The following is a 144,179-nucleotide window of genomic DNA, read 5'->3' as shown; positions in this document are numbered from 1 at the left end:
TACAGTACTTGGTAACCTGTTACAGCTGGCTCACAGCAGAACTGAACAGGGTTCCTGGTCTAGACATTTACACACAGATGAGAGCACATTAAATTATGCTGTGCTGGCGTGTACCATAGTTCACTTGCATCGTCTGGCCTTCGATTAATTTATTGAAGTCGACCAACTTACAGCATGCACAACGCACATATTTTCTAGTAGCATACACAAGTAGGAAATAAACAGCTTAATACCCCAATACGAAAACAGTATCAATTCGGGGCAGTACTTTTACAGCTGATGAATCAAATGTTAAAATGTGTTAACAGAAAACATCTTTCATGCCTTGATTAATTTACCGCTTGTCACATTTGTCAACCAGTCTCAACTAATTACGAAAATCTGAGATACCCAGATTTTAATACGAGAGAGCAAACAAGTTATGTTTAAAGACCGCATAAATCAAAGTCAAAACAAGCTTTATTCGAAATCACAAAGTGAATCATAAAAGCAGCAAAAGTATGACAATCGAGATTTTAAAAAATAAGTTAAGACGGCAAAAGTCTACAAGAGGCAGTATGTGGAGTCACTCCCTACTTGAATGTTTTCTTCCACCGATCTCTCTGTGTGATTTGCCGATGCATCTGACACTAGTCCTAAGGGCATTTTATGTCTTTCTCTAGATCATTTTGATTAATTTTGATACATATAAGCAATATTTGAAATATAACGGGACAAAACAGTAAAAGCAGGACACAACATTACAACACAACCACATAATACTGCAATAATGCAGCACAGAAAAACACAATTTTGCAATAATGCAGCACAGAAACACAGCAGCACAAACAACAAAATATTGTATCACCGCCTCCCCAAAATGCCACTCGAAAAAATGTAAATACACATGTCACACATGGCCACCACCAGAATCCTGCTTACATAATAAAGTGTTAAAGGTGTTTACCCAAGACCTGCTTTAGTTTACCTAAGGCCATGAAATATCACCAGTCAAAAACGTTTTGCAATTTGGCACTCATGCCTTGTGAAGATGAGTATCTAGACCTAAACTATTAAGAAGAGATGTCTCTGTGCGAGAAGAGGCGGTGGGCTGAATCTAGTGTTTTTGCTGTTAGGTCGCCCGATGTGGCAGCGTGCAATCCTCTAAAGTGGTTCCCCCTCCTTCCAGGCGTGCCCACCCACCATCAAGGAAAATATATTTTAACACTTTTAGGGAGACTGTCCCTGAACTCTCACATTGTTATTGAGGAAAGGTGCATTGCATATCAAAACCAGAGTATGTTTGCATTGAGACCCATTTGCAATTTATGTAAAATCTCCTTATAATTTTGCATGCCTTTATTCTAATACACCCCCATCATTTCAATTAAATTCAGAGTTAATTTTGTATGGATCTGTGGACCTATTGCATGATTCTTTACATGTTCATACACACCCAGGTGATGGTCAATTGTTTCACGTCTCACAATATTGGTCTTTCCCTGATCACAGTGTTCTAGTGCAGAATTTCAAATTCAAGGATGAACAGGTGGCCTGGACCGTCATTCATTTATTAGGAAGGGACTGTTCCGTCCATCAGGCTAATGGTTATCTGTCCTCCCTTTTTAGAATTTGGCCTGATGGTCCACCATCCATCATGATGGAGGGTAGTTTGTGGACTGAACTTCAGTCCTCCAATGTGGCCCCCCAATCGAGCATCAACAGACACCACTCCATCAATGCTGATATGGCAGACATGCACTTGCACTATTTAGGGTTGTCCACCATCAGAGTGGCATGGAGGGACACTAATGACAGATGAGAGGAATGGCTAAGAGGGTTTCCAATGGTGGCTAAATCCCTCAACATTAACAGACGTGTCTACCAAGGTTGATGGGCATGGTCGATAACACATACTTGATCAAAATCTACTCCCACACACACAGCACCTGCAACTCCAAATAGATCAGACATAAGACGTTCCTCTAACCACCGAACCCATTTACCACTCACAACACAAACCACCAACAGCAGACATGTGCCTTCATTTTATCTAACAATGACTGGAAGAAGACAACTTAGGTTCTCTGAAAATGAGTTATATGTGCTAGTGGATGAGATGATTAGGGGTTGAGCCCCACCAGTTTGGATCACTGATCCAGACATCAACCATGAGACAGAGAAGGGAAATGTGTGTCACCATTGTGGATAAGGGCAATGCTGTCTTCAACACAAGTCACGCACAGGAGGACATTGGCAACTGGTGGAATTACCTACTAGGAAGAGTTTATTCCCTCACTACTAGGGATAACCAAAAGCTCCTGGAAAATGGTGGTGGTATTTCATTGCTTCTCAACTTTATATCCTGGGAGGATAAGGTGTTGTTCATATTCCACACTCAAGCCATTTTGGAAAATGCATTCAGAGTGGAGACTGATAAGTAGAAACACTATCTCTATTAAAATAACTATTTCTCCCTCTCGACACACTGCCATCTCTAAACCCTATACACAAACGACAACCTGTTCATAGAAGCAGGCTATCTGATGTCTCTCGCACATAACTACATTCACTATGTATTCCTAATCTACCTTATACTCACACTGGCACAACATTCTTAATATAATTCATATATGAAATACAAACAGGTGTGATTTTACGTTTGAACAATAAATCACACGCTCCATATGTATCAAAAACTTCTATCAAGTTACTCGTAACAATGCAAGTTCCACCCACTCTGATCAGATTTACATACTACCTCCCTTGATCTGATATGAAATAAAAGAAATAATTTGTGGTAGTACAAGTCAAAGCAGATGAATCCATGTCACCAGGACTACATTGTTCCAAATCTGGTTTTGGAAATCAGGTATCACTGCATTCAGCAATTTTATTATTGTACAAGCAAACCTTATTTTAATGATACCTGAAATCTGCAAATGAATAAATGAAGTCATAACAAAATTGCCATTTTGTCTAATCAGTAACACTATAAAACGGATCACTGACAAAATATCGAGAAGGAGAATATCGACCTACCAAAATATCGAGGAAAAAATATAGAATGCCAAAATATCGAACCCCTATCTCCAAACAGGTAAGTACAAAAATATAGAAACCAAAATATCGTTGTAAAAAATATAGTTAGTCAAACTATCGAATTTTTTAAATGTCTTAAAAGTAATGTAAAATTGATGAAATAATACATATAATTAACTGAAACATACTTAAAAATACTTAAATAACTTTAACATTAATAAATAATTAATGGTAAGAAAAAAAAAAAATTAATACATATATATTAACGTAATATTAATTAAAAATATTCAATATTTTTTTGCGTTGGATAGCGGGCGGGTAAAATTTACTATTACCACTCCAGTAAGTGCAATAGTAGGGAAAGCGCTGGATAGCGGGAGGGTAAAAATTACTATTCCCACTCCAGAGAGTGCAACAGTAGGGAATGCGTTGGATAGCAGGAGGGTAAAAATTACTATTCCCACTCCAGAAAGTGCAATAATAGGGAAAGCATTGGATATTGTAGGGGTAAAAATTACTATTCCCACTCCAGAGAGTGCAACAGTAGGGAAAGCGTTGGATAGCGGGAGGGTAACATTTACTATTCCCACTCCAGTGAGTACAACAGTAGGGAAAGCATTGGATAGCATAGGGGTAAAAATTACTATTCCCACTCTAAAGAGTGCAACAGTAGGGAAAGCGTTGGATAGCGTAGGGGTAAAAATTATTATTCCCACTCCAGTGAGTGCAATAGTAGGGAAAGCGTTGGATAGCGTAGGGGTAAAAATTACTATTCCCACTCCAGTGAGTGCAATAGTAGGGAAAATAATAATTTAATATTTCATTAAAAAGACATTAATTATTAATACCAAAAAAAAGTATTAAAATGTATTACCAATCACACAATATTTAATAATTAATTATAAATACCAATATATATTTTTTAATTAATTACCTATTAATAATTCATTAACAACCAATTAATTTTCAATACCAAAAATTAATAAATGCAAATAATACCAATAATTAATTAATAATAAATTAATTATCAATATACAAAAATTATTTTAATAATTAATTATTTACAATTAAATTACCTCCAACCATATTCCCCTATGAACCCACAACCCGCTACGAATAATAAATTAATACAATTAACATAATTATCAATTAAACAATTAATTACCAATTAGTCCAAATTATTTACCAATTAATAATTAATCAACAACCAATTAATTTTCAATACCAATTAATAATTACCTAATAACAATTAAATTACTTCCCACCTTTTCCCCTATCAACCCACAACCCGCTACAGAAGTGAAACGCAAAATTAAATTAAAAATAATTAATAATTCCTAAAAATTATTATTTAATGTACTATAATTAAATTACTTCCCACCCTAATCCCCTATAAACTCACAACCCGCTACGGAATTAAATTACACAAAAATTAAATAACAAAATTAATTACTTTAAAAATATTCAAACATACATTCCAAAATTAATACGTACTTTTAACACATATACTATCACTTAAAACACTATAAAAAAATTCGATATTTTTAACAACTATTTCATGACTGTCGATATTACTTACTTCTTAATTCTTCACCACTATATTTTGGCAATTCGATATTCTGTCCATTCTATATTAAAAACTCGATATTCTGTCCAGTCGATATTTTTTATTCAATATTATGTCTGTTTACCCTATAAAACACATTATTGCATATAATATTGAGTAGGTTGGTCCTTGAATAGTGCATGGACTACTTATTTTTATTACAACACAAAACACTCATCTACATAGAAATCAATCTTTCTCAACTCCTTTTTGTTTAATATAAAGGCAAAATATTCTGGACCATCACTGTGATCAGTAGTTTACAAAAACAGGGCACACCTGTTTGACATTATAAATTTGAACCCAAGGGTAAATGGTCTAGAGTTATTACGTTTGAAAAGTAAATAAATAAATTGGCATAAACGATCATTGCATAAAAATATCTTTTGTTCAGGTGAAGCAACCAGATCAGCCTTAGCTGAATTTTTGCCTGAATGATTTCATGGTGCATTACCTGAGAGCCCTCACTTTATATGCTGGGGTGGTGCAGGAGGGCTTCAGAGCATTGTCTGTAGCAGTATTTCATTCAGTTATGGTCTTTCTGTGGTCAAGTACCATCTGCTGCCAGCGCGTTCACAGAATCGTCTTCCCCTTGCAACCCCACAGCAAGTGGGAGAGACAGCTGCGCATGGAGTCACCTGTATCCACCTCGGGTATTGACACTCAGACCTATTCAGTGGCCCTTATGAGGGGTTGCTGATCTGATCCGGTTGAGTACAACACCCAAGAACCCATCACCAAGAGACTCAAAAAGTGATGTCCTAATGTGAGCATCTGGACTATTCATGTTGATAACCACTTTATATCCACACGTTTCCCATACAATCAAGGACTGTTGTCTGGAAAAGGACTCTTGGTAATTTCTGGTTCATCTATAATTCCTCATCCAAAATACAAGTTAATTTATTTTCAGTGAATCTGAAATTATATATTTATTTCTAAGTTATAAAACAATAAAATAATCAATTAAAATAATGCAGTGCAACCTTCTTCTCATAAAATGAATTAAATGTTACTGTGACGTTATGTGTTTTAGATTTGTATGGCGCAGCTTATCACTCTTGAGGGTATCCAGGCAATGGAGCAGTAACATAGGCCTGACAGTGCTCCTAGTTGAACAGCCAGGTCTTCAGATTCTTGCAGAAATTGAGAAGTGGAGTGGTAGTCCTGATGTGTTGAGAAAGTTTGTTCCAGTTCTTGGCGGTGATGAAGGAGAAGGCGTGAACTCCTGACTTGCTTCTGCAGATGCTGGGGACTTGTGTGAGGGAGTGAGAGGTGGAGCATAGCTGTCTGGAAGGCTGATAGAGTTGGTGTCGCTTGTTAAGGTATGCTGGTCCAGTGATGTGGTAGGGTTTGTAGGATGAGCAGCTTGAATTTGCAATGTTTCTGTATGGGTAGCCAGTGTAGTTCAGTGAGGTAGGGAGTGATGTGAGCCCTTCTGGGGACGGCTAGGATGAATCTGGCGGAGGTATTTTGGATGGCATGGAGTCTTTGCGTGAGCTGGTTGGAGATGCCAAAGTAGTGTGTGTTGCCATTGTCGAGTCTGCTGGTTATGAGGGTCTGGGTGACTGAGCGCCTTGTGTGCATGGGGAGCCATTTGAAAATCTTGTAAAGCATTCTGAGGATGTGACAGCAGGATGCAATCACAGCATTTACCTCTTTGTTCATTGTGAGTTTGTCATCAAGGATGATGCTGAGGTTTCTGGTGTGGTTTGTGAGTAAAGGTGTGGGAGTGGGACCTACATCATGTGGCCACCAGAAGAAGTAACGAGGTGAGCTCTTGTTTCTGATAATCAGGATCTCCATTTTGTCCGTGCTGAGTTTGAGGCAGTTATCTCACATCCGTTGGCCACACTGGACATGCAGTAAGTGAAATTGGTTCTGGTGGAGTTGTTGATGTTGTTGAGGGAGAGGATTAGTTGAGTGTCATCAGCATAAGAGACAATGTTGATGCTGTGGGTTCTTATGATGTGGGCAAGGGGTGGCATATACACGTTGAACAGGGATGGGTTGAGGGAGTCTCTGTAAGTGAGTTTCTTTGTTTTCGGAGGTTAAAGTGGAAAGTCTAACTCGGTAAGTCCTGTTAGAGAGTGTTAGACCTGTCATCCTCAGGGTGGCCATCCCCCAACATTTTTGCCTGCTTACATCCTCTTTTCGATTATTTATTTTGTTGGCCTTAGGACTGCTGACCAGTGCTAAAGTGCATGTGCTTCTTCTCTAAACATGGTAACATTGGTGTATACACAATTGGCCTATTTAGTTTACTTGTCAGTCCCTTGTAAAATGGCATACCATATACCTAGGGCCTGCCATTACAGGGCCTGTGTGTGTACTGCAATTCTACTCTGCATTTAAAACCCTTTACCAAGCGTTAAACTCATATTTTATTACACATAAGTCATCCCTAAGGTAGGCCCTAGGTAGCCCATAGGGCAGGTTGCTGTGTAAGTAAAAGATTGGACATGTACTTTAAAGTTTTGCATGTTCTGGTAGTAACAAACAGCTGAATTCATTTTTCACTTCTGTGAGGACTACTTCTCTCGTAGGCTACCATTGGGAATTCCTTAATACACTGTTAAACTGTAATATGGCTCATTACATCGCGATGTATTACATCGCATGATTTTAGAACACGCTGGCGTCACAATGACCCGGATGTTAGTACGCAATGTATTTACATCGCAAGTCATTACAACGACTTGCGCTAGGGGGGAGATGGACTTAGGAATAGTATTAATTAGTATTCCTACTCCAGTTTGCCCAACAGTAGGGAAGATGTTGGAATTCATTTCCAATACCTCAGCACCCCTAGTGCAATGACTTGCGATGTAAATGCATTGCGTACTAACAACGCAGTCGTTGTAACGACCACGTTGTAATAGTAGCGCGATGTAATGACAGCATTGTAAATGCTGTTTCCCTTAGAAAGGAGTAGCGGATTCATGTTTAATATCTTTGAAATAATAGTGATAAATCCTCTTTACTGGTAAAGTTGGATTTAACATTACTATTTTAGAAATTCCTCGTTTAGAAAATGAGCATTTCTCTGCTCTTACTGCTCTGTATGCCTGCAGCCTGCCCCCAATGCACGCCTGGGGTGGGTGACAGCTACACTTTGTGCATTCCTTCTAGATAGCCACAAACACAGGAATGTTAGGTATGACTGAATTTTCATTTGCATTCTGATGGCTCCTCCTGGGCCAGAAGGGAGGGGGGCTGACACACCTAAATAGGCAGTGTCCTGTTCCCACACAAAGGGCTCATTACCCCCACTGATAGTCTAGAGCCAGGGCTGGGGAAAAAGGACTTCTGTGCACTTAAAAGAACCGTCTTTGAAGTCACCCTCACTTCAAAGGTACAACTGGGTATAAGTACTGGATTTCTAACCCTACCAAGACAGAACAATTCTGGACCTGTGAAGAATTCTGCTAAGAAGAAGGACTGCTGTGCTGCTATAAGCACTGCCACTCTGCTCGACTGCTGCTCTGGAAGAAATGTGCTTCTGCTCTGATGTGCTGCTTATTGCCTTCTACTTGCTACCCTCTGGCCTGCTGAGGAAAAGACTGTACCCATCTCACTTAAACCCACAGTGACTCCAAAGGCTTGCTGACATGCTCCCTGTTCTGAAGTCTCAGGGCCAACAAAGACTCCCTACAGTTCTGCAAGACTAGACTTTGCCATCTGTGAGTCCTGCCTTGACAAGTGATGCAAATCCAGTCCAGGGCTCTTGGAAGTGCTTTTTTCGGTGCTGACCCAGCAGAACCCATGCATCACTGACTTTCCATTGATCGGAACCAACGCATCTTCTTTGATGCCAATGCAGTTGCTGCTCACTTACATCACTTAGACAGGCTTTGCGGCTCAATGATGACAGACGGCATAGCTCGATGATGACGCATCACCTGCATCGTAAAGAGGTTACTTGACGAAGCCTTCATCAACTGCTTGAATCTGAACCAATGCATTGTGTCCATCCACAGAATTGACTACAATGCATCGCCCCCTCTACTCTTCCCATTGAGTCCTCGACGTCAACACTCCCTCCATCCAAGGTACTTCATTCAGCAGGTCCTGGGTGATTCCTGTAGCCAGGCTGCCCTCCATCATGGTTGACCTGAACTTTTGATTTACCCTGGTTCAGCGCGACCAGATGTCCCCAGTGGCGCTTTATGAATCTAAGCACTATAATTTGATTTAATCTTTAAAATTTCATAACTCCGGATCTACGTTATGGATTTTTGACCTTTTGGTCTTGTTTTACTCATAAAATCATTATCTATTTTTCCAATCCTATGTGGAGTATTTTTGTCGTGTTTTCAGTGTGTGTGTGTGTGTGTGTGTGTGTGTGAGTGAGTTGCACAAATACTTTACACATTGCCTCTTTAGATAAACCCGACTGCTCTGTGCCAAGATACCATAGGGTGAGCACAGGTTATCTTTTAGTGTGTATTTAGCTTACCTGGGCTAGAATGGTGATTCCTGCTTGGACAGGGTGCATAACTCTGCCAACCAGAAACCCCATTTCTAACATTGGTGATCAGTGGTGAGGAAAGAACTTGTGCATGTGCAATACCATATAGTAACTCATTGTTCATTAGAACTCTATGCTAAGACCAATTAGAACCTTTATCAATTCTCCCTAAATCGCCTTTTTGATTTTTTGCTAAATCATGTCTCAATCTGGAGGAGTAGCACCTGAAGACATTGAATTTGAGCTGGCCCAGTTAGTTTTATACTGAGGCTCAGCTGAAAAGCCTTACCAAACAGTTTCAGGTTTATATGAGAGGCTTCACCCAGAGGGGGAGCTGCAGAAGGCTTTGAGAGTCTGGTCGGAGGCCTGAGAAGCAGGGTCCCAGAGGAGGAGCAGCAGGAGATAGAGGAGGAGGAGCAGGAGATTGAGGAGGAGGAGCTGATAGTGAATTCCAAAGTGGATTTAAGAAAGCCTGTGGAGGGGGTCAACAATGTGTTGAAAGCCAAGCCAATTACCAGAGCAGTGTCTCCTGAAAGAATCTGTCCCCAAAGCAGCTGGCACACAGGAGGGAGGAAAGCTTTTCAATCTAAATTTTGAGAAATTATAAGCTCTAGAGGAAAGGCAGTTGGCTCTCGAGGAGAGGAAGATGTCCCATGAGCTAAACTTCAGAGAGCTGGATATCAGAGCACGACAAGTGGAGTTCAGAAGTAATGGTGGTAGCATGCGTGCAGTGTCTACTACAGGTGTCAGAGTCCAGATACCCACGAATTTGGTGCCCAGTTATGTGGTGGGGGCTGTCATAGACAAATGCTTTGCAGCCCATGGAGTATCTCTAAGAGTGCACAAGGTTTCAGGGGAGTCCTGGGGTGGTTGTCTATGGAGGAACATACCCACAATGGGGAGGATTTACACTTCTTACAGTAGAGGCGGGGAACCAGACATGCTATACTGCAATGAAGACCATACTAGTCAACAAGTTTGGGCTGACACCTGAGAAATACAGACAGAGGTTCAAAAGGCACTCACAAGATCTCATCTCAAAGCTGGGTGGACTGCTTAGACTGTGCTAGCAAGGCACTGAAGGGCTGGGTGAGGGGCAGCAAAGTAGATTATTATTCAGGGCTTTACAACTTGATTTTGAAGGAGTACAAGCTTGATCTTTGTTTTACAGAGCTGCACCAATATCTGGTTGATAGTAAACTTTCTGACCCCAGGATGCTTGATGAGGAGGTGGACATCTGGGTCAGCTCCAGAGTGTCCAAGAAGGCATCTGGGGGGGTACTCCCAGAAGGGTGGTCAAGGTTATACCCAAAAAAGGAGGGGGAGATAAAAAGACAGATTTCTTGAAAGGCCCCAAAAACAACTCACAGGGGAAAGGGTCTGGATCTCATTCCCAATCTGGCCATCAGAAGAAAACCTATAGTTCCCATATTTAAGAAAGAAGATAGGAATCTCTAAGCATGTTACCATCCTATTTCATTGCTCAACTCAATGATGAAAATCTGTGGTAGAGTTCTACTCACAAGGCTAGAGAGTTGGTCAGAGGAAAATGGGGTCCTTTCTTAGGTTCAGTTTGGATTTGGACTACGTTTAGGCAATTTCCTCTTGCTAACAGGGAAATAAACTCAGGCTAAGAAGGATTCGATTCACACGGGTTTCATGGATCTAACATGTACATTTGGTACAGTGAATCAGTCAATAATTAGGCTGCTGATGGAATCTTTGAATGTAGGGAAGCTCTCAATCTCCCTGTTAAGAAGATTACATCAGGAGATGTGTACAAAATTTGGCTATGGTACTAACAGGGAATACATGGAATAATTAGGTTCCTCAAAGGGGGGGGGCAAGGCAGGCATGCATTTCGGCGCCCTTTCTATGCTTCATCTACATTAATGGTTAAGAAAAATCTGTGATTGATCGGTAAGTAAACTGTCCGCAGCTTCGGAACCAGTCTGTCCCAGTATTACTTTATGCGACTATGCAGTGCCATTATCCAGGACAGCCAACGCACTTCAATATCTGCTTGACCCTTTTAGTCTATTTATGAAGGATTTGCACTTGAATATCAATAATTCCAAACCTTATGTCATTAAGGAACGAAGACCAGTGTTCGCTCACTTGACATTATAAAGTAGGAGAGAGCAACTAATTTCACCTACATGGTTCTCCCTTTTGCCTCATCCCTAGATTTGAGACATCTTCTGTCCGTCAGGTTTCAACAATTGATGAGAGCAACAGAGGCAGTCAACAGATATGTCTCCAAGCTAGGTTAAAAAGCATTAATCCAATACTTCAGATATACAAGTCTAAATGTACATCTGTGCCAACCTTTGGAGCAGAGGTCTGGGCCTACATTAACCCTGAAACCCATCAGAAAGTTGAAATTAGTTTTTACGATGGTAGTTGGTGTCTTAAAGTCTAATCCTAATTTTAGTTGTCACCCTGAGACTGGCTTGCCTTATATCAGTGATTTTATAAAAAGCCACTCAATCTTGCTGTGGGTCTTCATCTGAGCTAAAGAGAAAAGAGCCTTTCAAAAGCAGTTATTAAGGACTGTTTAGAACTGTTAAACATGTTAGCCATACCCTGGATGAAGTACGTCAAACAAACTCTAGCTGAGCTGGGTGTTCTTGAATTATTCAAGCACCTGAAACGCATTGACAAGTCAGTCAAGTCCAGAGTAAAAAATATGTTTTATGAGTATTGTGAGATTAAAAATGATAGAGAACGAGTTGACTAGCCCAGTCGTAAAAGAATACTTGGCGCTGGTTTTATCAAGAGGCGTGGAACCCTATTGAATATTTGTTTGGAATGTACAATTTGGATTTTATTCAACTCGTTTTGTGCTGAATACTTTGCATTTTTTGCTTGCCTTCCCTGCCTCAGGCACACAGGACCTCATGAATGGAGCTTTGCCATAGGGCAGCACATCAAGTTACCTTGCTGCACTGCCGTGCTCTAAAGTGAAAGGGCAGGAATGCACCGTATCTATCCAATACAGCGCATTTCTGTCCTTTCCCCTTGCGCTGGCACCGTGTCAGCAGCCTAGCGCCAATGCAGGCCACCTTGCACCATGGTGAAAAAGTGCCTGTGTTTTCGGCAGGATTGTTTTTGTGCAGGAAGGGCCACTTTTCTGCATAAAAACTATCCTGGGAAACTATCCTGGGAGGCGTTTTCCACTATCCATGTATGCTGCAGAATGTAAAACACATGGAAAGACAAAAAACCAAGGAGAAATAAAGTTATTTCGCCTTGTTGCGCCTCCCCTGGGAGGTGTAAGGTTTTGCGCATCCCCAGGTTTATATGGTTTTGGTAATCTGGGAAAGTGTCACAATCCATGGGTGTTGCATGGGAACACCAACCACAAAGCCCATGGGATGCCTCCCTACAGAAGAGTTAGGCAACATAACGATTTGTGCTGCCTTGCCTTACTCCATATCAAAGTGGCTTTGAGGACCTTATAAATATGATTTTGTAATTTGTGTCACTGAAACATCACAAAAAGTGATGCTCCAGTGTCGCAAGGCGCTCATAAATATGCCCCTTGGTCTGCATCTTTGCCCCCATGGCTCTGTGACAACATATGGGCACAAAGCACTTACATACCCTGTTACTTTTGCATAATATATAAGTTCTCATGGAAACGGTTTTCTCTTTCCTGTCCTAAACACTTTAAATGCTAGAAGTTACATTGAGGCAATGGTTTTGATACAACATCTTTCTTTGGGAAAAGATATGTATGACTGTAACTACTGTTATATGCTAAGCTTCGAAAATATTATGGTAGTAATAATTGTATCAGTATTTAACGTGGCAAGATGATTTTAATATTACATTTTTTGAAACATATGTTTGTAAAGTTATGACTGTGTTGCACTTTTATGGCTCATTCACAAAATATAGAATTGTTTTGGCTTCAGATCACAATATGGCATATAACTAATTTACATAACTAGGCAGCCAATAATGTAAGGCACTTGTACTGAGGAGGATAGCCTGTTTATCAAATTGCCATGGTGTAACTTGACCAAATAAAAATATGGCCCTGGTTATGGTCCTTTGTAGCATCACACAAAATTGAGAGATTGCCAAAGTAAAAGTAACATACTTTTTTCAACAATAAAACAAAAATTTGTCATGAGTTGTAAGGTGTTTGACATTTTACTCTGTGACAACATGACGGATATCCCATCCACCTTATCACAACTTACATAGTATATTATGCACTTGTACAAATAGGGTGAACAGCATTTCCATCACAGTTGTGATGTACTAGCGTCTAATAAAATCTCAATCAGTCCAAACGTATGTTAATAAAATGTAAAAATATAGCTACATCAGTATGTTTGTTAGCTTATGTTGTTTAACTACACAATATCATTAACAAGTTTATATTTTGTTTACTTATATTCTTCTGTATAGGTCAGTCCCCACAAAAAGAAGAAGACCTGGGGCATCATTTATATGTTTTTGCCGTAGGGCAGCGCAGCGGGACTTCCTGCTGCACTGCCCTACGGCAAAAGAAAAGGGCAGGAATGAGCCGTATCCATGAGATATGGTGCATTCGTGTCCTTTTCCCCTGCGCCGGAGCACAATGGGCTGCCGTGCACTAACGCAGGCACCTTTGCACCATCGTGCAAGGGTGCCTGCGTTGAGGGGATGATTGTTTCTGTGCAGGAAGAGGTACCTTCCTACACAAAAACAATCATAAGATGTTTTTCCTTTTTCTATGTGTGCAACAGAATGCAGCACACATAGAAAAAGGAAAAACGAGGAGAAATAAATATATTTCTCCTTGTTGTGCTTCCCTTACGCCTCCCCTGCAAAGGCGTAGGCTTTTGGCACTGCCTCAGATCTACGATTTCTCGTAAATCTGGGGCAGTGTCAAAATGCCACGGATGTTGCTGGGAACGCACCCAGCAAAACACATTGCACGCTCCTTTAAAGCAGAAAGCGGCATTAAAGGGGACAATATTTACGAGGCAGCACTAGGCCCAAAAGAGTGACTTAGTGCTGCCTCGTAAATTTGGAGCATTTTTCAATTATTATTATTGTTCAAGCACCTGAAACGCATTGACAAGTCAGTCAAGTTCAGAGTAAAAAGTATGTTTTATGAGTATTGTGAGATTAAAAATGATAGAGAACGAGTTGACTAGCCCAGTCGTAAAAGAATACTTGGCGCTGGTTTTATCAAGAGGCGTGGAACCCTATTGAATATTTGTTCGGAATGTACAATTTGGATTTTATCTAACTCGTTTTGGGCTGAATACTTTGCATTTTTTGCTTGCCTTCCCTGCCTCAGGCACATGGGACCTCATGAATGGGGCTTTGCCATAGGGCAGCACATCAAGTTACCTTGCTGCACTGCCCTGCTCTAAAGTAAAAGGGCAGGAATGCACCGTATCTATCCAATACAGCGCATTTCTGTCCTTTCCCCTTGCGCTGGCACTGTGTCAGCAGCCTAGCACCAATGCAGGCCACCTTGCACCATGGTGAAAAAGTGCCTGTGTTGTCGGCAGGATTGTTTTTGTGCAGGAAGGGCCACTTTCCTGCATAAAAACAATCCTGGGAGGCGTTTTCCTCTATCCATGTATGCTGCAGAATGTAAAACACATGGAAAGACGAAAAAACAAGGAGAAATAAAGTTATTTCTCCTTGTTGCACCTCCCCTGGGAGGTGTAAGGTTTTGCGCATCCCCAGGTTTATATGGTTTTGGTAATCTGGGAAAGTGTCACAATCCATGGGTGTTGCATGGGAATACCCACCACAAAGCCCATGGGATGCCTCCCTACAGAAGAGCTAGGCAACACAACGATTTGTGCTGCTTTGCCTTACTCCGTATCAAAGTGGCTTTGAGGACCTTATAAATATGATTTTGTAATTTGTGTCACTGAAACATCACAAAAAGTGATGCTCCAGTGTCGCAAGGCGCTCATAAATATGCCCCTTGGTCTGCATCTTTGCCTCCATGGCTCTGTGACAACATATGGGCACAAAGCACTTACATACCCTGTTACTTTTGCATAATATACAAGTTCTCATGGAAACGGTTTTCTCTTTCCTGTCCTAAACACTTTAAAAGCTAGAAGTTACATTGAGGCAATGGTTTTGATACAACATCTTTCTTTGGGAAAATATATGTATGACTGTAACTACTGTTATGTGCTAAGCTTTGAAAATATTATGGTAGTAATAATTGTATCTGTATTTAACGTGGCAAGATGATTTTAATATTAAATTTTTGGGAACATATGTTTGTAAAGTTATGACTGTGTTGCACTTTTATGGCTCATTCACAAAATAAAGAATTGTTTTGGCTTCAGATCACAATGTGGCATATAACTAATATACATAACTAGGCAGCCAATAATGTAAGGCACTTGTACTGAGGAGGATAGCCTATTTATCAAATTGCCATGGTGTAACTTGACCAAATAAAAATATGGCCCTGGTTATGGTCCTTTGTAGCATCACACAAAATTGAGAGATTGCCAAAGTAAAAGTAACATACTTTTTTCAACAATAAAATAAACATTTGTCATGATTTGTAAGGTGTTTGACATTTTACTCTGTGACAACATGACGGATATCCCATCCACCTTATCACAACTTACATAGTATATTACACACATGTACAAATAGGGTGAACAGCATTTCCATCTCAGTTGTGATATACTAACGTCTAATAAAATCTCAATCAGTCCAAACGTAGGTTAATAAAATGTAAAAATATAGCTACATCAGTATGTTTGTTAGCTTATGTTGTTTAACTACAGAACATTATTAACAGGTTTATATTTTGCTTACTTATATTCTTCTGTATAGATCAGCCCCCACAAAAAGAAGAAGACCTGGGGCCTCATTTATATGTTTTTGCCGTAGGGCAGCGCAGCGGGACTTCCTGCTGCACTGCCCTACGGCAAAAGAAAAGGGCAGGAATGAGCCGTATCCATGAGATATGGTGCATTCGTGTCCTTTTCCCCTGCACCGGAGCACAATGGGCTGCTGTGCACTAACGCAGGCACCTTTGCACCACCTGCTTACTACCTGTCAAATTGCTTCTAAGTAGTGGACTGGTAGCGTAGTCCAATTTTCTATGTTACTCTGGTACACAGTTGCAAGAAATTGGGTTATTGGTTGAGGGTGGTGAAAGCACCACTCAGGCAACATATGCAACATCTGTCAGGGTGAACCACACACATGTGGCAGCTTGGCAGAAAAGCTGTCAGGCTTAACTTGTGGAAATGTACCTTTTTAGGGGTACACTGGTGCAGGGTCACCCTTTTGTCCACGGGTTCAGAGACCAACAAAATAGAGATCAGCACTGGAGCTGGAAATAAATAAGTTTATTAATCACTCATGAGTGGGACCACATCCACACAGCACTCTCAAGTGCTGCCTGAGGTAGTACACTGAATACACAGAACACAGGTCTTTTATACAGGTTTTCTGCACTGTAAGCATGTGAACAGAAATAGAAAGAACAAGTTTTAGAAATAGTTATCAGCAAACAAGGGCAGATGAATAACCACGTGGTCATCAAAGTGAGAGGGGAGCAGAAATGCTTATGGCAGCAGTAAATGATTGACAGTCAACATCTATGACCAGGTGCACTGGCAGCTACAAGCACGTACATTGCTTTTAGCTGAGTCAGGAAGTCAACTAAAATAGATAGCACAAGCAGAGGGAAAAGGCGAGAGAATTACAAAGGAAACTTAAATGAGCACCACAGCCAAAATGGCTGTCACTTATGCCAAGTAAAATATTACACGTTTTCCACAGACGGCCCTTTTGGCATAAGCAAAGACATATTCTTATGCTTTAAAAAGGGGTACGATAAATATCATGTATATCAATCAGCATCATATCGCTGACTTCTCGGTCTATTGCTAAACGGGCATTTACATTTTGGACATTCGTTTAGGATGGTAGACAAGTAGTACAAATGGAAATACAAAGGGAACAAAGCATCGGCCCGCATTGGATACAAAAACAACAAGAGAAGAAAATTGGAATAATTATGAACAAGGCTGATAATATTTTTAAGCCCCATACAGAAAATATGTTCCAGAACCATCCAGTCCAAGTCCATGTTCCTTAGTCTTGATGTATCTCAGTAGCTTTTTTGTGCAGTTTGGAGATGACTGCATATACAGAAGGTGAATTGTCCGGTGTGAAGACACAACAGCTGGATCCGATGATACAGCATGCTCCAGTCTATATTGTTCCCATGTGGTCTCTGTCTGGTTGACTGCAGAGACATCGTTTGCACGTTTTCCCCTACTACCAGCATAGGGATCGAACAATTGCAAATCTTGATGGTAGGTTGGGGGAGCTAAAAACACAGGTGTTAAAAGGAAGGCTATGTAACAGGTACCAGACCAACCTGGAGGTAGGAAGTAGTATGCCTTAGTTCCACAAACAAAATAAGTGTGGCATGATGCAAGGAAGCTGCTTCGGCCTCTCGTAGACATCTGCAACACTGTAGTACAGTTACTGTAGCCCACTGGCACATCGCCTGTACTTTGTACACAAAGGGGGCCAGTGGTCATGGCAACAGAGATAACAAGGGGTCCATTTCCTTTAGCCGACCTAGAATTTGGATATACATAGTTTGTTGCTGCACTTCCTTTACTATATTCTTCCATTTCTAAAGCAGTCCCTTTTGCTTATGGGTCCCCATCTTTGGTGGGGTAACAGACTTTGTTCACTAGAGGCATATAGAAGTTTGAACCAAGCTGGGCATGAGCCATTGTGAGAGAATGGCAGCGGTGATAACGGGATTCCTTTTTTGTTCTGATGATGAGGAATCTTGCCACAAATCCAACAGTTAGTAGCATTGCTTACCTGGTGAGTCTGATGCAACATTTGAAGAAATGAATTGTTTCTCAGATTTTGCCAGTATCCCTGTTCATGTTGCGGCAAATCAAAATGATGGTGCGCTTTTGCAGCAAGTGATGTAACAGTGATGTTAGGTAAGGAGGCTCTAGACATTACTTCCTCCACTACCAACATTACAGTAGCGATGATGGCAGCAGTCAAAGTCAGACCAAGGATGCAGATTGTACAGCCGTTGCACGTTGTCGCTGCGATCTCCTTCTTCTTAGGCAAGCTCATTTTCATTGGCAAACAACTAAATAAATGATGGCCTAAGGTCCTGGGCAGGCGTTGGTTTCTTCACTAATGTCTTTAACCACGCAGGACAGTGGCTCAAACAGTCTCTTTCTGTGATGAAGTGTCTTTCTTCCTGGATCGAAGTAGATATCTAGATGTACCAGGGATCGTGTGGTCCAGGAAGAATTCCTCAGGTCTTTCAGGTGACACAGCTCGTCCTCTCTCGGTGACCATAATGTCACGATGATCTGTCAACACAGCAGGGCTCACGAAGGAAGAACTTCCCGCACCTGCTGATAAATAGAAGACAAGCTGTCAGTTAACTGGGACAAATAGTCACTCATCAACATATCTGGGGTACCTAATACTGGTGCAGAACAAAGGGCTTGGCGTAACTGTTGGAAGGCACTCTGGCACTCAGCAGTCCATGGGAGGGGCATCGGAGTGTCTTTAGTCAAAAGGGCCAACAAAGGTTTAATAATGTGTGAAAAACTGACTACAGAAAAAGTGAGGCCAATGAGTGCATGAACATCCTTCTGAGTGGGGGGCACAGGAGTATCTAAAATGGTCTGAATGCGATCTGGTGTAAGTGCACGTCCCTCCTTAGACAGGAGGTGACCAAAATAGGTAACCTGCTGTCTACAATATTGCAATTTCTTTCGCGAGACTTTGTGATGATGGGAGGCAAGAAATGATAACAATAACAGTGTCCCTTCTTCACACTAGGCAAGGACGCCAGAGCGGCATCACCATTGATAAGACAGGATCTCTCAACCATTGGATAATTGTTATTTAAAATAATACGCACACCTTCCGGAGAACAACGTTTTGTAGCACGAAAATATTTAAGCATATCGATACCCACAAATGAACATGCTGCAGTGAATTTGTCAAGTCCAAATTCAAGTGGCTGTGAATGCGGGCTAGGTGTAGGTGTCCCATCGAATCCTATCGATGTTAACATTGTGACGGACAGGGGAGCCCTAGGAACCAATTTTCTGGACAGAGCACTACGGGTAGCCCCTGTGTCAACCAGAAACTGATCAGTAAATCCCAAGACGTTTGTGTCAATATAAGGACCCATTTGATATACTGACACCTCAACCAGTTCCTTACCCCGTCCTAGGCATCCCTATGCATAATCAGAATCTGCAAGGGCATCAGCAGAATAATCGGACATTTGACATTGATTTCGTCTATCAAAAGTATTAAAGTAATTTGATCCTTGTTCAACTGCTTCAAATCTGGGGCGAGCTCCTGTACCTCCCCTGTTTCCTGAATTCCCTGGGCGTCCTCTCATACTTCCCCTTCCCCGCTGATACTGCTGACCTCGCAAAAGAGGGCACTCAGAACGCCAATTCCCAGTCTCTTTACAATAAGCACACTGATCAGGGGACAAATTTGCTGCAGGTGTATACAATGCACGTCCGCCTCTTCCACCTCCCCTAAACGGTGGACCATATATTTGAGCCAGCATAATTTTTGTCCTTAAGGCTTTATCCTTCTTATCCTCCCTTGATTGATTGATTGATTGATTGATGTACTTATAGAGCGCAGCTATCACCCTACGGGCATCTTGGCGCTTGCATTGGGAACCCGTCCTGGTTTTTCCCTGTAAGATAACCCGTACTGGGCATCCCCAAGGTGAAAGCCAGGCATCCCGCCGCGGGGGGCCGTTGTGGAGATTAAGCAGGCTTGTTGCCCAGAGCTGCATAGTGTGAACTCGTGCTTAGAGTGGGCACCGAAGCGAGAATTATCGAGTCCGTGGACAATTGGGCTCTGGACCCTGCCGCGTCGGGAATCGAACCCAGGTCCCGGGTCTGATCTCTGCTTCAGGGTATGCCTCCTCTAACCAGTGAGCTACACTTCTCCACTACTCCACTTCTCCACTGCCTCTCGCTTCCTGTTCCTGCCGCTCATAATACTGGGCCATAGTCAAAAGAAAACTGGAGAAGACGTGGTCCAAGAACTCTCACTGGCCTTTAAGCGACTAGCTATTTCCGGTAACATATTAGTGACAAATGTATCTACAAACAAATGCTGACCCGTATCATCGGCCAATGACTGACCACTAAAATCATGGAATTTTTCCTCAAACCTTGAAAAGAAATCAGAAACTACTCATCCCTTTTCTGTTTACAGGACGCTAACGTAGTCCAATCTATTTGCTTAGGTGGTATGAGAGTCTTTAACTTAGTCACAATAGCTTTGGAAAGATCTAATATCTCCTTCTGAGGTTTTTGCGCAGGCTCCCTTTCCGCATCTATTTGTTCTAAATGTTCCCAGGTATCACCATGTGCTACATTGTCATCTATTTTACGTATTGTTCTCAACATATCAGGAGGCAAAATAAGCCCAAAGAACATATCGATATCTGGCAAGGTCATAGTGCAGTAGCTAATGGCTCCTTCCACCTCCTCATAGAAAGCGGCAGGATTTTTCCGGCGGTCGGGCAAAGCGTCTTTAAGAGCCATCACGTCAGCTCTACTCCAAGGAGTGTAAACCCAAATATATATAAAATATTCCTTTGCATCAGCCGAAGTTTTATCATAATTTGTTCCAGCACCCTTATGAGGAACATAAAGGTGTGCAGCTTCATGCATAGCTTTTATAGCAACTGCACAACTAACAGGTGCAACCTCATCCACCGGAGCATCTACTTTTTGTGCTGGGGATTGAACTGTTTCTACAGCTTTCTGTTTCCTAGATAATACTTGCTCCTTTCGTAAACGCTATGTTGCGTCTCGTATTTCAACCACTCGTCTAATCATATCAGATAAGGTCGAAAAAGGGAAAAACCCTCTGTTAATCGTTTATAATCAGTATTTATATCCTCTGGCTCTAATTCCTGAGAAATTTGTCTGTAAGAAAATATTACCTCCCAAACAAATTTTTCTACAAAATAAAATTGCTCTGCGCTGTTCCACTGTTGAACCATAGCTACAATGAGCTATGCCACGTGGGACCGACGAGCCTCCTCCCAAGCATCGGTTTTTAATTGATCTTTTTCTGCTCTAGTCAAAGTAGAGCGAGTCTGACGCCCATCTTGTTTATCTTGTTCTTTGTATCTGAAGACAAATGTTCGTCAGAAACCTCAACAGGGGCACTTAGAGTGAGAAATTTATATGGGGGTGGGGGGCGTTCTCATAGGATGCAATCATCCTTAGATGTATCAAGTAGGGAATAGAGAGGGCGCCTAATAGGATACTGGCCATTTATCTCTAATCGACGTTCTCTATCTTTTTTTTCTGGTTTTTCCTTTTTTCTTTATTTTTTTTAATTCTGGCACTTTTTGATATATCGTTTTTCGTTGTTCTTTTTCTGCTATAGCTTCTGCTCTCTTCACTCTCTCTCGCACTTCTTTCTCCCACATACGCACACAAACATATCCTGTCTACTTTTTCTTTTAAATAAACACTGCTCTACATATTGAACCTTTTTTAAAATTAAATGACCCATTCACTGGCCATTGCAGATCAGAACCTTTTTTGTGTGTATTTATTCCAGAGTGGACCATACATTATGGAAAAAATACCATATTTGAGATACATATCTCTATTAGGTGTCCCCTCTGGTGAGCCGGCTGACTTTTTTCTAAACTTTCTTTGGTACCTCCAGAGCAGCAACACCACCTACGGAGTGTGCTGAGAGCAGGCATGCTTTACCAATGTGTGTAAAATATTACTACTTCAAAATATTTCAAAAGGAGAAAAATCTCCATATTACCTGCCTTCAAACTTTGCAAAGATTGAATAACAAATTCAAACAAAAAGCCCAGGCTTAACAAATCAAGAGTGCTGCTTTAGTGACCTTACCAAACAGAAGACTCCAACTCCCACCTGCTGATCTCCAGTCGACCTAATGGTCACCTCAAACTTGCACCAAAGAAAACCCCAGTTGAGACCAGCCACCACCTGGAGGGTCAAATCGGGAAAAACTGAAAAGTCATGTTGGTCTGCAAAGACAAAGGTCTCCTTGTGCAGTGCGCTTCCTCAGCAACATTTCGGTCCTCCACAAGTCGGGCGCCAACTGTGGAAATGTACCTTTTTAGGGGTACGCTGGTGCAGGGTCACCCTTTTGTCCACAGGTTCAGAGACCAACAAAATAGAGATCAGCACTGGAGCTGGAAATAAATAACAAGTTTATTAATCACTCATGAGTGGGACCACATCCACACAGCACTCTCAAGTGTTGCCTGAGGTACTATACTGAAGACACAGAACACAGGTCTTTTATACAGGTTTTCTACACTGTAAGCATGTGAACAGAAATAGGAAGAACAATTTTTAGAAATAGTTATCAGCAAACAAGGGCAGATGAGAGGGGGAGCAGAAATGCTTATGGCAGCAGTAATTGATTGACAGGTCACATCTATGACCAGGTGCACTGAAGGCTACAAGCACGTACATTGCGTTTAGCTGAGTCATGGAGTCAACTAAAATAGATAGCACAAGCAGAGTGAAAAGATGAGAGAATTACGAAGGAAACTTAAATGGATATTACAGCCAAAATGTCTGTCGCTTATGCCAAGTAAAATATTACACGTTTTCCACAAACTTAGAGGCAATGTTAAAAGTTTTTATGAGGCACATAAAAGTAGTAAAGGAAAACACAATACAAGAAAAAACGTAAACCAATTAAGGAAAATAAAGTCAATTTTAATAAACAAAATGACACCATGATGCCGTAAATCCAATCAGTAAAACCAGAGATATTCTATTTTAAGATTTTAGGTACAAATTGCACCTAAAAGCACGCATGCCACTCGCTGTCATCTGGTCGTGCTTTACTGGGCAAAGTCACAAGTTTAGGCCGACCACGATGGCGCAAGAGCCGAATACCCGGACCAGGTGTGTCTCAACGAAAAGTTACCTTTTGAGCTCGAAGCGTAGAGTTCAGTTTGCAGTGGAGGAGGTTGTGAGGAACAGGGAAAGCATCACGGATGGTTATTACTATAATGCAAAGAGCAGCCCCGGTGTCACAGATGGTCATCACTATAAGTCTATAACGCGAAAAGCCGGTCGGGCATCACTCATGGTTGTTGCTGGAGCTTTACATTGACGTTACCCCGGGCTGTTGTTGCTGTAGCACAAAGTGTAAATCTTACGTTGCTAGTCATCACAGGCAATCACTGTAGTGCAAAGAGCAGGTCTAACTGGAGCTTCATTTTGGCAGTCATCGCAGAGTCTCAACATGAACGGGCACATTCAGAGATGCGAAGAGCTAAAACTTCAGAATTCACCTTTCCACTGCAGCAGGCATGCACTCTGCTATTAACCAAGAGTCCAGAACATAGGGAGCCAGCTCTTTGGGATGAGGAACTCACTAAAGCAAGTGCCAGCAGGGCTCAGGCAGGTCCAGGCAGGTCCAGTTGCAGCAGGTCAGCTGGGCAGTTGGAGGGAGCCCTCTGAAGCTTGCTGTGTTCCTGTAGCTCACACAGGAGGTTGGCTAACTGCTCCTTGGAGTCACTCAAGTTAGCCTGGGATGAAGGTAAGCAGATCCAGTCTACCTTCTCAGACAGCAAGGCGGTCTTACTAACAGAAGGGTAGTCCTTCTTCTGCAAGGTCTACAGGTCCAGAAGGGTTCTAATGAGTGACTCTGGAGGTCCAATATTTATATCTGGTGTCAGTGTTTGTTTGTGGGGGGACACCCTGGCCTCTCCCCACATCTGGTTCTAGAAAGTTCGTCCCTTCTCTTGTCCAGGCTCCAAACTGGCTGTGGTGGAAATAGGCTTGTGTCATGGTCCTTTTTGTGTGATGGAGGCAAGCCGTTTGAAGTGTAAGTGAGGCTGGGTACAGCTCCTCCTTCGGCCATCCTGTCAGGATCCACCTAGTCCCCTTTGTGTCACTAACTGGGAGGAATACACAAACTCTAACAACAGAGCCATCCCAGCTATGTGATCAAGGATACTGGCAGAAGGTACAAATGGTTAAGACAGGAAAGTGCCAAATTTACAAAAAGTGGCATTTTGAGACTTGTGACTTGAAGTCCTACTTTATCATGAAAGACGATTTTAAATTACAATTAATTTGAGTCAAACCAGCATATCTCAATCTGCTCCCAATCCAAAGTTAGCACTTATTAAATGTAATAAGGTAACTCAGTGTTAGTCAATGGGAGAGATATGCCTAAAATTAATTCAAAAATACTGTAGGGCCTACCGTAGGGGTGTCATAATAATTAAAAACGGCCTCGTAAATATGTTTAGCTGCCAGGTTGAAATGGCGATTTAAAACTGCACTACTGGCCGCAGTGGCAGGCCTCAGACATGTTTTAAAATGCTACTTTAGTGGGTGGCCCAGTGAATGCTGAGACCCACTAGTACCATTTCATTTACAGGCTCTGGTTAACGGTAGTACCGTTTAATAGAAAATTACATTTAATTAAATGTACCAATCAAGTGTAGGCCGAATTTACCATGTTTTATTGAAAGAGCACACCATTTTACCACTGGTGATTAGTGGCAACCTGCACAGTGTCCTACAGGCCAACAAAACTGGATCCAGTAAAGGGAGGGACTAAACCGTTTGGTGCTACCCTGCCGAGAGGGCCAGGTTCAATAACAACCATGTTGTCCTAGGGGGTACCAAAGAAAGAAATTCTACTGGAATATAAAACATTGAGTATGAATCCAGAAAAGGACCCAGAAACAAGTGCCTAGCCTTATACTGAACATTAGGAAAGCAGATGACCCTAAAAAACATAATTGGCGGATAGTGCAGCAAAGAATCAACCTTAAAACGTATTAACAAGTGTTTCAGGAGGAACTGTCTGGATAAATGCAGGCACTGATTCTTTACTATTTTGATGGCCTTAACCTATGATGTGGTAATTTCAAATTAATCCCTTAATCCATATGTGTGAGCAAGAATCATGGAAATAAAATCTTAAGAGTGCAGAGCCTTCAGTTCTGTACTGCCTTCAGCTGTCATCTGAGAACACCACCCACCAAAGTTTCACTCATGAATCCTCTGAAAACAAAGATTTTCAGGTAGGCAATTGGTTCTCTTTCACATACCTCTAAAACTACCATCCACCCACCCACAACCTACAAAAGGGATCTATTCAGTCTTGAGCAAGACCAAACACCGCCTAGAACTGACACCGGAGACACACGACCATTGAATGACATGAATATTACCTAGCTCTCTGGAATGCCCCATCTGGATCTGACACCCAAAAGATCAACAGCAATACGGAGTGGTAGCAAGGTGACACAACAACACTTTGGAAGAAATGTAAATGAATTAAACATATAAATACGCGCTTCAGGGCCTCTAAACCTTATGGTTTTGTAAATAGCCTCATACATTATTTTAAATCATCTATGTTGACACTGAGTTGATTTGAATGTTTCTGGTATGTATTTCTGTAAAATTACAATGGTTATATGAAGACAGAGCAGTGAGTGAATAAACAACACGGAGCTGTCATAGAGATGTTTTGATTGCCATTGCATACATCCCTTCATAATCCTTAACTCCTTAACTCCGGAGCTAATTCCGCCGTGGTGCGGGAGTTCTAATGAGTGGGCGGGGCCGCGTCGGCCAACGGACGTGCACAGCACTAGCAAGGTAGTGCTTGCACGGAACAGGTTAATATTAAGACTCAGAGGCCTGCTTATTAGCCATGGATGAGTATGTGGATGTGACTATTAAATGTGCTCACTACGGAGAAGCAATCTACCATTGTCACTGACGATTCTGTAGTCTGCACTGATGAAGGTAACTGTCAAAAACAATCTCCTTTTCTCTTGTGCAGAGTAATGGTGTCATTGGAACACTAAAGAAAAATATACAAAGGGAATACAAAAAAGAACATACAAAAAATCTTTTGAGGGTCTTGAATCAAGTGGCCATTCTCTTATTGAAACACAAATGTAAACCCTTGGGTCTGGAAACATTACTAGCCTTGCTGATAGGGACCACCACCCATGAAAATTCCTTTCTTAGGACGGTTTCCCTCACCCACCAACGGTGGCATGCTTCATAATTGAGGAACCTCCTCGTATTGTGATGCCTAGTCAAGATACGGGCTACAACCCCTTCTCTGGGAGGGAGGAGCTCAGGGATGTTTTTTGTACTAAGGGAGGTATATACTAAATACCCAATAGTAGAGCTCGGGTGGTGAGGGCAGCAGAGCAAATGAAGAACAAAATATTTAAAACTAATATCAGGGTTCGCTACAAAATCTGTAATAGGGCAACCCTGGGCTAGGATAAAAAAACAGCGTGGCAGTGCAGGACTAATTAAACCTGCTTGTGTGTCACAGAGGCCGACATGTTTTAGCCAATGACCCAACTGGTGTTGCGGCTTTCTTCAGGACCTGTGGGTGCTGCTGCTCAAGTGTGCAATACAATACAACGAATAACATATTAATACATACAAAACCATCCAGTGAGCCCAAGGAGCATCTGAAGGTGGAGGATTCACTGGCAGTACCTGTCGAACAGCAAACAAATGATGGACGGAATGCTGACAATGCAGATATTCTCCCCCAGTCAAAATATCTGGGTTAAATCCATCTTTCTTTTGCCCACTATGCCACCCAAGTTTTGACCCAGCCATATGCAAATCAGTCTTGCCCTGTGCCCCATGGGAACAGTCCAGACCGAACTGCCAGGCCAGGTCCTTCCTGGACTGGAAACAAGCAACCTGGGACCGGTTTCAGGGTATGTCACCCTTCTTCGGCCAGGCTAGCTTGAATCTAGTGGCACAGTGAGCAAGGGACCCACGTCTGGGCATACCCATCCCCCTTAGGGCGAAAAGTGTTACAGCAAACAAATGATGGACGGAATGCTGACAATGCAGACATTCTCCCCCAGTCAAAAGATCTGGGCTAAATCCATTGTTCTTTTGTCCACTATGTTACCCCAGTTTGGATCCAGCCATATGCAAATCAGTCTTGACCCTGTGCCCCATGGGAACAGTCCAGACCGAACTGCCAGGCCAGGTCCTCCCTGGACCAGAGACAAGCAACCTGGGACCGGTTTCAGGGTATGTCACCCTTCTTCAGCCAGGCTAGCTTGAATCCAGTGGCACAGTGAGCAAGGGACCCGCGTCAGTGCATACCCATCCCACTTAGGGCGAAAAGTTTACAGCAAACAAATGATGGACGGAATGCTGACAATGCAGACATTCTCCCCCAGTACAAAATCTGGGTTAAATCCATTGTTCTTTTGCCCACTATGCCACCCCAGTTTGAACCCAACCATATGCAAATCAATCTTGACCCTGTGCCCCATGGGAACAGTCCAGACCGAACTGCCAGGCCAGGTCCTCCCTGGACCGAAAACAAGCAACCTGGGACCGGTTTCAGGGTATGTCACCCTTCTTCAGCCAGGCTAGCTTGAATCCAGTGGCACAGTGAGCAAGGGACCCATGTCTGGGCATACCCATCCCACTTAGGGCGAAAAGTGTTACAGCAAACAAATGATGGACGGAATGCTGACAATGCAGACATTCTCCCCCAGGCAAAAGATCTGTTTTAAATCCATCGTTCTTTTGTCCACTATGTCACCGCAGTTTGGACCCAGCCATATGCAAATCAGTCTTGACCCTGTGCCCCATGGGAACAGTCCGGACCGAACTGCCAGGCCAGGTCCTCCCTGGACCGGAAACAAGCAACCTGGGACCGGTTTCAGAGTATGTCACCCTTCTTCAGCCAGGCTAGCTTGAATCCAGTGGCATAGTGAGCAAGGGACCCACGTCTGGGCATACCCATCCCACTTAGGGAAAAAAGTGTTACAGCAAACAAATGATGGACGGAATGCTGACAATGCAGACTTTCTCCCCCAGTCAAAAGATCTGGGTTAAATCCATTGTTCTTTTGCACACTATGCCACCCCTGTTTGGGGTACCTGTGGAAGACATATGTGAAAGGAAATCTTGGTTTTAAATAACCAGGTGGGGTGGTTAGTGTACAAGCAAAGCAAACAATTCTATACATGAATGTAGTCAACCTGTCTCTATTGTAGTCAGGTGGAGTGGGGGGCATTTAGGTTCATGTTCCTGTGTACAATAGTAGAATAGTAGGTCACAGAAACACGCCTGACCTTCTTGATAGGGGGAGAATCAGGTGAACTGTTACATTAAACATTCTACTAATCAAAGTATTAAAAAAACACATCGGTGGAAAAGCTTACCAGCTGATGTCAGGTGTCACGCCTCAACCACACCTCAACCATTTTTTATATGGGCCTCAAACGGCAGTGGTGTCTCTATCCTATTCAGCTATCATAGGAAAGAGAGAGGGTCAACAGAAAGAAGAGTCCTTAGATGCAAGAAGAATGGAGGCAGTGTTGTGCACATTAGGGAACCACTCGTGTTTGTGATTCCCAGTGGTCCACTTGTTGCATTTGATTTACAGATTCTGGGCACCACTGGTGTCTCTTACTAGGGACTTACTAGCAAATCAAATATTCCAATCATGGATAAACAAATAAACAATATAATTTAGACAGAGAGCAAATGCACTTTAGCACTAGTTAGCGGAGGTAAAGTGTCCAGAGTCCGAAAGCCAACAAAATCGGGTCCGAACAAATAGGAGAAAGAAAACAAAACGTTTGGGGATAACCCTGCAAAAAGGGCTAGGTCTGAAAGCCCCATCTCTGTCAGACTGTCAGAGGAAGATATATGCCAACGGGAGCTCCATCGATGGAAAGTGTATCGTCTGCTGATCAAAATGGGACGAAGAGTTTGGCAGACCAGATACTCAGACGCATTTACGAGGCAAGGTCCAAGGCAGTGGGTGGCTATGGACTCTCATATTAGGATACTTTGCTTAAACTCCCACTGAAGTCATTAGTTTTGGCACTGAAAGGTTCAGCAGGAACAAAGCCGGATTTGTAACAGCCAAGGTCACTCCACACATCATGGAGATTGTCAACGTTGTCCCTTTAAAAGGTATTACCGTATTACTTAGGGCCTTACGTGGAGTTTGGCATGCGGAATGCTGCATTCACAAATGTAACAGATATCCACGCCGTATTACAAGTGTCATAGGCTACAATCTACTTGTAATAGGATTGACAGGATATTCTTCACGTTTGCTAAGGGGTATCCCATCCACCAAACTCTAAATAATGCCCTTAGTCCCTTTTTTTGTTTTCGAAGTCCTACAGTGGGTCAAGGCAGGAAGGAGAGAAGGGAACCAACACTAGCTCTTGTAGCTGTTTAGCATTTGGTGGGGGAATACATATAACTTTCACCATATTTCCCACACTGGGATTAAGGCATATCACATGCAAACACTACACCCACGCTGGGTGGAGGTGACCTAGCATAATAATATACCGCCCCCTTACTTGAGAAAAACAGGGATACTCTCAAAAATGAATTCCCTGACTCTTGCTCAGGTGGGAGATGGGGGAGATAGCAATACCTCCCATGCAAATGGAAAGCTGTGGAGTATATGTGACCACTGCATTAACCTTGAGTTAGATGCAAGTATTTAAATATTATATTTTGCACTCTTTGCCTAGGTGATCGTTGTAAAATCCCCAAATGCTTTACTTACCAATTGTAAAGCTGGGATTACATAAAATTCCCCCTCTAACTGCTTTGCTAAGGAGGGTGGGGCAATAAAAAGTAAATACAACTCAGCAGTTTTATGAAGGCATGATATTTGCAAACATTGTTTTAAAAAGCAGAAAGCATAGGCCAGCTGTGGTTTGCCTCACTCCTCCGTGTCCTGCTAAATGGTACAGAGTCCCGAGGACGGGGCAGGCGACCGCTGTCTCAGTGCTCTGTTTGAAACTGGCAACATAGCCTGGGAAAGCTGTGGCCTGCCTTGCTCTCCAGTGGACAATAGCAGGTGGCAGGCAGGGTGGGGAGGAATCTGGCAGCTGCTCCCTTTCTTCGTGGGCCACAGCGTGTTGGGCGCTAAGGAGGATCCGGTCAGTGTACAGCTGCCTCTGTGCTCTGTTTGTAATTGAGCACTGGGATAACTGCAAGCGACCCACTGTATTTGGTTGAGCACAGAGGAGTGGAGCAGCTCACAGTTGTGAACAGAGCAATGAGACAGATGTTAACTTCCCCATTTCTACATTGGTGGTGCCATGGAGGGAGGGGGGCAACTCTCTTCTTTTTTATTCAAATCCCCGTTCGCCCCTGGACAATATAGAAGAGGGGCACAAGGACACACCACACTCATGGCCAAGAAAGGGGGACATGAGGTCCAAAATGAGTGTTTGTGCAGTTGGGCAGAATGTGGGTTTGGGGTAAAAAAAATCTAAAGAACGGCCCCACACTTGAGCAAGGGTTGGGAATTAAATAAATATGTAGATTCATACTTCCCACCCTTAGGCATAGCAAGGGATGTAAGGCACCTGATATCGCCCCACCTTCAGCAAGGCAGGAAGAATAACGAGAAGAAAAAAAATCCCCCACTGCACTTTTCGGCAAGCACGTTCCTTTAGGCCCAAAGCCCCTCTTATTAAAGAGCATGTTGGGGATCTGTTACCCCCTCAGTTCTTTATTTAATGCCTCTTCTCTGTTTTTGAATGGATAAAATCCAATCACCTCTGGTGTGACAGCCAAAAAACGGAGATCATGCTGCTGGGAAACTACAACATGTTCTCACCCAAACAGTGGTGGCCGACCGACACAGCACCCCCCCCCCCCCCCAAACACAGTGGACACTGTGAGGAACCTGGGGATTAGATTTGACACTTCTCTGTCCTGCCACCAGCAAGCGCTTTCGGTGGCAGGCACCTGCTTCCATTGGATAAAAACTCTTAAAACATTTTCTGATCTTCTTCCAACCACTGCTCGTAAGGCAGTGGCAGTGGCCTTAATCCTATCGCGCCTGGACTACTGTAACAGTCTCTACGCAGGAGTAAAGAAAATAACTCTGAAAAAGCTTCAGACTGGCCAAAACACAGCGGCCTGGCTGGTACTAAAACTGCCAAGGATGTCCTCAGCATCGGAGGCACTTTCATACCCTCCACTGGCTGCCAGTACACAAAAGGATCCTCTTTAAGATCCTAGTAATAACCTTCAGAACGGTCAGGAAAACTGGACCCAAATACCTCAGGACGAGAATTAAACCCTGAGAATTAAACCCTATGTTACTCCTCGTCCTCTGAGATCCTCCACTGAAAACTTGCTTGTACCTCCCTGCTTCCACCTAATGTCTAAGGGAAGAAAGCCTATGGCCGTCCTGGGAACTAAAGCCTGGAACTACCTGCTCACCCAACTGAGACTCACACAATCAGAATCCATGTTCAAGAAGCTGTTGAAAACTTGAATTTTCGCAGCTCCAGACAGTCTGGTCCTATCCCTCATCTGATAGCAGCACTCTATGAGACCACTCTCCTTTAGACTCTCTCACAACCGCCTTCCAGCGCCAAGATGCTCCTCGGAATGATAGCTGCGCTATGCAAATGACCTCATTCATTCATTCATTTAATCTGTTCTGATGCCAGTACCCATTAGGAGAGAATACAAATAAATAATTATCCCTTTCTTTGTTTGGGACAGGTGAAAAGGGGAAAGCCATCCACCTGCCCATGGGAAAAAGGCAAGACATTTTCTTTTTAGAGAAATTGAAATTTTGGCGACATTTTTCAGTTTCACACCAAAATTGCAATTTTGGTGAAAGCACTAAAATTGCTCATCCGCTGAGAAATTGTTCTCCTTTCTCTTAATGTTAACAAACATTGCTCCCCTTACCATTGAGAAAGGTATGAGCAGTGGTAAAATGTATCAATGTCTTTGCTTTCCATGGGCAACGCAAGTTTAAAGCCCCTAACGCTCCTCTTCCACTGAGCATGTCGGGAGTGTGTTAAAGCCTCATGGCAATTTTATTTTAATCCCTCATGTGAACATTATGAAAGATTATTGCACCCCTCATGTACTTGGACACGACACTGAGAGAACAAACAACCCCTCACCCTGCGAAGCCAGAGACAGTTATTTTTAACAGAAAACACAATTTTAGCGAAAACAGCACTTTTCCCTGGCAAAATTGCCTTTTGGAAAAGAAACGTCACAATTGCCTTCCACTGGAAAACTGTTCTGAATGTCTCCCAATCTTGTAAAATACACTGTCATTTCCTCCCTCCAGACTTTAGGAAAGGGGTGTGGGACCAACACCCCTACCCTTGAACAAGGCAGGGTGTGTTTCAATAAACTTCACCCAGCCCTTGGTTGGGGCATTTAAATATCACAGCCTGCCCTTGGCCAACATGGTGATGCTTGATGCGCCTAATGCCCCAACAGCAGAAGGCAAGAGGAGGGCCTTGTGGAAACTTTCATACATCTTCCTTAAATAAAACAAAGGGGACCCTCGACACCTATGGCAAGGTGGAGATGGTTAAGGCCCATACAGTCCCCAGTATTAGTGGTAGGTATAAAATGTGAGTCAGTCTCTACTCTGACTCTCCCATCCTTGGTGCCGTCAAACACCATCGCTCACATTCACACACATTCAAACTTCTCATTGTCAGCTTCCCCTGCAGAACTGCCATTTAATGCGCAAATATCTACCAGCAAATGTCCACTCAAACACACACTTCCATCATATGTCCACACACAATCAGATGCCCATACACCGACTCTCGAATTCCCACACACCTGCCCAGTCCCCTGGAATCGCCACAGATAGAACAAGTCATCATTTGGCTGCCACTGGTTTTGGTTTATTTCCCGACCTCTTACAGAGGGCTTACTTCTGCCAGTAGCTCAACTGGTGGCATGTCCTATTATAGCTTCTCTTCATGCCTGTACGTTTAATGCTCTTCTTCTTCCCTCCATCCATCCAATTATTACAAGAGCTCTATTGCTTCTTCATACTGATGTATGTATCACCTCCATCTCCGATCAGTCATTCTCAACATGCGCGCGCGCACACACACACCATGCAAATCTGCTTTTTTTATTTTCAAAAAGAAAATCGCGGTCTGCAATTTTTTTTTATTTATTTTTTTTAAATAAAAAAGGTGTAACTTTGTCATACAACTACGTCTTGTTTGACGACGTCGTCCACTAACATCACAAAACATTGGCAGAAACTGCCTTGACAGCGGTTGCTGTCATTGCTTGAATTTTACGCTGGGCTGACGGACATTTAAACATTTGCCGGTCAGCACCTCCACCCGGGCGACAGAGTAATTCACTCTGCTACCCTTGTGGGTGACGGGCCGCCCAGACATAAATCATCCCCGTAGGGCCTATTTTATTTGTTCGTGGAAAGGGTACCCCGTCTCCCAGGTGATGGAGTCCACATAATAGTCCGCCTACCAGAGGCAGACCTTTGGTTTAACGAAGGTAGTGATTTTGTCTCTGATGTGATTGCACCCCTCTGACGGCCTGACGGAGTAAGGGTTGGTGAAGGTTGACCTGTATGACTGCCCAGTGACCACCAAATTTAGATGCCAGACACACGGGTCATATTTCAGTGACCAGAGGCGCAACTAGAGCCAAATTTCGGGGGGCACTAAGAAAAAATTTCGGGGGGGGCTGAATCTTTTAAGCCATAGGCAGAGTGGAGCTGCAGGGGCTCTTAGAAGGGGTGAAACAACAGCGAGGCCTCATTAACATGCAAATGGTCTTTTAAAGACCTGTGAAGTGCTCGGGTGCGGCTGTGTGTGCGCCGGGAAGCGGTCTCACCCTGGGCTGCCACACACGACGGGGGGGGGGGGGGGGGGCTGAAGCCCTGTGAGTCCAATGGGTGTTGCGCGCCAGTCAGTGACTGTCACCGCTAGTAAATCCTTGGTGGTAAGGGGCAGTAAAGACTGCAAAATGCCCCCCTCGCCATGGGAAATATCTCCCATGTTGGGAGGGATATTTTTTTTCTCAAAAACAAAATCCCGCTTATGTGTTTTTTTTTGTTTTTGTTTAAATAATAATAACTTTGCCGTATGGCTCCATCAAGTTTGACTGAGCAATACGGCAAAGTTAACATACATTGGAAGAAACCACCTTGACAGCGGTTCCCATCAATGCTTGGATTGTCAGCTGGCCTGATGGACATTTCAAAATTTGGTCATCGGGACCTCTACCAGGGCAACAGACTAATTTGCTCCATTGCCCAGGTGGAGGACGCCCTATTCGCCAAATTTTAAGTTGTGCCGTAAATCACCTAACCTTAACTCCTTCCCATGTCAATCGAACAATAAAATGGACTTTTTCCTATATATCATTTCTGAACAACTGCATCGTCCGAAAATGTCATAACATATCTTCATTAATATTCATATAGAAGTATTACTATCCGTGTATAATTCTTTTAATAGCACACCATAATGTGTTCATACATAAATAACTATCATTAACTATTCATATGTCCCATAATACTAACACCAACATATTCAATGCTTCATTCCTCTAACTAATTGGTCACTTTTCTATTAACAGCAATAAATTATTGCTAAAAAAAAGTCTTCTACATGGAATTCCTATTCCACTTTTACATACATTGTGGTTTCATTTCAAAACATCAAATGGATATGTAACATTTAATAAGTTTTACATATTCTACAACAAACAAAGTAACCTAAAGAACAATATAAAACCGAATAAAAAATATCACAAAATACATTCCTGACAGCTACTCAACCAAAAAAGGAATTTGAAATAATGCTTACAAACTTACATTAGAAAATCATTTCACAAAAACTGTAAATATGAAAAGCCCATTAGTCTATATAATAATTATTATTCATACGTCAATTTATATCTGTCACAAAATTAACCATTCAAGCACTGGAAATAGCAATATTACATATAATAAAACATTTTTCAACTACTACTAAAAATAAACAACGTTTGGATTTGGATGTTTTGTTGAAGGAGGTTTGATAACGCAAAGAGTTGATTGCTCTTATGTCAGTTATTAAATGAACTTGTCTACTTCATTTAACTTTTTTTTAAACATATGCCCTCATAGTTGTTTGACCTAATTGTTTGTTTTCTTGTTAGGTGAAATAGATATAAAACGTTGCTGTTTTTATGAAATCATTAATTAATTATTATACATGCCTCCACAGAAAGTCTAAAACTCGTTTTTACCTATGCGCTTTTCCAAAAGTTCACCATTAATTTAGATCCCAAACAGTCGAAAAATTATTTTTATTTTGAGCTACTGCTGCCATCTGCTGGACAATAAACTAGATGTATTAATCTCTTAAATGTCCCAAAAATGCAATATAAGCTTGTACACAGTTTATAGAAAATATACAACAAACCTAAAACAGACGTTACAACAAAATATTTACTACCAATGCACATTGTCAAATAAGAAAAAACAAAATAATGAAACGGCCGTTTTGTTTATAAAAATAAATCAAGATATAAATCCCTATCCAGGTTTTTTTTTCTTTTTAAACATTTCTTTCTGAAATATTACATTTATGCATATGCAGGTGCTTCTGTATTCCATATGACTAAAACGTCAGGTGAATGTAGATAAGAAAAAACTAAATAATGAGACATCCGTTTTATTATAAAATATGTTATGTCATAAGCAACATACCTTACTAGTATTGGATTTAAACGCAAGATTTCAGGTGTTTTTGTTAACAGTTGAACTTGTCGCGTTTCCCAGCTGCAAAGAATTGACGTTTTTGCCAATATCACGTCAAACCTGATCAAGTAACCAAGGGATCGACATTCATGTACATGTAAATCCGCCTCCTGAGCCATCTTTGACAGCAGTCAGAGCATATGCACGTCTCAAGGGGAAAGCCGCAGCCTTGGGCTTTAGTTTATATGACATATTCTGATATGGTTCTTCAAATCAGAGTACGTTTTCTTAACCTCAGAAGTCTTTTCCAGGTCTTTCCTTCTCGTTCAAAGAAGTTTTTTTGTTTTTTACATTCCACTTACTGCATTACGTCCGGTAGACTAAATAACTCGAAGGATGTGAGGAGTCCATTCCAGACTATGAGGATGGAGTGCAGGTAGACTTTTACATTTGTTAAAAGAATACATTTGCAGCAAGCACCTTAATGTATTACTGTTCCTGTGCACTAATGGCATTTTTATCACATTTACGGGCATATGCATCAAGCCATTTTCCGTTTGCAAACAAAGGACATTTCTTATGCATCAAAGGCTTGACATTCGTAATTCAGGTAATCGCAATTCATTGTGATTACGTAAATTGCTAATGCATTTAGGGAATCGCAATTTTGCGATTCCTTATAGGCGATGCATGTAGCCTTTCCTAAATGTGAACTGTGCATTTAGGAAACAATAATTACCATCAACTTCAAGTTGATGGTAATTTGTGTATGAAGTGCCATGTAGCACACACATGCCCACACATGTGCACATTAACCTTTTCTTGGGGGGGTGCTTCAGGGGGGCTTTAGGCCCACGCACCCTTGGATTTGCATTCACAATTTGCGATTACCAATTTGGTTATCGCAATTTGCGAATGCATTACCATTCATTCCTATGGGCCTGGAGGCCCATAGGAATGAATAGAGTCACAATAGCTAATAGCGATTCACAATTTCCGAATCGCTATTAGCTAATGTTAAGGAATTGCAAATTATTTTGCGATTCCTACATGCATAGCTTTTTGCGATTCCAAAATAGCGATTCGGTAAAAGTCGCTATTTTAGAATCACAAAATGTATGCTTGATGCATGTGCTCCTTAGTTCATTAAAACAATGTGGAATGCAGTTCATATAACATTTTATTTGTTCATCGTTAATACACAGAATTGAAAAATAAACTAGAAATACATAAATGTGCACAAAATAATAGCATAAGAACCCAAAACTCCGCCCAGCTACATTGCTAACTAAAATTATTACGGGGAATTGGCATAGGGCAGCACAGCAAGTCATATTGTCGCTCTGCCATATGCCAAAGTGAAAGGGCAGGCGTTCAATACGGTGCATGCCTGTCCTTTCTCCTTGAACTGGTGCCGTTTTAGCTGCCTAGTGCCAACAAAGGCACCATTCACTATGGTGCAAGGGTGCCTGTGAATAGTGCAAGACTGCCTTAGTTGCATGCAGGATTGTTTTTGCGCGGGAAGGGGCACCTTCCTGCGCAGAAACAATCCTAAGAGGCAGTTTCCTCTTTCTATCTGTGCTGCAGAATGCAGCACAGATAGGAAGAGGAAATAAGGAGGAGAAATAAATAAGTTTCTCCTCATTAAGCCTCACCTTAGGAGGCATAAGGTTTTGGCACTTCCCCAGGTGTACATGCTCTTGTAAATCTGAGGCAGCATTAAAATCCATTGGTGTTGCGTGGGAAAACCCACTTCAGCACCCATGGAATGCCTCCCGAGTGCAGAGTAAGGCAACGCAGCAATTTGCTCTGCCTTGGCTTACTCCATATTTATGAGGCAATTCAAAGACACGCAAAGTGGCTTTGCCTGGCCTAATAGATACGAATTTGCAATCTGCGCCGCCGGAGAGTCTCAAAAAGAGATGCTCCGGCAGCACAGATGGCTCGTAAATAAGCCTCTTAGCCTTTACATCCAATAGGTATGAAGATGGCAGTGCTTTCCAATAAAAACATTATATGCCGTAGTGCTGTCATACAAAACTCCTTGATTTATGGCCTACTACTTGATTCATCATCCATCTTTGAAGCACACAAAGATGGTCCTTAGATGAACAACAGACACTTCCAGATTCACTCCCAGATTGTTAAAAATAAATTGCTACCCTGCTGCATAGGACAGTATTGCCCTCTACAGCATAGTTCAGCGGAATGTTTCATATCACGAATCCCGTGAGTATTAAATACAGAGTGTAAATATGTCTTACATGGCTCAATCAAAGTTCAACAAATGCAAATGATAATACCCAATAGTTTCAGGACCAGAACTGAAGTCTACAAATGTTATGTTCTTAGTCATTATCAAGTCAGACACTGATGAATTCCCATATTGATACAGAAAAAATCTGAAATCGACGAAATGTATGCTTTGTTAAATTCTAAATTGGAAATTAGCAACAAAATAACTTTGCAGTTGAGTTGATGAAAATAATTTCCTATAAGCCACTTCTTTATTGGAATGTGCCCGAGCTAATTAAAGCATATTTCACCATTGGTTTGATTAAATGTAAACCCCATGACCTTGTTTTTGATAGGAAAGATGAAAAACATGGTAATTGTATCTCAAATAAAATACAAACTTATGTCTTGGCTCATTCATCCAGAGGTTTCAAGCTTCTTATGAATCTTCATTTCCAACAAACTTTTCCAAAAAACATTTCCAAAAAACATTATTCTGCCAAATATAGGGTTTTCCACTATTACCCTGAGTCTTAGGCTAGTTCATTAAAGTTCAAATTGCATTTCGGACAAATGCTACCTCTGTATGTAGTAAAAAAGCTTAACATCGCCAGGGAATATTATTAACATACAGAGGCACAAGGCTATTTTTATAAGATACCTTTATAAGGCCATGACACTCCAAATTGCAAAATTCTCAGTACGTACATTTTTTTTTTAATGCTATAATACATTGGCCTCTGAAACACCAAATATACAGATATAAAGAAATACCTAATTAAAAATATTCAAATGTTCTCTGTATTAAAACATGGGGTAGAAAAGTTCCAAAGTTTTTTTTCTTTCTGAACTTCCCCATAATTTTGTGAATACTGCGACTACAACCCATTCTCATAAACCTGTCTTGAAATGTGGATTTCATGTTACCATCAGAACTTTGTGCCCTATTTAATTTGTTTGAGAAAAAAGGAGCACCAACATATACTCAGTTTCAAAGAGAGAGATTGACAGTTCAATTGTGAGAAAATGGCACGTCCATTTTCAGCATAGACTAGCACTGCATATTAAAAACAAGCATTGGCAACGCCAATTGGTCTTGCCTATGTGAGAATAATTGGCTTTACCAATGTCTTCTAGTCATGTTGTACTGCAGCATGCTGCTGTTCATCGTGGCTAATAGTGAGTGGTGTGGCATAGAGGAGAATGGAGTAAAGTGGTGTAAAGGAGAAAGTAGGGAGTTGAGTGGTGTAGAGGGTTGTGTCGTAGGGCAGGGTACAATAGAGTGGGGAAGAGTACAGTAGAGTAGGGTAGAGTACAGTAGAGTGGGGAAGACTGGAGGGGCATAGAGTGGAGTGGAGTAGAGTAGTATAGAGTAGAGAGGTGTAGAGTGGAGCGGCGTAGAGTGGAGTGGCATAGAGTGGAGTGGCATAAGAGTGGGGTGGCGTAGAGTAGAGGGGCATAGGTGGGATAATCAGTGAATGAATGTCGGGATTTCTAAAGCGCATAGCTACTCCAAGGAGTGTCCAGGTGCTATTTTAGAAAGTAAGAGAATGTGAAGGGACAGAATTAAAGAGTGCAAAGGCAAGTTTTTAGTTGCTTTCTGTAAGACCAGTCATTATTCATTCCGTGTAACTCAGAAGGCATAGAGTGAGTGGCATAGATTACAGTGGCATTGAGTTCAGTGGAGTAGAGTGGCGAGGAGAAGAGTAAAGTGGAGTGGTGTAGAGTGGCGTAGAGGTGCGTAAAGTGGAGTGGCTAGAGTAGAGTGACGTAGAGTAGAGTGGAGTTGTATAGGGTGGTGTGGAATGGTGCAGAGTGAAGTGGCATAAAGTGGAGTTGGGTAGAGGGGTGTGGCATAGAACAGAGTGCCATAGAGTAGAGTGGCATACAGTAAAGGGGCATAGCATGGTGTGGAGTGGCATAGGATAGAGTGGTTTAAGGGAGAGTGCTGTAAGATAGAGTGGCGTGGGTGGTGTGATGTGGAGTTATGAGTAGAGTGGTGTGGAGTGGAGTGGAGCGGCATAGAGTGGCGTGGTGTAGAGTGGAGTAGAGTGGTGTAGAGTGGAGTGGAGTGAATTGGAGTTGCGTAGAGTGAAATAGCATAGAGTAGAATGGCAGACAGAGTAGCATAGAGTGGAGTGAAATGGTATAGAGTTGAGTGGCAGACAGTGTAGCATAGAGTGGAGTGGATTGGCAAGAGTGGTGTAGAGTGTCAAAGTGGGGTAGAGTGGAGTGGAGTGGTGGCATGAAGTAGAGTGTCATAAAGTGGGGTATAGTGGAGTAGAATGGCGTGGAGTAGCGCATCATGAAGTTGGGTAGAGTGGAGTAGAATGTCATAAAATGGGGTAGAGTGGAGTGCAGTAGAGTGACATGGAGTAGATTGTCATAAAGTCGGGTAGAGTGGAGTATAGTGGCGTGAAGTAGAGTTGCGTAGAGTGGAATGGCATAAAGTAGCATGGTGGACAGTAGAGTGGCCTAGAGTGGAGTGGCCTAGAGTAGAGTGGTGTGGAGTGGTATTGTGTGGAGTAGAGTTGCACAGAGTAGAGTGGCATGGAGTAGAGTAGAGTAGCGAAGAGTAGAGTGGAGTGGAGTGGCATGGAGTGGTGTAGAGTGGAGTGGTGTAGAGTGGAGTGGTGTGGAGTGGAGTGACGTAGAGCAGAGTGGCATAGAGTGGAGTGGTGTAGAGTAGACTGGCATAAAGTATAGAGAGGAGTGGCATAGAGTGGAGTAGCATAGAAAAGAGTGGCTAAGAGTAGTATAGTTGTGGGAGTGAGTAACTAAAGTGTCAATAGAGACGGCAGACAGGGTGAAAGCAACATAAATAAAAAGTTGTATGCCTGTGTCAAAGTAGGAAAGCACATTGTATATCCAAGAATAATACTGAAATGCTTATAAAATAAAAAAATAGTATGTTGCAAAAAGACGAGGAAGAACGCGTACTGGTCCATGCTGCAAGGAAGAGCTAACACAAGAAAGGGAGGGAAGCCTACGGGACCAAAGCAATTGAAAGATCGCAAATGAGAGTGACAATGAAAGCAACTAATGGTATGCTGTGGGTGGGGTGTGAGCCCACTGAATTGAAAACAATACGTTTTGGAGCACAGCACATGTGGTGTGCAGGTGAGGATAAATACAGAGTTAGAGCAGGACATTTTTGAACTATGGACTGAACAATACTCATTATCTAAGTGAGACTTTGCACAGTAAAAACTTTACTTTTATTAAAGTTTAACTTTGCACACTTATAATGAAAGCCTGTTCTTTATTTCCTCAGGGTATGTGGATACCATTCACCAGGAGACAATTTAACATGAAGTTTGGCATTTTCCACAAAATGGAACATTGAAATTGTGCTGTTGATGCTTTTAGTAAAACCAGAGTGCTTTAAAATTAAAACTGTAGGCATTCCATACCTGTTTTTCCAGTAGGTGCAGGGGATTTTCATCCTGCGGGGCCTGTTGTATTTGCTTGGAAACAGACAGCTACTTCTGTCAACAACACGTCTGTTCTTTATTGTGCTGGAAAATGGGCTCGGAGCTTAGACCTGTCATATACAAACTCACGAAAGACAGGCAGGGCCATGGTGCTTGTGTAAGCGTTCTCTTCTTTTGTCGTTGCAAATGCATTTCAAGCATTTCTTTCATTTTAGAGAAAATGAAAGAAAATACAGCAGTCGGTTTCTGCAGTCACCTTTCTGTCATCGACCCGTACGCCACTCACCACGCTAGAAGCACGACGAGTGAGCGAAGAGGTGCTCTGACGTGCTATCATCTGCAGGTCACAGGTTCAAGCCTCGGAAAAACAAACACAGCCTTTCAACAGCGCCTAGAAACACTTCATGGTATAAATGCCCCTAGCAGTGGGTGTAATAGTAGTACAAGTAGTTCCATTGCTTCAATAACTCCTGTTATGCATCGAACAGAAATCAAATTATTAACATACATTGCATTTTACATTGATTTATTTCAACTCCAATCAAACTCATGAAGCAGATATAGGCAACGTGATCACTCCTACTAAAATTCTTGCCACTAATATTACTATTATGGACTCTGGAGACATGCTTGGTCTGCCGCTGCCTATATCTTTGTTGTCCTGGTGCCAGAGGACTACAGCCAACCACCCACACCAGGCAAGAAGGTGAGTAAAAGTACTTTCCTCCTTACATCTACTTCTCTATCAAAATCTAACCAGCAAGAGGGTAACCGCATAAACAGCACTGTACTAATGTTCTAAGCCAGTTGTGGCTAACCCTGCAGAAGTATTTGTGATTGTACACAGTATATAAAAATAATAATTAAAAAAACAAAAAAAGTAATAATGCATTGCCCCTCGTGGGCGTGCCATTCAAGTACAAGGAGCATTCTGCAAACCCCTCTCCTGCACTTAAAAGTGCCAGACTATTTAAGTACCATGGATCACTCAGGTTGCACTAGTAGGATAAAATCCGGAATATATTCATAAAAGACTAGTAATAAGTAAATATTTTCAGAATGCAAAAATGAACTTTTAATTAACGACGAATCATTTTATAAGGAATTCGTTCACGATTCACATAGGAATGTATATGTTTTACATGAGTCCCTTAGCCATCCACTATCCAAAATAGGCGTTTCAACGTGCTGTTAATCACAAGTACGTTCTAGCAGTGTGAATCAAGGCTGGTTTCACCTAATAATGTTTCGTGCTGAAGATGGAACCTGCATCCTTCAGTCCATGTTTATTTCTATTTTAAAATATCAGACGTGAAAAAGGCTTTTCACAACAGTGGGTGGGTATGGGAACCCATGCGGTGTACAACATAAAGCTGTACATTGCCAACTGAGATTCAAGAAAATGTATTTTGCTCTCGTTTATTTCATATTACTCAGAACTTCTTGGAGAATAACCAGACACATGCATCAATCTTTTTTACGAGCGCAAACGGTGCAATTCACAAAAATCGGACGTTTGGTCCCGCAAAAAGGGCTTTTGCGATGCATCAAACTGTAAGGCACTCCCAATTTAAAAAATCGCAATTTATTGCGATTTCTTAAATTGCGTTTGCATGTAAGGTATTGCAAATGCAATGCAATAACCACTTTTAAATAGTAATTTCGCTATTTTAGGCCGCAAATTACCAAGCAATTGAATTGCTCGGTAATTTGCAAAAACTTTGAAAATTGCACTAAAGTGCATTTTTTTATGTTGCACACACACATACCTTTGGGGCATGTGTTTGCGCAACATGGGTGCACATCACAATTCCAGGGGTGCAACAGGGTGTCTTTTTGATACCCTTGCACCCTTGAAATTGCATGCGCAATTTGCGAGTACCTATTGGTACTCGCTAATTGCGCATGCAAAATCCCATACATTCCTATGGGCCTGTAGGCCCATAGGAATGAATAGGGAGCCATTCCTTAATTGCGACTTGCATTTTTGCGAGTCGCAATTAAGGAATGTTTAAGAATCGATATTTTCATAGCAATTCCTACATGCATAGGCTTTTGTGAGTCCTTAATTGCAATTCCTTAATAATCGCAATTAAGGACTCGCAAAATCATACCTTGATGCATGTGCCCCAACATTTCTGTGATGTGTATGTGTAGAATGGTTAGTATACAGTACAAGCTTAACTAGAAAACAGTGGAACACCGAACATGTTGATAAAAAACACAGTTACTAACAAAGAACACTCTTTCGGTGATCTCAATATGTTGTTTATTGAAGGTAGGGGATTTCAGCTCCTGTCTGAAGTGAAGGAGCCATAGGGTGTCAGATCTGCGGTGTGGTGTCATTCAAGATCCTAGGTGTGTAACTTCAGGAAACTTGTTTTCCACTACTTTCATTTTTGTACCTACCCGTTTCCAACCTGATTGTGGGCGAAGGCCTCCCAGAAATGTTGATTTTTTTTTCTCCCAGGTAGGGTTATGTTTGGAGGTAACTGGCTTGTAGCTGACATGCCACACCTTAAAAGTGATGGATGGTGAGAGGAGGAACGAGGGCGGTAACAACGGAATTTTAAGTCCTGATATTTTATCTGTCCTCCTCCCTTTTTAGTGTGCCCCCCTCCAGACCTGCCACGAACACTGTTGAGACATCCAGGGACATATACTCAAGGACTTATCGCCGAGTTAGCGGCACTTTATCGCAGCCAAAGTGGCAATACATTTAGAGCCCTATTCAAAAGCTGGTGCTAACAGCTGACAACGCCAGTTTTCCTGTGATAGCAGCCGCAAGAAACATCCCCATGGATTGACACCGGCAACTAACGCTAATGAGATGCAGAATAGGGGTTTCCATGCAAAAAGATACGAAAACACCACTTCGCAACATTCTCAACGACGAGCCAGATCAGCAATAAGATCACAAAACATGCGATAAGGCACTTTAGCAGCCAGGAATTAACACCTGCTCTTTCCTGGTATTAAGTCAGACGATAACCTGCACCAGAAATGGGAGCCCAGCCCACAGCCACACCAGAAGAACAACAGATGCCATGGAGCTACTGATCATGCAGCTCGGACACCCAAGAGGGCCACAACACCCACTGCCAACCCCCCAGACCCCCCCCCGGACAAAGATATTTTGCATCAACTGTCCGAAATCATGAACAAAACAATTCGCCTGATGTCGCACAATTACAACAATTAACATTCATGTGTGGTCCGAAAAAGGAGAATCAATCACACATCTTTGAATTTCCAAATAAATCATCTTATTCAAATTAAACTCAATACAACTATTTTGAAAAGTCATGTCGGGTCTTCTCTGGACAATCTGTAAGTCACAGCCTGCAAGACAAAATTCAAGATAAGAAGGTGTGTCATGCACTCATCAAAGGACAGAGAGAGAGAGAGAAAGAGAGGCCTGCCAATGACTTTGACATTTCATACACAGCCCTATTTCTAACATTGCGTGGGGCAGCTGGGGCAGCTGGGTGTCATCGGCGTAGGAGATGATGTTGAGGTTGTGTTGGCGTGCGATGGCAGCGAGGGGTTTCATGTAGATGTTGAAGAGAGTGGGGCTGAGCGATGATCCTTGCGGGACGCCGCAGATGACTTCGGTGGCCTCAGAGTGGAACGGAGGGAGGCGTACTCTCTGTGTTCTGCCGGAGAGGTATGAGATTATCCATTCCAGGGCCTTCCCTTGGATGCCGGTGTCGTTGAGGCGTTGGACTAGGGTGCGGTGGCAGACAGTGTCAAATGCTGCGGAGAGGTCTAGGAGGATGAGTGCCGCTGTTTCACCGTTGTCGAGCAGGGCTCGGATGTCGTCGGTGGCTGCGATGAGGGCGGTCTCGGTGCTGTGGTTGGCTCTGAATCCGGACTGCGATGGGTCGAGGGATCCGTTCGTCTCCAGGAAGGCGGCCAGTTGCTTGTTGACGATCTTCTCGATGACTTTGGCAGGGAATGGAAGGAGCGAGATGGGGCGGAAGTTCTTGAGGTCGGTCGGATCCGCTGTTGGTTTCTTCAGCAGTGCGCTGAGCTCGGCGTGCTTCCAGCTCTCCGGGAAGGTGGCTGTGTCGAAGGAGGTGTTGATGATGTCTCGGAGGTGGGGTGCGATGGTAGAGGCGGCCTTGTTGAAGACATGGTGGGGGCACGGGTCTGTCGGCGATCCGGAGTGGATGGTGTTCATCATGCGTGTTGTGTCTTCGGGGGTCACCTCGGTCCATGTCTGGAGGATGGTGGCGGGGTGCGTAGGTTCGACCGATGGGTGCGGGGGTGGAACGCCGAAGCTGTTGTGGATGTTGGCGATCTTGCAGTGGAAGTACGAGGCGAGGGAGTCGCAGAGGTCCTGTGAGGGAGTGATGTCGTTGTTGCCGGTGCTGGGGTTGGAGAACTCCTTGACGATGTTGAAGAGCTCCTTGCTGTCATGGGCGTTCTTGTCCAGTCGTTCCTTCAGAGATTTCTTCTTGGTGGTGCGGATGAGCTGGTGATGTCTGCGGGTGGCGAGATTGATGGCGGTCATGTTGTCGGTGGTCTTGTCGAGGAGCCAGGCCTTCTCGAGGGTGCGGCAGGCCTTCTTGGAGTTCTTGAGTTCGTCGGTGAACCAGGGGGCCTTCTTGCTTCTGGGCCTGGTGAGTGGGTTCTTCAGTGGGGCAAGGTCGTCGGCACAGGAGGTCAGCCACTGCGTGAGGTCGAGGGCTGCTGTGTTAGGGTCCGTTGTCCTGACAGGTGGGTTCTGGCTGAGGGAGGTGGCGAGCTGGTCGACGGTGATCTTGCTCCAGTTTCTGTGGGGAACCTGCTTCGGGTGGTGGTGGGCGGTGTTCTTTTTGAAGCTGAAGTGGACGCAGCTGTGGTCAGTCCAGTGAAGTCCGGTGGAGTGGCTGAAGGTGACGTGCTTGCTGGATGAGAAGAGGGGGTCGAGCGTGTGGCCGGCGTAGTGGGTGGGGGTGTTGACCAGTTGCTTGAGTCCGAGGTTGGCGAGGTTGTCCAGCAGGGCGGTGGTGTTGCGGTCGTTGTTGTTCTCCAGGTGGAAGTTGAGGTCCCCGAGGAGGATGTAGTCGGCGGAGGGGAGGGCGTGGGGGCTGATGAAGTCCGTGATGTCTTCGCAGAACTGTGCGCGTGGTCCCGGGGGTCTGTAGATGAGGGTGCCTCTGAGGGTAGTCTTGGGGTCGGTGTGGATCTGGAAGTGCAGGTATTCGGCGGCGTTGAAAGCGTCGATGGAGTCAGTCGAGATGCGAATGGTGCTTTTGTGAACGATGGCGATGCCCCCTCCGGTCTGGTTGACGCGATCTTTCCTGATGATCTTGTAGCCGTCCGGGATGGCTATGGCGATGTCGGGGGCTGAGGAGGCGTTCATCCAGGTTTCCGTGAGGAAGGCGATGTCTGGAGATGTGGTGTCGAGGAAGTTCCAGAGTTCCACGGCGTGTCTGTGGACGGAGCGGGTGTTGATCAGGATGCACTTGAGGTGGTTGCTGTTGTCCGTCTTGATGGGTGCGGTGCCGGTTCGGAGGCAGGAGAAGTTGCAGGATCGGCAGGCGAAGGGTCCATGGGTGCGTCGCGGGGATGCTCGGTAGCACCCGGGGGCTCGGGCGGTGTTGAGTGCGATGAGTGTGGTGGCATCGTAGGTCCTGCGGGGGGGTTGGCGGACGCGGGGGCCAGGGGTTCTGGCGCTAGGCGCGGTCCAGGCGCGGACGGGCGCAGACGGGCTTACCTTTGGCGCTCAGTCGGCGCTCCTGCTGCGCGCGTCCGCTGCGCGGTCGCTCTGGGGGCATCATAAGTAAGGAGCCGGGAGGGAGGGTCAGCTGGGAGGCGGGAGGTTGGGTGGCCAATGGGCAGGGAGGAGAGACGGGACTGCGGGGTCAGCGGCGGGAAACCAGGAAGGAGAGTGACCGGGGCAGCGGCAGCGGAGAGTTGGCGAGGAGAGTGGGCAGCAGCAGCAGGCAGTGAGCAGCGAGCGGAGGGCGGTACCTCCGAGATGCAGAGGTCAGCGCTGGTGAGGAGGAAGCGGCGTCAGCGGGAGCAGCAGCAGCAGGCAGGCGTCAGGCAGCAGCAGTGTGAGAGGAGCGACCGCCTGTGGGGGCACAGGGGGTCACATTATTCACAGTATTCATTTTGCCCTTCAATTTAACAGCAAGATTTAGAAAGCCAATGGGGCTTGCCTTCTCAGCCCCTTGGCTTTGCCAATGCTATCTATCTGCCAAATTGTGGTCAGCATCTGCAAAAAGCTTTTTGCAGATGCTGTGCGTCATCTGGGGGTAAAAAAGAGAAAAAATAGAGTTGAATGCGTGCTTGCAATGATGTATATGCAAAGACATCACCAAGCAGGAGCAGAAAACACCTCGATGCAATTTTCCTTATATTTTCATTTACAATTCCAAGATGAGACACCAATCTTGGAGCAGAAAATAAAAAAAGAATTGTAAACTTGTGCACAAGCACATTTGAAAAAAGAAGTGGCCTGGCAGCCAATAGCAGCTGCTGGGATCTCCCAAAAATATAAAACGCAACTCAAAAAAAATATCGTCAGGCGAAAGGCAGAGAAGGAACAACAAAAGAGCGCTCTGGGGGAATAAGTAAAGATTTGGGAAGGAACGGATAGTGGGCAGGGGATGAACAGGGGTGCTTGAGACATTGAGAGGGGAGAAAAAAAATGATAAGAAAGCCCGGGTTTGTTTTGGGGAGCAGTGAACAAGATGGAGCATGGAAGCAACACTGAATATTTAGGGGGGACACATTTGAGAGGCAGCAGCACGTGAGAAATGGAGATAGAAAACGTGCACGCTCATAGATTACTGAGATTAAAAAAGAAAAAAGTAGCTCCCTGAATGTGAGCATTGGAAGGTGAGAGGTCATCCAATCAAAGGATGGTAAAGAGGCTATGCTCCATCAGAAGGACAAAAAACAAACATTGGCAAAGCCAATAGGTCTTGTCTATGCATGAGATATTGTCTTTGCCAATATGATTTAGCCATGTTGTACACCAGCATGGCTGCCGTTAAGCATGACTAAAAGTTTGTGGTGTAAAGGAGAGAAGCATGGAGTGTTGTAAAGTGGAGTTTTGGGGAGTGTTATGGAGTGGTGTGGGGTGGCATGGAGTGACATAGAGTTGAATGGCGTTGAGTGGCATAGAGTGATGTAATTTTGGATTGTCACAGAGGGAGGAGAGTGCCACAGAGTGAAAGGGTGTAGAGTGGAGTATAGTGTCATAGTGCAAGGGTGTAGAGCAGAGTGGAATGACGTAGAGGGTGTTGCGTAGACCGGAGTAGAACGGCGTACATCGAAGTAGATTTTCATGGAGTTGCATAGAGAGTAGTAGTGTAGTTTAGTTTAGTTTTAGTTTTATCCATTTCTAGAGTGCATGGTTACACCGAGCCGGTGTGTCCCCGCGCTAAGACATCTGAGAGTGAGTTGTTCTAAGGGCGAGAGCTAAGGTCATAAGACTAAGGGACTTCTGACTTTCTATAAAGCCAGGTTTTCAGGTGTTTGCGGAAAACTGTCTCAGATGTCTCTGCTCTTAAGTGTATCGGCAGAGTGTTCCAAGTTTTAGCCGCCCTATATCTGAAAGAGCGAGCTCCTAGTCTGGCCTTGAATATCCTAGGAACTGTAACCAAGGCCTTGCCTAAAGACCGCAGGTTCCGGTCCGGAGTGTATTCTGTTAGTAGAGATTGAAGGTATTTTGGGCTGGTCTTCCTAAGGATACGGTGGCCGTAACATAAAGTCTTAAAAATGATCCTCTCCTCCACTGGCAACCAATGAAGTTTTTTTAGGGCATTCCTTGAATTCGCTCTTCTAGGTAAACCAAGTACAAGTCGAGCAGCAGCATTCTGTATCCGCTGTAGCTTGACTAGTCCCTCTTTGGTGGTACCTAGGTAGAGGATATTGCCATAGTCTATTTGAGAGGTTATAGTAGCGTGGACAATAGTCTTTCTGGCATCAGAAGGTAAAAGGTCTAGGATCTTGCGTAGGATTTTAATTGTTCCATAGCATTTACCAGCTACCCTGTAGATCTGGTTAGTAAAGTTTAGTTCGGAGTCAAAATAGATTCCTAAGTTCTTAACTTCTGTTTTTGGGTTAGGCAATTGTCCTAAGGAATCTGGCCACCAGGCAGAGGACCAGATGGTAGGTGACCTGCCCACAATCATGACCTCAGTTTTATTACCATTTAACTTGAGGCAGTGGTTGGACATCCAGGTCGCTACTTCTGATAGGCAATTAGAAAAACGGGAAGATGCGGAGTCATCCTTTTGTGACAGTAGGACAATTAGTTGTGTATCATCCGCGTATGATACAATAGATACATTATGTTTTTCTACAAGTATTGCCAATGGACTTACGTATAGGTTAAAAAGGGTAGGGCTCAATATAGAGCCTTGCGGAACTCCCTGGGTGAGGGGCATGCTTTTGGATAGATAGGGTGTTTGAGCCACTCTGAAACTGCGTCCCGACAGAAAGGAGACCATCCATTTCAAGGCTTCATTCCTCACTCCACAAGATTGTAACCTATGTAGGAGCAACTGATGCGATACAGTGTGCTCGGTTAGTTGTCTGTTCACTATTTTCTCTGCTATCTTAGCTACAAAAGGTAGTAGCGAGATTGGGCGAAGGTTTTCTAGAACTATACTTTTAATCTGAGTATTCTTTTTCAAAGGTTTAACGATAGCCTGTTTCCATTTTTCAGGGACTATGCCTTCCTTGAAAGAGCGGGAGATGATATCCAGGACGTGCGGCATAATGGGAATTGCTCCTTCCATAATTATATCTGGTCTTGCGCTGTCTGCAGGAGAACCAGATTTAATTCCTTTGGCTATATCCGTGAGTAGCTCTAGGTTATTAGTGGTAAATGAGTCAAGTGTCCCTTCTATGTGGGGAGTATTTATAGAGTTACTATAGTTAGTGCCTAGTCTGGCTTCTATCGGGAATGATTCGTAAATGTTCTTTACTTTAGTGGCAAAGAACTCAGCTATCGTGTCACAGCTTTCCCTGGAGGAAGGTTGTTCATTTGTCTCTTTATGTGATTTGAGTGACTTTAGTATAGTGAATAATTCTTTGGGGGCATTTCTAGCTTTTTCGATTCTTTCGGTGTAGAAAGTGCCTCTGACTTTTTTAATTAGTGAGTGATATTGTCTAAGTTCATGTTTATACTCTTCTCTAGTATAGTTGCAATATTCCTTCCTCCATTTTCGTTCCAACTTTTTACATGTTTTTTTGGCCTTCGCTAATTCACTGTTGAACCAAGGTGCGGTAGCACTTTGCTTTTTAGGGATCCTCGTACTCCAAGGTGCTATCTCATTCAGGGTTTCAGTGATCCATAGATCCAGTTGGTCATTGGCACGGTTAATGTCATTGTCCAATCTTGGTTCACTATTCATTAGTGCTTGCGAAAAGGATGTGGAGTTGAATTTGTTCCAGTTCCTAGTAGTGGTCGCTTTCCTAGGTTGTTTACACAACTTTGTGTTAGAAGGTATTGAGAAAGGGATTAAGTAGTGATCAGACCAGGGGATAGGGCATGGTATGTCCACAGTTAATTCTTCAAAATTAGAGAAAATTGGATCCAGTATATGGCCCTTCGTGTGTGTTTGAGTGGTTACCCTTTGCTCCAAGTTTAGGGTCCGCAAGTCATGATATAGAGTGTTTTCTTGGTGGTTCTGCATTTTATCACAGTGAATATTCAGGTCACCAAGCAGTATAAATATATTATGTCTGAGGGCTAGTTCTACTATTTTATCCTCCAGACATGTTATAAATTTATTAGCTGGGCCAGGTGGTCTATAAATCAGAGCCCCCGCCGATATTGTGCCTTTTATCGTGGAGAGAGTAAATGAGAAGGCTTCACAGTTCTCTATGTCAATACGATTGACCTCACAGTTCATATTAGCCTTGTAGATTATGGCGATGCCTCATCCAACTCGGTCAATACGATCCTGCCTCACTATCTTATAGTCATCGGTGATGGAATCTAGGACATCAGGGGTGGAGCTCTCGTTTAACCATGTTTCTGTCAAGAAGAGAGCATCTAAAGATCTCTCTATTAGCAGTTCCCTGATTTCATATCTATGTTTGGCTAGTGATCTGCAATTGAGCAGCGCCATGTGCAGATTAGATTCTGTGGTGTGTTGAGTATTAGGCCTAAGGTTAGTTAGACAGTGCAAGCACTTTAGTGTTTTACTATCCACACTAAGCCTATGTTTGCATGCCACAAGCAATGGTTTAGACAATGCTAATAGTTCCAATCTTGTATATGTTATCCTGTTCCTCGGTAGTCCAGGCTCGGGACTGTAGTAGAGTGAAATGGCATAGAGTGGAGTAAATTGTTGTAGAGTGGAATTACATAGAGTGGAGTTTCGTGGAGTGGAAGATTGGAGTAGTGTAATGTGTCTAAAAATAGAGTGGAGTAAAGTGGGATGGAGAGGCATAGAGGAATTTGCGTAGAACGTCGTAGGGTGGCATAAAGTAGAGTAGAATGACAGAGTGGAGTATCATGAAGAGTTGTGTCCCAGAGTTGAGTAGAGTGGCGTTGAGTGATGTGGTGTAAGTACAGAGTGGACTGGGGTAGAGTGCCTTGGCATAGATTGCATTAGTTCTGAGTAAAGTGGTATAGAGTGCTTTGGCGTAGATTGAACAAACATATGGTGGCAAAGAGTGCAACGGCGTAAAATGCAGTGCCACGTCATAGAGTGCCATGGCGCAGAGTGTGGTAGAATGGCGCAGAGTAGAGCAGAGTGCTGCAGAGTGAAGTGGTACAGGGTAGAGTTGAGAGGTGTAGAGTGCACTGTTGCAGCGTAGATTAGAGTGATGTAGAGTGTAGTGGGATAGAGTGTATTAGCTTAGAGCTAAGTAGTGCAGAGTAGAGTGCAGTGGCATAGTGTGCTGTCCAGCAGAATAGAGTGTCACAGAGTGCAGTGATGTAGAGTGCATTGAGGTAGAGTGCAGTGGTGTAGAGTGGTGAACGTTAGAGTGGTGCAGAGAGCAGTGGCGTAGAGTACTCTGGTGCAGAGTAGAATAGAGTGCGGTAGAGTGCAGTGACATAGAATGCTATGGCTTTCTGAATGTCCCCAAGATTTTGTTAGCAAATCAGACAGCTGTGCTGCCTGGTAGGCGTTGACCTAAAAACCATCCATGTTTCAAGATAATTGACAGTAAAAAGAATGATTCTTCTTTAAAATTAACTGTTTTCTTACACTGTTCATGCACTACCTTATTTACACTGCAGGTACTGTTCTAAAACCATTAGTTATTTCAAATGGCACTCTTGAGTTTAGAAGAGTCCCAGCCTAATGACTTAATTCTAAAGTGTCTCCCAGTGAGAGTTGCATAATAAATATGAAATGTACTGAATCTTTCTGCAAGGTTTTTTCTTTCGGGAGAGAAGCGTTTCTAAAGGCCCTCAATTCAAGCTTCAAAACATAACTTAGATGTATGGAACAAGAAAAAGTGTGTATATGAATGTGTGTTTTCTGCTGAGTAGGACACTGCCCATATTTAACACAAAGTATTCACATTTGGTAGGTAGAAATCCCGGTGTTAATAAAATGCTGCCTCTGTTCTTCGTTATAAGAAAACAATAATTGTTGTTTAATAACATTTTAAATAGGATCTGCCTAGCATTTATAGTTTTTCTTCACTACTTAAAAATATTTTTATGATTGGGTTCGCTTTTGTAATAGTGTCTTAAAATGTTAGATTAATTCTAGGTAATCACTAAGGAGGTACTGTTCCGAGGCGGATGTGGTCAAAGATCGACCGGTGTCCACCCTAAGGTTAAGAGAGAAAAAAAAAAAAAGAAGAAAGAGGTCTAGGATATGGTACTAAGGGTGGGGGGAGACATAAGGTGTCTCTTGTTGCCCTCACACACCCCGAGGGATGTCATGCTTCATCATCGGGCATATGCTCCTCGTCGGGCCGGCGGTGCAATGCCCTACGGGTCCCCCGAAGGGTCTCTTTAGCGGAGATCTTTACGAAAACTGCCGATGGGTGCATGCGGGTATGCGGAGGGGAAGTACCAAGATCAGTGATAGGGGTTGTGTGTGCAAAGTGAGATAAAAATACCTAAGGGTTACCACAGGTTGGGGATGTTTTAATTAAGAGGTACCCTTGGTACAGTAAAAAACCCGTAGGTTAATAGTTACCTATCAAGACATAATGTGTCTAAGGTAGCTTACAAAGTGGTCGACATGTTTCACGCCTTATGTGGTCAGAACAATCCTTGGCGTTTCATCAGGACCGGAGAAGGTGAGTGATGTGAACAAAGGTGCACAGACTATGTGTAGTGAGTGGGGTATTAATCACCCTCTCCTTGGGCAAAGGAGGAGGTAGTATCTCTTACACAAGTAGTGTGTGGTTGGAGAGTAAGTTATGCCCCCTTTGCATTAGACCTAAGAAGGGAGTTGGGATTACTCCATGAGCTATGCGGCGTGGGAGGCCCACACCATCTAGGGGGATTACTCAGGTGACGGCACTGGAAACCTGCCCGATCCAGACGCCACCTTCGAGCTGGAGTAATCCCATGGAGTAATCCCAACTCCCTTCTTAGGTCTAATGCAAAGGGATCACAATTTCACATAGTTATGATGCTGAATTTGCGCTCATTGTTGCCTTCTAGAGTTTCCTGTGGTGGGGTATGTCGCCTAAAGTACAGTAAATCGAAATACAACCGCTTACATTAAGGGACTTCATCTGCCAGTCAGTACCTAAACATTTTAGCAATTGGTTAGATGCATCTTGAGAGAAAATGTAGACACAGGTACTCCTTTCGAAGCATTTAGCCCCATGCTCCTTTGAGTTTTGGCTGGTGCCGGTATCGTGGCAGAATGGGGGCTTGGGGGGCAGCCGAGCATGGCGAAGTCTGCCCCCCGGGCAGATTGGGAAGGGGGGGGACTGGCCGGCAAGCGGCCATTTTGGAAGTTTTGGGATACATTGGGACAAGCCCAATTGTAGCCCAATGTTGTTAGAGTAGCCCAAGGGGTATTTAGGCAGTTTTCGCGCTTTCCCAGCCACCATTTTAGGTTTGGTGACCTGGTGGCCGGGAGCGCTGTGCTAGTTAGGTTTTTTGTCAGGCCTCATGAGGTTCTGTTGGTGTTTTGAGGCTTTGTCTTGCGAGCTGTTGTCATGGCTGGCAGCAATTACAGAGTTCTTGAGGCGATGCGGCTTCTCCGCGAGGCGGGGTGGGTGGATCTTTTGATCCCCGCGGTTGCCACGCCCCCGCGCCCGGTATGGCGTGCATCGGCCGGGGTGGCAGCCGCCGTCGCAACCTGCTCTCCCCCCCCGGAAGGTCGTGAAATTGAAGGTGAGCTGTGGGGGCCGCGCGGATATTAGGAGTGCAGCCCCAAATGTTGGGGCGGTGTCGGGTGGGGTCGCGGGAGGCACGGGGGTAGGCGCGATCTGGCGGCGGGGCTGAGGGCAAGGTGGTTCGGTGGGGGAGAGCGTCTCGAGTTTCCCCACAAGACCTGCAAGTTGCTGGGGGCCGCTCATATGCCAGAGGAGCGGCCCCAGAGGGGGGAAAATGTGTGGCGCAGTCTTGCAAGGGCCGCTCGTACAGTGGAGCGGCCCCGATGCAACGTACGGCGATGAGGCAGCGGGGCAGCATGCGGAATGAGCGCGCTGCCCGGAGTGCATTGGGGAGGCGAGGAGGGGGGGGCGGATAATGGCACGGCATTAAAAACTGTGGCCCAAAATCAAGATCGGAGGGGGAGCACGTCACATGGCTCCCCTCCGAGATCGCAAGCTGAGAGGGGCCGCTCGTATGTTAGAAGAGCGGCCCCGGCCAGGGCAGCAGGTCAGAGATTTGACATGGAGGCCAGGGAGGGTGCAGGGAGCCAGGTGGTTGAAGAGACACAGTTGGCGGCAAGTGAGGGGGACAGCAGGCTTCTGTAGCGGCTGGGAGAGAGGGTAGGGGGTCTGGGCTAGGGGCGCAGGCCCAATTTAGAGGAGTTGTGGGGGCAAGGGGGCAGGCAGGTCTGGGGGGGTTTCTGGGGGGGTAGGGGTTGAGGCAGACAGAGGGGATTCTCCTCTGCTCATAGATTCGGACAGGAGCGAACTCGATTGGGCGGGTTTGGACATCTTTTCATCTTGGGCGGAGGGTGTTTCTGGGGCACCGGGGTCAGTGGAGCAGGACGGGTTGCTCTTGGGGGTAGGGCCAGAGGTTTCAGGAGCGGGGTTGAAGACTTTTTGGCACGGTTGGCAGGAGGCGACCTAGAGGAGGAGCGGGCTGGGCTGAGCTGGCAGGGAGGGTCTGGGGCAGGGGGTTTGGAGTGGAGTAATGGGGAGGGGGATGTTGTGGACGCACAGGAGGTAGTAGACTTAGGCGTGGTAGGGCGGGCATCGGTGGCGAGCACTTTGGGGGATGCAAGTAAGAGGGGTTGGGATGGGAGAGAGAAGAGAGGTAGGCCCAGCACACCAGACCATCCTTTTTTGTTGCAGGCGGTGGAGCGACTACCAGAGAATCGCTGGATGCCAGACTTGGTAGGGCTGGGAGCGGCCCATTGGCACCAAGGAGAAGGGAGGGTGTAGCCTCGGGCGGCATACCCAGTACCGGCGGGGGACCTCAGCATGGCTGGCATAAGTAGTCCCGGGACGGGCTCGCCGGCCCCAACACCCATGGGTACGCAACGTCCTGGGGGGCAACGCGGACGACAGAGCGACGCAGAAGACTATTTTTCTTTGTCTCGAAGGGTGCATTCTGCGCCACCAGCGGGGAGAGCTGGGGGCGTTAGGCAGGAGGAGCTGGATTATGAGGAGGATAGTATGGAAGAGGGAGAGGTGTGAGATGTGGACGTGGAGGGAGAGGGGGGCCGAGTAATGTTGTGTCTACTATTTTTCAGGTGTAATGACGCCAGGCGCAGCCCACGGTTCGGACATCGCGATGGGAGGGGAGCTCGGCCTCTCTGCCAGGATGCAGGGTGGAACGGCGGACGGAGTCCTTGGCGCCAGGTAAATGGTCAGCGTGCGGGCATCCTGTGATGGTGTCGGTGGGTGTGGGGGGGCTGACAGGGAGGAGGGGATGGGGAGTAGGTTGAATAAGGGCGCTTATGTGGTGGATGTTGGGGTAGGAACAGAGGACTCAGGTAAGGGTTCGGCCGAAGGGTCAGGTAAGACGGCCATAGACATTGGGGGCATGACGGACAAGAAGGTGATGGTGGAGATTCAGACGGGTAGGGGGAGACCAAATTGGAGAGTAAGGAGGTGAAAATCAAACGGTTGCCTACATGGGTGTTAGTAAGTCTTTGGGTGCTCGTCTAATGTTGTCCACCAAGGAACGGATTTGGAAAGGGGACTACGTCGAGATGCTTAAACTCCTCCATAGGGAGGTGAGGGCAAAAGATGGTTCGAAAGAGGAGGAATTTGAGTTGGCGAAAAGACCAAAGGTGCCGTTGACGATTGAGAATTGGACGGCAGCGTTTCTCATTTACGCTAGCGTGTATTGCGAAAAATTCCCCGAAAGGTCGGTGGCCATGTTTAAATACATGGATGTGATCAGGAAGGCTCAGATTACGGTGGGTGGCTACGCCTGGGTGCAGTACGATGAGGAGTTCCGGGCACGCATGGCGTGGGACCCAGAGGCAAAAATGGGAGAGCTTGATACGGATTTGTGGCAACATACGATGGGTCTAGCTGGGTCTGGGAAAACCATTTTTTCGGCCAGCGGGCTCCCGCTTGTGTATCGGCCCTTTCGAGGAGGCCCCACCCATTGGGGGGGTGGGGGGAGTAGGCAGGGGACAGCCGGGGGAGAAAGGGGCTTGCTGGGATTATAACTAAGGGTTGTGCACCCGGGAGTACTGCCGTTTCCGGCACGATTGCTCCGGGTGCGGGGGAAGGCACGCGCTGGTCAATTGTTGGGGCGGCCAGGGGTCGCAGCAGTGGCATCCAGGAGGGTTTAAGGCAGGGGGTCAGCAGCAGCTGGGAGGGGGGCGAGGGACTAAGGGGCCTGGACCCAAGGGCTCATACTCCGGTTAACATTGACAATTTGTTGGCACCCTTGCAGGGGTATTCGGAGCGGGAGGCTGCCGAGCGGTTGCGACTGGAGTTTCTGGAGGGTTTCAGGCTGGGGTACGAGGGACCTAGGGTGAGGAGGTGGGCAGACAATCTAAAATCGGCGAAGGAGCACTCTCAGGTAGTGCAAGACAAGCTTGAAAAGGAAGTGCGTGAGGGCCACATGGCGGGTCCCTTTCAAGACTGGCCTTTGCCAAATTTGATTGTGTCACCCATTGGAGTGGTGCCTAAGAAAGAGCAGGGTCAGTTTCGCCTCATTCAACATTTGTCATGGCCTGAAGGAGGTTCGGTGAACGATTTCATCAATGAACGGGAGGCCACAGTATCCTATTGATCTGTTGACGTAGCCATGTCACTGGTAGTGACCACGGGCGCAACAGCAATGATGGTAAAGTGCGACATAAGGTCGGCTTTCCGGCTGCTTCCTGTTCACCCTGATGACTGGGATCTTTTGGGCATCCAATTTGGCGGTCACTGGTACATGGACAAAGCGTTGCCGATGGGCTGCTCTATGTCATGCGCTTTTTTTGAGTGTTTCAGCACGTTCCTACAATGGTTGTTTATGGAACGGACGGGTCATCAAGGAGTTACGCACTACCTGGATGACTTCTTTTTTGTAGGCACCTCAAGCTCCACGGACTGCCAGAGTGCTCTGGACAGTTTCAATGAGATCATGGGGGAACTGGGCGTGTCGTTTGCACCAGAGAAGACTATGTGACCCAGCACAGCCCTGTCCTTTTTGGGGACTGAATTGGACTCACGGTTGATGGAGGCACGCCTTCCGGCAGACAAAAAGCAGCAAAGTTGGAGCTGCTGGCAACCATGTTGGCAAAACAGAAGGTCACGGTTAAAGACATTCAAGTACTGCTGGGTCACCTCAAGTTCACCTGTCGGGTGGTCAGAGTAGGGAGGACATTTTGTAGGTGACTGTGCAGGGCACTTGCGGGGCAGAGGCCTCCACATCATCATGTACGGCTGTCAGCGGGGGTGCAGGAGGACTTGAGGATGTGGCAGTTTTTCTTGCAACATTTCAACGGCATACCTTTGATGAGGGAGGCTGACATGTTGTGGGATGTCCAGATTTTTTCAGACGCCGCGGGGAGTACTGGTTTTGGTCTGTACTGGCAAGGGAGGTTGTGTGCCGAGCACTGGTCCGAGGAGTGGTTGGAAGGGGGCAGGAGCATAGCCTTCTTGGAGTTTTTCCCTCTGGTGGTGGCAATCACACTTTGGGGGGAGCTCTTGGCGCACAAGAAAATCACCCTCAGAATTGACAATATGGCGGTGGTGCACATTGTAAATCGTCAGTCGGCCCGAGCTGAACAGGTCCTGAAGTTGTTGAGGGTTTTTGTTTTGGTGTGCTTGAAGCATGATATAGCTTTTCGCGCGGTGCATGTTCCAGGTGTGGACAATGACATTGCGGATGCTTTGTCTCGTTCGCAGTGGGGGAGATTCTGTGGGCTCTCCAAGGACGCGGATAGGACCCCGACCAGAATGCTGCAACTGGTTCTAGGTTCCCTGGCTCACTCCATGAAAGCAGCATATCGGGCAGCATGGGAGGAATTTTTGCGCTCTGGGGCACGGCGGCGGACCTCTTTGGTGGCTAGACAGGAGGATGTTATTCAGTTTATCTTGGACTTGGTTGAGAAGGGTCTTACGAGGGTCACGATAGCGGGCAAAATGGCGGGGATTGCTTTTGTCGGGAAATTATTGTGAGGCTATTCCCCCTCCGCAGGGGAGCTTGGGTCGCGCATTTTGGAGGGTTGGGCACATGAATGCGGACGCGCAACCCGGGTGCGGAATCCTTTGTCATGGGAGCTGTTGGGGGGGTGATTGGGGTGTTGCCTGGGTTGTGCTTTGTCCACACTGATGTCTTGGATGTTTTTTGGGGCCTTTTGGGTCTCGGAGCTGTTGGGAACCAAAGCAGAGCAGGGGCTGTCTTGGAAGGAGGTTTCTTTTAGTGCCGATAGGGTTCACATATGGCTGAGGAAGGCAAAGACAGATCAGAGGGGAAGGGGAAAATGGGTTTCTTTGCAAAAGGGGTTGGCTTTGCAGGTTTGTCCTTATCAGTGGGGGCTGAGGTGGAGGTCTTTTGCTGGGGACTTGGGGGGTTTGGTCTTTGGGCATGGGGACGGTCGGTGTGTCAAGGCTTCACAGCTTTTAGCGGTACTGCGAAAAGCGCTGGGTAGGCTGGGGATCGAAGGGAAAGATTTTGGGATGCATTCGTTTCGGAATGGTGCAGCTTCAGAAGCTCACTCTAGAGGCTGGGAGCGAGGGGACATTAGGAGGTTGGGAGGTGGTCTTCAGACTGCTATCAACGTTATGTGCGCAGCGTACCTGGGGGGTTATAGCACGGTTGCTCTGTTTTCCTGTTGTTCATTCATGTTTCTCGTTTCAGGTTCGGTGATCGGTCCCCTCGCCAGGGAGATGTCCATTTGGATTGTCGCACATTCTTTTGTGAAGCGGGCGCAATTTCAGGCCCGCTCCAGCTATTTTGGGGAAAGTTTGGGGTTTAATAAAGAACTATTTTCTGTGTACTGGCGTGGCAGGGGTGGTATGCGGTGGAATGAGCTGTTACAGGTTCTCAATGGAATTTTGGTGGCTGGTAGGTGCCCGGATGTGCTGGTACTTCATTTAGGGGAGAACAACATGGTAAGGGAGACGGGCCTGGCACCTATGCGTGATATGAAGCGGGACTTGGCTTTGATTAAAGCTCAGTGGGCGGGTTGTTCCATTGTCTGGACAGAGTTTGTTCCTCGCAGGGTTTGGAGAGGGGCGGTTAACCCGGGTGCGGTTGACAAGGCCAGGCGTAAGTTGAATACGGAAATGGTGAGATTTTGTCGGAAGTCGGGGATTTGCAGGATTGCGCATAAATATATTAGGTATGACACGCCGGATTTTTTCAGAGGGGACGGGGTCCATCTATCCCGTTTGGGCATGGACTTGTACTTGTTGGAATTGAGGGAAGTGTTGGCCAGATTGCTTGGTGTTCATAGGCGTTGAAAGGGGGGTGGGGGTTTGCCTGGCGGTGGGGGGGCAGAAAAAGGGGAGAGGCGGCGTCTTCGCCTACACTCCCGCCTTTTTCTGGGTGGTGGGGTGGTTGACAGTTGGCCGGGATTGGCTGTAGTTTTTTGTTATATGTTGGTAGTTTGTGAGCAGGGAAAGGGTAAACAGTTAGGATAAGTTTAGATCAGAGGTTGGTTAGTTACAGTAGCACAAAGGCAGGTAGGGATTAGGGTCAGGGGAGGTTAGGATTTGGAAATGCTAGATTGTGTAGGATTGGGTAATATTATTGTTCTGGAATGTTATGTTGTGTTGTATTTTGTGGGGTGGGGGATCTGATGTGGGGATCGTAGGGGTGGGGGGAGGAACAAGGGGTCAGGAAATTCATGTATAGTGAGGTTTTAGTTTTGGAAGGCAGTTGCCAAGGGGATGAAATTGTGATATGCACCTGTTCCAATAAAGCAGCCTTTTTCACACACAGAAAATTGGTCTTGTGTCGGCTTGCTCCCCCCTCTCTCCCAATAGGGGCTTAGGGGGCAGCCTAGCACGGCGAGGTCTGCTCCCCGGGCAGATTGGGAAGGGGGGACTGGCCGGCGAGCGGCCATTTTGTAAGTTTTGGGCTACATTGGGACTAGCCCAATTGTAGCCCAATGTCGTTAGTGTAGCCCACGGGGTAATTAGGCAGTTTTCGCGCTTTCCCAGCCACGATTTTAGGTTTGGTGACCTGGTGGCTGGGAGCGCTGTGCTAGTTAGGTTTTTTGTCCCCGCCCTCCCTCCCCATTTTTTAGGTTTCTTGGGGGGAGGCTTTTTGTACGGCTTTCTAATTTTTTGATTTTGGGTTTTTTGTTGACAGCATTTGTTGGAACAGGTACATAGGGGTTGCATATATTGTATTTGTCGCTTGAAACTGGTGCACGCGTGGGTGGTTGACAGTTGGCCGGGATTGGCTGTAGTTTTTTGTTATATGTTGGTAGTTTGTGAGCAGGAGCAGGGAAAGGGTAAACAGGTAGGATAAGTTTAGACTAGAGGTTGGTTAGTTACAGTAGCACAAAGGCAAGTAGGGATTAGGGTCAGGGGAGGTTAGGATTTGGAAATGCTATATTGTGTAGGATTGGGTAATATTATCGTTATGGAATGTTATGTTGTATTTGGTGGGGGGGAATCTGATGTGGGGATCGTAGGGGTGGGGGGAGGAACAAGGGGTCAGGAAATTCATGTCTAGTGAGGTTTTAGTTTTGGAAGGCAGTTGCCAAGGGATGAAATTGTGATATGCACCTGTTTCAATAAAGCGGCCTTTTTCACAAACACAAAATTGGTCTTGTGTCGGCTTGCCTCCCACCCCCCCCCCCTCTCCCAAACATCACTGTGGAGGAGTGGCTTAAGTGGGCTTAGAGAGGCAAAGAATGAGTTGCACAAACGTGGTGTAAAGGCGGTTTAAAACAAAGTACTGACAGCTACTGTCCATGTTGATTAAAAAAAATGCACATTTCGAGCACAAGGATATTGATTTGCATAAGATCTGAGATACATCATGAATGGTAGGGAAAGGTTAGCCTTAAACAGGCTGGAGGCCCATAGGAATTAATAGAGTCACAATAGCTAATAGCGATTCACAATTTCCGAATCGCTATTAGCTAATGTTAAGGAATTGCAAATTATTTTGCAATTCCTACATGCATAGCTTTTTGCGATTCCAAAATAGCGATTCGGTAAAAGTCGCTATTTTAGAATCGCAAAATGTATGCTTGATGCATGTGCTCCTTAGTTCATTAAAACAATGTGGAATGCAGTTAATATAACATTTTATTTGTTCATCGTTAATACACAGAATTGAGAAACAAACTAGAAATACATAAATGTGCACAAAATAATAGCATAAGAACCCAACACTCAGCACAGCTACATTGCTAACTAAAATTATTACGGGGAATTGGCATAGGGCAGCACAGCAAGTCATATTGTCGCTCTGCCATATGCCAAAGTGAAAGGGCAGGCGTTCAATACGGTGCATGCCTGTCCTTTCTCCTTGAACTGGTGCCGTTTTAGCTGCCTAGTGCCAACAAAGGCACCATTGCACTATGGTGCAAGGGTGCCAGTGAATAGTGCAAGACTGCCTTAGTTGCATGCAGGATTGTTTTTAGCGGGAAGGGGCACCTTCCTGCACAGAAACAATCCTAAGAGGCAGTTTCCTCTTTCTATCTGTGCTGCAGAATGCAGCACAGATAGAAAGAGGAAATAAGGAGGAGAAATAAATAAGTTTCTCCTCATTAAGCCTCACCTTAGGAGGCATAAGGATTTGGCCCTTCCCCAGGTGTACATGCTCTTGTAAATCTGAGGCAGCATTAAAATCCATTGGTGTTGCGTGGGAAAACCCACTTCAGCGCCCATGGAATGCCTCCCGAGTGCAGAGTAAGGCAACGCAGCAATTTGCTCTGCCTTGGCTTACTCCATATCTATGAGGCAATTCAAAGACACGCAAAGTGGCTTTGCCTGGCCTAATAGATACGAATTTGCAATCTGCCCCGCCGGAGAGTCTCAAAAAGAGATGCTCCGGCAGCACAGATGGCTCGTAAATAAGCCTCTTAGCCTTTACATCCAATAGGTATGAAGATGGCAGTGCTTTCCAATAAAAACATTATAAGCCGTAGTGCTGTCATACAAAACTCCTTGATTTATGGCCTACTACTTGATTCATCATCCATCTTTGAAGCACACAAAGATGGTCCTTAGATTAACAACAGACACTTCCAGATTCACTCCCAGATTGTTAAAAATAAATTGCTACCCTGCTGCATAGGACAGTATTGCCCTCTACAGCATAGTTCAGCGGAATGTTTCATATCACGAATCCAGTGACTATTAAATACAGAGTGTAAATATGTCTTACATGGCTCAATCAAAGTTCAACAAATGCAAATGATAATACCCAATAGTTTCAGGACCAGAACTGAAGTCTACAAATGTTATGTTCTTAGTCATTATCAAGTCGGACACTGATGAATTCCCATATTGATACAGAAAAAATCTGAAATCGACGAAATGTATGCGTTGTTAAATTGTAAATTGGAAATTAGCAACAAAATAACTTTGCAGTTGAGTTGATGAAAATAATTTCCTATAAGCCACCTCTTTATTGGATTGTGCCCGACCTAAATAAAGCATATTTCACCATTGGTTTGATTAAATGTAAATCCCACGACCTTGTTTTGATAGGAAAGATGAAAAACATGGTAATTGTATCTCATACTTTGAAAAATACAAACTTTGTCTTGGCTCATTCATCCAGAGGTTTCAAGCTTCTTATGAATCTTCATTTCCAACAAACATTTCCAACAAACACTATTCTGCCAAATATAGGGTTTTCCACTATTACCCTGAGTCTTAGGCTAGTTTATTAAAGTTCAAATTGCATTTCGGACAAATGCTACCTCTGTATGTAGTAAAAAAGCTTAACATCGCCAGGGAATATTATTAACATACAGAGGCACAAGGCTATTTTTATAAGATACCTTTATAAGGTCATGACACTCCAAATTGCAAAATTCTCAGTACGTACATTTTTTTTTTTTAATGCTATAATACATTGGCCTCTGAAACACCAAATATACAGATATAAAGAAATACCTAATTAAAAATATTCAAATGTTCTCTGTATTAAAACATGGGGTAGAAAAGTTCCAAAGTTTTTTTTCCTTCTGAACTTCCCCATAATCTTGTGAATACTGCGACTACAACCCATTCTCATAAACCTGTCTTGAAATGTGGATTTCATGTTACCATCAGAACTTTGTGCCCTATTTAATTTGTTTGAGAAAAAAGGAGCACCAACATATACTCAGTTTCAAAGAGAGAGATTGACCGTTCAATTGTGAGAAAATGACACGTCCATTTTCAGTATAGACTAGCACTGCATATTAAAAACAAGCATTGGCAACGACAATTGGTCTCGCCTATGTGAGAATAATTGGCTTTACCAATGTCTTCTAGTCATGTTGTACTGCAGCATGCTGCTGTTCATCGTGGCTAATAGTGAGTGGTGTGGCATAGAGGAGAATGGAGTAAAGTGGTGTAAAGGAGAGAGTAGGGAGTTGAGTGGTGTAGAGGGTTGTGTCGTAGGGCAGGGTACAATAGAGTGGGGAAGAGTACAGTAGAGTAGGGTAGAGTACAGCAGAGTGGGGAAGACTGGAGGGACATTGAGTGGAGTGGAGTAGAGTAGTATAGAGTGGAGAGGTGTAGAGTGGAGCGGCATAGAGTGGAGTGGCATAGAGTGGAGTGGCATAAGAGTGGGGTGGCGTAGAGTAGAGGGGCGTAGGTGGGATAATGAATGAATGAATGTCGGGATTTCTAAAGCGCATAGCTACTCCAAGGAGTGTCCAGGTGCTATTTTAGAAAGTAAGAGAATTTGAAGGGACAGAATTAAAGAGTGCAAAGGCAAGTTTTTAGTTGCTTTCTGTAAGACCAGTCATTATTCATTCCGTGTAACTCAGAAGGCATAGAATGAGTGGCATAGATTACAGTGGCATTGAGTTCAGTGGAGTAGAGTGGCGAGGAGAAGAGTAAAGTGGAGTGGTGTAGAGTGGCGTAGAGGTGCGTAAAGTGGAGTGGCTAGAGTAGAGTGACGTAGAGTAGAGTGGAGTTGTATAGGGTGGTGTGGAATGGTGCAGAGTGAAGTGGCATAAAGTGGAGTTGGGTAGAGGGGTGTGGCATAGAACAGAGTGGCATAGAGTAGAGTGGCATACAGTAAAGGGGCATAGCATGGTGTGGAGTGGCGTAGGGTAGAGTGGTTTAAGGGAGAGTGCCGTAAGATAGAGTGGCGTGGGTGGTGTGATGTGGAGTTATGAGTAGAGTGGTGTGGAGTGGAGCGGCATAGAGTGGCGTGGTGTAGAGTGGAGTAGAGTGGTGTAGAGTGGAGTGGAGTGAATTGGAGTTGGGTAGAGTGAAATAGCATAGAGTAGAATGGCAGACAGAGTAGCATAGAGAGGAGTGAAATGGTATAGAGTTGAGTGGCAGACAGTGTAGCATAGAGTGGAGTGGAGTGGCAAGAGTGGCGTAGAGTGTCAAAGTGGGGTAGAGTGGAGTGGAGTGGTGGCATGAAGCAGAGTGTCATAAAGTGGGGTATAGTGGAGTAGAATGGCGTGGATTAGCGCATCATGAAGTTGGGTAGAGTGGAGTAGAATGTCATAAAATGGGGTAGAGTGGAGTGCAGTAGAGTGACATGGAGTAGATTGTCATAAAGTCGGGTAGAGTGGAGTATAGTGGCGTGAAGTACAGTTGCGTAGAGTGGAATGGCATAAAGTAGCATGGTGGACAGTAGAGTGGCGTAGAGTGGAGTGGCCTAGAGTAGAGTGGCGTGGAGTGGTATTGTGTGGAGTAGAGTTGCACAGAGTAGAGTGGCATGGAGTAGAGTAGACTAGCGAAGAGTAGAGTGGAGTGGAGTGGCATGGAGTGGTGTAGAGTGGAGTGGTGTAGAGTGGAGTGGTGTAGAGTAGATTCGAATGGCATAGAATAGACTGAAGTGGTGTGGAGTGACGTAGAGCAGAGTGGCATAGAGTGGAGTGGTGTAGACTAGACTGGCATAAAGTATAGAGTGGAGTGGCATAGAGTGGAGTAGCATAGAAAAGAGTGGCTAAGAGTAGTACAGTTGTGGGAGTGAGTAACTAAAGTGTCAATAGAGACGGCAGACAGGGTGAAAGGAACATAAATAAAAAGTTATATGCCTGTGTCAAAGTAGGAAAGCACATTGCATATCCAAGAATAATACTGAAATGCTTATAAAATAAAAAAATAGTATGTTGCAAAAAGACGAGGAAGAATGCGTACTGGTCCATGCTGCAGGGAAGAGCTAACACAAGAAAGGGAGGGAAGCCTACGGGACCAAAGCAATTGAAAGATTGCAAATGAAAGTGACAATGAAAGCAACTAATGGTATGCTGTGGGTGGGGTGTGAGCCCACTGAATTGAAAACAATGCGTTTTGGAGCACAGCACATGTGGTGTGCAGGTGAGGATAAATACAGAGTTAGAGCAGGACATTTTTGAACTACGGACTGGACAATACTCATTATCTAAGTGAGACTTTGCACAGTAAAAACTTTACTTTTATTAAAGTTTAACTTTGCACACTTATAATGAAAGCCTGATCTTTATTTCCTCAGGGTATGTGGATACCATTCACCGGGAGACAATTTAACATGAAGTTTGGCATTTTCCACAAGATGGCACATTGAAATTGTGCTGTTGATGCTTTTAGTAAAACCAGAGTGCTTTAAAATTAAAACTGTAGGCATTCCATACCTGTTTTTCCAGTAGGTGCAGGGGATTTTCATCCTGCGGGGCCTGTTGTATTTGCTTGGAAACAGACAGCTACTTCTGTCAACAACACGTCTGTTCTTTATTGTGCTGGAAAATGGGCTCGGAGCTTAGACCTGTCATATACAAACTCACGAAAGACAGGCAGGGCCATGGTGCTTGTGTAAGCGTTTTCTTCTTTTGTCGTTGCAAATGCATTTCAAGCATATATTTCATCTTAGAGAAAATGAAAGAAAATACAGCAGTCGGTTTCTGCAGTCACCTTTCTGTCATCGGTCCGTACGCCACTCACCACGCTAGAAGCACGACGAGTGAGCGAAGAGGTGCTCTGACGTGCTATCATCTGCAGGTCACAGGTTCAAGCCTCGGAAAAACAAACACAGCCTTTCAACAGCGCCTAGAAACACTTCATGGTATAAATGCCCCTAGCAGTGGGTGTAATAGTAGTACAAGTAGTTCCATTGCTTCAATAACTCCTGTTATGCATCGAACAGAAATCAAATTATTAACATACATTGCATTTTACATTGATTTATTTCAACTCCAATCAAACTCATGAAGCAGATATAGGCAACGTGATCACTCCTACTAAAATTCTTGCCACTAATATTACTATTATGGACTCTGGAGACATGCTTGGTGTGCCGCTGCCTATATCCTTGTTGTCCTGGTGCCAGAGGACTACAGCCAACCACCCACACCAGGCAAGAAGGTGAGTAAAAGTACTTTCCTCCTTACATCTACTTCTCTATCAAAATCTAACCAGCAAGAGGATAACCGCATAAACATCACTGTACTAATGTTCTAAGCCAGTTGTGGCTAACCCTGCAGAAGTATTTGTGATTGTACACAGTACATAAAAATAATAATTAAAAAAACAAAAAAAGTAATAATGCATTGCCCCTCGTGGGCGTGCCACTCAAGTACAAGGAGCAACCTTTCTCCCAGGTAGGCACTTAAAAGTGCCAGACTATTTAAGTGGAGAAGTGTGGCTCAATGGTTAGAGCGGCAGATCTCGATGCAGAGCACTGGTCCGGGACCAGGGTTCGATTCCCGCCATGGCAGGGTCTCAGGCTATAAATTCCTCGGACTGGATATTGTCGCCTCAGTGCCTATTCTAATCATGGGTCCCACGCTGCAACTCTGGGCAATAGCTTGCTTAATCTCCACAACGACCCCAACAGCGCTGGAATGCCTGGCTTCCCAATGGGGGTGCCCAGGAGTGGACACTTCACATGGAAAGCCAGGAAGGGTTCCTTCAGCGGTATGAGTACAGTGCTGAGATACCCCCAGGGGTGATTCGGCGCTAAATAAGTACATTTACATAAGTACCATGGATCACTCAGGTTGCACTAGTAGGATAAAATCCTGAATATATTCATAAAAGACTAGTAATAAGTAGATATTTTCAGAATGCAAAAATGAACTTTTAATTAACGACGAATCATTTTATAAGGAATTCGTTCACGATTCACATAGGAATGTATATGTTTTACATGAGTCCCTTAGCTATCCACTATCCAAAATAGGCGTTTCAACGTGCTGTTAATCACAAGTACGTTCTAGCAGTGTGAATCAAGGCTGGTTTCACCTAATAATGCTTCGTGCTGAAGATGGAACCTGCATCCTTCATTCCATGTTTATTTCTATTTTAAAATATCAGACATGAAAAAGGCTTTTCACAACAGTGGGTGGGTATGGGAACCCATGCGGTGTACAACATAAAGCTGTACATTGCCAACTGAGATTCAAGAAAATTTATTTTGCTCTAGTTTATTTCATATTACTCAGAACTTCTTGGAGAATAACCAGACACATGCATCAATCTTTTTTGCGAGCGCAAACGGTGCAATTCACAAAAATCGGACGTTTGCTCCCACAAAAAGGGCTTTTGCGATGCATCAAACTGTAAGGCACTCCCAATTTAAGAAATCGCAATTTAATCCGATTTCTTAAATTGCGTTTGCATGTAAGGGATTGCAAATGCAATGCAATAACCACTTTTAAATAGTAATTTCGCTATTTTAGGCCGCAAATTACCAAGCAATTGAATTGCTCGGTAATTTGCAAAAACTTTGAAAATTGCACTAAAGTGCATTTTTCATGTTACACACACACATGCCCTTGGGGCAGGTGTTTGCGCAACATGGGTGCACATCACAATTCCAGGGGTGCAACAGGGTGTCCTTTTGATACCCTTGCACCCTTGAAATTGCATGCGCAATTTGCGAGTACCTATTGGTACTCGCAAATTGCGCATGCAAATTCCCATACATTCCTATGGGCCTGTAGGCCCATAGGAATGAATAGGGAGCCATTCCTTAATTGCGACTTGCATTTTTGCGAGTCGCAATTAAGGAATGTTTAAGAATCGCTATTTTCATAGCAATTCCTACATGCATAGGCTTTTGTGAGTCCTTAATTGCAATTCCTTAATAATCGCAATTAAGGACTCGCAAAATCATACCTTGATGCATGTGCCCCAACATTTCTGTGATTTGTATGTGTAGAATGGTTAGTATACAGTACAAGCTTAACTAGAAAACAGTGGAACACCGAACATGTTGATAAAAAAACACAGTTACTAACAAAGAACACTCTTTCGGTGATCTCGATATGTTGTTTATTGAAGGTAGGGGATTTCAGCTCCTGTCTGAAGTGAAGGAGCCATAGGGTGTCAGATCTGCGGTGTGGTGTTATTCAAGATCCTAGGTGCGTAACTTCAGGAAACTTTTTTTCCACTACTGTCATTTTTGTACCTACCCGTTTCCAACCTGATTGTGGGCGATGGCCTCCCAGAAATGTTGATTTTTTTTTCTCCCAGGTAGGGTTATGTTTTGGAGGTAACTGGCTTGTAGCTGACATGCCACAACTTAAAAGTGATGGATGGTGAGAGGAGGAACGAGGGCGGTAACAATGGTATTTTAAGTCCTGATATTTTATCTGTCCTCCTCCCTTTTTAGTGTGCCCCCCTCCAGACCTGCCACGAACACTGTTGAGCATGTTAAGACATCCAGGGACATATTCTCAAGGACTTATCGCAGAGTTAGCGGCACTTTATCGCAGCCAAAGTGGCAATACATTTATAGCCCTATTCAAAAGCTGGTGTTAACAGCTGACAACGCCAGTTTTCCTGCGATAGCAGCCGCAAGAAACATCGCCATGGATTGACACCGGCAACTAACGCTAATGAGATGCAGAATAGGCGTTACCGTGCAAAAAGATACGAAAACACCACTTCACAACATTCTCAACAATGAGCCAGATCAGCAATAAGATCATAAAACATGCGATAAGGCACTTTAGCAGCCGGGAATTAACACCTGCCCATTCCTGGTATTAAGTCGGACGATAACCTGCACCAGAAATGGGAGCCCAGCCCACAGCCACACCAGAAGAACAGCAGATGCCATGGAGCTACTGATCATGCAGCTCGGACACCCAAGAGGGCCACAACACCCACTGCCAACCCCCCAGACCTCCCCCGGACAAAGATATTTTGCATCAACTGTCCGAAATCATGAACAAAACAATTCGCCTGATGTCGGACAATTACAGCAATTAACATTCATGTGTGGTCCGAAAAAGGAGAATCAATCACACATCTTTGAATTTCCAAATAAATCATCTTATTCAAATTAAACTCAATACAACTATTTTGAAGAGTGATGTTGGGTCTTCTCTGCACAATCTGTAAGTCACAGCCTGCAAGACAAAATTCAAGATAAGAAGGTGTGTCATGCACTCATCAAAGGACAGAGAGAGAGAGAGAAAGAGAGAGAGCAAGAAAGGGAGAGAGAGAGAGAGTGAAAGGAAGAGAGGGAGAGAGAGAAAGAGAGAGACCGCGAAAGGCAGAGAGGGAGAAGGAGAGGGAGAGAAAGAGAGGGCGAGAGAGAGACAGTAAAAGGAAGAGAGGGAGAGAGAGTGCCAACGTTGCGGACCCATGCCTCACTGCTCACCTGCTGTCACTGGTGTGTCTCCAACCACGTGCCAGTATACACTGCAGTCCACCAGATCCCTTATCTGAAACAGAGTCCAGATTCATGAATGGCAGAGTTTATATCATTGCACATGCAATCATCGCTTGCCTGCCCCCCGCGCACACAGGCTGCTGCACCCCAGCTCCTCCCACCGGCCAGCGGTGATTGCCCGCCCCTGCGCACCCAGGCCTCACTGCTCACCTTCCGCCAAGGGCTTGTCTCCAAGACGGCCCACCACGTGCCGGTGCAAGCTCCAAGCCTGGGGCCTATGATCTTGGCAGCCTCCACATCATGCAGCCCCGCACCACGGGCCACAAGGTCACACATGTGATTCTGGGTCTTGATTTTGCAATGGCAGAGATCATATCAGTGCAGACGGTATCATCGCAGGTTGCACACCCACCCAGCTCTTTAGGTGCCACTAACTCTGTAAACCACGAGGCAACGCCACGTGGTGGTAGGCCCGTGCTGGCTCAGGCCTACACTGCGGTCCAGAAGGGCTCACACAAATCCTTACCAGTCCGGACTGCCAGGACAGCGCATCATCGCAGGCTGCACACCTGCTCAGCACTTAAGGTGCCCCTATCTCAGTGCACCGAAAGTCACCGTCCCGTGGCGGTAGGCCCGTGCCAGACGCAGTGTATCCGGCACCACCAAGTCTGTGCAACGCAAGTCATAGACCCTCTATGATTGAGTCTCGTGATATGCCAGGTTGACGCAGCCATGTCACCTCCAGCAGTGGGGAAGAACTGGGACACGTAGCGTCGTCCCCTTTATACGTAAGCCGAGTGGGCTGGGTCGGCCTACGCCAGGCCAGCTTAGGGGCGTGAATAATTACCCTGGGCTCCGGGCATGGTTCATTTCTGGGCTGGACAGGAAACCAACTGATGCGTGTGTCTCTGTCTCAGTGTCGGTGCCACACGGCCCGCAATCGACAATGTTGCAATGTTGCATGCACCCGGAGGGTGGCCGCGCACAAAGGGATTGTACAGGGAGTGCAAGACCGCTCGGGCTCTTGGCTCCTACATGCCAACTGTGGTGTGTGTATCGCTATTGGTGCACCATAAGCCTTAGGCCTAGCCTCAATTGCATTGCGAAAGCCACATCACATTTCCAGAATGCAAGCAGTAGTCAGACTAACATTAGGGATGAAAGCACCATTGTCTCATTACATAAGGCGGAAGGACATCTGCACCTCTGACCTTGGTCTTGCATGCTGCGATACCATAGCAGATGACGACGACTCCAACACTACGCACAGCGCTAATGAAAGACTAACGTATACACACCCTACACACAGAAGTCCTTGATCGGGGTACTCTTGCATGTAATGCCCTTGACACTTACGTACACAACAACCCATACGTCCAAACGTTGCACACACATACTACTCATTGCTCCGAGCTGTGGCATATCATCCACATAACTGCTGCAGGTCGGAAGAGTGCCGGTTCTACGAGAGCCACCAACGCAATGGCAGAACATCCCGGGCACATGCACAACGTCTGTCACGTGGAACTGTACCGTGACCAAATTCTGCCGTTAGTGTCTGATGCATTGGTCTGCATGTTGTGGCCCTTGTCTTGCCCGTACTGACACGCACATGCTAATTAAGTCTACGTAACTTCACTAGTGTTCAACTGTGATGAGTGTTGATTGGAATGACAAATTGTGTGCCTCAATGAGCATTGTCCGTACACAGTGAGGGACTGACTGACACATCTCACTTAGGGGTGAGTCCCTATTGAATTGAATTGAATTGAAGAAAATTTATATTGCGCAAAACAATAACCCGCAGGTATCAAGGCGCCTATTAAGGAGGTAAAAATATCAGTATATCACCTTACACATAGGCTTGCAGGAAGAGGCAAGTTTTAAGGGCACTTCGGAATCTCTGTAAGGAGGGCAATGACCTGAGATCCAAAGACAAATCATTCCACCATTTAGGAGCCAGAGTAGAGAAAGCCCTACCACCCCACTTGGCTTTTCGTATACGGGGGGACTGTGAGGAGCAATTTCCTGGAGGAACGCAAGTACCTTCCAGGAGTATAAGGAGAGATGATAGAACCAACTCCCATATCATTATTCCTTGCAATGGCTCTGTAAGTCATACATAAGACTTTAAACCTTATTCGGTATTCAACCGGTAGCCAGTGCAGTGTTCTCCTAGCCAGAGTGGCCGAGGAGCGTCTAGGGACATCCTGAACAAATCTGGCGGCGGCATTCTGGACTACCTGCAAGCGCTGCAGCAGGCCTCTATTCAGCCCTGCATACAGCGCATTACAGTAGTCCAGTCGTGAGCCGATAAGGGCGACCGCTACTTGCTTTCTGGACTGTAGGGAAAGATACTTCCTGATTCTTCGTAGGGTGTAAATTAAGCCCCAGCAGGTAGAGATGGTTCTGCTAACCTGTCCGCCCATATTAAGGGCAGGATCTATCATCACCCCCAGATTTCTGGCAGATATCGTGGGGGAAGGGCATACTCCCAGCGAATCAGGCCACCAGCTGGCTGACCAAGTGTTCTGATTCCCTCCAAACACCATCACCTCAGTCTTCTCCCCATTCAGCTTAAGCGAATTTTGAACCATCCACTGACCAACTGCCTCCATACAAGATCTAAAATTGGAGGCAGTTGGTACGTCTGAATGGGAGAGAGAGACGAGGATCTGGGTATCATCTGCATAAGAGACTACCTCCATCCCGAAAGTTCTGATTAATCTGGCCAGTGGGGTCACATAGATGTTGAATAGGGTCGGACTAAGAGCCGACCCCTGCGGGACCCCACACAGCACCGATCGGGATGGAGATAAGAACTCTCCCAGCTTGACTCTTTGTTCCCTTCCATTTAGGAAGGAGGTCATCAGATCTAAGGCTGCGTCTTTCACCCCCACCTCCCTCAAACGGTGTATAAGTGTTGAGGGGGAGAGGGTGTCGAAGGCCGCGGTTAGATCCAACAGGACCAGGAGGGTGGTCTGGCCCCCATCTACTCTGGTGCGGATTTTATCAAGCACAATAGTGAGGGCCGACTCAGTACTGTGTTCCGTCCTGAATCCGTGCTGGGAGAAGTCCAAGCAGCCCGAGCCTTCCACAAAGGCAGCGAGATGCTTGTTGAGATGTGCCTCAAGCATCTTCGCAGGGGCTGGGAGCAGGGAGATCAGACGGAAGTTTTTTAGGACCTCCGGATCAAGGGAAGCTTTCTTTAGCAGAGGTTTAACTACTGCACTCTTCCACTCCAAGGGGAAGATACCCTCTCTCATACATCGATTCATAATTTCTAGTAGAGGTGGTAAGAGAGATTCCCTACACTGCTTAATGATCTTCAGAGGGCAGATGTCTAGAGGGGAGCCAGAGTTGGTTTTATCGAGCAGAGTCTCCAGATCTTGTAAGACCAGCGGGGGGAAGGAGTCGAAAGTACTCAAAGGGGAGATGTCAGATGTAATCCTGTCCCCCTCAGCCAATCCAGAGGGCCCACTGATCGAAGCTTTTTGTAACTCAAGAGCTAGATGGATATCTTGTATTTTTGTATGAAAAAAGGAAGCAATTTTATCGCACAAATCTTGCGAGGGGATGACTGGATCAGATGTTTGTAGGTTGACCAAAGAGTCAACGATCCTGAAAAGCTCCTTCGGCGAGGAAAGGGAAGTTGTCATGGCCACGAAATAGTTTTGTTTGGCCTCCGCTATCTCAGCCTTATATTTCCTGACCAGGAGCCTATGAGCTTCCTTATTCTTAAGATCCCAGCTAGCATGCCAAAGCCTCTCCATCCTCCTAACTTCTTGCCTAAGGAGTCTAAGGGATTCTGAGTACCATGGGGCAGAAGGTCTCTTCCTGGCTCGACGACGAGTCTGTAATGGGGCCAGTTCGTTCAAGTCCTCCGTAATAACCCGTCCAAAATGCCCAACCGCAGTCTGAACACAATCCAAGCCCGCGGTGGAGAGACTACCAGCCCAGGGAATAAGGGAATCAGACCTGATGTTTCTGAAGTTTCTGCCAGTCCCCATGGTGTGTTTCCCCGATTTGCTACCCTCATTCTGAGGGCATTCCAACAAGAATGGGACCGCAAGATGATCGGACCAGGACAGATGTACCGGATCCTTAACGATCAAACGATGGTCGTTGGAGAAAATACCATCTAGAATATGGCCTGCATGATGGGTAGCCCCGCGGACTCGCTGCGTGAGTCCACACGACGCCAGGGCATCAATAAGACAGGAAGTATCTGTTAGATCATGCCTTTCTAAGTGGTAGTTAAAGTCCCCAAGAATGGAAAAATTTTCTCGACCAAAGTAGGGCTCCAAATAGTGCAGGAGATTACACAAAAAGTTGGCCCTGGGGCCAGGAGGTCGATACAATAATATTCCATTGAAAAGGGGGCAGCGCCCTTCCTTTATCACAAAAAAGAAAGCCTGAACACCATCCAGAAGATCAGGTACAGGCACTGTGTGGCATTGCAAGTGATCCTGATAAAGAATGGCTATCCCCCCTCCCATTCGTCCCTGTCTATCTAATCTGGCCAGGCAGTATCCTTCCGGGACCGCTTCAATCAGATCGGGGCCAGATGAATCTTTAGCCCAGGTTTCAGTAATAAATACTAATGCCGGCTTTCTATCCAAAACCATCTCTCTGAACATTATTTTATTTTTGACCAAAGAGCGACTATTGATCAATATGCCATCTACTCCCACTGTCCTAGGGCTATTAACGACAGGGGGATTACAAGGGGGGTGGAAGGGGAAGGAGGCGAGGTTGCCCAGTGAACACGTATACTGACAATCGCATAGTAAAGGGCGAAGAAAATCGTCAGGTTCAAAGATGTGTGAACATCTCATATAGCGAGGTTTCAGGCGCAGCATCTCCTGATGCGTATATCTCCGTGAGGAAGCCTCAACCCCGTTCGAATCCAGAGTCCAGCCGCCCAGCGCGTCCTCAGCGCGGACGGGCGCAGACGGGCTGGACTCTGGCGTGACTCCGGCGTCACTATGGCGTCCCCGATGCGCGTACACGCTGCGCGTCATGACCAACCAATAAAGTAGCGTTCTAGCCCGATCACGTGACGGTGCCAGCGAATGGCTGCAGAGTGCTTCCCACCCCAACCCAAGATGGCGTCCCAGACAAACAGAGCGCGGGGACCGGGCCGCCGAAATGGCGGTGAAAGCAGCCAAATTTTAATGTGCAGGGATGCGGTCCGGGAGTAGGAGCACAGGTAGGGGCAACAATAAACTATTTTGCGCAGTTGTAAACTGATTAAAAACAGGGTCAAAGTGAGTCAAATAATAATTAAAATAAACGACAGAACGAGGGCGGTTAAAATAATAGCAGCGTCTGCCAGGTAGCGCTATGAGCAGGCAATATTAGGAGCGAAATGCTCTCGCACCCAACTTAAATATGCGCTATGATGCAGCCTCTAGCCCGATCACGTGACGGTGCCAGCGAATGGCTGCAGAGTGCTTCCCACCCCAACCCAAGATGGCGTCCCAGACAAACAGAGCGCGGGGACCGGGCCACCGAAATGGCGGTGAAAGCAGCCAAATTTTAATGTGCAAAGATGCGGTCCGGGAGTAGGAGCACAGGTAGGGGCAACAATAAACTATTTTGTGCAGTTGTAAACTGATTAAAAACAGGGTCAAAGTGAGTCAAATAATAATTAAAATAAACGACAGAACGAGGGCGGTTAAAATAATAGCAGCGTCTGCCAGGTAGCGCTATGAGCAGGCAATATTAGGAGCGAAATGCTCTCGCACCCACCTTAAATATGCGCTATGATGCAGCCTCTAGCCCGATCACGTGACGGTGCCAGCGAATGGCTGCAGAGTGCTTCCCATCCCAACCCAAGATGGCGTCCCAGACAAACAGAGCGCGGGGACCGGGCCGCCGAAATGGTGGTGAAAGCAGCCAAATTTTAATGTGCAAGGATGCGGTCTGGGAGTAGGAGCACAGGTAGGGGCAACAATAAACTATTTTGCGCAGTTGTAAACTGATTAAAAACAGGGTCAAAGTGAGTCAAATAATAATTAAAATAAACGACAGAACGAGGGCGGTTAAAATAATAGCAGCGTCTGCCAGGTAGCGCTATGAGCAGGCAATATTGCCAGCTCCACCTCTGTGAACCAGGCATTGTGGTTGGGATAGTTGCTGATAGACCTGTGCTCTTACGTGTCTTCAGCAATGTGAGTATGGTGCCCAACTTCTTGCCATGTGGATCAATGTGATCCATCACTACAGGCTGTGTCCACCCAGTTGAGTGCGAGTAGGTATGCAAAGAGATGTTCTGTTGTCAAATGTGATGGGGGACACTACTTAAGGCCTGCCAATGACTTTGACATTTCATACACAGCCCTATTTCTAACATTGCGTGGGGCAAAGTTGTGAAATTGCACAATTGTTGTTTCAGAGCAATGAGGCCACAGCTAGTGCACACATTCCCAGTCATCTCACTGCCTATGTGTGTCACGGTCACACATGCGCATTGCTTTAATTTCCCAGGATGTACCTTTTTGTGCAATCAATGTCCTTACATTCATCCATACTTTCATACTTGATCGATTATGGACATGACACATCTGTGTGAATTTGAATGATTTATTCACATTCGGTGGAGTGTCGGAGCTGGAGCAGTACATGGCCATGCAGACGCCACATTACATTGTAGCCCAGTGGCGGGCCAGCCGGAGTCATTTAGGGATTGACAAGTACATCGGAAGAGGAAGAGTACAGTCCGCAGTCTGATTGCTGTGTCATTGTTAAGCAAACAAATTATGGCAGTCCATGTCGAGGTCCAAGGTGAGTGATGCAGAGTGTTTCGGGGGACAGTGGGAGGGATTGTTACAGGGCATGATGCAGAGGGCGGAACCAAGCTGAAACAGGGCATATGGCAGAGAAGATTGCTACTGGCTCCTTCTTAATTCACAGGTGGAATCACCCGCATCTTCGTCCTCTATGTCATCTGTCTGACATGTGGGTGCTGATGTGTGGTCTGCAACACTGTGTGCCACTGACACATCAGGGGTCGGAGATGTGTGTGTGGAAGTACGAGCAACATTCATCAGCGACTGCCTTAGTGGCAGCAAGGAGATGATGAGGATCTGCAGGGCATGGAAGACACCAACAACATTTTGCTGGTGTGCATCCGTGGCAGTCATTCTTTCCGCATGCATCCACTCCATATTCTCCATTATCCTCAGCATCTGTGCCAACTCTCGGCTGACATCGCTGAGGCCACTCTGACTAGACAGTTCTCCTCTCAGAGGCATGACTCCAGCGGTGTCGGCATGGATTGTTGGACATCATGGAGCGAACTGTGGGTGTCCATTAGGGAGGGTAAGTGGTCCCTGATGTGACTTAGACACCCACGTATGTGATCTAGTTTGGCTGCCATGTGGTCGAACTCCACCTGCACCTGTACAGCCACCTCCTTCTGGCAGTCTAACACCTGGCCTTAGAATGCGATGTGTTCTTCGTTGAGGTGCTGGGGGTCAGCCGTGGTGGTGGGTGCTTCCTGCTGTGTAGTCTGTGCAGGCGGTGGGATCTCCCTGATGCAGCTGGGCTTCCCTGTTCCTGGAGGTGGTTTGCCGTAGCTGTCTATGAGCTGTTGTAGGGCGTCGGTATTGAAGGTGTGGAGGTCCTCTTCATCATCACTGATGAGTTGTCTGGTATGCTCTGCAGGAGGTGTTGATTGTCCCTCTGCAACATGAAGGGAAAGGCATTTTAACATTGTGTTGAGATGAATGTTGACGCATTGTTCAAGTTTACATACAGACTGCATGACAATGCACATTGTGACAGTTTGGGAAGAGCTGACTATTTGATGCGGGACAGTGGACATTTGAACTACATCACGGATGTGAGGTTGTACACGTACATTCTCATCTCACAGTTTCCTGCTTTGCCAGATGTGATTGGCCAGTTTCTACGCATAAGTGGAACCAGTTGTGTCTCTGTTCTGTAGTGTAAGTGTTGCACTTTGTACCACATTGTCATCAATGTTGATGTGCTGTTATTGCTATGTGTGTGTGCTGCATTGTGGGAGAGTCGCCCCTGCAGCTGTGATTTTGCTGCCCCTTACCCCTTTGAGGCGGTGTGCCTTTGACTTCTGTGCTTCTACAGTGCTGAGATGTTGCAGACTTGGCTAATTTTGGCTCTTGTTCGGATTTTGGACTCTTGGGCATGGTTTATCCGCAGATTTGTTGTTGACGTCAGGGGTTGTTTGTGCACATGGATGTGTCAGAGTGTGACCTGCTCCTTTCTGGATGTGTCCCACCAGTGTCGTGGCGTGCACCATGTCATGATAATTGGACTGCAGCCATGCTATTCGTCATGCAGTGTCACTTGTATTGTCAGTGTGGCTCACAGACGTGCAGCTTTGCTGGTTTTAACACGTGTGCATGGGTTGGTTGTGAGATTGGTGTGGTGTGGGGAGGGACCCCTTTGTGCCCATAGTGGACGGGACCCTACTTGCTGTTTGTATGTGTGCTGCAGTGTGCCAAGGGGATCAGGGACATGATCCAGAGTCATTGTGGGTGTGCAGTGTGCTTTACTTAATTGTGCATGTGTGCCATTGTGCCCATCTCCCCCCTTCCCCCAGTCTCTGTTCGGTACTCACCCTGGTGCAGTTGTATCAGGTCATGTCGAGCAGTGTCCGGGCCCCCAAATCCTGCCACTGTCTCCCCACTGATGACTGTGGACACCATTTCCTCCATCTCATTCAGCTCCTGGTGTTCCGCTGGACTGCCACCTCCAGGCTGCATTGCTGCCTGATGGTTGTCAGCGAGTTTCTTCTTGGTTTTGCGCTTCGCATCATTCCAGCGCCTCTTGACCTCTCCAATAGTCCTCCTCCTCACTCCGACTGCATTCACCTTGTCCAGGATGGAGTGTCATATTGCATTATTATTTGCCAATGACACGTTGGAGGTGACGAACAGATGTTGGTGGTGTTCTATCACCTCCGTGATGATGATCCTGTTTTCCTGCGGACTGAACCTCGTCTTCCTCGTCTTCTTCTCCTTGCCCTTCCATGACCCAATGTCCCAGGCTGGTCGTCCTGGGGTCTTGTGGGGTTCTGGTCGTCCTCAGTACTTGCTCTGGCTTCCTCCATGGTGCTACACAGTTTAAAATATTTTGTTTGTGTTTTTCGGTGCTTTTATAGAGCATTTTCCCGCAGGACGCTTGGGAATTGCAGGCCTGTAGCTGGTTATCTCTGATTTTTTTTATCGTGGTTGGCCACATCACAACTTTTTTCGCGTTTGTGTTTCATGTTTTTTTGCCATCACGGTAATTTTATCACGGTCATTTGACTCGTTAGCGTGAGACTATCGCATGGTACTGCAGTGTTGAGAATACAACGTTAACACTACATTATTTTCCCGCGATAGACTGCTATGTGCAAAGTCACGTTAAGCTAATTTTGCGATAATTATCACACGTTCTTGAGAATATCCCCCCCAGTGTGTGGGGCAGGGGGAGCACCACTAGAAACTACCTAAGTATAGAAACAGCCTGGAAGGTGCCATTGAAGCTCTTCCAAAGTTGAGTATTCATTTTGCCCTTCAATTTAACAGCAAGATTTAGAAAGCCAATGGGGCTTGCCTTCTCAGCCCCTTGGCTTTGCCAATGCTATCTATCTGCCAAATTGTAGTCAGCATCTGCAAAAAGCTTTTTGCAGATGCTGTGCATCATCTGGGGGTAAAAAAGAGAAAAAATAGAGTTGAATGCGTGCTTGCAATGATGTATATGCAAAGACATCACCAAGCAGGAACAGAAAACACCACGATGCAATTTTCCTTATATTTTCATTTACCATTCCAAGATGACAGACACCAATCTTGGAGCAGAAAATAAAAAAAGAATTGTAAACTTGTGCACAAGCACATTTGAAAAAAGAAGAGGCCTGGCAGCCAATAGCAGCTGCTGGGATCTCCCAAAAATATAAAACGGGTTTGTTTTGGGGAGCAGTTAACGAGATGGAGCATGGAAGCAACACTGAATATTTAGGGGGGACACATTTGAGAGGCAGCAGCACGTGAGAAATGGAGATAGAAAACGTGCACGCTCATAGAGTACTGAGTGAAAAAGAAAAAAGTAGCTCCCTGAATGTGAGCATTGGCAGGTGAGAGGTCATCCATTCAAAGGATGGTAAAGAGGCTATGCTCCATCAGAAGGACAAAAAACAAACATTGGCAAAGCCAAAAGGTCTTGTCTATGCATGAGATATTGTCTTTGCTGATATGATATCATGTTGTACACCAGCATGGCTGCTGTTAGCATGACTAAAAGTTTGTGGTGTAAAGGAGAGAAGCATGGAGTGTTGTAAAGTGGAGTTTTGGGGAGTGTTATGGAGTGGTGTGGGGTGGCATGGAGTGATGTAATTTTGGATTGTCACAGAGGGAGGAGAGTGCCACAGAGTGAAAGGGTGTAGAGTGGAGGATAGTGTCATAGTGCAAGGGTGTAGCTACAGAGTGGAATGACATAGAGGGTGTTGCGCAGACTGGAGTAGAACGGCGTACATCGAAGTAGATTTTCATGGAGTTGCATAGAGAGTAGTAGTGTAGTAGAGTGAAATGGCATAGAGTGGAGTAAATTGTTGTAGAGTGGAATTACATAGAGTGGAGTTTCGTGGAGTGGACGATTGGAGTAGTGTAATGTGTCTTAAAATAGAGTGGAGTAAAGTGGGATGAAGTGGCATAGAGGAAGTTGCGTAGAACGTCGTAGGGTGGCATAAAGTAGAGTAGAATGACAGAGTGGAGTATCATGAAGAGTTGTGTCCCAGAGTTGAGTAGAGTGGCGTTGAGTGATGTGGTGTAAGTACAGAGTAGACTGGGGTAGAGTGCCTTGGCATAGATTGCATTAGTTCTGAGTAAAGTGGTATAGAGTGCTTTGGCGTAGATTGAACAAACATATGGTGGCAAAGAGTGCAATGGCATAAAATGCAGTGCCACGTCATAGAGTGCCATGGCGCAGAGTGGGGTAGAATGGCGCAGAGTGCTGCAGAGTGAATTGGTACAGGGTAGAGTTGAGAGGTGTAGAGTGCACTGTTGCAGCGTAGATTAGAGTGATGTAGAGTGTAGTGGCATAGAGTGTATTAGCTTAGAGCTAAGTAGTGCAGAGTAGAGTGCATTGACATAGTGTGCTGTCCAGCAGAATAGAGTGTCACAGAGTGCAGTGATGTAGAGTGCATTGAGGTAGAGTGCAGTGGTGTAGAGTGGTGAACATTAGAGTGGTGCAGAGAGCAGTGGCGTAGAGTACTCTGGTGCAGAGTAGAACAGAGTGCGGTAGAGTGCAGTGACATAGAATGCTATGGCTTTCTGATTGTCCCCAAGATTTTGTTAGCAAATCAGACAGCTGTGCTGTCCGGTAGGCGTTGACCTAAAAACAATCCATGTTTCAAGATAATTGACAGTAAAAAGAATGATTTTCTTTACAATTAACTGTTTTCTTACACTGTTCATGCACTACCTTATTTACACTGCAGGCACTGTTCTAAAACCATTAGTTATTTCAAATGGCACTCTTGAGTTTAGAAGAGTCCCAGCCTAATGACTTAAATTCTAAAGTATCTCCCAGTGAGAGTTGCATAATAAATATGAAATGTACTGAATCTTTCTGCGAGGTTTTTTCTTTCGGGAGAGAAGCGTTTCTAAAGGCCCTCAAGTCAAGCTTCAAAACATAACTTAGATGTATGGAACAAGAAAAAGTGTGTATATGAATGTGTGTATTCTGCTGAGTAGGATACTGCCCATATTTAACACAAAGTATTCCCATTGGTAGGTAGAAATCCCGGTGTTAATAAAATGCTGCCTCTGTTCTTCGTTATAAGAAAACAATAATTGTTGTTTAATAACATTTTAAATAGGATCTGCCCAGCATTTATAGTTTTTCTTCACTACTTAAAAATGTTTTTATGATTGCGTTCGCTTTTGTATTAGTGTCTTAAAATGTTAGATTAATTCTAGGGCCACAGAATGTGCAAAATAATTTGCCTTTTGTGGCATGTTATGTTGTAAAACCTGGCTTTCCTTTTGGCATAATTTAGTCAACCATGCAGCATAATCTGGTTTTCTTTTATTACATAATTCCGATGTTTAAGAGTTCTGTGAACTTGATGGAAATTAACATTCACTTTTAGCAAGTCACCGGTGGTGTATCGCTGATTATGAATGTATCCCAATTTCACATAGTTATGATGCTGAATTTGCGCTCATTGTTGCCTTCTAGAGTTTCCTGTGGTGGGGTATGTCGCCTAAAGTACAGTAAATCGAAATACAACCGCTTACATTAAGGGACTTCATCTGTAAGTCAGTACCTAAACATTTTAGCAATTGGTTAGATGCATCTTGAGAGAAAATGTAGACACAGGTACTCCTTTCGAAGCATTTAGCCCCATGCTCCTTTGAGTTTTGGCTGGTGCCGGTATCGTGGCAGAATGGGGGCTTTGGGGGCAGCCGAGCATGGCGAGGTCTGCCCCCCGGGCAGATTGGGAAGGGGAGGACTGGCTGGCGAGCGGCCATTTTGGAAGTTTTGGGATACATTGGGACTAGCCCCACTGTAGCCCAATGTCGTTAGAGTAGCCCAAGGGGTATTTAGGCAGTTTTTGCGCTTTCCCAGCCACCATTTTAGGTTTGGTGACCTGGTGGCTGGGAGCGCTGTGCTAGTAGGTTTTTTGTCAGGCCTCATGAGGTTCTGTTGGTGTTTTGAGGCTTTGTCTTGCGAGCTGTTGTCATGGCTGGCGGCGATTACAGAGTTCTTGAGGCGATGCGGCTTCTCCGCGAGGCGGGGCGGGTGGATCTTTTGATCCCCGCGGTTGCCGTGCCCCCGTGCCCGGTAAAGCGTGCATCGGCCGGGGTGGCAGGCGCCGTCGCGACCTGCTCTTCCCCCCCGGAAGGTTGTGAAATCGAAGGTGAGCTGTGGGGGCCACGCGGATGTTAGGAGTGCGGCCCCGAATGTTGGGGCGGTGTCGGGTGGGGTCGCGGGAGGCACGAGGGTAGGCGCGATCTGGCGGCGGGGCTGAGGGCAAGGTGGTTCGGCGGGGGAGCGCGTCTCGAGTCTCCCCACCAGACCTGCATGTTGCTGGGGGCCGCTCGTATGCCAGAGGAGCGGCCCCAGAGGGGGGAAAATCGTACAGTGGAGTGGCCCCGTTGCAACGTACGGCGATGAGGCAGCGGGGCAGCATGCTGAATGAGCGCGCTGCCCGGAGTGCATTGGGGAGGCGGGGAGGGGGGGGGGGGATAATGGCACGGCATTAAAAACTGTGGCCCAAAATCAAGATCGGAGGGAGAGCACGTCACATGGCTCCCCTCCGAGATCGCAAGCTGAGAGGGGCCGCTCGTATGTTAGAAGAGCGGCCCCGGCCAGGGCAGCAGGTCAGAGATTTGACTTGGAGGCCAGGGAGGGTGCAGGGAGCCAGGTGGTTGAAGAGACACAGTTGGCGGCAAGTGGGGGGGACAACAGGCTTCTGTAGCGGCTGGGAGAGAGGGTTGGGTGTCTGGGCTAGGGGCGCAGGCCCAATTTGGAGGAGTTGTGGGGGCAAGGGGGCAGGCAGGCCTGGGGAGGTCTCTGGGGGGGTAGGGGGTGAGGCAGACAGAGGGGATTCTCCTCTGCTCATAGATTCGGACAGGAGCGAACGCGATTGGGCGGGTTTGGACATCTTTTCATCTTGGGCGGAGGGTGTTTCTGGGGCACCGGAGTCAGTGGAGAAGGACGGGTTTCTCTTGGGGATAGGGCCAGAGGTTTCAGGAGGGGGGTTGAAGACTTTTTGGCGCGGTTGGCAGGAGGCGACCTAGAGGAGGAGGGGGCTGGGCCGAGCTGGCAGGGGGGTTCTGGGGCAGGGAGTTTGGAGTGGAGTAATGGGGAGGGGGATGTGGTGGACGCAGAGGAGGTAGTAGACTTAGGCGCGGTAGGGCGGGCATCGGTGGCGAGCACTTTGGGGGATGCAAGTAAGAGGGGTTGGGATGGGAGAGAGAAGAGAGGTAGGCCCAGCACACCAGACCATCCTTTTTTGTTGCAGGCGGTGGAGCGACTACCAGAGAATCGCTGGATGCCAGACTTGGTAGGGCTGGGAGCGGCCCATTGGCACCAAGGAGAAGGGAGGGTGTAGCCTCGGGTGGCGTACCCAGTACCGGCGGGGGACGCCGGCGTGGCTGGCATAAGTAGGCCCCGGACGGGCTCGCCAGCCCCAACACCCACGGGTATGCAACGTCCTGGGGGCAACGCGGACGACGGAGCGACGCAGAAGGCGATTTTTGTTTGTCTCAAAGGGTGCATTCTGCGCCACCAGCGGGGAGAGCTGGGGGCGTTAGGCAGGAGGAGCTGGATTATGAGGAGGATAGTATGGAAGAGGGAGAGGTGTGAGATGTGGACGTGGAGGGAGAGGGGGGCTGAGTAATGTTGGGTCTACTATTTTTCAGGTGTAATGACGCCATGCGCTGCCCACGGGTCGGACATCGCGATGGGAGGGGAGCTCGGCCTCTCTGCCAGGATGCAGGGTAGAACGGCGGACGGAGTCCTTGGCGCCAGGTAAATGGTCAGCGTGCGGGCATCCTGTGATGGTGTCGGTGGGCGTGGGGGGGCTGACAGGGAGGAGGGGATGGGGAGTAGGTTGAATAAGGGTGCTTATGTGGTGGATGTTGGGGTAGGAACAGAGGACTCAGGTAAGGGTTCGGCTGAAGGGTCAGGTAAGACGGCCATAGACATTGGGGGCATGACGGGCAAGAAGGTGATGGTGGGGATTCAGATGGGGGAGGGGGAGACCAAATTGGAGAGTAAGGAGGTGAAAATCAAACGGTTGACTACATGGGTGTTAGTAAGCCTTTGGGTGCTCATCTAATGTTGTCCACCAAGGAACGGATTTGGAAAGGGGACTACGTCAAGATGCTTAAACTCCTCCATAGGGAGGTGAGGGCAAAAGATGGTTCGAAAGAGGAGGAATTCGAGTTGGTGAACAGACCAAAGGTGCCGTTGACGATTGAGAATTGGACGGCAGCGTTTCTCATTTACGCTAGCGTGTATTGTGAAAAATTCCCCGAAAGGTTGGTGGCCATGTTTAAATGGATGTGATCAGGAAGGCTCAGATTACGGTGGGTGGCTACGCCTGGGTGCAGTACGATGAGGAGTTCCGGGCACGCATGGCGTGGGACCCAGAGGCAAAAAGGGGAGAGCTTGATACGGATTTGTGGCAACATACGATGGGTCTAGCTGGGTCTGGGAAAACCATTTTTTCGGCCAGCGGGCTCCCGCTTGTGTATCGGCCCTTTCGAGGAGGCCCCACCCATGGGGGGGGTGGGGGGAGCAGGCAGGGGACAGCCGGGGGCGAAAAGGGCTTGCTGGGATTATAACTAAGGGTTGTGCACCCGGGAGTACTGCCGTTTCCGGCACGATTGCTCCGGGTGCAGGGGAAGGCACGCGCTGGTCAATTGTTGGGGCGGCCAAGGTCAGTTGCAGGGGTCGCAGCAGTGGCATCCAGGAGGGTTTAAGGCAGGGGGTCAGCAGCAGCTGGGAGGGGGGCGAGGGACTAAGGGGCCTGGGCCCAAGGGCTCGTACTCCGGTTAACATTGACAATTTGTTGGCAGCCTTGCAGGGGTATCTGGAGCGGGAGGCTGCCGAGCGGTTGCGACTGGGGTTTCTGGAGGGTTTCAGTCTGGGGTACGAGGGACCTAGGGTGAGGAGGTGGGCAGACAATCTAAAATCGGCGAAGGAGCACTCTCAGGTAGTGCAAGACAAGCTCGAAAAGGAAGTGCGTGAGGGCCGCATGGTGGGTCCCTTTCAAGACTGGCCTTTGCCAAATTTGATTGTGTCACCCATTGGAGTGTTGCCTAAGAAAGAGCAGGGTCAGTTTCGCCTCATTCAACATTTGTCATGGCCTGAAGGAGGTTCGGTGAACGATTTCATCAATGAACGGGAGGCCACAGTATCCTATTCATCTGTTGACGAAGCCATGTCACTGGTAGTGACCGCGGGCGCAACAGCAATGATGGTAAAGTGCGACATAAAGTCGGCTTTCCGGCTGCTTCCTGTTCACCCTGATGACTGGGATCTTTTGGGCATCAAATTTGGCGGTCACTGGTACATGGACAAAGCATTGCCGATGGGCTGCTCTATGTCATGTGCGCTTTTTGAGTGTTTCAGTACGTTCCTACAATGGTTGTTTATGGAACGGACGGGTCACCAAGGAGTTATGCACTACCTGGATGACTTCTTTTTTGTAGCCACCTCAGGCTCCACGGACTGCCAGAGGGCTCTGGACAGTTTCAATGAGATCATGGGGGAACTGGGCGTGTCGTTGGCACCAGAGAAGACTATGTGACCCAGCACGGCCCTGTCCTTTTTGGGGATTGAATTGGACTCACGGTTGATGGAGGCACGCCTTCCAGCAGACAAAAAGCAGCAAATGTTGGAGCTGCTGGCAACCATGTTGGCAAAACAGAAGGTCACGGTTAAAGACATTCAAGTACTGCTGGGTCACCTCAAGTTCACCTGTCGGGTGGTCAGAGTAGGGAGGACTTTTTGTAGGTGACTGTGCAGGGCACTTGCGGGGCAGAGGCCTCCACATTATCATGTACGGCTGTCAGCGGGGGTGCAGGAGGAATTGAGGATGTGGCAGTTTTTCTTGCAACATTTCAACGGCATACCTTTGATGAGGGAGGCGGACATGTTATGGGATGTCCAGAATTTTTCAGACGCGGCGGGGAGTACTGGTTTTGGTCTGTACTGGCAAGGGAGGTGGTGTGCCGAGCACTGGCCCGAGGAGTGGTTGGAAGGGGGCAGGAGCATAGCCTTCTTGGAGTTTTTCCCTCTGGTGGTGGCAATCACACTTTGGGGGGAGCTCTTGGCGCAAAAGAAAATCACCTTCAGAATTGACAATATGGCGGTGGTGCACATTGTAAATTGTCAGTCGGCCCGAGATGAACAGGTCCTGAAGTTGTTGAGGGTTTTTGTGTTGGGGTGCTTGAAGCATGATATAGCTTTTCGCGCGGTGCATGTGCCAGGTGTGGACAATGACATTGCGGATGCTTTGTCTCGTTCGCAGTGGGGGAGATTCCGTGGGCTCTCCAAGGACGCGGATAGGACCCCGACCAGAATGCTGCAACTGGTTCTAGGTTCCCTGGCTCACTTCACGAAAGCAGCGTATCGGGCAGCATGGGAGGAATTTTTGCGCTCTGGGGCACGGCGGCGGACCTCTTTGGTGGCTAGACAGGAGGATGTTATTCAGTTTATCTTGGACTTGGTTGAGAAGGGTCTTACAAGGGTCACGATAGCGGGCAAACTGGCGGGGATTGCTTTTGTCAGGAAATTATTGTGAGGCTATGCCCCCTCCGCAGGGGAGCTTGGGTCGCGCATTTTGGAGGGTTGGGCACATGAATGCGGACACGCAACCCGGGTGCGGAATCCTTTGTCATGGGAGCTGTTGGGGGGGTGATTGGGGTGTTGCCTGGGTTGTGCTTTGTCCACACTGATGTCTTGGATGGTTTTTGTGGCCTTTTGGGTCTCGGAGCTGTTTGGAAGCAAAAGGGTAGCAGGGGCTGTCTTGGAAGGAGGTTTCTTTTAGTGCCGATAGGGTTCACATATGGCTGAGGAAGGCAAAGACAGATCAGAGGGGAAGGGGAAAATGGGTTTCTTTGCAAAAGGGGTTGGCTTTGCAGGTTTGTCCTTATCAGTGGGGGCTGAGGTGGAGGTCTTTTGCTGGGGACTTGGGGGGTTTGGTCTTTGGGCATGGGGACGGTCGGTGTATCAAGGCTTCACAGCTTTTAGCGGTACTGCGAAAAGCGCTGGGTAGGCTGAGGATCGAAGGGAAAGATTTTGGGATGCATTCGTTTCGGAATGGTGCAGCTTCAGAAGCTCATTTTAGAGGCTGGGAGCGAGGGGACATTATGAGGTTGGGCAGGTGGTCTTCAGACTGCTATCAACGTTATGTGCGCAGCGTACCTGGGGGGTTATAGCACGGTTGCTCCTTTTTCCTGCTGTTCATTCATGTTTCTCGTTTCAGGTTCGGTGATGGGTCCCCTCGCCAGGGAGATGTCCATTTGCATTGTCGGACATTCTTTTGTGAAGCGGGCGCAATTCCAGGCCCGCTCCAGCTATTTTGGGGAAAGTTTGGGGTTTAATAAAGAACTATTTTCTGTGTACTGGCGTGGCAGGGGTGGTATGCGGTGGAATGAGCTGTTACAGGTTCTCAATGGAATTTTGGTGGCTGGTAGGTGCCCGGATGTGCTGGTACTTCATTTAGGGGAGAACGACATGGTAAGGGAGACGGGCCTGGCACTTCTGCGTGGTATGAAGCGGGACTTGGCTTTGATTAAAGCTCAGTGGGCGGGTTGTTCCATTGTCTGGACAGAGTTTGTTCCTCGCAGGGTGTGGAGAGGGGCGGGTAACCCGGGTGCGGTTGACAAGGCCAGGCGTAAGTTGAATACGGAAATGGTGAGATTTTGTCGGAAGTCGGGGATTTGCAGGAATGCGCATAAAGATATTAGGTATGACACGCCGGATTTTTTCAGAGGGGACGGGGTCCATCTATCTCGTTTGGGCATGGACTTTTACTTTTAGAATTGAGGGAAGTGTTGGCCAGATTGCTTGGTGTTCATAGGCGTTGAAAGGGGGGTGGGGGTTTGCCTGGCGGTGGGGGGGCAGAAAAAGGGGAGAGGCGGCGTCTTCGCCTACACTCCCGCCTTTTTCTGGGTGGTGGGGTGGTTGACAGTTGGCCGGGATTGGCTGTAGTTTTTTGTTATATGTTGGTAGTTTGTGAGCAGGGAAAGGGTAAACAGGTAGGATAAGTTTAGATCAGAGGTTGGTTAGTTACAGTAGCACAAAGACAGGTAGGGATTAGGGTCAGGGGAGGTTAGGATTTGGAAATGCTAGATTGTGTAGGATTGGGTAATATTACTGTTATGGATTGTTATGTTGTATTTTGTGGGGTGGGGGATCTGATGTGGGGATCGTAGGGGTGGGGGGAGGAACAAGGGGTCAGGAAATTCATGTCTAGTGAGGTTTTAGTTTTGGAAGGCAGTTGCCAAGGGGATGAAATTGTGATATGCACCTGTTCCAATAAAGCAGCCTTTTTCACACACAGAAAATTGGTCTTGTGTCGGCTTGCTCCCCCCTCTCTCCCAATAGGGGCTTGAGGGGCAGCCTAGCACCGCGAGGTCTGCCCCCCGGGCAGATTGGGAAGGGGGGACTGGCCGGCGAGCGGCCATTTTGTAAGTTTTGGGCTACATTGGGACTAGCCCAATTGTAGCCCAATGTCGTTAGTGTAGCCCACGGGGTAATTAGGCAGTTTTCGTGCTTTCCCAGCCACTATTTTAGGTTTGGTGACCTGGTGGCTGGGAGCGCTGTGCTAGTTAGGTTTTTTGTCCCCGCCCTCCCTCCCCATTTTTTAGGTTTCTTGGGGGGAGGCTTTTTGTACGGCTTTCTAATTTTTTGATTTTGGGTTTTTTGTTGGCAGCATTTGTTGGAACAGGTACATAGGGGTTGCATATAGTGTATTTGTCGCTTGGAACTGGTGCAGGCGGGGTGGTTGACAGTTGGCCGGGATTGGCTGTAGTTTTTTGTTATATGTTGGTAGTTTGTGAGCAGGGAAAGGGTAAACAGGTAGGATAAGTTTAGATCAGAGGTTGGTTAGTTACAGTAGCACAAAGACAGGTAGGGATTAGGGTCAGGGGAGGTTAGGATTTGGAAATGCTAGATTGTGTAGGATTGGGTAATATTATCGTTATGGAATGTTATGTTGTATTTGGTGGGGGGGATCTGATGTGGGGATCGTAGGGGTGGGGGGAGGAACAAGGGGTCAGGAAATTCATGTCTAGTGAGGTTTTAGTTTTGGAAGGCAGTTGCCAAGGGGATGAAATTGTGATATGCACCTGTTCCAATAAAGCAGCCTTTTTCACACACAGAAAATTGGTCTTGTGTCGGCTTGCTCCCCCCTCTCTCCCAATAGGGGCTTGAGGGGCAGCCTAGCACCGCGAGGTCTGCCCCCCGGGCAGATTGGGAAGGGGGGACTGGCCGGCGAGCGGCCATTTTGTAAGTTTTGGGCTACATTGGGACTAGCCCAATTGTAGCCCAATGTCGTTAGTGTAGCCCACGGGGTAATTAGGCAGTTTTCGTGCTTTCCCAGCCACTATTTTAGGTTTGGTGACCTGGTGGCTGGGAGCGCTGTGCTAGTTAGGTTTTTTGTCCCCGCCCTCCCTCCCCATTTTTTAGGTTTCTTGGGGGGAGGCTTTTTGTACGGCTTTCTAATTTTTTGATTTTGGGTTTTTTGTTGGCAGCATTTGTTGGAACAGGTACATAGGGGTTGCATATAGTGTATTTGTCGCTTGGAACTGGTGCAGGCGGGGTGGTTGACAGTTGGCCGGGATTGGCTGTAGTTTTTTGTTATATGTTGGTAGTTTGTGAGCAGGAGCAGGGAAAGGGTAAACAGGTAGGATAAGTTTAGACTAGAGGTTGGTTAGTTACAGTAGCACAAAGGCAGGTAGGGATTAGGGTCAGGGGAGGTTAGGATTTGGAAATGCTAGATTGTGTAGGATTGGGTAATATTATCGTTATGGAATGTTATGTTGTATTTGGTGGGGGGGATCTGATGTGGGGATCGTAGGGGTGGGGGGAGGAACAAGGGATCAGGAAATTCATGTCTAGTGAGGTTTTAGTTTTGGAAGGCAGTTGCCAAGGGGATGAAATTGTGATATGCACCTGTTTCAATAAAGCGGCCTTTTTCACACACACAAAATTGGTCTGGTGTCGGCTTGCCTCCCCCCCCCCTCTCCCAAACATCACTGTGGAGGAGTGGCTTAAGTGGGCTTAGAGAGGCAAAGAATGAGTTGCACTAACGTGGTACAAAGGCAGTTTAAAACACAGTACAGACAGCTACTGTCCATGTTGATTAAAAAAAATGCACATTTCGAGCACAAGGATATTGATTTGCATACGATCTGAGATACATTATGAATGGTAGGGAAAGGTTAGCCTTAAACATTTTATGGTCACCCAACACACTGGTTGCGGTTTAATAAGATTTCAAATGGGTGGTGTTTACCTCTATGTATGCAAGCCCTTTCGAACTGAGAATCGACTGAGAGATGTGAATAATGTAAGGATTTCTACAAAACACCCCATAATGGCAATGCAGCCTTCCATGACAAGCAGTCACTTCCATGATGGCATCGGAGCTTGGGAAGCAGTGACATATTCCATGACAGAGTACAGGCCGGGTGGCTGAATTCAGTTCAAAGCACCAAAAGCTGTAAAATTGCACAGGCAGCCAGGTTAGAGTCTCGGCATCAGCCCAACATCCTGTGATTCTGAGCAAATCGACTAATCACCTAGGGGCAGATTTACGAGCCCCTTGCGCCACTTTTGTGTCACTTTTAACATGGGGAAAGTGACACAAAAGTGGCGAAAGGCAAGGGGCTTGTAAATCTGCCCCCTAGTGCTCAAACAAAAAAACTAAAGAAATGGATGCAAGTTGTTTAATGTGTACCCGTGCCTAAATTAAAAAACATAAAGTAATGTAACATAATTAGAGCTCATATTAAGAACTCCAAAACCTTCAGGTTGAGTTTGCGCTCGAATGGAAAGAAGCACCAGGCACAAGAGGGAGTGGGAGATGGAATAGTATCTTAATCATAGAAGAAGCAGCAAACTGCCACTAATTAAGTTTAATTAATCTGTGTTTCGTCCATACTCCACTTGAAGGAACGGAATTGACGCATGGACTGTGCTGGCCTATTAAAAAGCAGCAAAGAAGAGCCAAGATGGACCAAACCAAAAGTAAGTAGTGGGCGGACTCCAAGCCCTTTACTAGATGCAATACCCCTCACAGCAACAGCACATGCTCGCTGTTAGTCGAGAACAAAACACGAGTAAATGCCATTGAATTAGAAGCAGGCAAATGAACATGACAAGTGTGCCAATGGGAATCAATGGGTTGGCTGTAGGTCCACTGTAAGTAGTTGGTATGATCCACAAATGAACTTTTAACAACAAACCATTGAAACGCTGTCTCTACACGGGACCTAAAAAACATTATCATTGAAAAAAAATAGCACATTAATCTACTTCTGAATATATGCACTGCTGTCCATAATTCAAATAATGCGCACTTTATTTAACAAATACACCTTTGAGGTCAGACATATTTTAAAGAAGAAATGAAACAGCTCAATTCTGAACATAAAATGAAGGTAACGCGGGATATCTATTGCTATAGCCATTATAATGGGCAAGCTGCGGTCATCCTATCAAGAATCCCAAATAAGGAACCGTGGACAAGTATAATTCATTGGAGAAATGGTTTGACAACTCTGATTGCTTCCATCGCTCTCAGACTAATGACCCTCTGAGGTCCATCAATCACAGGGGCCGTGCCGAGGAAATCTAGGCCAGGCCTGTTTTCATCTTCTCCTTCGGATGTGTACATTTCTAACAAATGGTGTGTTACAGGAGTTACTGCTAGAAGCTAGGCAAAGAGAGGAAACAGATGCAGTTTGTCAGTGACTTTTGTAACAAGTAGTCAAACATAAACTGTGAGTTAGTAGAGCGAGAGTAAATGGGTGAGCTATGATAAATTAACCCCTAAATTCTACTTACAGCAAGAAAAGAACATTTTATATTATTTTAGATTATTTGGTCTGAATAAAACCAAACAGTGTGGGAAGTTGCATGCAGTATGTGGTTGTACCGTATTTGGTCTCCTAGTCCTAGAGATGCCGTGCCCAGATTTATTAAGATTTTGCATTGGAATTGCATAGTTTTTGTAGCGCAACCTGATGCAAAATCTATTTCGGCATGCACTAAGCCAGGCAAAGTTGATTTGTGGCTTTGCGTAGTTTGTATATACAAAGTAACACAAGACAGACTTAGCTCTTCCTAGGGTTACTTTGCGTTGGGTACTCGTTACATGGGTGGAGCATGGGCGTTCCTGTGCATCCATCCATATATTTACAAAGACTTGGAAACCTGGCTTTGAGCCGACCCAACAGAGGCGTTAAAGGGAGAAATTTCGTCTTTTCTTCTTCTTGCTTCCTCTTTCAATGAGTGCTGCATTCAACATCACATATTGAAATAGGAATATGCCTCTAAGGACTGTTTCTGTGCAAGAAGGTACCCTTCCTGCACAAAACAATCCAGCCCATAATGAAGGCACCCTTGCACCATGGCACAAGGGTGCCTGCATTAGCTTGAGACAGCCACACGTTTGCACGCACATAAAGGAAGCTGAACAGTACTATATTGTTGCACATATGGCACTGTTCAGCTCTATGCCATCCATACAACGCAGTGTGCTGTGCTGCAAGTACAGAGATCATCTCAAGCCACCGGTGAATGCAGCGTGGTTGCCCTCACAACTTACATTGGAAGAATTCCCTGACTTTGCTGCCATCATCGGTCTGTGGTGACACCATTCAAGTGTGGGAGGCCACCACCCAGAGAAGCAAGTAGCAGCCAGGCAACCACAGCCAACCTCATACACAGTGAGTCATCTGCAATGATGGAGATTTCACACTGCACATCTCTTCCCATGTAATATTTTAAGACTCCGCTTTCAAGTTCTGTCAGTTGTCATCTTTTACAGACACACATTGACAAGGCACATCCTTTTGCCTCACTAATCACATCAAATCATTAGATCTAGGGAAAACGTTCAAGGTGAAGGCCATACACTGTGTACTGTATCATCACAAACGTCCAACGTCATTATGAATTTCCACATGCTATATAAAAGTATCCTCCACACATCACAAAAGCACAGCCCTGCTGGACATATACATTTAGGAAGTACTGAAAATGACCAAAAAAAACATGTTAATGCCATGCTTACAATACTTTCATCGCGGTTGGATGCAATGAGCACTGAAGAATCACTAATCTGGCACAACATGCTAACTGCAGTTACCAACATGCTAGCACAACTGGAATTTATTACAGATACTGAGCACTCCCATAAATGGTTTATTTATGACTTGAAGGCACTAGAAACAGGGATTAGTTGACTATGGCACATCTGGAATAAACTCAGACACTAATGAAAGATATCTAATCAGGCACAATATAATAATTCTGCACGGAGATGCTTGAAGCCAAAACACTACTACACACGCAGTCAAGAAGAACTGGAAGAACTGGCCAATTTCACCCAAATACGTTATAAAAATTGAAGATAGATAATGTTCCCTCGCGACCAGAATAATGCTCTAAACTCCACAAGCATCATACAAATGAAACCTAGATACTTTGGACAAACATTATAAGCCACAACACTAGAATTATCACTAAATTACAAGTTCCCCAAATGTACCTTTAATATACATCAAAGCATGCAAATCCTCTGAATGAACTATTGATAAGCAAAGCATAAGGTTGTTAGTCACAGTATCAACAGCTAGACTTCAGCTCAATGTCCTGGTGACCTTTATCAGTGACTGCAGATGCATTCCAACTGAACCAAAACAGGCATGGATCACACCACTCTTAAAAGCCCAAGCACATGGAGCAAGAAACAGGGCCAACTACAAGCAAGTTTTCCACTCCTACTTTGTAACAACAGTGGTTGAAAAGATAGCCATACCTAACTAATGGTACTCCCAAATATTTTCCAGGGGGCCTCAAAGTTTGGTCTATGTTGTGACCAAGGGCCGCATTGATGCCGGCGGGGGGTTGTAAAGTGGGTGTAGGGGAAGCAAAGCATGTATATCTAGTGGCTGTCTTTAAAAATGAAGGTGTTTCTAAAATGAAGGGTCAAGTTACTTCCTTTCACTAACTGCAATGAACCTTTAAATAAGTGTTTGCTGTATATTTAACACTTGTAGGCCTCGGCTAGCGTTGCAGCGCATGCGCTGCTCGCTTTGCGAGGCATGCAGTATACACTTTAGTGGGGAAGTTTTGTGGAAGCTCTGCCCACTCTCCACCCATATTTCTTATTGGCTTATTTCCTCAATGCAGCCTTCCGATAGGTTTTATGCTTGTTAGTCCCGCCTCATGACGAGCATGTCGTCATTTGTATCCTGCCACGGCTACTGGCCCCTTTACTTCAGGCACTATTTTGTTCCCCTACCTCACTACCTCACCCCCCCCCGCCGCAGTCTGTCCTTCTCGGCCCCTCCCTCCCGCACTCCCGTTCCTTCACTTTCTTTGCGTGCGCATATTCCCCCCTGCCAAGCTCTGTCTGTTTATCCGGGGCTAGCATTCTCAGCAGCAAATGCCCGCATTAGTGTCACCCCTGTGCCTTTGACGAGGCTAGTTTGCCGTTTGACTTGGCCCTATTAGTGATTAAAGAAAGCAGGGATAAAGCTAGTGATCCGGACTTGTGTCCATCCAGGCCGTAAAAATGCAACAGCGCTCCTCGGCTGCAAGTGGAGCATGAATTGGGAACAGTAGGGGCACGGGCATGGCTTGGGGCCGGGGGCGCACATGGTTGGGCACGGGTGAGCACGAGGGGCTGCCGATTAAGAAGGGTACCCCAGACCCCCGCTATAGCGAGAGAGGTGTGCTGCGCTGGGATCAGAGGGTGTGTGTGTGCGAGTGTGTTTGTCTGAGTCAGGATGTGTCTGTGTGTGTTTTGTATGTGTGTGCCTCTGAGTCCGTGTGTGTGCGGGTATGTTTGTTTGTGTGTGTGTGTGTCTGAGTCAATATGTATTTGTGTGTGTGTTTGCAGAAAACGGGCTCTGCCCTGGTTCAAGCTCCCGGCCGCTCCATCTTCTGCTCCGCCTCCAGCTCACAGCCTGCCTCTTCCCTGCATTCAGCAGCTTCGCACGGTGTCTCCTTGTGCTCATGCCATGTGCTCACTCACGCCCTATGCGACTCTTCGACATTTGCATGGTGCCTCCTTATTAGACCCAGCTTCTACTTACGAACCCCATAACCAAAGTGAAGTCCCTTGTCACAAAAGATATGCGCTGCACCATTTTTAGAGAGGCAGATATTTGTAGCATGTCATTCCACGTGCCTGGCACTCAACATACATGTTTGGCGCCTGTAGCAAAAACATGCTGTGGGAAATGCGACCACAATGAACGTTTTGGTCTGTCTCAGTTCACATCATTAAACTCCAGCAAAAACATGCTGTGGGAAATGCGACCACAATGAACGTTTTGGTCTTTCTCAGTTCACAACATTAAACCCCGGGCTCCGTCAAGTCTGAAAACTGGAAAACAGTTATCCCTAGGTGAGCAGGCTTCTGTGTCCCGGGGTGTTATAAGAAGAGGATGTGGCATAACGGCCAGAGCTGGACTGTGGAGCTGGGGAAGCAGGTTCGAGCAGTGGACAACAGTTTGGGTTAATAAAGGAATTGCACTCTGGGCCTTGTCTGCGGAGTCCCCCGGCGCACTATGGGGTCCCTTTGGCCGGGAACATCTCCTTGGCGCCCAGGCACCCCTCACTTTATATCAGGGTGCATTGTGATCGTAAAGCAGAGCCCCCTCAACCCCCTAGCTCCACAATTCTCAGAAATGAAAGGACAGCGTGGAGCCGGTCTTGGAACCAACATTATCCCCGCGGGAGGCGCGCGGCCGAGATTTGCTTACCTCTCTGGGACAAAGGGGCCGATTTACAAGACCCCTGCGACGCCGGTGAATTGGGAACAGTAGTGGCACAGGCATGGCGTGGTGCTGGGGGCGTGCACGGTCGAGCACGAGGAGCTGCCGAGTAAGAAGGGTAGCCCAGACCCCCGCTATAGTGAGAGAGGTGTGCTGTGCTGGGATCGGAGGGTGTGTGTGTGCGAGCGTGTTTGTCTGAGTCAGGATGTGTCTGTGTGTGTTTTGTATGTGTGTGTCTCTGAGTCAGTGTGTGTGCGGGTATGTTTGTTTGTGAGTTTTATTACCTGGAAGTATTCCGCACAATGCCCACTGCTGGGGATTCCCATGCAGTCATTACATACAGACTGCGCTCTACTCACATTACACAGGACATTAGACTCGCCCTGCAGCTTTGAACTATGCCTGGTGCACTCCGACTATAATAATGAGCTTGTGAGTCCAGTGCTCAGGGTACAGGAGTGGCCATTCCTGGTCCTGCCTACAGCATACAAAGGGCATGGCAATCGCCCATGCCAGTGCATGGCATATCAATTCACGCTTGGAGTGTGCCCATCCCAACTAACTGGCACAGTCTATTTAGTTTCCGGGAATCACCCCACTTGGTCCTGTCGGCCCACTAAATCAGAATACCTCCACTCTAATTGTCCCAGGACTCTTCGGCATTTGCATAGTGCCTCCTTATTAGATCCAGCTTCTAGTTGGTGTCTACCATAGATTTTGGAAAGGTCACTTCACCCACAGGTTATTGTGACATGCTTCATAATTGGTGACATAATCACACCGAGGTAAATAGATCATACAATGGTGAACTCAACCGCTAGTTGGAAGTTCCTAATATATGTTCTCTGGATATAAGCAGTTAGGCAGAACAGTGTTTAAAACTATCTTAGTGTAGATTTCCTATGTGGATGTCTGAAAAAACCCTATTAAATCCTCTATACAATCAAATTTGTCAACATGTCTCCGCCTTATAAAATGCCCAGCTGGGCTGTTCTATTCCCTACCTATTGTACATCCCAATTGTGTAAAGTGATGAGGTATAAGGCTTTCACGCTTGTACCAATTCATTAATATTTTTTTACCTGCAAATTACTTTAGATAACAAACAAAAAAATAGTGATGGTGTCTGTTAATAGTTACCAAAGTACAATGCAGTGTCATCTTCTGCTGCCCTGCGATCTGAGGCACCAGGAGCAGTGGGCTGAAATCGTTCCTGTCGAGGCAGCCGAAGGCTGTCAGGGGAGGCTCTGAACTGGACATCAGGCTTTAGAAAAGGCAGGGCTCCTTCCGTCTCTTTTTGGTTCCTAACTAAGGTATAACTAGGCTGTCAGGAACAATATTTATTTGTTGAAACAAAGCCTGCGTTAGCAGCAGGATTTGGGCCACTGACTCTGAAACTGGCTAAAACATTTGTTATATAAGGTCCCAAACGCGAGACCGAACTAGCTGCAAACAGCAGAATCAACATACAACAATGGTTAAAAACAGTGTGAATAGACTGAAGATGAGGTCTGTATTACTTAACAAGTATGTCCATAACATCTGCAGAGATAAACCTAGCGATAGATATACCCGAAGAGAATGTATAGTAAAAAATGCCAAAGTCATGTCCTCTGCCCAAGTTGCTTATGATGATGAGATATAAGGAAACACAGAGAAGAGCACCTCTCATTCCTCTTAAAATCTAAGCTGGTCTTATTAGCTGATACATGCACTCTCTCCCTCTTTTGGAGCTTCTGTTTGGTTGGGACCCCAGTGTGTGTTCTCATCTGCCGCCTTCGTACTTCAGAGTCTTTTCTTTTAGAACTCTGCATTTATTTTGTAGACCAAATGTTATGCATCCTGTGCCATCTCGCACTGTCGCAATTGCTACTCTTCGAAGTCTTGCTCCATTAGCCTAACAGTGACCCCCTCCTCCTTGCACATCCCTCATATACTACCGCAACTGTGCTATATGTCCACTTTTACCCTTGCTCTCTGTCTTGCCTCAGCAACATTAGCGCCCCAGATGACTCTACTTCACTTTAGTGGCCTCTGAAAATTGGTACCCCGGATTCAAAACTTCTCTTCCTTTGACAACTGCCTGGAAAGAACACAACCACGTTCTAAATTATTTGATAACCATAAAAATCCATTATTAGTGAAGTATTTACCCCATTAGAATCTAAAAGATACCAGGTATACCAAAAAGTAAGTTAAATTAATTAACCAATGATGAAAATATCAGCAACCTGAAACCTATTGAATTTGGATAAATACTCATATAATGGGGATAATGTGCATAACTGGTACACTTGCTAATAAAAGGGAGCACTTGACAAAGCCAATAGCCTGGCTTGGTGGCGCCAACACATGCTTTCACAAATGCTGATTTTTACAAGTGGTACAAAAGGGGCTTGACTGATTATGTCACTTTATCACCGTGCATGCTAACAGTTACATTACACAATAAATGTTGGCATGTATACAGGGCTTTAAGTGGGCCGGGTCTTGCTGGTGATGAAGTTTTAACAAGCATTTGCAATGCAATAGGTCTCGCATTTACGTGAGTTTAAGCTATTGGCATTGTAATTGACAATGCCTTTTATTTATGTTTTAAAAAACAAAAATAATACATGACGTGTCACGCAGTTGGTGCTTACTTTCCCTCCATGTTAAACAACAGTAGATGTTTCAGCACCCAGGCTAATGTGCTGCATAGCTAAATACATATAAGGTCCCAAAGAGGAGGCCGATTGCATTGCCAATGCTTGTTTTTCATGCTAGTCCTTAGTCAAGTAAAGATCAGCCCAGTGCTGCTGCTGCCCAGTGGGGCGCATGTAAAGGTCAGTAGGGCCGCATGCAGCCCCTGGGCCAAACTTTGAGTATCACTGAGCTAACTGAACAAGGACATAAACTGCTCACCCATGCATCGGGTCATTAGGCACAGGAACAGCTGTGCTCAACAAAGGTGATAGAACTCTATACATGGGTGATGAGGGTAGCTCCAGGGGCGGCTCCCCTACATGAGCATCGGGGCTCCGCCCCCCTCTTTTTTCCACAGAATTTTGAAATGTCTTAATGTTTACAAAAAATATTATCAATGACAAAATATACAGGTTCACCCAAGCTGGATGAGAACTGCCCTCAACCTCAGCCACGCTTGCTTTTCTGTGAACACTGGGCTGTTATGCACATAAGTGCATGTGCATTCATTAAGCTGTAATACATTTGCCGGGCTAAGGCTTCACACAGGCCTTACGCCTGTCATGTCATCAGCCCGGCAAAGCCATTGCCTCGTGGGCTGAACTCCATCCCCTGAGGCGTTTGCAATAAAGTTGGTCCAGGGCGCCTCAGCCAGAAGCCCTGCAGCACCAGGGGCTTTCTGTCAATCAGGGAACGGAATTTCATCCATGCCACCAGTTCACAGCTCGTTACAGGGTGGGCGGGGTTAGCTAGCCTCACCCCACCCTGTAATGAATTGTGTAGAGGCGGGGTTTGATGATGAAGGCAGGAAGTTTAACCCAGGAGTCTGTGTAGTGTGCCCAGGGCCGGACTGAGAACCAAAACGTTCCGGGGCTGCGCTCTAGTTGACACGAGCACCGCCTGGCAAATAGTATTTAGGGGCCAGTCGGTCGGCAGGCGGTCAATAGACTGACCGCTGCGCTAACGTTACGCTGTGCTTTTAAAATTATTTGATGCTGCTAAAATTAGTGTGTGTGAAGTGTACTTTTTAAAATTGTATATTTGTCGTTGAGTCGCCATTGAGTTCTTCTGCCTGCTCCCCCTACGGACCGCATTGCCTGCATTTAAAAGTTTGACAATACCACTCACCATTTGGGTGTTTGCATTCCTTTTACGATCCCGATCCTGATCGCCATTTTGAGAGTAGGCCTGAGACGCCCAAGACGTTCCGGGGCTGCGCTCTAGTTGACACGAGCACCGCCTACCACACGCTATTTAGAGGCCATTATGGTCGCGCGCAGCGTACGCACGCAGCGTCGCGCCAGAGGTAAGCCCGTTTGCGCCCGTTCGCGCACGGAACGTGACGGACGCGGAAAACGCTGCCCCTCTGCCCACGGGTCTGTTAACCTATTCCCGTGAGGAACTTCTAAAATTAAACCCCAGTTCCACTACTCTATCCCCACCTGAGCTACACAACATTAGTAGATGCCCAGAAACACTGTCTTGTGGCCTACTAAATGTTAGATCGCTGTGTAAACATCATGAGGAAATTGTGCTCCTTATTGAGTCCGAACATATTGACATACTCTTTATGACAGAGACCTGGACCAGAGCAGATAGTTCAGTGGGTCTGGCCCTGGCCTGCCCCCCAGGATATAAAATTAAACATAATCCCCGGGTGGGAGCTAGGGGAGGTGGAGTTGGCATTATCTTTAGAGACACCTTATGTCTTTCTCAGATTGTTGTCAAGGCCATCTCGGGCTATGAAATACTGGGTTTTTCCCTAAACAGTCAGGGAGGAGCTTTATACTCTGGATTGTTGTGCTATAGATCTCCGGCTGGCTCCTTATCAGAGGTAACAAGGCTCATCGACCTGATCCATGATCTATCCAACTCCCATACCAGACTCTTGGTATTGGGAGATTTTAACCTATGGCCAGATGGTCCATTGGATTCTGCCTTTAAAGATCTGGAGCAGGCCTGTAGCAATGTACAGCTAAAACAGCTAGTTACTCTGCCGACCCATTCAAAAGGTCATATTTTAGATATGATTTTCGCAGATACAGAGAATGTAGTTCTTCGGAACATCCTACCTCAATGCTGGACAGACCATGCATTGGTTCATTTTATCCTCTCTCTTCCTGCAGACTCCTTGATGAGAGGTAGCCTAGGCATTACTAGGGTGGGTAGACAATGGTCTAAGCTCGTGAAGCAGTCCACCCTGCCTACCTTGCTTCCGTTGGGTTTTTCGCTAGGAGACAGCGTAGACGCAAGCTATGAGGTGCTTAGTCAGCGAATTGTGACTTCATTAGACTCATTAGCTCCTTTGCGTAAAATCAGAGATAGACCCACTCGTGCTATGCCTTGGTTCTCAGAGGAACTGCTTCAATCTAAACTCCAGTGCAAGAGGACGGAGCGTGCTTGGAGGAAACAGTACCGGGAATCAGATAGAGCTTGCTACAAGCGAACTTTGGCAACTTATAAAGCACAGATTAGATGCGCCAAAGCTAAATTTCTAGAGGATTCCCTACTGTCGGCGGCAAATAAATCCCAGGCGCTGTTCAAAATTGTTAAAGATCTTTCACACCCCACCTGTATTGCTAATGATGTCCCTGTATCCCAATCTCTATGCGACTCATTGGCACAGGCCTTTGAGGAGAAGATTGCTACCATCTTGGGCAATCTTGATACTTCATCAAGCTCCGGCACTCAGCCTCTGCTCACTCCCATCTTAACACCGGACATGGAGGGTGATGCAGGCTCAGCTCGCCTTAACTGTTTCCCGGTACCATCTTTTGAGGAGTTTAGTGCTTTGGCTGATAGCGTCTCTTCCGGCTCTCCCCTTGACCCACTTCCTCATAAATTTTGGAAGCTATTTCGGGCAGAACTCTTCTTGCCATTATTTGCGACCTGCTGTCAATCCCTCAGGTCTGCGCGAGTACCGGATTGCTGGAAGCTGGCTGTGGTGTTTCCTCTTCTTAAGAAGGAAACCTTGGACCCTTCTTGCCCTGCCAATTATAGGCCCATCTCCCTTCTATCTTTTCCAATTAAAATCTTGGAGAAATGGGCCACAAAACATCTTTCCGGCTATCTGGAGAGCAACGCCTGCTTGGACGTGGCTCAATTTGGATTTAGACCAGCCCACGGGACAGAGTCAGCATTGGTGACTGTGCTTGACGATCTCAGGACGCGTGCCGACCAAGGTCGGGCAGCCTTTTTAGTGCTGCTCGATATGTCGGCCGCGTTCGACACGATCAGCCATGTGATCTTACTCAGGAGACTGAGGGAAGTGGGGGTGACTGGCTTGGCCCTTGATTGGCTGACGTCCTATCTGGACAATAGACACCAGGTAGTGGCCCTGCCTCTGTTCAAATCAACCATCAGAAGCGTTGGTCAGGGTGTACCTCAAGGGTCAGCCATCAGCCCTATTCTCTTCAATCTCTACCTCCGCCCCCTGATCAAGCTGATAAAATCCTTCGGCATTGCAGTCATCAACTATGCGGATGATACCCAACTTATCTTCTTGTTTGAAGGTAAGGAGGCGGTGTCACAAGAGATTTTCCATCGCTGCATGACTTCTACGGCAGACTGGCTGCGTCATAATTCTCTGCAATTTAATAGTTCAAAAACCGAGGTTCTTCACTGTTCAACTGACCACACCCCTAGGCCTCTTCCATCGAATTTTTGGCCGTCATCCTTCCAGGGCACCAGCCCTCTAGCAGATTGTGTGCGGAACTTGGGAGTATATTTTGGCTCCAACCTTCAACTGGATGTTTCTGTGAATAAAACAGTGGCTACGTGCATGGCTCTGCTTCGCACGCTAAGGAAAATCCTACCTTTACTCCCAGCGCAGGCAAGACCAGAGGTAGTGCGGGGTACCATCTTAAGTAGACTTGACTACTGTAATGCACTACTTCTGGGAGCCCCGGTGACTCTGGTGGGTAAACTGCAACGTGTGCAGAATTTGGCGGCTAAACTGGCTCTGTCACGCCGGCGCGCGGATTCTTCAACTACTGCGCTCAGGGACCTTCATTGGTTGCCTGTCCCTCAGCGGATCGAATTCAAAGCCCTCTGCATGGTATTTAGAGCTCTTCATGAACAAGGTCCCATTCCTCTACGGAATATGTTCTTGTGGTATGTCCCGCCTAGGTCTCTCCGCTCGGCTACGGCTCGCTTGGTGGTAGTTCCAAAAATCTTAAGGACTCGATTGGGAGGCCGGTCTTTCCGTTACACAGCAGCAACCCTGTGGAACTCACTGCCGTGGGCAGTGAGGAGTATGGGAGCTCTCCCCTCCTTCAAGAAAGCCCTGAAAACTCATCTTTATCCAAGAGTGGCGTAATTTTTTTTACGCAGTGGATCGTTTTTCATTGTGCAGGTTCTTTTTTCTTATTTTTCCATCAACAGTCTAAGCGCCAGGATGCCCGTTGGGTGACAGTCATTGCGCTATACAAGTATATCTCTACATACATACATACAAAACCGGCTCTGGCAAAGTGCTCGGTCGGCGCCCCCAGAGTTGGGGGGGCGGATGAGCTCTTTGTCAGGGCCGGTTTCGGCCGATTTTGTTATAGGGCTGATATTGCAGCTATGCTGCAAAAACGTCCCGGTCACAAAATCGGCCCCCCCGATGCCCAAAACCGGCCCGCCCCTGACGGCCTACCGGAGAAACGCCCGGTGCCCGCCACGGCCAGTTCGGCCCTGAGTGTGCCTACACATGTTTGAATGGCATACTCTAGTGCCGAGCTTCCAGCTCTGTGCTTCGAGTAAACTGCCATTTCCAGGGGCGACTAATTTCCTAAGTGGATGGATCCATGCTGTAGAGGAGTGCAGTGCGCACTGCAAAGGTAAGCAGGTGAGCTTTGCAGTGTGCAATGAGAGGCCAGGCACTGGACTATTTAACTTTCGGAGGTAGTGTTGGTAGGTTATTTCAAAAGTTAGAGAATTTTGCTCTGTATGCTACCGTTGTGTGGGTTGATTTATTTCTGCAAGAATGTTATCGAACCAAATTAACCTAAACTTGTAATTTTATTTTGGGTGCAAAGAAGTTTCCGGCAGAAATGTGATTTGCTCTTTGATTGTAATCGGGGCCTAAAACAGTCTATGTCATTGGAGGTGGCCCATAGAAGAAAATCGTCTGGTAGGCTACCTCAGGCCGTGGGTTTCTGTTTAAGAAAACATCTATAAATAATGCAGTCCTAGTGCAAGAGTAAAGACAGAGGTTTTGACTGTAGACAATGATACAGAAGGCAGGATAACATGAAGCAAAAGGGCAGATCTGGAGGTTAAATAGAGTGTAAGGGGCCAGGAGGCAGGGATATGGGCAGATCAAATGAGCCTGGTGGCCCACGTGTACCGTCAATACACACACGCCTGTCTGACCTTCATTAGGGAAATCATTTGCGGCTCCCTGTATGCATTTAATAACCCCCTCCTGTGCATCGATGCTCTAAAGACAGTAAACACAACCTAATTGGGAACCTCATATAGAATAATAAAGACGGTGGGTGGGTGAAAGGCAACGTCTGGTCAAGGCCGAGCAGCATAGGGCCAGCGGTCCACTGAAGGTGCAGTGCCCGCGTGGGGCTTGTGCAGGGCACGGATTCGAATGAAGAACACTCTTTAGAGAGACTGTAAATGCTTCGATTCCTCAGCCTCAACCGGATCTGACCTACTGATTACTGATATGAACCACAAAGGAACCGTATTGTGCTATCTCGTCTCATGGCTAATTATCTGCTTAACATTAGTAGATGCATTTTACTCTGAGCAAAGTAAACAGCTTTTGATATTGCACTGGCGGAAGGAAGAGACGCACCGTGATTTAATTATGCACTATGAACCATTACTTATCACGCTGAGGAAAATGTAATTAGTATTCTCATTAATTATTGTTACCATTTCTCGACTCTTATATTGTTTTAATTGCATTACTATTGATTATCACCTATATTGGTTATTGAATAGTTGATTTATTGAGCTATTCACGAGCAACCACAGTTCTTTATTGGGCGTTAATGCCCTGATTCCAGGTGGTTGTCAGGCAGACCCTGTGCATAGCTTTTGTTCATTGTTCAAATGGGCTTTGTAGCATGTTGTGTGTTGCTTTGCGAATGGGTGTTTCTGTCGATTTATTAATGCTGCCAAGAATATTCCTTAATGTGGCAGACAAAAAATGTATTCCTATTTTCCTGCCTTCACCAAACCATGTTACACCATTTGTCCTTTTAAGTTGAGTACTACGTTGTTTGTGGAGAAATCTCAGACGTACACACCCCTAAATGTTAATGAGGCCACGCCCGTGTATTGAAGGCACTGCTTCTGGCAGAGTTGTTTAATCTTGCCTTGTTTTTGCTACAACACCTACTCTTTCGAATTTGAAAATGTTTTTATTATGCACAGAAAACAGTAGGCATTCGAACCAACAGGACGGCGAGACACAAAACATATTTATTAATTCCTGACTCCCATTCCAAAATTTCTCTCCGGTCTAAAATCCGTTCACGCTAGCAGCTTTATAAGTTTAATCTTTTTTTGAGACGCATGTGGCAATGATAACACTGGGTCGTCCAACTCCACTTTAGTAATCTTTATTGACGATGTTCCGGATGAAAGGACGATGCACCCACAAGTTAAATTTATAAAGAGCCCAAGAGCCAAGAGCCGACCACCGATCTCAACCGTCTTGCCTGCCTGCTCCTCGTCTCTAACTCTCTCAACATTCTAGAACTACACTCTGTTATCCACAGCGTCACCTACATATACCAACTACACCACAACGCAGCATACAGACGATCAGTTTCCCTGTAAAAAATTATACAGAAAATGTTAGAAGGCGACTTCAGAGGGGCCCGGAGGGGGCCCTGACTGTCCTGAGACCCACCCTCAAAGTATCGTAGCCGGGCACTGGCGGGAGACTCCTCAGGGGAGGAACCTCGTATCTAGGATCGTACACTCGGCACCACACGACAAAGACACCACACCGAGAGTTCTTAAGAATCAAGCTTTATCAGATCGGAGTTGTAGGATCTTTATGATCGGCAAGGCAAATATATACAAGTGGAGCGCGGGCTCACAAAGTCTGAGGGGGGTTAGGAGGTAGCGGGACAGTCTCTGGGGATATGGATCAGATGCAGGACCGTACCCGGCGCACAGCTCACAATCCTCGAGCTGGGGGATACGCTTGTCGTCGTGGGGTCCGGCGGGACCACGAGAGTCTGTGGGAGCCGCGAGTCACTCAGCAGGGCTCAAGCACAAGTTCGGAGGTCTTACGATCTTCAGGGAGCCGCGAGTCACTCAGCAGGGCTCAAGCACAAGTTCGGAGGTCTTACGATCTTCAGGGAGCCGCGAGTCACTCAGCAGGGCTCAGATGTTTCCAAGGCGAATCTGCCGGACAGTCCCAGAGCACCCCTTGTTATAGGGCGACTCCTCTTTGATGTCCGGAGTCTGTCCAGGCAGGGGTCTTGTCACCTGGGGGTCGCTTGTTGGGGGTTTCCTGCCATTGTCCTTTGATCCTTTCAGGGCCGGGTCGGGAGAAGTCCCAGACACCCAGCAGGCGTGGAGCCAGCCCTCGGGGAGGCCGGCGAGTCGATCGAAACCCACCTTCCCAGGGAAGCGCAGAGGTGTGATGGAAACTGCTCCTCCCTTTCTCATCCCAAGGGGAGCGCGATGTCCTCCAGCCGGAGTGGCGCCTCTAGCCAGGGTCGCGCTGGGGCCGGGCGGCCATCTTGGTGCATGAAGTGGGCACGCGGGCCCCGTGTGGCCGAAAGGAGGAAGGCCACGGACGGGGAAGTCCGGGTCGGGTGTGTGTGTTCTGGTGGGAAGGATCGGCTAGGCCGTGGGCTCGGGGCTGGTGTGAGGTGCAGGGGTCAGGTCTGGCTATGTTACGAGGGCCGAGTCTAACACGCGTCCCCCCCAGCTGAAAGCCGGAGAGAACTACCCATCCTCTTGGGGGTTCTCTTCGCTGAGGCGGAAGAACCGGGAGAGGCCATCGGCGTTGGCGTGGTCCGTACCAGGGCGATGTTCCACGGTGAAATCCATCCCCTGGAGGGAGATTGACCACCGCAGTAGCTTGGGGTTTTCTCCTCGCATCTGCATGAGCCATCGCAAGGGGCGATGGTCGGTTTGGACCTTGAAATGGGTGCCGAACAGGTAAGGGCGTAACTTCTTGAGGGCCCAGACTACGGCGAACGCCTCGCGCTCGATGGTGCTCCATCTCTGTTCCCTGGGCAACAGCCTTCGGCTGAGGAAGGCTACGGGCTGGTCTAGGCCTTGGTCATTCACCTGGGAGAGGACTGCCCCGATGCCATGCTCGGAGGCATCAGTTTGTACCACAAACTCCTTGGAGTAGTCGGGGGCCTGGAGGACGGGGGCAGTGCACATGGCCGTTTTCAGGGCATCGAACGCCTCTTGGCAGGCAGGGGACCACTGCACTTTCTTGGGCTGTTTCTTGGACATGAGTCCCGTGAGGGGACCGACCAGGCTGCCGTAATTCCGGATGAATCTCCGGTAGTAGCCCGTGAGGCCCAGAAAGGCTCGGACCTCCGTTTGGGTAGTGGGGGGTTCCCAGGCTAGGATGGCGTCGATTTGGGGCTGTAGAGGGGCGACCTGCCCGCTTCCGACCTGGTGCCCCAGGTAGGTTACCGAACCTTGCCCAATCTGGCACTTGCTGGCTTTCACGGTGAGGCCTGCCTGGTGCAGGGCGGTCAGCACCCTCCGGAGGTGCTGGAGGTGCTCACTCCATTCCGAGCTAAAAACTGCGATATCGTCGAGATATGCAGCACTGAATTTTTCCAGCCCGGCCAGGACTCTATTTACCAGTCGCTGGAAGGTGGCCGGGGCATTTTTCATCCCGAAGGGCATAACGCGAAAGCGATAGTGCCCATCCGGGGTGGAGAAGGCGGACCGCTCCTTGGCTCCTTCTGTGAGCGCAATTTGCCAGTAGCCGCAGGTGAGATCGAAGGTGCTGAGGAACCGAGCAGCCCCGAGCCGGTCAATGAGCTCGTCGGCTCGGGGAATGGGGTGGGCATCGGCTCGGGTGACTTCATTGAGTCCCCGGTAGTCCACGCAGAAGCGGAGTTCTGGGGCGACACCGGGGGCAGCTGCTTTCGGGACCAGGACCACGGGGCTGGCCCAGGGGCTGTCTGAGGGTTCGATCACTCCTAGGGTCAACATATTCGAGACCTCGGCTTGAATACAGGACCGGACCCGATCAGGGACTCGGTAGGCTCGGTGTCTCACCGGTGGGCTTTCCCCGGTATCCACGTCATGGACACACCAGTCGGTGACTTTGGGGACCAGGGAGAAGAGGTCGGAAAACTGCCCTAGGAGCTGGTGGTAATCCTCACGTTGCTGGGGAGTGAGGGATGGGGAGAGATTCACTCCCTCTATGGAGCCGTCCTTCTCTTTGGTGCACAGGAGATCAGGGAGAGGATCCGACTCCTCCTCGGACCCGTCATCAGTGGCCAGTAGGAGGCTCAGCTCCGTCCGCACAAAGTGGGGCTTGAGGCGGTTCACGTGGAGGACCCGGAGGGGGTCCCGGGGTGACTGGACGTCCACCAAGTACGTGACCTGGCTCTTCCGCTCAACCACTTTGAAGGGCCCGGTCCATTTATCCTGGAGGGCGCAGGGTTTCACGGGGGCCATGACCCATACCTGCTGGCCCGGCTGAAACTCGACCAGAGTGGCGTTCTGGTCGTACCAGCGCTTCATCTCCTCCTGGCTCGCCTCCAGGTTGGCCTCGGCCATCTCTCGGAACCTCCTAGTCTGGTTTCGGAGGGTCAGGACGTAACGGAACACATCTCGGGGGGGGCCTCGGGGCGCCGCCTCCCACCCTTCCTTGACGAGGCTGAGGGGCCCCCTGACGGGGTGTCCATAGAGTAACTCAAAGGGGCTGAACCCCAAGGATTTCTGGGGAACTTCTCGGTAGGCGAATAGGAGGCAGGGGAGCAGGACGTCCCACTTACGCCGGAGGGGCTCCTCCAGGCCCGCGATCATCCCCTTCAGAGTCCGGTTAAACCGCTCTACCAGGCCGTTTCCTTGGGGGTGGTACGGGGTGGTGAATTTATAGGACACCCCGCATTGTTGCCATAAGGACTTCATGTATCGGGAGATGAAGTTGGTACCGCGATCGCTCACGACCTCGCGGGGAAAACCCATGCGGGAGAAGATTCCCATCAACGCCCGGCCCACCATGGGGGCTGTGACGGTGCGCAGGGGGATGGCTTCAGGGTATCGGGTGGCATGATCCACCAGGACGAGGATAAAACGGTGCCCTTGGGAGGTTGGGGGGTCCAGAGGCCCCACGATGTTGATCCCGACCCGCTCAAAAGGGGTACTGACAACAGGGAAGGGTTGGAGGGGAGCCTTGCGCTTTCCTCCGCTCTTCCCACTGGCCTGGCACGTGGGACAGGACTTGCAGTGGGCTTCTACATCTGCTTTCATTCTGGGCCAGTAGAAGTGAGTCACGAGGCGACTGTAGGTTTTGTCCTGGCCCAAGTGGCCTGCGAGGGGAACGTCGTGGGCCAAGCCCAGGAGGAGGTTTCGGAAGCGTAGGGGTACCACCAGCACCCGGCCGGACCCTAGCTCCACCGACTTCTGCTCGCTGTACAAAAGGTCATTCTCCCAATACACCCGGTGCGTCCCAGTCTGGTCGCCTGCGGCCTGGGCCTCTGCCTGTTGCCGGGGCCCGACCAGGGAAGGACAGGTAGCCTGCTCTCGGCAGAACTCCTCTCGGGAGGGGCCCCCCTCGTGGCGCCACTGGGCCAATTCGGGCAGATCGCCTAACTCGGTGACCTGGGCGGAGTCGGAAGGCGGGGGTTCGTCACTGGTGACCGACCCGTCTTGTGGGGGGATGTGGGGACCCTCGGCGGGGACCATCCTATCTTCAGTGGTCGGGGCGTCGTCGACTTCCCTCAGGGGGGTCAGCCGGGCCGCCATGGATCGGGTGGTGGCGCACACCCACTCAGGGAGGCCCATCATCCCTAGGTGGGTCTTGCGCTCGACTTGTTTCCAGGTCGTTCCCCAGGAGACAGTCGACTGGCTGGGAGGTTCTCACTGCGACTTTCAGTTTACCGACCACCCCCCCCCCACTCAAAAGGCACCAGGGCTACCTTACATAGGCTTTCCGTGTTGTCGGCGGAAATGACTGGGCAAAAGACATTGGGGAGGACCTGGTCTTCGTGGACTAAATGACTGAGGACACCGGTGATGCTGGCCCCGGTGTCACGGAGGGCTTCTACTTGGTGGCCATTGATCGTTACGAGCTGCCCATATTTCTTCGTGTTGGAGGGCAGGAGGCTTCCAGGGACCATTTCTCTATCTCCTAAGGATACTAGGGCCATGGCTGCGGGTTCCCACTCTTCGGTCTCCTCAACCTCCTCCCCCAGTGCAACATTGGCTATCTGTCTAGCGGGGGGTGCTGCCTGGGTGGTGTGTGGGGCCATGGGGCATTCAGGGTCGTTGGCGTAATGCCCGGGCTTCTGACAACGGAAACAAGTGATGGTCACCCGGTGCCCCCGTCTCAGGGGGGGGCCGGATACAGCTGGTGGGGGTGCCGGGAAAGGCGGAGGTTGGGACTTCGGGGGACTAGCCTGGGACTCTCTCTGCCCTCCCTGGTTTCCCCCCCCTCTCTGGCGGGGTGGTCCCTGACTGGCTCGGGGGTACTCTCCTACAGGGCCCCGGGAGACCCGGGTGTTGGTCCAGCGATCCGCCTCGACGGCCAGCTTTCTCGGATCCGTGAGCTTGCTGTCGAGCAGATGCTGGCGCAGTTCCACAAAGCAGTTCGCAGCCAGGTGTTCCCACAACATAATGTCTGTTAGTTCTTCCAAGGTGGTTACCTTGCTGCCCTTGATCCACCCATCGAAGGCGCGGCTGAAGAAATTCACATACTCCACCCAGGTGGTACCCGGGATCTTCCTGCAGTCCCGGAACCGTTGGCGGTACATCTCCGGGGTGAGGCCGTACCTTGTGAGGAGGGCCGCTTTCATGTGGTCATAAGAGGTCTGCATGGAGGTTGGTAGGTCGAGCAGGGTGTCTCTCCCTTCGCTCAGGAATCGTCCCCACAACCCGGCCCCCCAATCCTTCTGGGGGACCCGATGGGAGGTCATGGCGACCTCGTAGGCCCGGAACCACTGTTGAATGTCATCGTTTTTGTAATATTCTTTGACCACATCCTTGGGGATGTGGACCTTCTGCTCCGCCGGGGAGGCCGCCTCTCGGTTCCCCGGGGGCCGCGCTTCTTCGCTTTTTGCTTTCAGCTCCATTTCCTTCAAGCTGCGTTCATGTTCCAGTTGAAGTCTCCTTCCTTCGTGTTCCCGTTGGAGTTTCTTCTCTTCTAGTTCTCCCTGCACTCGCAGCTGTTCCACCGCTAGCTTTTTCTCGGCTAATTTCAACTCGCCCTCAATTTTGAGTTTGGCTAATTCGAGTTCGTGATGGCGACTTCTTTCTCTGTCTGCGAGTTCCTCCGGGGATAGGCCCCCGTCTGGTACGAAGCCTCGCACCTGGTTGCTGCTGCGTTCTCCTTGGGAAGGTCTAGCTTCGTCGTGGGGCTCCACCGCTCCTTCTGGGCGGGAGGCTCCAGAATCCACCCAAGCTTTCAGTGCCTTTTGCATATCTTCATTGGTGTTGAGACCAGTGGCAGCGATTTTGAGTTCCTTACAGAATTGCTTCAGTTCTTTGTGTGTGTACTCTTCCAGCTGTTCCACCTGGAACACGGTACTGGTGTCGTTTTCTGTGAGAACCACGGCGTTTCCTTCTGCCATCTTTGTCGGTAGTGCGTCAGCCGTTCACGGTACGATCTCTAGATTTATGGGCCCGAATCCCATCGCTGCCACCAATGTTAGAAGGCGACCTCAGAGGGGCCCGGAGGGGGCCCTGACTGTCCTGAGACCCACCCTCAAAGTATCGTAGCCGGGCACTGGCGGGAGACTCCTCAGGGGAGGAACCTCGTATCTAGGATCGTACACTCGGCACCACACGACAAAGACACCACACCGAGAGTTCTTAAGAATCAAGCTTTATCAGATCGGAGTTGTAGGATCTTTATGATCGGCAAGGCAAATATATACAAGTGGAGCGCGGGCTCACAAAGTCTGAGGGGGGTTAGGAGGTAGCGGGACAGTCTCTGGGGATATGGATCAGATGCAGGACCGTACCCGGCGCACAGCTCACAATCCTCGAGCTGGGGGATACGCTTGTCGTCGTGGGGTCCGGCGGGACCACGAGAGTCTGTGGGAGCCGCGAGTCACTCAGCAGGGCTCAGGTACAAGTTTGGAGTTCTTACGATCTTCGGGGAGCCGCGAGTCACTCAGCAGGGCTCAAGCAAAAGTTCGGAGGTCTTACGATCTTCAGGGAGCCGCGAGTCACTCAGCAGGGCTCAAGCACAAGTTCGGAGGTCTTACGATCTTCAGGGAGCCGCGAGTCACTCAGCAGGGCTCAGATGTTTCCAAGGCGAATCTGCCGGACAGTCCCAGAGCACCCCTTGTTATAGGGCGACTCCTCTTTGATGTCCGGAGTCTGTCCAGGCAGGGGTCTTGTCACCTGGGGGTCGCTTGTTGGGGGTTTCCTGCCATTGTCCTTTGATCCTTTCAGGGCCGGGTCGGGAGGAGTCTCAGACACCCAGCAGGCGTGGAGCCAGCCCTCGGGGAGGCCGGCGGGTCGATCGAAACCCACCTTCCCAGGGAAGCGCAGAGGTGTGATGGAAACTGCTCCTCCCTTTCTCATCCCAAGGAGAGCGCGATGTCCTCCAGCCGGAGTGGCGCCTCTAGGCCAGGGTCGCGCTGGGGCCGGGCGGCCATCTTGGTGCATGAAGTGGGCACGCGGGCCCGGTGTGGCCGAAAGGAGGAAGGCCACGGACGGGGAAGTCCGGGTCGGGTGTGTGTGTTCTGGTGGGAAGGATCGGCTAGGCTGTGGGCTCGGGGCTGGTGTGAGGTGCAGGGGTCAGGTCTGGCTATGTTACGAGAGCCGGGTCTAACAGAAAACCTCAAATAAAATCATCCCTTAATGTTGTTGCATTCACAAACAGACAGGAGCTGAATACGCCTTATTCACATGTATCAGTATTCTGTGCTCTTCATGATATCTATGACAATGTTTCACAAGCTTGTATTTGTGATTTTTTGTAAATTATTCAGATGAAGAGTTGTTAGAAATGGGGGTCTCTAGTTGGCAGATGTAGGTACCTTTGTCAAAATAGGGACCCTTGCTTCTAGTCAGGGTAAGGGGGATACACACTTTAGATAACCCCTGCTCACCCCCTTGGTAGCTTGGAGCAAGCAGACAGGCTTATCCCAAAGGCAATGTGTAAAGTATTTGTACCAACACTCACAGTAACGCAGTGAAAACACCACAAATGGACACCACACTAGTATAGATAAATAAAATATCTTTATCTAAACTAAACAAGACCAAAACGAAAAAATTCCATCATACACAGTTAAAAATATGACTTTCAAAAGGTTTCAAGAACGTGTACCATAGAAAACTATGGATGTGTGACTTTTCCCCAAAGTACCTGTAGATGCGTCAAAGTTCCAAAGCCAAACAGCCGCAGAGTCGGAAAACAAAGAGATGCGACACTCCTGAGACCTTGGAGATGCTATGCGACAGTCCTGCTGCACGTAGATGAAGGGTTGCGTAGGATCTGGTCTGTATGGGGAGTGATGCGTCAATTCTTCATGACGGTTTCGGTCCGCAGGTGATGCATCGAACGAACTTGCCGCACAGGCACGACGCGTGAAAATCTGCGATGCTTCGGCGATAGATGCGGTGGTGTCAAGCGGCGCTTCGCCGGTACTTTTCAGCCACGATCCCTCAATGCGTCGATTTCTGTAGTTCTTCAATTTTCTTCTTTCTTTCAGGTCCCAAACAGCAGCAACAACCTCCAGAAACCCAAAATTGGCTCAGGCACCTCTTGGCAGGTCAGAACTCACAGCAGCAGAGTTCAAGGGCGCTGGGGGTGAAGTCTTTGTGTCCCTGAGACTTCAGAACAGGAGGCCAGCTCATTTCAGGCCCTTTTTAGAAACAGCAACTGTGGGCCAACCCAAGACACACAGCAAAGGCAGTACTTCTCCTCAGTCTCTCCAGCTCTTCTCCTTGGCAAAGGTTCCTCGTGAATTACAGGAATGATCTAAAGTCGGGGGTTTTGAGTCTGATACTTATATGCCAAAATGTCTATGTTCTCTTTGTGCAAGGAGCTCTGAGCCCAGTTCAAACCAGTTCTGGGGGGCGCTCGGCAAGTGCACAACATCATCCTTTGTCAGTGTGAACCCTGGCTCCAGACACACTACAGGGGGGCGGAGCCAACATTGTGGAAGGCAGGCACAGCCCTATTCAGGTAGAGGTGCTACTCCTGCCACCACTCCAAATGCAGATCAGGCATATTCAGACTAGTGCTGACTCATCCAGACCCCTGGAGCCACTGCACATCCCCAGCCCCTGTTGCTCCAAAGCCACAAACAGACAGGGACACACAAAGGTTGAACAAGAAAATAGACACTTTGTAAAAATGTAATTTCAAACACATATTTTAAAAACCATCTTTACTAAAAGATGTGTTATTAAATTCTGAGTTCAGGGATACCAGACTCCAATTCTCTATCTTACTCCTATGTGAAGATACTTGTAAAATGTCATAAAGCATTCCCCCATTCTATCCCATCAGCAAGATAGCCTTTCAATAGTGCAAAACGAAATTGGCAGTATTTCACTATCAGGACATGTCACACATACTAGTACATGTCCTACCTTTCACATACAGTGCACCCTGCCCAGGTGGGGACCTTGGGCCTACCATAGGGGTGTCCTATGTGCAAGGAAAGGGAAGGGTAGGAACTGGCATGTGGGTGCACTTGCCAGGTCGACATGGCAGTTAACAAACTGCACACAGGCACTGCGGTGGCAGGCCTGAGACCTCTTTTCAGGCTACTCAAGTGGGTGGTACAATCAGTGCTGCAAGCTCACTAGTAGCATTTGATTTACCAGCCCTGGCACACTTAGTGCACTTTACTAGGGACCTACTGGTAAAACAAATATGCCAATCAGGGAGAACCAATCACAATATCAATTTACACAGGGAGCACTTGCACTTTGAAACTGATCAGCTGTGGCAAAGTGCCCAAAGCATCTAAGCCAGCAAAAAGAAATTCATCAAAGCATCAAAAACATAGGCGGTAGAGGCAAAAAGTCAGGGAAAACTACGTCAAGGATTCCAGGTCTAACAAGAGTCATAAGTAGGTAACCACCTTGTAATACAAATACATGCCTGCAAATTAATTTCTAGCAAATCAGTGATTAATGTGTTGGTTTCTTTAAAATATAGGTTTGAAAATTCTCAAATATGCCCATCCTCTGAACACATTATTGGTGTGGGTTGCTACAATGTATATCTATATACTGTCATAGTTTAGTTCTTAATTAAAAGTACAATGCATGTGCACCATTCTATCTATAATAATGGTGTTACCCCTTTGCCTACCCCAGTGCTTGCAGTTATTTTCAAGCTTGGTGAGACAATTGTATGAATGTGTCCCAGATGAGCGTGTGTTGTCAAACTCTCTCTGGGCACTTCGGATGTATTCGAGAATCCTACTGGAGCAAAGATTGCCATCAAATTGAAAGGTTGTCATCAAATTCAATCGTATTACTCTATTAACTTTCCTGCTTCCTCAAAATTGCTTGAAAATGCACCATTTGTCCACTATTTTCTTTCAAACTTTTATCGGGGGAGACACCCACGGACCCCCCTGTAGGTGGGTCGGGCTCACTCATTCCGTTCGTTTGCCGGAGTGCAGTACGAGAATACGTTTGCGCCTCACCGCTTTCAAATGTCACCAGCCACCACTCGCTAGCTCATTGACCCTAGCTTCATAAACCTTTCACCTTGATGTGAGTTGATACATCACCAAATTCTACTAGACAGAAAAAAAACAGTGCGAACTATAAATTCAACCTAAAGATGCTTTGCAACCTTCCTCTTGACCATGTATGAACAATTTGCAATGAGCAAACATTATCAAGACCACAGCACTCAAAACAAGCAAAATCCCTTAATTAATCCTTTGTGATATTACTTATTAATATTGGAAGACAGGGTATGATCTGCTAGCCTTGTCCCCCACGCTGTTAAGATTCAGGGCAAATCAAAGCTGCAAGGAGGCTGGAGAAGGTGGCGAATGGGCTAACGAAAGTTACAACAGACTGGGGCACTAGCCTGCTAACTGTGTTGTACCAGTAGTTACTTCATGGGTTTGGGTCACTTCTGGATGAAGAGAGATAGAGCACTGTTGCAAAGTGGGTTCTGTCCACATAATTCCTCTGGATTCTTTGCTTAAATGATTTTTGGCCCGTTCCTGTAAGTGAACCTAACTATCTGAACCTCTCTCACAGTTTCTGCATTTTAAGATAATGCTGCTGCTGCACATTTAGGGTAAGAGGCTCTGTGCTGGTTATATGTCAACATGTGAGCCCACATGTGGTCAAGGGTGTGGGCCGCATAAGTGACACTACCGTCTCACTCAGCCCGGTATCGGCACACAGCTAGCCTGTCTCAGAAGGGACTCCTCAAGGAATGGTACAGATCTGGGGTAGGCCTTAAATGTGAGTGGTCATTCGTAGTGTAGGTCTGCAGGGCTTACTGAAAGTCAGTGGGGCTTACACTGTATTATACATAGGTAACATCTATGCTAATGAATGATTTCTGCCCCCCAAGTAGGCCTACACGATCCAGCAAGGTACCACTCTTTGGATAATCATCCAACCAGGAGAGTATTTATAGTCCCTGGCATTATTCCTACTCTGCTTATGACACTGTAAGAATGTTTATGTGTGCATCACACAGCTCATAATTAGATTCCACATCTTTCTACCTCCTACTGGGTCATATTACTTATTATGCTCTTCAACAGAAGGATCAAAGACCTTCTTGCAAAATAGTTGTTAACTGTGCTTGATCTAGTGCCTGTGAAAGGAACTGTTGGTGAGGAAGTCTGCATAATAATTAGCTAAGTCACACTGCAACTGGGCTGAACCGCACAGGCCCACAGAAACAAAAGAGGAGGGCCAGATATCTGGAGCCAACACAGGAGTACCTGCTTGCCTTTGACGTTTTTGTGGAAAGAGATCAGGCAGCTGTGTCAGCCAGGGAAAGAGCTGAGGTGCTCAAGGGAGCCCTTTCCACAGACAATATATTGGATTGCCCTGTAATGTTATGCAGGAGGGTTGAGACAGGGGTGGAGTGATAATGCAGAATCTGTGGATTGACCAGGGGTGCCTGGTTTCTACATCATCCTATCCCTACTTAAAAACACCTGCACAAGGAAGAGACTGAATATAAGATATTGGAACTGGGAGCAACTTCGGTATAAGAATGCTCAGCTGGAAGGAGAAGCCATCTGATACCCTGCAGGATAGACTTGAGACTCCAGCTGACCCCCAGCACTAGGATGGGTTTTTCCAGGACCATTGGTCTTGGCACCCATATGCCACCTGAGGAACAGTTGGAGGAATGGACCCGCTGGGAGACCCTTAAGAGTTTTATTGGGACTTCTTTTTCTTAATAATAATCATTTATTAGTTTTCAACCATTAAACAGCAAGAACACACAGCCATGTATACTGGCCTCAAGATATAGGTCCCACAAACACCCATCCTCCTATTCGAGTATTAGAAGAGCTTGACCATGAAACATGACCCCCATAGCGCATCACGCCTCAATAGGAATGCTGTCAAGTCACCAATACACCACTCACTCCCCACAACTCTCTACCCTGACACATTATCAGTTTATAGCAGTGCCCCGAATCTCTTCAAAATTTGCATAGTATTAATGAGTCTCTATATTATCTTTTCAAATTGCACTATTTCGTAAATATCTTCCAACCATTGTCTGTGGGACGATACTGATATGATCTTCCACAGTCTCAGTATCCCCACCTTCGCCGCTGCTAATACTGTGGACAGCCAGCACTTTTTGTGAAACATGATTGCATTGAGTAATGCTGAGAAATCATGCAGAACTATTTGTGCTTGGAACATCAGAGGCTCTCCCAGGACTGTCGGGAGATTGACCCGCATTTACAGACAGTAATCAGACACTTTTTTATAGTCCCACAGGACATGTACTAGGTCACCTCCCTCTCTCCCGCACCTCCAACAGCATAAGTGCAACCTCATTTTGGCTCTATGGAGCTTCACCGGGGTCCAGTCCACCCATGTAAGATCTTAAAGTGGCTGTATTTCAACAGCGCCTCCCTCAGGCCACAGCTTGGATGACAAGTCCGTGTTCCCACCACCGTCGTAACCTTCTAAATGAGCCTGAGGAGTAAGCACTATCAATGAGGAGAGTGTAAAGCCCCGAAATGGTGTTATAGTTGTGCAAAGGGTTATCCCAAGGGTCATGCGCAGGGTTCTTCTCAATTGTGTGCATCTCCAAATCTGTGTGTCTGGAAGACTAAATGTACTCTGCAGGTTCTGAAAAGATTTGACCACTTCCTCTGTAATCATGTCTGCCAGACACCTCATGTACGTGTCATGCCGATCAGCTAATCTCCTCTTGCCCCAACTTGAAGGACGCATTATGCCAGAGGAGGGAATCTGCATGCAAAAGCACTGGGCAACCCACCAACGCATGAGCCAGTTTCCATGCCACCTTAGAGAAACACAACAGTTTACACGTGTTTCAACCCTCCTCAGTGCACAGGCCTGGGGCTACCTCAAGGTTGATGTAGTTAACAGGATAAAAGTAAAACATATAATGTATACACAAAGGGATGAAAGAAACAAACAACATAAATCTGAAGTTGCATTTGCATAACAGAAACAATAAAAAGCCGGTAGACATCCATAAATGGCATGTAGCAAATTGCATATTAGTATTGGTAAAGAAACCTTAAGATTATTTGCTGTTTCTCTCTTACTCACTGACTGCCTTTGGGGCAGTACATACCTAATTTTTCTATGCACATAGCCTTCTATATAATGTTATTCAAGGGAAAAGTCACAAATAAAACAAGTAGTGCCAATCCAGTCCTGGGCCCTTGAAAGGTGACTTCTGCTGCGAGCCAGTCACTTTGCGCTGATCAAAACCAATGCATTGCACTTTGACATCGATGCAGGAGCCGATCGATGACATTGCTTCGACGGACTGCGCGGTTTGACAACAACAGATGTGCAGTTGATGGTGTGAGAGATGACTCGAGCATTAGGTTGTCTATGAAGAAGTCTTTGATGGATCTGAAGGTTTGGTCTTTTCTTTTGTGTTGACCTTGGTTTGTTGGAAGTGCTCTGAGCAGTTAGAAAGGGATGACTGAGTGGTCCATCGACTCTAAAGGTATGGGTGGTTTGCATTGGATTGTTGGTGATGTTGAGAATACAAAATCAAGGATGTGGCCTTTGGAGTGTGTTGGTTGTCACACAACGATTGGTAAATTATGGTAAACTGGTAAATTATAGCATGTGACTGCTTTTACTGATTGAGTCACACCCTGACAAAGCCAGTAGGCATGCCTTATTCACATTGATATAATCTGATGTTGCATATACGATTGATGGGGGTATTGTGGTTCTAGGGTTTGGGGCCACTCAAGGTGAATTGTAATATGAAGGTGCTACTATCTGATTGTATATATGTGTAATTTGATGCATAGTATTTAGTAGTGTGTGTAATAAAATATTTTTTCCATTTGAAAAGAGAAAGCACTGACTAGGCAATAATTCATTGAGCGTTTTTGTTGCGTACCAGCGGGCTGAGGTTACTGGCCCATACATCCTTCCTTCCAGTATGCACTGGACTGCTCTGCTTTGGTTTCCAGTAAAAAAGCGATTGAGGCCTTCTTACTTGTGAAGAACTCACATCCTTTACAACTGATAACCCAATTTCTTATAAGCACTATTTAGACATGTGTCTGCTGTTTGCCTGGCATTATGTCATGTAGCCTTTCGCTCATGTACTTGTTTGCACCCATTATTGTTTCCCCCACATAGTTTCCCTTCCCTTTTCAGTTCACCTGTTTTCCCTGTTTGTCTTGCCTTGGGTTGTATGGTCTAAACCCATTTCTCCATGAAGATTTACCAGAGTGCTGCTGCAGTGTCCCGAGGCCTTCCACTTGTATCCTGGTGAGTTACATGCTTGTAACGGCATCAGCGGCTACTAGAACTTTCCGTGTAGATCCACCCATCCCAAAGGTCTACATCAGGTGACAGCAAAAGTGTACCTGAATAACTAACTACCATTCCAAACAGTTGGTAATAGAAGCTCCTGAAACATTTAGAGAGGATGAGATTCTCATAGATGCCAAAGTATTTTGGCCCAATTTCATCTACACAGCTTGGCAAAACCTCAATTATTTTCTCAAGAAACTGCCAAGATAGCGTTTGTATTATCGTACCTTAAAAGAATGCCCTTAAATGGGCTATACCCCTCATATTAAATCAAAGCCCTTTTCTGATCAATTGGTTCAATTTTCAAATCAGTTCTCTAGAAATCCCAAACCGATGGAAGATTTGACTGCCACAGAAAAGTCAATGCAAATTTAGGAAACTAAAAAGACTCTCTTCTCAGAAGAAAAAGAGCAACAGAGAAAGTACATTCTCAGTTTTTATTGTAGAAAAGTAAAGTATTGCCCACAGTTATTGGAAAATGGAGAACAATTGACCAACCATGAGCTTTCCAATTGCAGAAATTCCCATTATTGAAATAACTCATTATTTCTTACCAGTCTTGTTCATGTCTTCACATGGGTTGATTATAGTTCACGATCTGGTTGATTCTGGGCCTCTTGATGCTTCATGGACAATTATTTCCAAGTACTACACCGGATTCCTATCACTGAGAAAGCAGTACAAGAGGAAATAGAATATTTTAGGGATTAATGGAACAGAGAGGACTTTAGGTGCTGTTTCTCAAGAGACTCTTGCGCTGTTATTTGCAACCCAGGCAGGGCATGTGGAAAAAATATAATTTGATTTTAAAATGTCTTCTACTGATTTATAACTGCATGTACCCCCAATAGCTGACACTTACCACGGACAAGATGAAATATGTGATAACTCGGGCAAACCATAACTTTGGAAATCTTGCCCCCTGATTTAAGTTTTGTCCCTCTCCTGTATATAGGATAAAGAGCTTGGGAGCAGAGATAGAAAGTGTACATCAATGGCATGGACTTCCATTTTCTTCATGAAAATAGCTAATGGGGAAATTAAACCATGTATTGTTTATAGAGAACTGAACTCCATCACCATGAGAAATGGTTATCCACTTCCTCTCACATCTGATCTTCTGGATCATGTTAAAACATTTTTTCCAAATGAGAGCTCAGTGGAGCATAACATCTAGTACGGCTAACTGCAGGGGATTAATATATGGAAAAGGGCATTCAGAACCCACTATGGACATTTTGAGTGCCTTGGTATGCCATTTGGTCTATCTCATGGTTACTCACAAATATTTTCCCAGGGGCCGCAAAGTTTGGTCTATGGTGTGACCAAGGGCTGCACTGATGCCAGCAGGGGGGTGTAAAGTGGGTGTGGGGGAAGCAAAGCATATATATCTAGTGACTAACTTTAAAAATGAAGGTGTTTCTAAAATTAAGGGTCGGGTTACTTCCGTTCCATAACTGCAATTAACCTATACATAAGTGCTTGCTGTATATTTAACACTTTTTTTCCATGTTAATGCTGAGTTGAGTAAACAGCAGCCCAGTGCTGCTGCTGCTGCTGCTGCCCAGGGGGCTGCATTTAAAGGTCAGGAGGACCGCATGCGGCCCCCGGGCCATTCTTTGAGTATCACTGGTCTATGACATACCCCTGCTGTTTCCCAATCCTTTGTGAACAGCATCTTTTGAGACACTCGTGGTGTATAGATGATAGTTTTTTTCAATGATAATCTGATATATTCTACAACATTGGAGGAACAATGAAGGCATGACTATACTAGTTTGAGAAAAGACTCACTCCATGCCAAAGCAGAAAAATGTCTTTCTGAAGTATCACACATATATTTTTCGGGATTCAAAATTCCCGCTGGTGGCATTGGTATGGTTCCTCCCTTAAATGGGCAAGCTGTCCTGGAGTGGCCTGCTCCAAAAACTGTGAACAAGATTCAGAGATTCATTGGATTTACCAATATTTATCGGTGATTCACTAAAGACTTTCTGACCATCATAAGACCCCAGGTACAAGTTACCAAGAAAGGAGTAAACTTTTAATGGAGTTCTGAAAATGAAAAAGCTTTCAATTTATTGAAAAGGATTTTCACGTCAGTGTCTGTATTACGACAGCGTACTTTCTTTCCTTTGTGGTAGAGACTGATGCCTCTTCATTTGCTATTAAGGCAGTTATGTCTGTGAAAGATATAGAACCAGTTGAATTACAACCTGTATCCTTTTATTTGAGAATCCTGACAGATACTGAGAAGGAGAATACTATACTATCAACAAAGCATTTTCCAAATGGAGACAAAATCATTCTGTGGATCACTTATACAAATCTTCTATATCTGACCAGTATGAAACGAGCTAATGCTCAACCTGCCAGGTGGACATAATCCATTTCTCATTATGTCTATATCATTACATATAGACCTGACAATCGACACAAGTAGGATGATGCTCTATTCCTACAAAAGGATCAGACAGTTGGAAGCAATTAAGAGACCCCTTAAATTCTGGCTCTCTCTGCATCAAACTCACAACATTTATTGGACTTGGTTAAACAAGCACAGCTGAATGTTACTCAGAAATAATGGGTGGAACAAGAACCACATCTAACAGCCCTGAAAGATGGCATGCTGTATCATGAGGGAGCATTTTACATTCCTTGCAAGGCATACAATTCCTAACAGACTTTAAAAGATTTTAAAATGGTTCCACAACTCTCCGTCTGGAAGTTATATTCAGATGTGAGGAGGTGCATCAGATTTTCACGTGTATGATGCCATCAGTGATGTCATTTGAGATGTCATCAGTGATGTCACTGACAATGTCATGAACGATGTAATATGTGACGTCATCAACAGTGCATTATGGGGGCACGAGTTATAGTTAGCTGAACTAACTATAATGGTGGAATTTCTCTGGTTTTGTACGAGGGAAAAGTCCAACTAACTTTAGCGTGCCTGAAACCTATGGTTTTTTCAGTGAATTTCAATGTTTTTTTAAATGCTAATTTCTAACTATAACGTCTGTAAAACCTATGTTTTTTTCAGTGTATTTCAAAGGTTTTTTAAATGATAATTTCTAACTATAACGTCCCTGAAAGCTATGTTTTTTTCAGTGAATTTCAAAGGTTTTTTTAAATGCTAATTTCTAACTACAACATCTGTAAAACCTCTGTTTTTTTCAGTGAATATATATATATATCTATATATATATATATCTCATCAGCACGCCTGTCTGCATTGAGAACAAGCACCAGGACACTCGGGCTCACTTACAAAAGACGGTTTTATTTGCTACACAGGTAACACGTTTCGATTGCAGCTGGGACAGGAAAGGTGGGGAGGAGAAGGGAAGCGGAAAGGGAGGAGCTAGGAAGGGCAGTGAGGGAATGGGATGCGAGGGAAGAAACAAGTATGACAATAAAGCTCCCGCATAATAAATACACTTGAGTCGAAGTCATCTCTACTAATAACGACACGATAGCTGGTGACGAGAGTGGTCACTGGACCCTACTGCTCACCTTATGCTGATGGTGGAGCGGAGCTGGGAGCCCCGTTGTGAAGAGCTGCTGCTGCTGAGACGTGACCCGGGAGCCCACCCCGGTCACACAGTGCTGTTGCCATGTTCAGTGGAGCAAAGCTGGAAGCCCCGCTGTGAGAAGCTGCCGCTGCTGAGACGTGACCCGGGAGCCCACCCCGGTTGCGAGGTGCTGTTGGCGTGTTTGCCGCGTCGTCAGGTGCCCAACCTGAGCGCGCGCTTTGTTTCTTCCTTTTGATGCTAGACGCGATCCCGGGAGCCTACCCCGGTCACGCAGGACCCCTGCCGAGCTCCGCGGTCTTCAGTGCAGGTTTGTGCCTGCTGTGCCCGCTGTATGAGCAGCTGTGTGTGCTCGGTGGACAGTCTGGGCACTGTTGCTGCCTCATGTCTGTGCTCCAGGACTGAATCCTCGTGAGGAGTGAGCTCCACCCGGTGGCCATTTTGAGGTCAGGCGTCTCCTCCAATCCACTGCCAGGATTCCATGGCGGCCATTGCAGAGTCAGGCATACATACAAAACCCCTGTAAATAAGTATCCTATGCCAAACAAAGTGACAGAGAGAAGTCAAGTGACAATACATCTTCCATTCCTCTTCTTCAGGAAGAATATCACCATCATTGTTGACAGTGCCTCCCAGGATCTTTGCTGTACTTGAGACATTCTGAGATTTCCTGCAGTGTATTCTGTCTGATTGTGCATTGCTGTGACAAGTGCCACGTGCCATATGTTGTGGCTTCCCCTGAGACCAGATCACCACCGGCTGCCTGTGTTCATAGGTCTTCACCATGTCTGACTCTCCCACATCGAGACAACGCCTCACTTCCCGGGGCAGCGGAGACCAGCCTGAGTTTCCTGCATCATCGTTGCAGACAGGAGGACACAGACTTGCCATGTTGGGAGTACCTTTCCTGCGCCCACCAGAACCCTTGGCGCTTGTATCTGGAGGAGGTATGGGTCTTCCCTGGCAAGAATAGCTGGAAGACTTTGAGGACTTCATGAAAGATTCGCTGGTCTCTGACTTGGATCAACAACTCATTGCACTACGCAATCTGATTGGTAAAGATGTTGGTCAGATTATAAAAGAGCTTCTGGCTGATGTTGCGTCCTCCTATCCGATGCGCGTGACGCACTTATTAGAACATTTCTTCCCAAACGAAACATTGACTATGAACGATACACCTTCAATCTGGCGTCCCAGGAGAAAGAGGAGTCCATGGGAGCGTTCATTACGCGCCTCAAATGCTTAGCACGATATTGTGCATTTGACTCTTTCACGACTGAAGACGTCCTTCGCTTGCGAATCATCGAAGGCTGCCAATCGGAGTCCCTACGTAGATGCCTTCTGAAGAAAAGTTACTCGATGAAATTGAAGAAATGTCGAGAGTCAACGATCAGGCTGAAGAACATGCAAAAAAGATGGAATCGGGAAGAGGGGAAAAACGAGAACAAGCGTTCCGGCTCCAATCTCGCTACACGGACAGACACTCTTCGGCAAGTCAAAGATCATCGAGGTCCAAGGTTCATTCTCAACGTCCAAGTCGTCGTCACAGTCCCCGCCGGATTGATAAGCGACGGTAGCGCCAACTTAAATGTTATTGATGTGGTTATGATTTTCCCCACACGGAAGCATGTCCTGCATTAGGTCAACAATGTAGGAAGTGTGGCAGAGACAATCACTTTGAGAAACTATGCAGAACGCCCCGCAAAGACAATCACAGGCATTCAAGACAGTACTCGCCACCATGCAAAGGCAGTATGGGACCGCAGGGACACCTCCATCAGCTCATCACAGTCAAGCCTTCACTCTCACGTCACCTACAGGTCGCGGCGCTCAGAATCTCGAGAGTCGAGGTCACTCTCGCCTGTATCACAAGAAAGTGACGAATATGTCTGCTTGGTCGCGGATCCAGACAGGCTGAAGAAATACCCCCGACTCCATCTTCAAATGGGCGAACACTTGGCCAAGTTTGTGCTGGACAGTGGGGCATCTCTCAATTACATTTCAGTTGCGGAATACAACAACATGAATCCGTAACCTCATTTGCACAAAGCTACTGTGCGAGTCTACACATGGATGCCGAATGAACCTCATTCATGTTATTGACGGGCCTGAAGCAGACTGCCTCCTTAGCTTGCCCACAGCAGAACGACTTCGGCTAGTGGAAATACTCTATTGAGTGGATGATGACCCTGACATAGTCCACAAATTCCGAAAACTATTCACCAGACTCAGAAAGATGGCTCACTTTCAAGTTCGCCTGCACATAAATGAACGTGTGACACCCATAGCACAACAATACCGTTCAATCTTCAACAGTCTGTGGAGGAGGCACTACAAGATCTTCTCCGGGCAAACATCATTGAGAGAACTTCGGGACCCACTCCCTGGGTATCGCCTGTGGTCATGGTACCCAAAAAAAGATCACAGGGCAAAGTATGTCACTGTGTGGATATGAAAGCACCCAATACTGCCATCGAGAGGGAGAGGCACCCTGGACCTCACATCAGCAACATGATCACGTCGTTGAATGGGGCACAAGTATTCTCTAAACTAGATCTTAATAAGGGCTATCACCAGCTTGAACTCCACAAAAAATCAAGATACATCACCACGTTCTCGACTCACCAAGTTCTGTTCAGATAGAAACGGCTCAGCTTCGGAGTTTTTTCTGCGGCTCAGATCTTTCAAGAAGCGATCAGAAAGGTCATTCACCATATTCCCAACACCCTCAACTACAGTGACGACATCCTTGTGTATGGAGCAACGGTAAAAGAACAGGACCAGGCACTTGACAGAGTATGTCATGCCCTGTTGGAAGAAAACCTAACACTCAATAAAGACAAATGTGAATTCCACAAATCAACACTGAAGTTCTTCGGACACATTTTCTCAGGCACAGGTATGAGACCAGATCCTGAAAAAATCGCAGCTTTGAACGAAACCCCTTGCCCTCGCGACGCTGGGGACGTGCGTTCATTCCTGGGAATGGCAAGTTACTGTGCACGTTATATAGGACTATGCCACCATCAGCTACCCCTTGCGAAAACTGAAGAAACAAGGACACACATTTAAATGGACAACTAGATGTGATCAAGCGTTCCACTCAATCAAAGCATCTGTTGAGTCGGCCAGCAATCTAGCTTACTTCAATCCTCGGCGGAAAACCAAAATCACTGTGGATGCCAGTCCCGTGTGGCTAGGAGCTATACTGGCTCAGTATGACAGGGAAGGTAATCAACGTCACATTGTGACATATGCCAGTCGTAGCCTGACCGACACAGGCAGAGCCTACTCTCATCCCAAAAAGGAAAGTTTGGCGGTGGTCTGGGCCTGTGAGCACTTTCACATGGAAAGCACTTCACGCTCATCACGGACCATCAGGCCCTGCTAATCATATTCGGACATCCTCGGGCCAAAATGCCACCCAGAATAGAATGCTGGGGTATCAGTCTTCAAGAATACACATACACAATTTTCCACAAACCTGGAAAAGCAGCGAACCCAGCTGACTACATGTCGCGGCATCCCAAGACATCCTCAAGATCAAACCAGTCGGTAGTGGAGGAATACATCCACTTTGTCGTGGCTCAAGGTAAACCACCTGCAGTCCCTCTATGGGGCCATTCTTGAAGCCACCAACGGGGATGTCACTCTGCAAAATGTGAAACACCGCATCCTGACGAACAGCTGGAGACATCTGGAGGAACCCGGACAGAACAAACAGGTTGACAGTCATGAACGGACTTCGTTTCGATACGTAAAGGATGAATTATCCTTTACCTCAGATGGTGTCCTGCTAAGAGACAAAATAATCATCATTCCAAAACAGCTGCGCCAAGGAGTTGTCAACTTAGCACATGAAGGACACAGAGGTGTTGTACCTGCAAAGAGAGCGCTGCGTGAACGGGTCTGGTTTCCCTCCCTTGACTAGTTGGTTGAAGCCACACTGAAAGACTGCCCGCAGTGTCAAATAGTTAGTCGAGAAGAGCCACCTGCACCTCTACAAATGTCAGAAGTGCCGGAGGGCATCTGGCAACACATCGCAGTAGACTTCTTTGGCCCTCTACAATCACGTAAATACATTCTTGTTGTAATGGATGAATACTCCCGCTTTCCAATTGCACACCTCATATCATCATCCAAAGCAGCCACCACCATACCCATACTGGATGAAGTATTCACAGCGTGGGGTATACCGAAGGTAGTAAAAACAGACAATGGCCTGCCATTCAATGGACAAGAGTTTGCTGCATTTTCCACCCATTTCAACTTTAGACATCGGAAGATCACTCCCTTGAGGCCACAGGCCAATGGGATGGTCGAAAGATTTATGGTCACTCTGAAAAAAAACATACAGCAAGCTGAACTATCAAAGCGAGATGTTCAAACGGCGTAAACGAGGTGTTATGAGCATATCGAACCACACCACACAATACAACAGACAGATGTCCAGCAACCTTGATGTTGGGCCGCACAGTGCGCACAAGAATACCGGCCTGGGAAGACGCGGCTGGCAGTACTTGTCAGGACTCAGGTCACGAAGAACTAGCAGCAAGAGACGGGTTCAAGAAAGCCAAGATGAAAGAATATGCAAACAATCGGCGGAAAGCTAAACCATCATCCATTCGAGAAGGAGACTGGGTACTTGTACAGCAAGAACAACAAAGAAAAGCTGACAGTCGGTACCATACTCACCCACAGCTAGTGACAAAACAAAAAGGGACTATGATCACGGCTGCCTCAGACGACAGGAGAATAACACGGAATGTGGCGCATTTTCATAGATGCTACGAGAGACACTGGCTGCGCCAGAAAGTGCCGCAAGGATGACACGCACGGGATGGGCAATGTGCACCAGTCTCCCATCTCTCTTGATGAGTGGGATCAACCCACTCAAGAAGCAGACTGCAGGCCACGGCGACTCCATCGGAGGCCCAGCCGCCTCATTGAAGAACTGTTACTATGTTCACTTCCTTATCTTTACTTTTTGGTAAATGTACCAGTTGATTTAAGTTGTTTCAGAACGGGGGGGAGATGTAATGTTCTAGGAATACATGCAAGGGCTCTAGGACCTGCGGGGACAGGAAAGGGGGGGAGGAGAAGGGAAGCGGAAAGGGCGGAGCTAGGAAGGCCAGTGAAGGAATGGGATGCGAGGGAAGAAACAAGTATGACAATAAAGTTACCGCTTAATAAATACACTTGAGTCTGTGTCATCTCTACTAATAATGACACGATAACGAGGTATCCAATTTTTGTCAGGTTGTTTTACTTTGGTAATACTGTTTGACCCATACAAATTGTGACAATCAGTTGCTCAAATGAATAATGAGTGTGATCTACGTGTTTCAAGTAGGAGAAATACATTACCCGGTTCAGGATAAACATACCTTGTGGGGAGATGGTGTGAACTTCCACCTTGGTACTTTATTGTCAAGCACAGCATGTTTGAGATTCACGATAATAAAGTGTTTAAACTAAACATCCAAACATTTATAAAGGCATTGCAATTTTACAGTTACCGCTGTCTAAGTCAAAATGTATGTCACTCTTGAGTCAACAGTTTACAAACAGCAGGTGCAGCCTGGGATGAAGGCATTTAAAGTGAAAATGTTAGTACTTGAAGGTGAAAAAAGCAGCAGAAGTGAAAGGGGTAGGGTAGTGCCTTGTTGTGAGCCCATTTCACATATCTATTTGCATGTGGAAGATCAACCCAGCATAGTGTAATATTACACATGAGTAAATCTCCTCCACTTGGTGATGGTCTTTTTCTGTCATAAATGACATAAAGGTTTGGAACCCTAACTTCCCCATGACCAGCACAGGAAACAATCAGAGTTTTACCCCATCAAGGACAAGGGTAAATCCACTTTGAGGTTGTTGACTTGGAAGGGAACAACTCAAGAATTGGCAGTGCAATTGCATGAATGCAAATGCATTTAGGAGTACTTCTAACATCATGTGGCAGTCTCAGTTTCCAGATGTACTCTTGAAAATCTTTGTGAATTCAAAATAATGCATATATTTGCACCCATATAAGAAAATACAACCACTGATACGTTTTTGAGAATTGAGGCTTTTGAAGGAATTTAAACGTTTCGTCTTTTTTCTCCAATACACATGCAGAATATGATTGAAACTGAAATTAGATGTGTAGAGCACACTCACCCGAGGGTCTCTTGTTGCCAGAAAAACAGTAAGCAAGAAAGAGTAACCACATATAGAACTAGGGGAAGAGCCAAGTTTTAAGGGCCTTTCTAAATTATAGGTGGTGGTGGTTTCATTTTGTGGGGCAGCTGGTTCTAGATCCAGGGAGTGGCTTGTACAGAAAAGGCTGTTCCCCGAACATGCCTCCATTGATAGCAAAGAATAATCAAGGGAACTGAAGATTCAAAATTGAGATGACCATATGGGCTATAGCAAATGAGTATTTTTGAAACTGCTGCTGGGACCTTCTCATAAAGAGAGCAAAGGATTATATATATAGTCTTGAAAATCAACTGGTGCACACAGCTAATTAGTGCAATTCATGTAGAATAGGTTTAGCATGGCAGTGACGAGGAGTATATATCACTATCTTTGCAGCTTGATTTTGCATTGCCTGAAGTCTGGTAAGGAGGGGATGCATCCTGGCCAGATACAGGTTATTACAGTAGCCCAATTGAGCCATTACAATTTCTGAACTGCACAGCTGTTTACAATCTTGATAAAACAATAGCTGTAGGCAACAAAAATTAAAGGTGCAAGAAGAAACAGCTGAAGAGACCGAACTGTCCATCTGGAGAGAAGCATCCATCTCTACTCCCAAGCTCTGTATACTATAGACAGTACAGCAACAAGAGCCAGAACCAGGGGGGCAGTTATCACACCTTTCGTCTTGCCCGTGGGAAGTGTCAGCCAGTGGGAGCACATGCAGCGATACATGGGCAAAAGACAATTTTGAAATGATGCAATATAATTGGATGAGTTGCGAAATCTTAGCAGAAGTTACGTAGCATCAGCAAAAGTATACATGTTGATACCAAAAGAGTGTAGGTGTAGCCAGAGGACTGAAATAGATGGTGAAGAGGCGCGGGGAGAAAGCAGAGCCCTGGGGATGCCACATGAGCAGTTAGGAGAGTGAAATTGTGATAAAGTAGCCTGTTGAAAGCTACCACATTAAAATGATGGGAAACAACCAAAGACTTTATCCAGTGGCGGCTCCTCCGCTAAGGCGGAAGAGGGTCACCCCACTTCTTTTTTGCAGTGAAACACAGAAAATAAAATGATTACTTGCGGTAATATTTCATTTTTTTCTACTTCAGCCCACAGCTTTGCATGAGGGGTCGAGGGCAGGGGAGGAGTGGTACCACACTCCTTAAGTGCGCAATGACAGCTTGGACAGCCCTCTCAGGCCGCCCAAAGCAATCTGGCGCACTTCGCATGTTCTTCATGCAGTCTGCATTACAGCCTATGTGGAGAATATGCCCAGGCCTCCAGTCAGCGTCTGAGCGCCCAAACACTGCGCCCAGACCAATCACAACACTGCTAAGGCAGTGTTGTGATTGGCTAACTCGGAGCCTTGGTGTGCTTCTTGTGGCCGAGCAAGGGAAGGACTACTACGGAGGAGAGATGCGGCGAAAAAAGTAAGTTTTTATTTTGTATTACATTTTTTTTAGCCGCTTCCTCACACATCCTCCCCCTACCTCCTGCTTCCTTTCCCCCCGCCCACTCCTACCCTCCTACCACCGATCTGTGCCTGCCACCGCTGACTTTATCTTGTATGCCAAGGCTAATAAGAGGCTAGTGAATGTGGAGAATATGCCCAGGCCTCCAGTCAGCGTCTGAGCACCAAAACACTGCGCCCAGACCAATCACAACACTGCTAAGGCAGTGTTGTGATTGGCTAACTCCGAGCCTTGGTGTGCTTCCTGTGGCCGAGCAAGGGATGGACTACTACGGAGGAGAGATGCAGCGTAAAAGTAAGTTTTTATTTTGTATATTTTTTTTTTTTAGCCACTTCCCCTGCTTCCTCACACATCCTCCCCCTACCTCCTGCTTCCTTCCCTCCCCGCCCGCTCCTACCCTCCTACCACCGATCTGTGCCTGCCACCGCTGACCTTATCTTGTATGCCAAGGCTAATAAGAAGCTAGTGAACCACAGTATCAAATGTCTCTGGCATATGTAGGAGTATAAGAGCATTAATATGACTGTTGCCAGCATGCATGCACTGATCATCCATTACTGCCAGCACAGAGATTCTATGCTGCAATGGGGGCAGAAGCTGGCTTGGGAATCGTCCAATATTTAATTGGATTATAGAAAGTGACACAATTGGTTTTAACTATCTCTAGGATTTTTGCAGCAGCTGTTAGCAGACTGATTGGTCATTTGAAGGTAATATCTCATCAAGTTCTGTCTTTTATCAGAAGGGTAACAACAGTGCCAATGTTAAAAGTGTCAGGAACAGTGCCTAGAGAAAGTGAAGAATCAACAATATCGACTAATGTTTCAGCAACATACACAGTAAATAAAGACATTTGATAGGGTGAAGCAGTGAACCAAAACAACAGTGGGCTAAGAGGTATTATCCAGGTCAAGTAATGAGAATTTAGTCCACGATGTATTTATTGGTCCAGGAAGAATTCCAATAGAATTGTCTGTAACAAAGAATCGAACTATGAAAGAGCAGAGGCTCTCAAATGTTGGTTGAAATACATGGTCATTTGATCGCACAAAGCTTCAGAACACAGAGTCATTTAAGGAGTTGACCATGGAAGAAAGTTCACTCACTGCTTAAAATCTCTATTTGGTTGTAACTTGCATTAAGAATACATGCGGAGAGAAAAAAAAAAAAGACAACTTTGTATTTTTGATGGCCCATTTACATTTATACAGCCACTATAATTTCTCAATGATTGCTCACATAGGCGTCGCCACAGTCATTCTACATGATTCAATTTTTTTTTAGAGTTCTTTAAATTCTTTTTGAATGAGGGAGACAATTTGGGTTTGGTTTTCATCTGTTTTGCCTTGCTGGAAGGCTGTTCATCAACAATGGCGAGCATGGCGTAGTATAAAGCATTATTAATAGATTGATCTGAGATACTAGGAAGAGAACTCAGACAATAATTAAGTTGAGAAGGTATGCTATTAAGAGACATTTTACTCGAATCATGTATCCTAGCGTCACAGTGACGCATGTTAGGTTTATAACCGTGACATAATAGCTAAAGCATAATTTTCTAAAACGTATCCATCTTTCTGCTATTTGTTAACCGACAGAGCCTTTTGGAAGGTGCAGTTGAACATAGAGAAACTAGTCTTTTAGCCACTCTCTGGATAAATATAGACCTAAAAATCCCAAAGCTCTCGGTGCATCTTTCACAAGAGTAAGTGGGTTGCATGAGACAGCGAAAGCAGACAGATTCCACATCATTAGTGTGCGTCCCAACCTTACAATCATGTGGATTGAGGACTACACGTTTTGTTTATAGTCTTTTAAGTCACTTGCCTACATGACCTGATATCTGCAGAGACATTTGTTTTTCATTGCTATTAGGAAAAAGAAGGGAAAATCGGCTTTCTTTTCAAAGGCAATCCCCATAGGAGACCTGCAATTGAAAATGACCTTCTCTTCTGAATTTCAAGAACAATTGCGAGGAAATTTAAGAGGCTGCTCAAGTGGAAGAAAAAAAAATGAAAAGAAAGTACATGATCTCTGTATTGCCAGGAGTTGCTATTTATAAAACAACTGAATGGTTGCTCTACTTTCGGATTGCTGGTTTGAATTGTCTAAACCAGCTTTTCATGGGAGATAAGAGGATATACGTCGCTAAGCGAATGCTGAAACCTATTTTGCATTAATACATTTAGATCAGCTCAATTGACTCACTAAATGAGGGCTGTCAGCCGTGCTATCGCTGATACTGACCCGCACAAGGTTTTAGTGTAATGAAACCTCTACTCAAATAAAAGAGAAAAACAACAATCAAGCAAATTAAAATATATGTTGCACGGTCATCGAGAAAAAAGATTTAGCACAACGAATAAAACAATTTGGTACCTTTGAATCTCATGTGTACATGGCTGTTACACAGAACATATACTTTGAGGTTATGGCATGATAGGTAAATCAAGCTAAGAATTGCATGTTTATATGTTCATGTTATGGCAGAAAAAATAAGTGTGGACCAATAACATGTTATTAGAGCAAATCTATGAATGAATGCATTCTGACATTTACCAGTTTGTTACCATTGTACGACGTTTACACGAGCAAACAAGAACAGGACCCAAGGCGTTAAATCTAGCCAGTCAGATAAAATCACATGCCTAGGTCTCATAACTACTTGCAAAGTTTTTTACTTCAGTAAAGGCATTTTAACATATACTATTTGAGACAGTACACAGTTTTCTCATGCTATTTTTGATGTACTATATATAATTAAAAAATAATAAAAAAGTGATTGAAATGTGTATTGATTGAAAACAACTCTGCCCCTTTGTCTTACTCTTTTAGGTTCTTTTCCATCCCTACCTTTTTCCTTTGACACTGTTTTTCTGTCTTTTTCGTACTCTTTCTTTTCCCTTTTATGTTTTTAAATCTTTTTGCTCTTGGTCAAAGTCTGATGATGGAAAATAACTGCAGTTCTCCAAATTGAGTGCTAGTGGGCCCCACTTGCAACAACCTGCTCAAATAAGGGAGTGATTGCTAACCATGACTTGTAAATTCCACTGGTTTTGTGCCTTGGAGCTAGAGCCATAACCCAGTTTTCAAGAGAGAGAGGGGGGGGGGGGTGTATATATATATATTACCTACTGGCGGTCGCCAGTAGGTAGTTATAGTTAGGACCCTGTTTCCATAGGAAAACCGCAACATTCTATTTTGAATAACTTTGGCGCCGGTCGACGAATCCTCGCGAAATTTTCAAAACTAATGGGGCGCTACGCTCCGCTCCTACCCTGAAAGTCTCGGGGGGATTCGTCAAGCGGGGGCTGAGAAAAAAGGGGGGTCCCAAAACGCATTTTCCCCATGCATTTTTCCATAGGACCTTTAGACACAGCTACAGCCCGAACAGCTGAACAGAGTTACTTGAAATTTGGCAGAGAGGTAGTCTACAGGTCAAGGAAGTGCCTTTTGTAGGTCTGGTGTAAATCTGTTCAGTAGTTCCTGAGAAAATAGCATTTAAATCAATATATATATCTGTGGCCGCTTACCGTGCGCTTACGGTAAGCTTACCGTACGCGTACGGTGCCGTGCGATTCTGATTGGCTGTTAGATCTTAGTAAACATTCGAATTGGTCGCAACCAGGAAATGGCGGCCGCCATTTTCTCTCCCGCACTCTGAGGGGGGGAGGAAAAACAAAGTTGGATACCAGGAAAAGGGGCAGGCTAGACAGCTCCTAACCACCTAGCCTTGGTTAGGGTGTCCCAAAAGAACCCCCAAGGGCAAAAATTATTATTTTTTTTTTTTCAAAAACGCCGATTGCGCTTATTGTACGGTAAAAAATAATTAAAAAAAAAAAATATCCTCATTTTCCCCCACCTGTGTGCAATAGATGCCCGCAGGGCACCTTTTGTGCATGGCATATCAATTAATCGATCATTCAATAGATAACCTTTCACAACGAAGCGCATAATATGTCCTCCGTGTGCGGACGGTGCGCGAAGCGCATCGTGCGTACATGGCCCATCAAGCGTAACGTGGGCACGCGGTGCGCGTAGCGCACCGCGTGCCCACCGTGCGTGCACGGCACTAACTGCGTAAAGTGGGCGCGCGGTGCGTGAAGCGCACCGCGTGCTCACTGTGCGCGCACGGTGCACGAAGCGCACCGTGCGTGCACGGAACGAACTGCGTGAAGTGGGCGCGCACGCCACGAACGGCGTAAAGTAACTTAGCATTTAAAAAACCGTACAAATTCACTGAAAAAACCATAGGTTTCACACACGTTATAGTTAGGAATTAGCATTTAAAAAACCTTGCAAATTCACTGAAAAAACCATAGGTTTCACACACGTTATAGTTAGCGGACATTTCACTCATAAAAAACCAATGAAATTCCCCCGTTATAGTTAGTGCAGGCAACTATAACTCACGCGACCGCAATCCTCTGCTGATGCTAATACTGTATTTAGACACTTATTTGCCCATGTCTTCTTCCATTAAATTTTAGCTATACATATATTGCAATTTTTTTTTTTTCATAAAGACACATATGTCATCAGCAGAGGATTGCGGTCGCGTGAGTTATAGTTGCCTGCACTAACTATAACGCGGGAATTTCATTGGTTTTTTATGAGTGAAATGTCCGCTAACTATAACGTGTGTGAAACCTATGGTTTTTTCAGTGAATTTGCAATATATATATACATATACACTCATGTCCCGCATTAACCCTCCTTGATATCACACGCCATTCGTTGAGGGCACAGGAAGACAGCACCAAGCAGGTCAGAGAAGCAAACAGGTCTGTAATTCTTTTTAGAAATGCTTTATTCTTTTTTTGAAGTTTCTTAATTTTCAGCAAAGTGCATGTGCATCAAGTGGGGAAGAAGATAAACACGTTTCAGCCTGGGGCCTTTGTTGGGCTCATACAGTGCACTGTACAGAGACTGAGCAGTCCCTCCCACAACAATTAAAACCAAAATTTTAAAGGAACACAGATTATTTGTTCTTGTAAATGACAATACCAGTGTAAGCAAAAGTTGCAAAGCAGCCCTAATCCATATGTTTATTCTCTTTTAGAAACATTATTTTAACATTATCTATACAATATGCTAATTACATATTGAGCACATGTTTTCACAATTCTGGTAAAGTACCCCAGAAAACATTTATTAGGATGGCTATACAATATGCAAATTGATATACTGATCAAATGTTTCCACAATTCTGGTAAAGTACCCCCAAAAAACATAAATTATGTTATTAGGAAAGTTTGATATTTGATTCTTAACAAATCAGATCCCACAGAAGGCGCTAAGACAAAAACACATTCAATATTATGTCTGGACTGTTGGTGATCTTGAGGGGTTGACAGTGTACCCCAGAATTATATACAATAGGTTGTCCGGAAGTTTGGTATTCGATTCATCACAAATCGGGTCCAACAGAAGAGACTAAACAAAGACATATAATTTAATTTAAAATGGCTGGATTGTTGGTGATTAAGAGGGGTCAATGGAGTGATAAAACACATGTGTGGTAGACCGTGGACTTACAACAGCAGAACATAGACTGTGTTAATACTGTCAAAGCCAGACATCTTGATATTTAAGCATGTAAGATGGATATTAAAGTGCATCGTGCTAAGAGTACAGACTCAAAACATTGTCATTATATATATATATATATATATATATATATATATATATATATATATATATATATAAAAGAGGTTGGTAGATTCTCAAATTGTCATTTAATACAGAGCAAAGTATCTGTTCCCGCATATATTTTGAGGTATATTCAAATTGCATTGTGCTCAATAAATTAATAAATTGCTGGGTATACGTAAGCATTAACTCATTAATTTAAGCAGTCCAGAAATCCTAGGGCAGCAATAAGTCTTAAAGTGTACCATGCTTGTCCCAGAAATGTGTTTATACCAGTGCTTAATTTGTAAAATATGAAGTGCAGGTGCTCAATTGTTTGTCGGAGGCCACACCTACTTTTCACTGGCACCGCCCACTTCCTCCACTGGCTCCACCCACTTACTATATTAGCTCCACCCACATCTTCAACTGGCACTGCTAAAAGTCAGATGTAATATATAACTGATCCCAATTTCAGCAAGGGAGCCTTCCTCATAGAAAGGTTTTGATAGGAGGTTCCCCTGCCCTGTGAACAGTGTAAGGTGTAAGAGCACTTTGCATCATTCACACATTGCAGAGATACAATCCTACGTGTATAAATCAGTATATAGGGAATGTTACATCAGACAGGACTACAAGGTATAGCAGTCACATGTCATCCATGATTGTCATTGTAGGCAATATAGTTTAAAAGTTCGAAGTCTGGAAAAGCGCAAATTCAGAATTTAAAACATAACAGCATTGTTAGGGGTTCTCTTCAATAAGAATTGATTTCTACCCAAATTAACCATTTTTGCAAGATTAGGATAATGAAAGATTGGGCAAAAAAACATATAGCTCTAATATATAACTTGCCGTTTGCATGCAGCTCTTTGATGACAGACTTGTTAATAGCTTGCTGTTCTATGATAGGATTTTACCTTACAAACTGCAAGTAACAAAAGGATCTCTCTGACACAAACAGTAACACGCACTGACCTATTTTACATTATATGCACTTTTTGATTTGCATGGTAAACTTTCTTTGCAGCAGGTATATAACCCTGTACTACCTTTCAAGCAGTCACAACTTCCCCTAGACAAAACTCCTGTCTCTCTCCAGGTCCAGGAAGACGAATAATCACCAGAGTTATCTTGACATTTTAATTAATGCCTGAATATTACTGGAGCCCAGGAACTCGGCAGCAGGTGCTTTTAAAACAAGAATATACTGGCAAACTGACTCAGACTCACTGCAGTGCTAGTACAGATAGCCATTACCCACATGCATACCGTTATATCTCTAGATCTTCATCTTATATTCTACATTCATTTTCTCACCACATACCCTAATTTCATTTGCAATTTACTTAAGCCTAAATGTTACCATAATTTTTAACATAACTCTAATTGTAGCTACAACCATTACTCCCAACCCTAAACGTAAATCAAACCTCAAACCCAACCCACCCACTATTCCTCACCCATTCGCTAATGCCAACTCCTACCCATCACCCTCTTAGTCGAATGATAACATAATCGATGATAATGCAAATCATGATGATTAGGCTGGCATTGGTGACTTTCATAACAGGAAAATCCAATTAGATTTTCAAGATGTCCATAACAAATATGCATGAGGATATCTCAGATATATAATGAATTTCAAAAACGATAATTTGTATTTTGTTTTGGTCATGCTAAAATAATTCTTATTGCATTTTGCTATCCAGTGGGTCGATAAGCCTACAGCAATAGACAATACAAACGTTGAAAAAAATAGGCAACAATATAAATATTGCCTAGATGATGCAAGTGTCCGAGAATGCTAAGATCACTATAGTGGGTCTCTCTCTATGTGAGGAAAGTAACATTAAAATACACATCATTCTTGCAGAGGATGACTGCTTGAACAAAACTAAACTTTACCAGCTTGTGTAGAAATGGTAAAAAAAGTTTGTGGTGTTTGGCTGTTGTCTACCACATTTATATCTTTCTCAGTAAGGAGGGATAAAACGAATGCCAACGTTTGTAAACGTTCTGTAGATTGCCGGTGGAAGAGGCCAGGCCACTGTACCCGCAATTATTTTCCTAAGCCAATTTGGATGTGCCCCTCCTTCTTGCATGTGCAAATGTGAGTTGGAGCTTACGTCACCAAGTCAGGGACAGAACCATTTCTGGGTTGGCTACTTATGGGGTTGGGAGCAAGATAGGAAGAGTCCCTTCGAGCCATGTATCTTCCCTGGGCAAAATGGATGGATGGTTCAATTGTAATGCACTTTAACCCAAACAGAATACTTTGGTCGAAACACAGCTTGATGTGTCATAAAGCACGCACACTCAGTGGAAGTGCCAGTGAGAACGCTGATGAAAAGAGACAAGCAAGGCATATTCATAAGCGGGGAAATGTCTCATTCTTATGCTTATCTTTGTGAGTGGAATGTGTTGCCTTATGGAGGAAGGATCTGATTGAACAGTTATGTTCTTCTACTCATTTAAATTGTGTTTTTGCAAACTTCACCGCAGCCAATCTATGCATCCGAATAGTCCTGTAAATTTTTAATTTTTTTTTTATAGCAGATAACTACTATGACATGAGAGGACTCATGTGCACTGAAAAAAACAATGACATTCAGTGGTGTTCAATACCTGTGCAAGAGAGACACACTGCTGTAACGTGCAGCTGCAAGTGACCGCATAACGAGTAATATCTGTGAGCTTGCAAGTGACACCTTCATAAGTACTGACTTGCAATCCACAGCAGAGAAATACTTTTTAGGATGTTTACCTTTGATGTTGTAAGTATATGCGGTTGCCAATAAAGTCAGAACTGGACGTACCACACTGAACAAGCGAAATAAAAATGTCATAAAGTTACTGGGAATCTTCATAGACCCGTGTTCGATTAAGGGTCTAAAATGTTTGTGAAGATTAATTAATTGTTGGGGGCCCTCCTGACAGTAACCCGATTCACGGCCCCATTCTCCCGATTTTTTTCTAAAAAAATCTCCCACTTTGCTCTTCTGAAATGTTGGCATGGATGCAAATATCCATTACTCATTTTACTGTGCGAGTGTGAACCGCTGCGCAGCGTCACCTCAAACATGATGGCATGTTGAACTGAAATGGTGAACAGTGAGTAAACTATAAAGCAAGCAGCTCAGCTCACAAGAGTATCCATCTTTCACACGCTGCAATACCAGTCTAAAATAAAAGCAGCATTATTTACGGCCTTTTAATTACCTGATTCAGAGGCCTGCCTACTGCACGTCATGCTCATGCTGCTTGCTTCTTCGACTGACACTGACGGCTGCGCAGTATATGGGGCGGGTGAAAAGTTGGGACACTGATTCACATTGGTCCGAGTACGATTCAGGACACTTGACGATTCAACGCAGAGGAGGGACATGGGAGGTTAATAAATTGTATTTTGTCTAGTCATTGGTAGTGCTAAGTTGATTGATGTACCTGACTGTTACGCTGAAGCAGGGACTCAGGCAGTTTCTGGCGGTGTGCGTGCTGTTTGCCTCATGAGTCATACATAATAAGGCGGGCTGCGTGGAATTTTAAAAACATTACGCTTCCCCACACAGAACCAAGTACCATCCAATCAGTGACCCACTGCTACACTGACTGAACCCGGGCACGGATTTACCGCTTGATATCAGCTCTTCACCGGGACGGAGACCGTGTGAAGTGCTGATATCGTGAAACACATATTGTCACCATGTAAGTTGGCACTCAGGTTTGTCAATAGACCCGGCCCTGAGAAATAAGTGCCGGTGCTAAGCACCGGAAAGCACCGGCACAAATTAAGCACTGGTTTATACATGATATAAGAGCAATTATCTCTCCTGCCTCACTATTCCAAGTCCCACAAAAAAGTTTATAGTAGATGAAATATTGGTACCCAAGGTATTAAGGTGCATTCTCATATGGTCCAGGGGCAGGGTGTCTATTCAAAAGTAAATTAAAAGTACATGTCAAATATACTGTATTATATAATTTGATAGCTTGCAGGGTATATGAAAGCATTTGTTTGTTTCTTTAGACAGCCCAAAGATGTCAGGACGGTTACGCCTAATAAAGTGCACAGCGCTTAGTTGAGAAATGGGTGTGTATATACTATGGGAACAACAGTTTTTCTTATGTCTCTATTATAAATCCCACAATGATCTATTGTGAGCTTAAAATAGGAAGAAGGGAATACTATTTAAAATATAACAGTAATGTCCATGGTATTGAGGTGCATGGTGTTAAGTAATAAAGTACCTAAAAAGAGAATACTATAGTCCTTTTAAAATAATATAATGAGTGCAGTATTAACATCAAAATTTGTTCAGTGACATTGCTCAAAATGTAAAATATATTCCCATTGCAAATGGTTCAAAACAGTATTCTGGCTTACATCATAACATTACTGAGTGTAGCACAGATATTGCTGGACAGTGCAAAAAAAGGTTCACTGAAAATTATGCAATTCTGCATCCATATTTAATCCCCACGGTATCTCGGTGCCAACCGTTATAATCCATTTGGACTCAGCTTTCCTCAGTACATGTTCTCGATCACCTCCTCTTATTCAACAGGACATGTGTTCAATTCCATAAAATGATAGCTCGTTTGAGTCTCCTTCGTGGTTTTTCCTAAGATGTTTTAGCATGGCATAAGTGAAGTCTTTGTTATTTATTGCTGTTATGTGTTACAGGATGTGCAGTTTTAATTTTTTTATAGTGCTGCCAATATATTTCTTTCCGCACTGGCTTTCAAGGATGTAGACCACATGTGTTGTCTCACACAAGATTCTTTCTCTGATCTTTCTTTTCTCTCCAGTGAAGGTTGCTATATCCTGGTGATTGCATCCATACCTGCAGGCTTTACACTCATGGCATTTGTAGAACCGATTTGTTCGTAGCCAATTATCCACAATGTTTTTCTGTTTTGGTTTGTCAAAGTAACGGTGTGTTAGAATGTCACCCAGGGTGGGCGCTTTTCTGTAAGTAATACTGAGATAGTTTTGGGTGCTAGACATTGGATCTTCATCATGTCGGAGTGTTTTCCAATGTTGTTGCAAAGTATTTCTGACTGTTCCACTAGAGGTATTGAATTGTGTTATGAACCTAAGCTCATCTTTGCTTTCCACTTTCTTGCCGGTGAGCTGTTTGGGATAGAGCAGGTCCTTTCTTCTTTTGTTCAAAGCTCTGAATTTCTCATTTTATTTAATTGTAATCAAGCGAACCGGCCGGGGAAAGGAAGATGGCGGATTGCTTCCGCCGCTGAAGGACGTGTCTGCCCTCTCCTCGATCCGGATGCCTGCCGCGCTGCCCCAGTCTGACAGCTGGATACGGGATGAGAAATTAATGCTACTTTCACAAAAATAACTTTATCTTTTGAATATCTGGCGTGCTTACTGTTCATGGTGCTCTGTGTGTTCCTGGCTTTTCTGACTGCGGGCTGTCGTTTCACGGATGGGCCGGCTGGTGGGTGTCGGCTCTGCACTCCGCACTGCTCGAGTAGCGGGATGGTCTTCAGCTGGGAGCCTGTTTGAATTTGCCACTTCTTCTACGTCGTTTGAGACTTGGTCTTCACGCGTCAATGGACTCGTGGGGGTTCTTTGGATCGGAGGAAGCCGGTGTGGAGGCACTGGCCGCATTTGGTGGAGTTCTCTGAGTTGGCTGGAAGAACGGCCGGATTTCATGGCCCATCCACGGTCAACGCACCGAGGACGAGCTGAGGCACAAGCAGAGAAGGACGCTCAATCTACAGCTCGGGAGTGTCTGGCAGGTGAGACTCCCTCCTCGATAACTATAGTGCCGGATAAGGTGAACTTGACACGGGGAGCTATACTTGGAAATTCTGCTTTAGTTAGTCCAGCGGATTCACATGTGGGGAAGCCCATCCTAAAATTTTATAGGGTCAGGGAAAGCTACGGCACTCCTGCAATCTTGTGACATTGAGTCTGTAGCCCCTCAATCCCAAATGGCAGAAGTCCTTAACGCCGCAGTCATTGAGGGACGGGGGAGCACGGAGGCATCCTCTGATACTCTGCGGACAAGATCTGCTGATGCTGGTACGCCAGGGGTAACGGACGGCTCGCTTTCTCTCGATGAGTCTTTACTTGGTGACATAAATAAGATGAATATGCTAGTTCATGTGGGTATTGGAGACAAAGACTTCAATAATATGGATGATGGGTGTACTGAAACCCCCAGCCAGGAGGCAAATTCAAATAGTCTTTGTAGTGGTCTAACTGTTGATGCTGGTAATGCGATAGGCAGTAAGGATGTCATTGGGGGACCTGAGGAGCAGAAGAATTTGCTTACGAAAAATGGTAAGGAGGTGCCCTCTCATGAAAATGCTGACTATGTGGGACGTATTGGTGCTAATATGAGGATTAGAGGCACTGTACATGCATCAGAGGGCGATACACCAAAA

At 46.0% G+C, this 144,179-nt stretch overlaps 1 long non-coding RNA gene across 1 annotated transcript; it reads right to left on the bottom strand.

The window, feature by feature from the left end:
- Positions 1 to 77,179: 77,179 nt before the first annotated feature.
- Positions 77,180 to 141,043, bottom strand: LOC146865858 (uncharacterized). Its single transcript, XR_014976708.1, has 3 exons — positions 140,988 to 141,043; positions 121,489 to 121,601; positions 77,180 to 78,293 (listed from the first exon to the last, which is right to left on the bottom strand). It is a non-coding gene; the product is annotated as an uncharacterized LOC146865858 (long non-coding RNA).
- Between the last annotated feature and the right edge of the window lie 3,136 nt (positions 141,044 to 144,179).

Source organism: Triturus cristatus, chromosome 2_1, assembly GCF_964204655.1.
Source record: "Triturus cristatus chromosome 2_1, aTriCri1.1, whole genome shotgun sequence".
Classification (NCBI taxonomy): domain Eukaryota; kingdom Metazoa; phylum Chordata; class Amphibia; order Caudata; family Salamandridae; genus Triturus; species Triturus cristatus.
Note: the sequence above shows the minus strand (reverse complement) of the source record. Positions and strands in the feature narration are given on the sequence as shown.